General features: G+C 39.8%; 6 protein-coding genes, 1 non-coding gene and 1 pseudogene across 7 annotated transcripts in view; 2 read left to right on the top strand and 6 right to left on the bottom strand.

The window, feature by feature from the left end:
• Window positions 1-16,255: 16,255 nt before the first annotated feature.
• On the top strand, window positions 16,256-18,772 carry LOC111169229 (olfactory receptor OR51C1-like; annotated as a pseudogene).
• A 34,116-nt stretch (window positions 18,773-52,888) lies between these two features.
• LOC111171057 (hemoglobin subunit beta) lies at window positions 52,889-54,254 on the bottom strand. The gene is made up of 3 exons (XM_022566717.3): window positions 54,116-54,254; window positions 53,764-53,986; window positions 52,889-53,144 (listed from the first exon to the last, which is right to left on the bottom strand). Exons 1-3 carry the CDS (start codon window positions 54,205-54,207, stop codon window positions 53,016-53,018), a joined length of 444 nt encoding a protein of 147 aa, XP_022422425.1. The 5' UTR covers window positions 54,208-54,254; the 3' UTR covers window positions 52,889-53,015.
• A 6,249-nt stretch (window positions 54,255-60,503) lies between these two features.
• LOC149748726 (hemoglobin subunit beta) lies at window positions 60,504-62,093 on the bottom strand. Its single transcript, XM_089915232.1, has 3 exons — window positions 61,956-62,093; window positions 61,604-61,826; window positions 60,504-60,759 (listed from the first exon to the last, which is right to left on the bottom strand). The coding sequence occupies exons 1-3, from the start codon at window positions 62,045-62,047 to the stop codon at window positions 60,631-60,633; spliced, it is 444 nt and encodes a 147-aa protein (XP_089771358.1). The 5' UTR covers window positions 62,048-62,093; the 3' UTR covers window positions 60,504-60,630.
• Window positions 62,094-65,716: 3,623 nt separating this feature from the next.
• Window positions 65,717-67,583, bottom strand: LOC111169165 (hemoglobin subunit epsilon-2-like). The gene is given in 5 exon segments (XM_022563185.2): window positions 65,717-65,993; window positions 65,996-66,017; window positions 66,870-67,092; window positions 67,217-67,370; window positions 67,565-67,583. Coding segments are annotated over 5 exon segments (522 nt in total). The 3' UTR covers window positions 65,717-65,889.
• A 6,967-nt stretch (window positions 67,584-74,550) lies between these two features.
• On the bottom strand, window positions 74,551-99,403 carry LOC111169219 (hemoglobin subunit epsilon-1). The gene is made up of 4 exons (XM_022563253.2): window positions 99,247-99,403; window positions 75,992-76,645; window positions 75,653-75,875; window positions 74,551-74,794 (listed from the first exon to the last, which is right to left on the bottom strand). The coding sequence occupies exons 2-4, from the start codon at window positions 76,081-76,083 to the stop codon at window positions 74,666-74,668; spliced, it is 444 nt and encodes a 147-aa protein (XP_022418961.1). The 5' UTR covers window positions 76,084-76,645; window positions 99,247-99,403; the 3' UTR covers window positions 74,551-74,665.
• LOC115803287 (U1 spliceosomal RNA) lies at window positions 92,807-92,970 on the bottom strand. Its single transcript, XR_004023973.1, has one exon. It is a non-coding gene; the product is annotated as a U1 spliceosomal RNA (small nuclear RNA).
• A 4,269-nt stretch (window positions 99,404-103,672) lies between the features above and the next one.
• On the bottom strand, window positions 103,673-105,486 carry UBQLN3 (ubiquilin 3). The gene is given in 2 exon segments (XM_022563245.3): window positions 103,673-103,702; window positions 103,704-105,486. Coding segments are annotated over 2 exon segments (1,809 nt in total). The 5' UTR covers window positions 105,483-105,486.
• A 22,054-nt stretch (window positions 105,487-127,540) lies between these two features.
• Window positions 127,541-129,381, top strand: part of LOC111169218 (tripartite motif-containing protein 6-like) — an 8,897-nt gene continuing 7,056 nt past the window's right edge. The window contains exons 1-3 of the mRNA XM_022563247.3: window positions 127,541-128,027; window positions 128,524-128,619; window positions 129,289-129,381. The exon at window positions 129,289-129,381 is cut by the window's right edge and continues 138 nt beyond it. Coding sequence (XP_022418955.1) covers window positions 127,605-128,027; window positions 128,524-128,619; window positions 129,289-129,381 — 612 coding nt within the window. The 5' untranslated portion in view covers window positions 127,541-127,604. The remainder of the gene's footprint in view (window positions 128,028-128,523; window positions 128,620-129,288) is intronic.

The following is a 129,381-nucleotide window of genomic DNA, read 5'->3' as shown; positions in this document are numbered from 1 at the left end:
AACGAAGTGAATCAGCTATATGTATACATGTATCCCCTCCCTCTTGGACCTCCCTCCCACCCCCACCCATCCCACCCATCTAGGTCATCACAGAGCACCGAGCTGAGCTCCCTGTGCTATATAGCAGGTTCCCACTAGCTATCTATTTTGCACATGGTAATGTATATATGTGTCAATCCTAATCTCCCAATTTGTCCCACCCTCCCTTTCCCCCCCGCCGTGTCCACATGTCCATTCTCTACATCTGTGTCTCTATTCCTGCCCTGCAAATAGGTTCATCTGTACCATTTTTACACATCTGAGTACATCTGATGTGAGGTGAATACTGTCTTCTTTAGTTTTTAGTAAATAGTAACCACAGATTTCTATGGGCTATCCATCTTGTCTATTTATGGTACCTTTAGATCCTCAGATATTTCCACCATTTCTGGACCACTGTTGGGTAGATGGGTCTTAGACTCATCCTTGATTTCTACCTCTTACACTCTGTATACAAACCATTGGCAAATCATGCCAATATCATTGAAAATATAACCAGAATTTAATCACTCTCCATCACCTCCAAAAATGCCTTCCTTATCCAGGTCACAATTATCTCTCACTTGGATAATTTCAGTAGTTTCCTAACCATTCTCCATGCTTCCATTCCCACCACCAAGTCTGTTTCACCACAGAAAATGTCTTGGCCTGAAGTATTTTATTTTTTATAATGTAGCAAAACAAAAACAGCAATATTTGATTATGCATTCTTTGTCCAAGATATAATGCCAAATGTTTCTGGTAAGCAAAATAAGGCCCCCAAAGATGACTGTGTCCTAATGCATGGAACTTGTGAGTATGTTACCTTTACACGACAGAAGGGACTTTGCAGATGTGATGAAAGCTGAATCCCTGGAGATGGGAGATTATCCTGGGTTATCTGGGTAGGTCCAGTCTAATCATATGAGTCCTGAAAAGTGGAGACAGAGAGATGGCAGCATGAGAAGGACTTGACCCACTGTTGCTGGCTTTGAAGGTGGCAGAGGGATAGAGTAAGCTAACAAAGGTGGGCAGCTTCTAGAAGGAGAAACGGCAAGGGTATTGATTCTTCCCTAGACCTCTCTTAGACCCTCTAGAAAAGAATACAGCCTTGATGATGCCTTGATTTTAGCTCAGTGAGACATGTCAGACTTTTGACCTACACAGCTATAAGATAATACATTTGGTAGGAGGATCCATTATTACTTTGATTTATGCAGTTAGCAAGGATTATAGGGTTTAAGTAACATACTTAGGTCTCTCAGTTAATAAGTGGCATAACCAGTATTCAAAGCCTGGGCTATTGGAGACCCTTTCAGGTTTCAAACACATTCCTTAGAGAATTTTCACATGACCATTCATTCACCACTGATTCCAATTCAAGATGTTCTAAACACATAGCATGCATGAATGCTTGTGTGCCAGGCTGGATGTTAACACGTTGTCACTTGTGTATGCTTATATTATGCATATGAAGCTTTGTTGTGTTGTGTTGCCTCACAGTGAACTCCTTGGGACCTTTGAAAACATTTTCTCTACCAGGCTGGGCAAATTCTAGAGCAGTGACTGCTTTCCCACTGGTCTCAGAAACTACTTGACAATGAACACAGTTACTTTTCGCCTGGACAAAAGAATGTTACTTTTCTCTCAAGGTAGTAGAGTTACTATAGTAGTATCATGTGCATTTTGTGCCAGAGCTTGGCACATGCGCAGAGAATTGGTGTGCGTACTGGTGAAGCATTGATCCACATACAGGTGCACATACTTTCAAAATATGGCCCTTCTCACTGCCCTGCTCTCACACCAGCCTAGCAGAAGAGCAGCTGGTAATTGTATCCAACCTTCTGAAAAACCTGAGCAAAATGTCTCTCAAGAAAATCAATTGCAACAGGAATATTCTGTTATTGATACATCAATATCAATAACATTGAGCCTGAGAAACGTACCACAATCTGTGATGTCATTGGATTCCATACTAATGTTTCTCAAACTTGTTAATCCAAACAGAAAAAGTAGAATTAAAAACAAGAAAACTATGCCTTAGGTACTTGCAATAAATATTACTTTTGAGTATCAACATTTTACTACAGTTAACAGTAAAATATTCTTACCTATCAAATCAGCAAATTTTTTTAAACATAGTACACAGTGTTGTGTTGCTGTGTTAGGGTATACTAAGCACTATTTTACAATATTTGTATAAACTTTATGGAAGTGAATCTTCCAGTACATCATTGTTTTAAAATGTCCATAATATTCCATCTCTAGAAATTTATTCAAAGGAAAAGTATCAGATGCCAGCCACTTTATATGTAGGGGAACATTTATTGCAGCATTATTCACTAGTAAAACATGTAGGCAATTCTCAATGCTGCAGAAATAAAGTATTTATATGCAGTCATAGGATGTTATAGAACCTTTAAAATTCATGCGTCTAGCGGCTGTTGTGGATGGTCATCCTGAATCAGGAAATGGGAAAGCAGGAATCAGGGCTGTGGGTTTTATAAGTCAGTAAACAGTACAGGTTCTGAAAGAAACAGAAAGTCTGAGACAGAAGCAAGAGGTCAGAGGCAAATCAGGCAATCTAGACTTAATGTATCCAAATTGTAGAAATAAACTTAAAAACAAGCAAAAATAATAACAGCAGCAAAACCTGGTTGCTACCTCAATGATGTTCTGTTTGGGCCACTATTCACAAAAAATACTAAGGTCCTACAATGCCCACTGGCCCTACATGGTCTGGTGAAAATCCAATTCTCCTCTTCCCCTTGATTCAAGCCTGTTGAATTAGTAGCAGTTCTCCTCCCTTGCTGACTTGGCCACCATTAACCATTCGATTTTAGTGGATAAAGAAATGTACCAATAGCTCTTCCTATTTTCTCTTTTTTAAAATTAATTTTTATTGGAGTATAGTTGCTTTACAATGTTGTGTTAGCGTCTACTGCAAGCAAAATGAATCAGCCAGACATATACATATATCCCCTCCATTTAGGACACTACTATTCCAATTATTCCTATTTATTTAATTCCTCTCTGCTCCCACCATGCCTTGTACGTGTTTCCATCAACATTCTTTATTCATTCATCTTCAGAAAAATATTGTATGCACAATATGTCTGTTATTGAACAAGATCTGATTGTAACATTGCCCCAGATATTACAGACTCTAGTGGAGGATATAATTTAAGAATGTAGGAAATTATGATATCATGTTATAATTACCCTAAAAGGGGAAATGATAGAGATCTTTGCTACTAAAATACTAACAGTGAGACAGGCTGGGATCTGGGACTTGGGACCCTCTGCTGCAGAGCTTTCACCTGGACAAACTTCTCCTCAAGCAACAGAATACAAAGAAACTATAAGGGACTAAAAATAACTGCATGCACAGGTGGGGTCAATTATGAACAATAAGATACAAAAAGTCCACAAACCAACTGCCACTTTCTGAGGTGCTAGGAGTAAAAGCAGGGCACTGCCCATGATCCCTGCACACAGCACCACCATGGGGGTGGGCAGACTACCTAAGCACCCACTCTGGCCCAGCTCACTCATCCACCCCTACCCTCGCCCCATTTAAGCAACCAGCTCACTGCTCCCTCTTTGGGGAGTGAGCAAAGGAACCTGTTACTTGTTTTTGCTCCCTCTTGCTGCAGCATGAGTCCCAATAAAGCCTTGCCTGAATTTCTCATCTGGCCTCTTATCAGTTTCTATTGATTAAAGAGTAAGAACCCTGGTTGGTAACAATAGTATTGGCATCACCTGGAAGCTTGTTAGAAATGCAGAGTATCAGATGAACTGAATCAAAATCTGCATTTTTGCAAGATCTTTAAGAGAGTCATGTGACACACATTTAAGGAGCACTGATGTAGATCACATAGGTGTTGGCACAACCTAGCCCCATGTGATCAAGGGAGGCTAGCCAAATATAATTGCTAAAATGAGATTTTAGGAAATGAGGATTTTCCCCAAGGGAGTTAGGGATGAGAGCAGGAGAGTAGGGGGTAGAGAGAGGTGAGGAGAGGAGATGATAGAAGGTTAAAGAAATCTTGCAGACATAGGCAACAGCTGTGGTGTTTTATCCCATAGGCAGACTGAGCACAATATTAGGGAACCATGAAGCGGGAGAGCTAAAAAACAAACCCCAAACAAAACCAAATCAAAGCAAAATTTTTAAAAAACCCACAATATTCAGCCTCCATTAATTTATCTTTAAATCTGAAATCTGAGCATCTAGGAAAATAAGCTATTTTAACACAAATGTAAATTTTATGTTGGCGAGTTGAGGTCAAGATGGCAGAATAGAAGGACCTGGGGTTCACCTCTCCCCACAAGTACATCAAGAATACATCTAAAAGTGGAACAATTCACACAGAGCACCTGCTGAGCACTAGCAGAGGACCTCGGACACCTAAAAGGACAAGAAAAGATCCCAGTGTAACCAGGTAGGACGAAGCAGAGAAAGGGAAGAAAAAGAAAAGAGGAAATGGGATGGGACCCACACCCCTGGCTGGGAGCTGAAGAAGAGGAGAGGTTACCGCACCTGGAAGGCCCCCTCACTGGTGGTGAGATATGTTGAAATAGAAGTGGGGGGCTTCAGGGACTAGTGGAAGAAAGTGAAGCAGCCGGCTGTGGCAGGCAGGACAGAGCTAGATTTGCACGAATGGTCTGTGCCCCAGCCTGAGATGGGTGTTCACCAATGCTGGTGTGCACTGGGTGCTGAAGTGTGGGGTTAGGAGAGCAGACCCGGGGAAAGGACTGATGTTGACTGCATGGAGACAGCCTGAGGGGATGGGAATGAGGAGCGCCACAGCTGGTAATGCTTCTGGAAGAGGTGCGCTTTGCCTTGGAAGCGAGGTGCCATTGTTGAGTGGCGCACAAGGTGCAGGGCCACCATCGTGGACTCTCTCCCCACACGCCAGCCCCTGCCTCCATGGGCATTGGGAGGGACTCCCACCAGAGCAAGCACACCAGTCTTTCACAGCTTCCTGCCAGCCCCTGCCTCTGCAGGCACTAGAGGGGGATCCCATCGGGGCGAGTGTGTATACCTCAGTCATGGCCCTCTTATCCCTCTCCCGCCTGACGAAGCACACACATCCCATTCAGGTGCTGCCTCTTGCTGCTCCCACCTAAGTGAGCAAATGTGCCCCAGTCAGTCGATACCTTTATCCCATCTTGCCTGGGCAGGGAACAGAAGCCTGAGGGTGGCCCACATGCACTGGTGAGGCCAAATAATCGGACCCCCAAGGGCTGTGCGACTAAGGAAAAGGAACTGAAATCTCTCTGTGCAGTTGCACAAGCCATGGACTAATCCCCTGCAATCGGCTTGGTAAACCCAGCTTCCGTGGAATATCTGAATGGACAAGAAGTGCTTCAACTGAGACTAGTCTAGCTTTAACAGCTATGGGCTTTGGGGACACGTACACGTGGGAGTTGGGCCAGATCAGAGTCTGAGCTGCCCCCACAGTGGGTCCAGAGACCTACCTAGAGGTCTTGGAGGGCTTCCTGGGGAGGCAGAGGTTGGCTATGGCTCACCATGGGGGCAAGGACACTTGGAACATGATAAAGAAAAAAGAATGAAAAGAAATGGGGACAGTCTCATAGACCTCTGGGACAACATTAAACTTACCAACATTCAAATTATAGGGGTCCCAGAAGAAGAAGAGAAAGAGAAAGAGTCAGAAAATATTTGAAGGGATTACAGTTGAAAACTTCCCTAACACAGGACAGGAAGTCACCCAAGCCCAGGAAGTGTGGAGAGTCCCATACAGGATAAACCCCAGGAGAAATGCACCAAGACTCATATTAATCAAACTAACAAAAATTAAATACAAAGAAAAAATACTAAAAGCAGCAAGGGAAAAACAACAAATAACATACAAGGGAATCCCCATAAGGTTATAGGCTGATTTTTCAGCAGAAACTCAGCAGGCCAGAAGGGAGTGGCATGATATATTTAAAGGAATGAAAGGGAAAAACCTACAAACAAGATTACCCAGCAAGGATCTCATTCAGATTTGACAGAGAAATCAAAAGCTTTACAGACAAGCAAAAGCTAAGAGAATAAAGCACCACAAAACCAGCTTTACAACAAATGCTAAAGGAACTTCTCTAGGCAGGAAACACAAGACAAGAAAAAGACCTACAAAAGCAAGCCCAAAACAATTAAGAAAATGGCAATAGGAACATACATATTGATAATTACCTTAAATGTAAATGGATTAAATGCTCCAACCAAAAGACACAGACTGGCTGAATGGATAAAAAAACAAGACCCACATATATGCTGTCTACAAGAGACACACTTCAGACATAGGGATACATACAGACTGAAAGTGACAGGGTGGAAAAAGATATTCCATGTAAATGGAAATCAAAAGAAAGCCAGAGTAGCAATACTCATATCAGACAAAAGAGGCTTCAAAATAAAGACTATTACAAGAGACAAGGAAGGACACTATGTAATGATCAAGGGATCAATCCAAGAAGAAGACATAACAATTGTAAATATATATGCATCCAACATAGGAGCACCTGAATACATAAGGCAAATGCTAACAGCCATAAAAGGGGAAATCGAGAGTAACACAATAATAGTGGGGGACTTTAACACCCCACTTACGCCAATGGACAGATCATCCAGACAGAAAATTAATAAGGAAACACAAGCCTTAAATGACACATCAGATCAGATAGACTTAATTGATATTTATAGGACATTCCATTTGAAAGCATCAGAATACACTTTTCTTCTCAAGTATATATGGAACATTCTCCAGGATAGATCACATCTTTGGTCACAAATCAAGCCTCGGTAAATTTAAGAAAACTGAAATCATATCAAGCATCATTTCCGACCACAATGCTATGAGATTAGAAATCAATTACAGGAAAAAAATGTAAAAAACACAAACACATGGAAGCTAAACAATATGTTATTAAATAAACAATGTATCACTGAAGAAACCAAAGAGGAAATTTTAAAAACCTAGAGACAAATGACAATGAAAACTATAAAATCCAAAAGCTATGGGATGTGGCAAAAGCAGTTCTAAAAGAGAAGTTTATACAATCCTACCTTAAGAAACAAGAAAAATCTCAAATAAACAACCTATCCTTACACCTAAAGCAACTAGAGAAAGAAGAACAAGCATAACCCAAAGTTAGTAGATGGAATGAAATCATAAAGATCAGAGCAGAAATAAATGAAATAGAGGCAAAGGAAACAATAGCAAAGATCAAAGAAACTAAAAGCTGGTTCTTTGAGAAGATAAACAAAATTAATAAAACTTAGCCAGACTCATTAAGAAAAAAAGGGAGAGGACTCAAATCAATAAAATTAGAAATGAAAAAGGAGAAGTTACCAAAGACACTGCAGAAATACAAAGGACCATAAGAGATTACTACAAGCAACTATACACCAATAAAATGGACAATCTAGAAGAAATGAACAAATTCTTAGAAAGATACAACCTTCAAAGACTGACCCAGGAAGAAATAGAAATATGAACAGACCAATCACAAATACTGAAATTGAAACTGTAATGAAAAATCTTCCAACAAACAAAAGTCGAGGGCCAGATGGCTTCACAGGTGAATTCTATCAAACATTGAGAAAAGAGTTAACACCTACTCTTCTGAAACTCTTCCAAAAAATGGCAGAGGGAGGAACACTCCCAAGCTAACTCTATGAGGCCACCATCACCCTGATACCAAAACCAGACAAAGGTATCACAAAAATAGAAAATTACAGACCAATATCACTGATGAACATAGATGCAAAAATCCTCAACAGTATACTAGCAAACCAAATCCAACAACACAATGAAAGGATCATAAACCATGATCAAGCAGGATTTATCTCAGGTATGCAAGGATTCTTCAGTATATGCAAATTGATCAATGTGATACACCACATCAACAAATTGAAGAATAAAAACCATATGATCATATCAATAGATGCAGAAAAAGCTTTTGACAAAGTTCAACACTCATTTATGATAAAAAAAACTCTCCAGAAATTGGGCTTAGAGGGAGCCTACCTCAACATAATAAAGGCCATATATGACAGACCTACAGCTAACATCATACTCAATGATGAAAACATGAAACCATTTTCTCTAAGATCAGGAACAAGACAAGGGTGTCCACTCTCATCACTTTTATTCAACATAGCTTTGGAAGTCCTAGCCACAGCTATCAGAAAAGAAAAAGAAATAAAAGGAATCCAAATTGGAAAAGAAGAAGTAAAACTGTCACTGTTTGCAGATGACATGATATTATACATAGAAAATCCTAAAGATGCTACCAGAAAACTACTAGAGTTTCATCAATGAATTTGGTAATGTTGTAAGATAAAAAATTAATGCACAGAAATCTCTTGCATTCCTATACACTAACAACAAAAGATCAGAGAGAGATCAAAGAAACAATCCCATTTACCACTGCAACAAACAAAATACCTAGGAATAAACCTATGTAAGGAGGTAAAAGACTGTACTCAGAAATGTATAAGATACTGATGAAAGAAATCAAAGATGACACAAACAGATGGAAATATATACCATGTTCATGGATTGGAAGAATCAATATTGGTAAAATGACTATACTACCCAAAGCAATCTACCAATTCAATACAATCCCTATCAAATTACCAATGGCATTTTTCACAGAATTAGAACAAAAATTTTTACATTTTGTAGGGAAACACAAAAGACTCTGAATAGCTAAAGCAATCTTGAGAAAGAAGAACAGAGCTGGAGAAATCAGGTGCCCTGACTTCAGATTATACTACAAAGCTAGAGTCATCAAAACAGTATAGTACTGGCACAAACAAAAAACAGAAATATAGACCAATGGAACAGGATAGAAAGTCAAGAGATAAACCCCCGCACCTATAGCCACCTAATCTATGACAAAGGAGGCAAGAATATGCAATGGAGACAAGACAGCCTCTTCAATAAACGGTGCTGGGAAAATGGGACAGCTACATGAAAGCAATGAAATTAGAACACTCCCTAACACCATGCACAAAAATAAACTCAAAATGGATTAAAGACCTAAATGTAAGGTCAGACACTATAAAACCCTTAGAGGAAAACATAGGCAGACACTCTTTGACATACATCACAGCAAGATTTTTTTTGATCCACCTCCTAGAGTAATGGAAATAAAAACAAAATAAACAAATGAAGCTCAATATCAAAAAAACAACAAACAACCTAATCAAAAAATGGGTGGAAGACCTAAATAGACACTTCTCCAAAGAAGACATATAGATGGCTAACAAACACATGAAAAGATGCTCAACATTACTAATTATTAGAGAAATGCAAATCCAAACTACAATGAGGTATCACCTCACACAAGTCAGAATGGCCATCATCAAAAAATCTACAAACAAGAAATGCTGGAAAGGGTGTGGAGAAAAGGGAACCCTCCTACACTGTTGGTGGGAATGCAAATTGGTACAGCCACTGTGGAGAACAGTATGGAGGTTCCTTAAAAAACTAAAAATAGAGCTACTGTATGACCCAGCAATTCCATTCCTAGGCATATATCTGGAGAAAGCCATAATTCGAAAATATGCATGCACCCCGATGTTTACTGCAGCAGTATTTACAATAGCCAGGACATGGAAGCAACCTAAATGTCCATCAACAGAGGAATGGATAAAAAGATGTGGTACATATATATAATGGGATATTACTTAGCCATAAAAAGGAACAAAATAGTGCCATTTACAGAGACGTGGATAGACCTAGACCTTGTCATACAGACTGAAGTAAGTCAGAAAGAGAAAAACAAACATTGTATAATATTGCTTATATGTGGAATCTAGAAAAATGGTACAGATGAACTTATTTTCAAAGCAAAAGTAGAGTCACAGATATAGAGAACAAACTTATGGTTACCAAGGCAGAAGGGGAGGTGGGATGAATTGGGAGATTGGGATTGACATATATACACTACTCTGTATAAAATAGATAACTAATGAGAACCTACTGTATAGCACAGGGAACTCCACTCAGTGCTCTGTGCTCACCTAAATGGAAAGCATATCTAAAAAAGAGTGGATATATGTATATGTATAACTGATTCACTTTGTTGTATAGCAGAAAGCAACACAATATTGTAAAGCAACTATACTCCAATAAAAATTAATAAAAAAAGAAAAAATAGTAACTTCAGAAAATGCTTCTTTTAATATTCAATAATATCTTTTTCATGTGACTAAGCTTACAGTTAATTTTCAAACTAAAAGGAAATCTGAATATCAAATAAATAAATAAGTAAATAAATAAATAAAATTTGTGTCCATACAAAATAAAATCTCTTTTGAGTTGCATTTGAGGCAGAATTTTGGAAAAGTAAACGCCTTAATACTGCCTTGGAGGACAGAATGAGACAAGGCTCAGAGGAGAATGAGAAAAGCATGTCATATTCATGGAATTGAAGATGTGTTCAGTAGAGTTGAAGCAGAAAGAGTAGAAAGACAGTGCTTTCAGGATAGAACTCTAAATGGGTAAGTGAGTGCAGAGAAGTTATTCAAAGTATTCAAGTCCTGGGACAGGTCAATTAGAAAAGACACTCTCCCTGTCAGAAGGGACACTGGTCATTTTACCCTTTGTGTATCCACTGATTATTAGACCTGGGCTGATGAATAATTTAAATCCCTTGGGTTTGTGCTCAAGAAGAGCCTGAGGTTCTGCTAACTGTGTACCATCTCCTGCAGCCCTGCTCATGGGCCAGCACTGTTCAGAATGGAATCCTTAGTATGGCCAGCAGGATTTTCCCATTTATATCCCTATAACAGCCTGGCCAACTCCTTTTTCTTCTGTACCTTGGAAGCTTCTATTTGAATTGTGCATTCCCCCCCGCCCCGAGTCTCAAACATTTCCTGACAAACTTATCCAGGGCTGTGAAAATGTCTCCCCCATCTGCTGAAGTGCTTTCTGGAGGAAGACAATGCTTCTATTAATCCAGAAGATATCCAAAACAACAGCATATTTTATCAGGTTCTTGATGAATTCCTGAAAAGAAACGTGTCTTTCCAGACTTTCCTGGGGATCTAGAATCTTGTGACAAAGGGAAAAAATTTAAACAGCATAAGTAAGGTCTCTGCTCTTCAGTAACTCTAATGGAAATAGCTACCTCATCCTCTTCTTCCATATAGCAGACCTCTTTGCAAGGTAATGTCCACTTGGCGTAGCCTTTTATGCCAAGAAGCATGTTTAATTAATTAGTGTTCTTAAAACTTACCAACCCTCTCAGTTCATCACAAATTGTCGAAAACTGTATTAAGTGGACAAAGGCTGAAAGCCACTTATGTGTTTTCACAGTTTTGACAGAGGCTGTCTGTCAAACATGGTTAATATCTCCACCAGAGATAACTACACTGGTGTCAATTTCAGGCCAGTTATCAGAACAGCCTAGTGCCTTTGTAAGCTAGCAAGGGACACACAAGGGACTCAAAGTTTTGTAGTCCTCTTTAGTTTTTTTCTTTAAAAAAATAGGCTTTATTCACAGCAAATTGAGAGGAAGGTACAGAGATTTCCTGTATATTTCTTGTCCCTACACCTGTGTATCCTCTTCATTATCACCCACCCCCCACAGAGTCCTTCATTTTTTACAACTGATGAACCTAAATTGATACATCATTATCACCCGAAGTCCATAGTTTACACTGAGGTTCACTTGGTGTTGTGTAGTCTATGGTTATGGACAAATGTATAATGACATGTATCCAACATTATGGTATCATACAGAGTATTTTCACTGTCCTAAAAATCCTCAATGCCCCACCTATTCCTTCCTACCCCCAAACCCTGGTAATCACTGATCTTTTTATTAACTCCAATAGTTCAGCTTTTCCAGAATGTCATATAGTTGGAATCATACAGTTAGACTAATTTATCGTCCCCTCCCCTCTCCCCTCTGACTGACTTCTTTCACTAAGTAAATATGCATTTAGGTTTTCTTCATGTTTTTTCATGGCTTAGCAGCTAATTTCTTTTTAGCACTGAAAATATTCCATTGTTTGCATATATCAGTTTATTTATCCATTCACCTACTGGAGGGCCTCTTGGTTATTTCCAAGTTTTGGCAACTATGAATAAAGCTGCTATAAACAGCCATGTGTAATCTTTGTGTAGACATAGGTTTCAACTCTTTTGGGTTCCTACTAAGGAGTACAACTGCTGGATTGTGTGGTATGAGTATGTTTACTTTTGTAAGAAACCACCAAACTGTCTTCTAAAGTGGCTGTACCAATTTGAATTCCCACCAAAAATGAATGGGCGTTCCTGTTGCTCCAAATCCTCACCAGGATTGGATGTCAGTGTCAAGGATTTTGGTATTTCTGACAGGTGTGTAGTGATAGCTCATTGTCTTAATTTCATTTCCCTGATGACTTATGATGTGGAGCATGTTTTCATATGCTTTTTTGCTGAGTTGCTCTCTTGTAAGTTGTACAGGGGTAAAATTGTTCTTAAATGAGAACTATAATCATAATCAATCTCCAGGATTCTCTTTTGGAGAAAGAAGAGAAGTTAGACTGAAAAGAAATTGCCCTCCATAATCAGTGGTTTGGGGCATAAATGGTTAGCAGGACACAGCTGTATGGAGTTCTCTCCTAGGAATTGGTTGTTTTTCTGCTGAGTAAATGGCTCTCACCAGGCAGCTCCTGGGCTCCTTATAAAGTCTTTCTTTCTCAAATCTGAGTGTTCTCTCATTCCTGAAAACTGCCAGTGAGTTCTCCTGACAAAAGAGAACTTCTTTGGGGATGGTTTAAAGGGGCAAGACTGATCAGGCACTGTTTCCCCAGCCTTAGAACAGAAGACATTTCTGCCTGTAATTTTATGAGGTTGAGATAATTCTCTCTCTCTCTCTCTCTCTCTCTCTCTCTCTCTCTCTCTTTAAAAGACTCTCTGCTGCTGCCTGGGATGACTTTCAAAGGGTCAAATGACCTCCCTTTCCAGACTCAAAAAGTCTTCTTTGCATGAGGTCAGTGTTTTAGTGCATTGAAGTATTTTCTGAATACATCAGGGACTGTATAATCTTCAGATAGTTTATAAAACTAACAGTTCAGAGGAAATTTGTGAACTCAGTAGTACATATTCAAGAGATTTGTATATTATAGATATACATGAGTATATCTATATATACATGAGTATGTGATCATTCATTCCACATTTTTCTTGAAAATTAAGTTCTTTTAAAAATAAGAAGTGAAGAGAGCAGAGTGAAGTCAGAGAGAACAAAGTTCAATTATTAGATTTGCCATGTGGATAAATGTGAGAAAGTAACATGATTCTTCTAAGCCTTGTTTTTCTAATCTCAGCCTCAATGTTCTCATCTGTAAAAAGGAGCTAATAATACCCAGTGCATGTTGTGATAATGATGGATGTGAACCTTTGTAATGGGGGCAATATTTACATGTTCTTGGTGGCCTCCTTACAAGGATGTTTAAGTCATAGCCCTTGTCTTAAAGAATTCTCCATGGGGGAGAGATATTTAAATATATATTTCCAAGAATAGTTATTTACTATTAGCTCATTAGATTTAGTGCAAGGATGCCCAAGGGTCGTTTAAGAATCACAGAATTTAAAAAAAGGAAAGCTATTTCTGCCCACAAGTTTTACTAATGGAGTTCCATGAATTAGAATAGCCCTACTATATTTCCCTTTGATTATATCAGTTGAAAAACGATACCATGAGAAGCTTGCAGAACAGTGGAAAGAACGATTCAGAAAAAGATAAAATGGCGTAAATTGTTTGGCCCACAGGAGACACTGAAATATTATCACTATTATTAAGGAGAAGGCTAGTTTGGACACTTGGATAATCCATTGAGGTCTCTTAATTTATTTACTATAATAAAAAGAACATTAACTTGAGAGCCTGCTTCTGCTACAGAACCAAACTTGGGTCTGCTTGCCCATGTGCAGTAAAGCCCATCTACTTACAATGTGAAGGAAAATGCAGCACTTAGCGCAGGGCACCACGCGAAAAGTTCAGGACAGCTAGTGCTCAAAACACACGAACTCCCAGATCTGGTGGGTTTCAGGAAAGCATTTTTAAAGGCAAGGTGAGGGAGGAGCATCCCAGGGTCTGTGATCAGCTTGGGCACAATTCTCTGATTGGTTGATGGTGAGGGAGCAGGGCAGTGTCACAGGTGTTAACATTATCAATCCTCAGGCTCCAGTGGGTCTGGGGGCTATGTGCTCATCGTCATCAAGTAGTTAAGTTCTTCCATTTGGTGGGGGTTTTAGCATCTGTAAAAAAAACAAAAACCAAAAAACTCAGGAAATGTGCGTTAGATACTGTTATCTGGGCATTTCAGAGAGGTGCTAAAGCAGAGGATATGGGGGAGTGGTCTGTCCTGGGAAGGCCCCATATGATCCTGCTCGGTTCCACTTCCTCATCTTAAAAATAAAGAGGATATGGGGCTTTCCTGGTGGCGCAGCGGTTGGGAGTCCGCCTGCCGGTGCAGGGGACACGGGTTCGTGCCCCGGTCCGGGAGGATCCCACATGCCACAGAGCGGCTGGGCCCGTTGAGCCTGCGCGTCTGGAGCCTGTGCTCTGCAACGGGAGAGGCTACAAGAGTGAGAGGCCCGCGTACCGCAAAAAAAATAAAAATAAAAATAAAATAAAGAGGATACGATTAAGGGTCCTTACAACTTCATCCAGAAAATTTTGTTTTTATCACCAGATCTAAATTTGAGCAAAGTCCTAGTACCCAAGATAAACACCAGATTAACAAGAAAATTGTCAGCTTATCTCCTATATTAATATATACCAGTATGTTTACATAAACTTTACTTCTAATTTGAAGGGGCTCTATATCAGGAACCACAATATATGCCTGATATTGTGTCTAGGGTCTGTCACAGATGCAATTCAGTTCATCTATTCAACAGATACTCTTGAACACTATTGTACCAGGCATTTCTCCTGGCTCTGAGATCAAATGTCTGAGGAAAACTGATGAGGTCCTTGCTTTTGCCTGGGGTTCATTTGCACCTCAGTGGCCATGCCTCTGCAGTCTCATTAGTAGGTTCTACTCTGTCTTTTCCCTAAATACCGCTATTCCCCAGGTCCTTTTTTTCAGGCCTCCTTCCCCTTAGATTTTATTACTGTAAGATGTTTTTCACCATTCCTGTGACTTCAACCCAGGCATCAGTTTAACTCTCAAACCTTACTATCAGGGCAGGAGTCACTTTGTTGGGAATGCAGAGGTTAGTACATATTCTAATTCCTGTGAGCCAAAAGTGAAAACAATGAGGCCTCTTTTCCAACTGAGGTCCAAGGGCCGAATCAAAACCCATGGAGTTTAGTTTTTTCTGCATTCCCTCTTAATTCAAATTTTCCAGCCATTATTTATTTATTTATTTTTAGTAAGTCCTTAAGAGGCTACCTGTATTGAACATTTTTTTCTTTTCTTCTCAAACACCCTCTCCATCACAAGTCCTGTAACCAGTTATTCCCACTCAAGTTGAAGCTACTCCCTGTTCATTCAGGGGCTGGAATGAAACTCATCAAATTAACTTACCCTCAGAGGTTTTTTTCCCCAAGTCATGTATAGACCATCTTGGAGTACTAGGTCTAATTCTAATTCTGTTCATTGCACACTGGCATTTTGTCAGTTATTTACATATTTCTTGAAAGAATGCATGCATGAATGAGAGAAAGAGGATACACACATACGATAAAAACCAAGCATTCTTTCTACAGATAAAAATAGGGCATCAGAAAACTTAGGACAAGAACCAATATAGAGGAACTTTTTTGATCCTAGAGATTTCTTGACCTGGGTTGAGTGTATGCTCATATCCTCAAACAGAGAAGATGGTTCAGAAGATGGTCCATTCACTATCTGAATGGAGATGCATCCAGCCTTAATGAGGCTTTCTGAGGGACTACACCCCCACCTCAAACCCCTCAATTCATTTTCAGTGTCCTTTTGTTATGATGGAATATTAAGAACCTTACTTAGATCATTCTGCTCCAATTATTATCTGTTAGTTTGCAATGAATTTTGTTCTTATTAAGGTTAACTTAAGCCCTATTTCTTCAAGGAGATTTTCCTTGAAAATCTTCTTCAAGGAGAAATTCCCTTAAACGATACCAGCTTCACAGGTATTTCTTGAATAAATGCTTTACCAACCGTCACACACTGTAGTCTCTTTGCACAGATTGCATTGCTTCTTTCCTAGTATTTCATTTTTATCAATAGTTCTTGCATATTTATTTAAACAGGAGTATCTTTCTGTAAAATATTGATAGTATCTTAACTATACTGTTTTCATTGGGTATGCAAAGACTTTTAACTCTTAATGGGCCTCTTAAGGGTTTTTGCCTTGGGAAGTGAGAAGTGAAGAAGCAGGATGAATTGCCTTTTGTGTTGTCCTAGATTTGTATAGAAATGCCCTATCTGCCCATGACCATAGAATCATAGAAGTGGAAAATATCTTACCATTATCTAATCTAATCTTTTTTATATGTGTATATGGATATATACTGAAGCCTAGAGATAACAAGTGGGCCCTGTTTTTGCAGGACATATTCCTTTTCCCCAGGGAAATCTGCTTCCTTCACTCATCATGCCATCCTTCAACCAGAGCATTTTCCACTCTGCAGTCTTCTTCCTTACTGGCATCCCTCGTTTTGAAACATACCATGCCTGGATCTCCATCCTCCATTCTGTTGTCTCTTTGCCATTGTCATCTCAGGGAATGGCATGATCTTGTTTGTCATCATCACTGAGTCGAGCTTCCATGAGCCCATGTACTATTTCCTCTCCATGCTTGTCCTTCATGGACCTAGGACTGTGCCTTTCCACGTTGGTCACCATGGTGGGTATTTTCTGGTTCATTGCTCGAGAAATCAGCTTTGATGTCTGCATTGGCCATATGTTCTTTATCCATGGTTTCACATTAATGGAGTCCTTGTTACCCCTGGCAATGGCCTTTGACCGTTACACTGCCATCTGTAACCCACTGAGATATGCCACAATCTTAACCAATTCAAGAATCATCAAAGTGGGCTTTGCAATTGTTGTAGTGCCTTTACTCCTGCTCCTTAAGCATCTGTCCTTTTGTGGAAGTCATGTTTTCACCATCCATATTGTTTCCACCCTGATGTGATGAAGCTTTCATGCACAGACACCAAGATCAACAGTGTATTTGGCCTGGCCATTGTCATCTCTACTGGTACCTTGGACTCTGTCTTGATCCTTCTCTCGTATGTCCTGATCATCTCTTCCGTGCTCAGCCTTGCCTCCCCAGAGGAGTGGAAAAAGGCCTTTGGTACCTGTGTATCACACATAAGTGCTGTTGCCATCTTCTACATCCCCATGATGAGCTTGTCACTGGTGCATAGGTTTGGGAAGCATGCCCCTCCCCTTCTGCATACTCTCATTGCTAATATTTATCTGCTCATCCCTCCTGTAATGAATCCCATAATCTATAGTGTGAAGACAATGCAAATTTACAAGGCCATGCTCAAAATATTTCTTTCTAAGCTAATTTAGGACATTTTTCAGTGTATTCTTTCTTTACATTTTCTTCTCTGACTGACGTTTGATTGTTCACTAATGTGAGTTACCGCCGTATACTGATAAATGTTTACACATGCTTTCATTCTTCTGATAATCCAATAACTTACTATTTACAGAGTTCTAGATTGAATTCTTTGAGAACAGGGATTATGTCTTATGTATCTGTAACCCTATACTGCACCTGGCACAGAATAGGACCATGGTTAAAATATGTCTGCAAAATGGACAAATTAAGTCATAAATTGGGGTCCAAAAAGTCTCACCACCTCTAGGGTATGTAACTATCAAGACGTGTCTGATATAATTTAGATCAGTAGAAAAGTCTAGGTTTTAGTAATTCTTAGTTATTGGTAATGATTATTATTCTCCCAAATAGATTATTCATGGCTGAGGATCATGAATAAGTACAATAAACAAGAAGAAATGTGAATTAAAAGGATACTTTTCTAATTCTTAAAAGAGTTCTTCAGAGCTTTTGGTAAATGTATTGATATTTTAAGTATCTAATGTCTGGTGATTCATCTTCTAAATATGTGTCTAATGGGGGAAAGTGGGCAAGAATGCAGTAATGTGTTGTGATATTCAACACATCATTATATATTGCAATGATAATTTAGAAACTACTTAAACATTTACTTCAGAGTATTGGTAAAATAAAATGTGAACTGTCATGCAACAAGATAAATATTGATATAGATATATATGATACATTAAGAGAAAAGATAGATTACTATACAGTGTACTTATTGTTGTGTGTATATTTCATGTGAATATACACACAAGTGTACATGTACATGCACATAAAACATTTGTTATAAAGGTATGGAAAGACATGTTCCAAATGTCAAAATTACTTATCTTTTGATGGGTGAATATTGGTTTATTTATACTTTTTTTTTACTTTCCTGTACTTTAAAAATGCTCAGTAATGAGGTTTCTGTTGTTGCTGTGTTTTAACTTCAGATAAGAGAATAATATCCGCTTAACAACTACCTAAAAACACAACTTGTTTGTTCTTCATCTCCCATAGGCTCTTCACTCCCATGGGTCCTCACAATCTGTCTTCATACTACCCACTGGATACATTTATAATATGACATCCACTTTCCTTTTGCATCCTTCACTGTTCTCAGTGTGGTCCAGCACCAGAGCATCAAAACCACTTGAAATTCTTTTATAAAGTGCAGATTCCTCAACTCCACCCCAGAACTACTTAGGCACTCTTCTGATGGAGCACGAGAATTTGCATTTTCACAAGCTACCTAGAGGTCATCACGCATATTAGAGTAACATTCTTATAAGAGGTTTTCACTTCTGAATAACACCATGAATAACCCTAACCCTTGTCCATAGTCTTCAATCATTTTGCTCTCTCCTACTGAAATATCCACCTGCTTTCATTTATATTTGAAATTTTAAAAATATATTTTTATTTTATTATTTTTTGCTGGTATTGCTTTTTTCCCCTTCTTCCAGGTACCATTAAGACTCCTTTTTGTTATAGGTAGTCAGGTCTCTCTTCCCTGACTGATTTGAAACTATTTTATTTTTCTCCCAGTTTTACTGGGAGGTAGTTGACACACAGCACTGTGTAAGTTTAATGGTTACATCACAATAATCACATACATCATGAAAGGATTACCACAATAAGTTTAGTGAACATCATCTCATATAGATACAGCATTAAAGAAATAGAAAAAAAATGTCTCCCTTGGGATGAGAACTCAGAATTTACTCTTAACAACCTTCATAGATAACATATTTATCATGATGTATATTACATCCCGAGTACTTATTTATCTTATAACTAGAAGTTTATACTTTTGACTACCTTCATCCAATTCCTCCTCTCCCCATCCCCACATCTGGTAACCACAAATATGATTTCTTTTCCTATGAGAGTGTTTTTGAAGTAGAATTGACCTATAACACTATGTTAGTTCCTGTTACACAGCATAGTAATTTGATATTTCCATAGATTTCAAAGTAATTACTATGATAAGTCTACTTACCATCTGTTACCATACAAAGATATTACATAATTATTGACTATATTCCATGCTCTGTATATATCACAGACGTGACTCATTTATTTTATACCTGAAATCTCCCTCATCTATTTCTCTCCTCCCCTCAAACAGCCTTCCTCTGGCAACCACCTGTTTGTTCTCTGTGTCTGTTTCTGTTTCATTATGTTTGTTCATTTGCTTTGTTTCTTAGATCCACATGTAAATGAAATCATACTGTATTTGTCTTTCTCTAGCTGACTTATTTTACTTAGCATAATATTCTCTGGGTCCATCCGTGTGTGGCAAATGGCAAGATTCTATTCTTTTTTATGGCTGAATAATGTTCATTTATATACATTACATCTTTATTCCCTCAAACATTGATGGGCATTTAAGTTGCTTCCACATCTTGGCTATTATTAATAATGCTGCAATGAATATAGGAGTACATGTATCTTTTCAAATTAGTGTTTTGTTTTCTTTGGATAAATAACCAGGTGTGGAATTGCTAGATCATATGGTAGTTCTATTTTTAATTTTAAAAAATTAATCTCTATATTTTTTTTCCATAGTGGCTGCACTGATTCACATTCCAACAACACTGCATGAGGGTTCCTTTTTTCCACATCCTCTCCAACACTTGTTATTTGTTGTCTTTTTGATAATAGTCATTTTGACAAGTTTGAGGTGATATCTCATTGTGGTTTTTATTTGAATTTCCCTGATGATTAGACATGTTGAGCATCATTTCATTTGCCTGTTCGCCTGTATGTCTTCTTTGGAAAAATGTCTATACAGGACCTCAGCCCATTTTTTTAATTGGGTTGTTTGTTTTTATGATGGTAAGTTGTATAAATTATATATATTTTTGGATATTAAACCCTTGTTGAATATAGTGTGAAAATATCTTCTACCATTCAGTAGGAGGTTTTTCTGTATTGGTTTTTTCACTGTGCAAAAGCCTTTATTTTGATGTGGTACCAATTGTTTATTTTGTCCTTATATTTCTATTGCCTGAGGAGCCTTATCCAAAAAAATATTGCTAAGACCGATGCCAAAGAGTGTAATACCTATGATTTGTGTAGAAATTTAATGGTTTCAGGTCTTCCATTGAAGTCTTTAATTCACTGTGAATTTGTTTTTGTATAGGGTGTGAGAAAGTAGTCCAGTTTGTTTCTTTTGCATGTAGCTGTCCAGTTTTCTCAGCACCACTTATTGAAAATACTATCTTTTCCCCATTGTGTATTCTTGCCTCCTTTGTCATAGATTAATTACCCACATAAGTGTGGGTTCATTTCTGAGCTCTCTATTCTGTTCCATTGATCTATGTGTCTGTTTTGTGCCACTACCATGCCATTTAGATTACTGTAGCTTGTAGTGTAGTTTGAAATCAGGGAGCATGATACTTCCAGTTTTGTCCTTCTTTCTCAAGCTGGAGTTGGTGTCCAAAATCTGGTGGGTGGGGCTGGGGCTCAGGGCATCCTGGGGCTAGTGTCCACCCACTGGTGGATGATGCTGGGTCCTGGCGATAGTGTCAGCCTGCTGGTGAGTGGAACCAGGTCCAGGGGTCTCAGGCTGTGGGGCTCAGGGTTCCTGGAGCTGGTGTCTTTCCACTGGTGAGTGGGCTAGATACACAGCTGGCTGCAGATCCTTGGTAATCTTGAGGCTGGTGTCTACCTGCTAGTGGGTGGGGCTGTGGACCATGTGGTCCCAGGGCTGGTGTCTGCCTACTGGTGGGTGAGGCCGGGTCTCAGGGCTACTGCTGGCTCACTGCTGAGTGGAGCTGGGTCTCAGGGTCTTGGGAATCAGGGCCTTGGAGGTCCTGGAGTTGGTGTTGGCCTGCAGTGAGTAGGGTAGAGGCCCATATGGTCTTGAGGCTGGTGCCTGCATCCTGGTGGGTGAGGTGGGATCTGATGGCTGGCTATGGGGCCCAGGGATCCTGGGGCTAGTGCTCGCCCACTGGTCTGTGGGGCTGGATCCTGTGGTGGCTGGGGGTTCTGGGGGCCTGCTGGTTGTTGAGGCTGTTTCCCTCCCAGCTAGCTGCTTGACCTGAGGTGTCCCAGGTCTAGTGGCCAGGGCTGGGTCCCAGTATTAACAAGCTAAGATGGAGGATTCCAAAATGGCTCTTGCCAAAACCAGTGTCCTCATGGTGGGATGAGCTCCCCAAAATGGCTGCTGCCATGATCTATGTCCCCAGGGTGAGTCCCAATTGCCTCCTGTCTCTCTGGGAGATTCAACAAGAGTATCTGACTTAGGCTCCTTTCAAATCAAATCACTGCTTCTACTCTGGCCCTTGGAACTTGTGAGGTTTTGTGTGTGCCCTTTAAGAGTGGAGTCTCTATTTGCCGCAGCCCTCTGGAACTCCAAGTAAGCCCCACTGGCCTTCAAAGCTAAACATTTTTGGGGCTTATCTTCCCAGTGTAAGACCCTTGGCCTGGGAAGCCTGATGTGGGGCTCAGACCCCTTGCTCCTTGGGGAGAATTTCTGCAATTGTAATTCTCCTCCTGTTTGTGGGTCACCTACCTAGGGGTATGGGTCCTGACTACACCACATCTCCACCCCTCCTATACTCCTATGGTTCCTTCTTTATATCTTTAGTTGTAGAAAATCTTTTCTGCTAGTCTTCGGGTAGTTCTCATTGATAGTTACTTTGTAAATTTTTGTGATTTTGGTGTGTGGGGGGGAGGGGGTGTTGGGGGGATAGGAGGTGAGCTCCAGGTCTTCCTGTTCCTCCATCTGGGCTATACCTGATTTGAAACTTTTTGAAAACAGGCATTATACTTTATACTTTGAGGACTGATATATCTTGCACAGACCCAAACTCAATGCTTTATTAATAACAGCTAACTTAATATATGCTTATTAAATTTATTTTTGTATAACTTTGTACATATTCTTCTAACATATTTTGAACATCTTCATTTTGGCAAAACTGTGGGAAGCACTGGGGTGAAAGAGTGAACAACAAAGACACGGTCTCCATTCTTAAGGAGTAACTATCTGACTATATATATCTAAATTGATATTTTAACTAGTTGTTTCTTATTCATGATACTGTGTATACATCATTGTACCAGATATTAAGAGGAGTCATAGTTGGTGGTCTCTTTCTATAGGAAGAGCACGAAATAAAGGGAAAATCATCAACCCAGGAAACTCTTAGCCCAATGAGACAAATTAGGTCCTAGAAATATACTGTTTAACAGAAGAGACAGAATGCACATTCAAATCTAAGCAATAAAAGTACAAATATCATGATTCAAATTTCATGGATGCTCAGTAAAAGTTTTGAAAATGGAGAATTTAAAGGTAGGACAACCATATCTCTTACTTCTCTATAATGTAATACAATTCACAGAAGACTACCTAAGTATACTCTCTTTTCTTTATTCTTACAGGCAATACTTTTCACTTTTCTTTTTTTTTTCACTTTTCTATTAGCTGTGTTTTCCTGTGAATTCACTGTCATCAAATAGAGAGAGGTCTACACCTCTTGTTTTTATTTATAGACCTTATGAAACAATGCTTGTTCAAGATTGTCTGAGGCATGCTGAAAATAATTGCCTGGTTAATCTGATGCAGAATTTGGAAGAGTAAGTGACGAAGTGTTCTGCTGAGACCCTAGAAGTCACTGAGATTCTGTTTGAGCATGTTTCCTTAACTGATATTTCTATATAACTGATAGATTGTGGTCTAGAGGAAAAACGTTATATTCTTATCATTCAGGTTGATACTTCACCAAGCAGGGAACTGCTGTATATTATGGAGCCTCAAATAAGGTGCCTGAATTCTTCAGCTGCTTCACAAGGATCTGTAGAAATGTGCTTTTCTAGGAAAGGAGAAAGATTCAATTTCATACTGAGCAGTTTCTGTTACATTATTTAAATTCAAATGCTTTAGAATGCCTGAAAGGTTTTTTGCAACATGCATCCTGCCTCCATGTCCAGTTTCAGTTGCCACTTGCTGTCCCACATGCACCCAGAGCTCCAGGCATGCTGAATATGGTATTAGTCACTTCTGTTTTTCCCATACTCTGTTCTCCCTTGCCTCCTGACAAACTTGGTGCTGACCTTCCTGCAGGATAAATATATGTCCTTTGATGCTCTCATCGTAAATATGTCCTGTTGTAATCATCAAGTTTTATGTCTGTTTCGTCAATGGGCTTTGAGCATTTAGAGGGAAGTGACTTGGTTCTATTCTGTACATTACCAGTACAAAACCCCGGAATGTGATAGATAAAGTGCTTTAAGAAAGAATTAATGACATTTTAAAAAAAGAAACGGAAACTTTTCTTAGAAATGTAAAAAATTCATGCAGGTGTTATTGGAGGCTGATATATTTATCAGCTGGGTGTAGGGTAGTACGGGGATTAGGAATGAGCCTGTGCATAGAGCAGGTGGTTTGTTTCGGGTTTTTTACTGACAAATTTACTTTTAACAAAGTTTTACCTAGATACAAAGTCAAGGAAGTATCATACCAATCTCTGCACAGAAATGACAAAAATAACTGTAATGAAGTACAAGGGGAAGGCAGCCCTGAGGTAGAATGAACCCTTGAGAAGCTTCATACTCTGGGGGCCACAAAAAGTCCACCAGGAGTTTCCTGATTAAGATATTTCACACAGTCTGCATCATAACTCCTTATACGTGCTGCCAATCCCTGAGTAGTAAACCTCCCCAGCTCCTGAGGCCCCTTTCTGGCAAATAGGGCAGGAACGAACACACCTCCATACTGTGTAATAAAACTGCTACATTCAGAGAAAAATATCAGATTTTACTCACACTGGTTTCTTTAAGAATGAGGAAGATTTTTATTAACTGCAAAAACCTCTCATGGTGCCTAAGGAAATTTGTATTTCTGGGGACATAATAACCCCATACTTGTGGGGTTCCATTGGTCTATGGGCCATGTGTCATGCTGCTTAGAATGATTTGTAAGCATGTTCTTGCAGTTGTGAGTTTTCTGGTTAGTTGTACCACATTTCAAAACCATGTCCGAGGCCAGCTGGCGCTACTAGTACCGCTCACCACCATCTTCATCCTCATCCTCATTTACTATTATTAAATGTCTCCCAAGTACTAGTTATCAGATTACATGTTTTACAAATGTTATGTTATTTAATCCTTACAATTTAATGCTATTGATATGCTACCAATTTCACGGGAGAAGAATCTAATGTAAAATGCTCATTTGGGGCACCTCATCTAGTTGTTGCTAGAGCCAGCAATTGACCCTAGGTTTGCCTGACCCAACAACCGTATCAGTAACTTTCTGTAATTCGAGGAGAGAGAGGAATCAAGGTATTCCAGCCCAGAACCTGCAGCATGCTCTTACAGTGAGGCTGGAATATTATCTTCATATATGGCAAGAATTGCTATCAACAAATGGAAGGAGGTACATAAAAGTTTACCCTACAGTACTAGGAGAGAGTCTTCCATCAAAAAACCCAGTGTGCGCGCACACACACACACACACAGACACTTGTTTTGTGGGAATGAAAGAGAGTTCAGTGAGATTCCTTTGTCAGTTTACAACTCTTGGATTTAATTTATATCAAGAAGCATATATTTTCTTCCTGCACTGCAAAATATAGTACAAAGTATTGGGAATATAATGATGAATAAGCAATAATCCACCTGCCAGTAGCTAATTTCTGTCAGAGAGACATTTTCAAATAACTCACAATGGAATAACCACTGTTCTAGATGTTAAAATTAAAAAGGATGTGACTCTAGAGGAAGTACTTTCTTCTGACTTGACTTGGAGAAGGTGATGCCACCAAATGTTTTCTAATGTGACTATTTAATGTTTAAATGTAAATAAATGAGATGTTGAATTTATAAATGGTTCAATGGAGCAAATGATGAGTCTAAAGAATGTAGGCTAATTCAAAGAAGAGTGGGAGGTACATGAATTAAGCAAAGCATATCCATGTGAAAGAACTTGCTGTATTTGGTAGTTGGGTGAATTAGAAAAAGCCCAGGTTGACTATATCAAAAGGTTCCTGGGGTAGCAAAGAGGATTGGTGGCAGTTAAAGTAGATTGGGGAGATCTCAACTGCTGTAATAAAGAGATAGAATTTTGACTTCATGCTGAAGGCAATGAAGAGCTCTGTATGAAGGGTCACGTGGAGATGTATTTTTGAGAGATCACTTTGGCATCAATATGGAGAAAGTTTGGAAACACTTGAAACTCAGGGCAGGGAAATTACTTATGAGAATATTGCTAAGTTCCTGCAAAACTAATGAGAGTGTTATGTAAAGTATTTGTGGTGGAACTGGAGGATAAGGATAGTCAATCAAAGAATATTGTGGGAGTTGCACCTATGAAAGTTTGGAAATTAGATGGCCTAGAGAGTTATGGAAGGCAGAATTCTAAAAGGACTCTCAAGATTCCTGGCTTTTGTGCACTTATTCAGTATAAAACCCATCCTTTGAGTCTGAGTGGAGCTATGAATGTGATGGGATATCACTTATCTTATTATACTACATTATGTGGCAAAGGGAGTTTACAGATATTAATAACGTCCACGATTACTTTACTTTGAGTTAATCAAAAGCAAGATTAGGGACTTCCCTGGTGGTGCAGTGGTTAAGAATCCACCTGCCAATGCAGGGGACATGGGTTTGAGCCCTGGTCCGGGAAGATCCCACATGCCACGGAGCAACTAAGCCCGTGTGCCATAATTACTGAGCCTGCACTCTAGAGCCCACGAGCCACAACTATTGAGCCCATATGCCACAACTACTGAAGTCTGCATACGTAGAGCCTGTGGTCTGCAACAAGAGAAGCCTGCACATGCAACGAAGAGTAGCCGCTGCCCGCCACATCTAAAGAAAGCCCACGCGTAGCAACAAAGACCCAATGCAGCCATATATTAATTAGTTAATTAATTAATCAATGAATTAATTAATTTAAATAAATAAAGATTATGCTGGGTGGGCCTAACTTAATCATGTATGCCTTTAGAAGAGAATGCAGCAGAGATTCTTCTGCTGGATTAGAAGAAGCAAGATGTGATGTTGTGAGAAGTCCACCTGGCTGAAACTGAGAGCAGTCTCTGGGAGTTAAGACCAATCCCAGACCCCAGCCAGCAAGAAAATGGAGACCAGAGCCCTACACCACAAGCAACTGCCTTCTGCCAACAACCTGAATGAGTCTGGAAGAGGACCCTGAGCTCCAGATGAGAAGACAGGGCTGGCTGAAACCTCAAAAAGAAACCACACTTTTGCTGTAAGTGTGAACCATTAAAGCAGTGTAAACCCTTAAAGAGAAATGTGAGGACAGACAAACATTCAATAAGTGGTTCGTGAGGAGAAGGAGAAGCATGCAACAGGGAGGCAGAGTCAATAAGAAAAGATATCTCTTTTTTTCTTCTTTCCTTTCTTACTTCCTTCATTCCTTCCTTCATTCCTCCCTCTTTTCTTTCAACAAATTGTTTAGGTTGAGGAAGAAACTGGAATATTTACAGACCGTGGGAATGCTACAAATGAAAGAGAATACAAATTTCAAAAAGAAAGAAGAAAATTATTGGGATTATTTCATAGTACAAAAAGAGTTCTCTATATTCATTTCTTTTCTTAGTTTTTAGAAAAAAAATCCACATTCCTTACCCCCTTGATGGTGATAAGATAATTCCATAGTGGATCCCTGTTATCTTTAAATACTACCCTTTCACAGACTATATCTCACAGTTCAGTGGCATTTTGAAAATATCTGAAACTACATGCTCTTGGACATGCTTAGAATTTTTTTATGGTGATTTTTACCTATTAACTCCTACACAAGTAATCTTCCTGTTCTCTAGGAATCCTTTATTTTTACCACTACCCACACAACTTTCTAATATATAGGTGAGACATAATACTTCCATCTCTTCTGTCAGCTATCAGATAATAACATATATGCATATATATATTGTTATTCAGATTCTTTTCCATTATACGTTATTACGAGATATCGAATACAGTTCCTTGTTCTATAAAGTAGGTCCTTGTTGTTTTTTATTTTTTAACATCTTTATTGGAGTATAATTGCTTTACATTGCTGCGTTAGTTTCTGCTTTATAACAAAGTGAATCAAAAATACATATATATATATCCCCATATCCCCTCACTCCTACATCACCCTCCCTCCCTCCCTATCCCACCCATCTAGGGGGTCACAGAGCACCGAGGTGATCTCCCTGTGCTATGCAGCTGCTTCCCACTAGCTATGTATTTTACATTTGGTAGTGTATATATGTCCATGCCACTCTCTCCAGCTTACCCTTCCCCGTCTCCATGTCCTCAAGTCCATTCTCTACGTCTGCATCTTTATTCCTGTCCTGCCACTAGGTTCTTCAGAACCAATTTTTTTTTAGATTCCATATATATGTGTTAGTATACAGTATTTGTTTTTCTCTTTCTGACTTACTTCACTCTAACTTACCTCACTACGAATAAGTCAGTTTCATTTATTTTTATGGCTGAGTAATATTCCATTTTATATATGCACTGCATATTTTTTATACATTCATCTGATGATGGACACTTAGGTTACTTCCATGTCCTGGCTATTGTAAATAGTGCTGCAATGAACATTGTGGTACATGACTCTTTTTGAATTATTGTTTTCTCAGGGTATGTGTCCAGTAGTGGGATTGCTGGGTCATATAGTAGTTCTAAAAAGCTTCTTAAGGAACCTCCATATGGTTCTCCATAGTGGCTGTATCAATTTACATCCCCACCGCAGTGCAAGAGGGTTCCCTTTTCTCCACACCCTCTCCAGCATTTACTCTTTGTAGATTTTTTGATGATGGCCATTCTGACTGGTGTGAGGTGATACCTCATTGTGGTTTTGAGTTGCATTTCTCTAATGATTAGTAATGTTGACCATCCTTTCATGTGTTTGTTGGCAATCTGTATATCTTTTTTGGAGAAATGTCAATTTAGGTCTTCTTCCATTTTTGGATTGGGTTGTTTGTTTTTTTGATATTGAACTGCATAAGCTGCTTGTATATTTTGGAGATTAATCCTTTGTCAGTTGCTTCATTGGCAAATATTTTCTCCCATTCTGACGTTGTCTTTTATTCTTGTTTATTGTTTCCCTTGCTGTGCAAAGCTTTTAAATTTCATTAGGTCCCATTTGTTTATTTTTGTTTTATTTCCATTTCTCTAGGAGGTGGGTCAAAATGATCTTGCTGTGATTTATGTCATAGAATGTTCTGTTATGTTTTCCTCTAAGAGTTTTATGGTGTCCGGCCTTACATTTAGGTCTTTAATCCATTTTGAGTTTACTTTTGTGTATGGTGTTAGGGAGTAATCTAATCTCATTCTTTTACATGTACCTGTCCAGTTTTCCCAGCACCACTTATTGAAGAGGCTGTCTTTTCTCCATTGAACACTCTTGCCTCCTTTATGAAAGACAAGATGACCATATGTGTGTGGGTTTATCTCTGGACTTTCTATCCTGTTCCATTGACCTATATTTCTGTTTTGTGCCAGTACTACATTGTCTTGATTACTGTAGCTTTGTAGTATAGTCTGAAGTCAGGAAGCCTGATTCCTCCAGCTCTGTTTTTCTTTCTCAGGATTGCTTTTGCTCTTCAGGGTCTTTTGTGTTTCCATACAAATCATGAAATTTTTTGTTCTAGTTCTGTGCAAAATGCCATTGGTAGTTTGATAGGGATTGCATTGAATTTGTAGATTGTTTTGAGTAGTATAGTCATTTTCACAATATTGATTCTTCCAATGCAAGAACATGGTATATATCTCGATGTGTTTGTATCATCTTTAATTTCTTTCATTAGTGTCTTATAGTTTTCTGCATACAGGTATTTTGTCTCCTGAGGTAGGTTTATTCCTAGGTATTTTGTTCTTTTTGTTGCAGTGGTAAATGGGAGTGTTTCCTTAATTTCTCTTTCAGATTTTTCATCCTTAGTGTATAGGAATGCCAGAGATTTCTGTGCATTAATTTTGTATCCTGCTACTTTACCAAATTCATTGATTAGCTCTAGTAGTTTTCTGGTAGCATCTTTAGGATTCTCTATATATAGTATCATGTCATCTGCAAGCAGTGACAGCTTTACTTATTCTTTTCCAATTTGGATTCCTTTCATTTCCATTTCATCTCTGATTGCTGTAGCTAAAACTTCCAAAATTATGTTGAATAACAGTGGTGAGAGTGGGCAACATTGTCTTGTTCCTGATATTAGAGGAAATGGTTTCAGTTTTTCACCATTGAGAATGATGTGGGCTGTGGGTTTGTCATATATGACCTTTATTATGTTGAGGTAATTTCCCTCTATGCCTACTTTCTGGAGGGTTTTTATCATAAATGGTGTTGAATTTTGTCAATAGCTTTTTCTGCATCTATTGAGATGATCATATGGTTTTTATTCTTCAATTTGTTAACATGGTGTATCACACTGATTGATTTGCATATATTGAAGAATCCTTGCATCCCTGGGATAAACCCCACTTGATCATGGTGTATGATCCTTTTAATGTGTTGTTGGATTCTGTTTGCTAGTATTTTGTTGAAGACTTTTGCATTGATATTCATCCGTGACATTGGTCTGTAATTTTCTTTTTCTTGTAGTATCTTTGTCTGGTTTGGGTATCAGGGTGACGGTGGCCTCATAGAATGAGTTTGGGAGTATTCCTTCCTCTGCAATTTTTTGGAAGAGTTTGAGAAGGATGGGTGTTAGCTCTTCTCTAAATGTTTGATAGAATTCACCTGTGAAGCAATCTGGCCCTGGACTTTTGTTTGTTGGAAGATTTTTAATCACAGTTTCAATTTCATTACTTGTGATTGGTCTGTTCAGATTTTCTGTTTCTTCCTGATTCAGTCTTGGAAGGGCATACCTTTCTAAGAATTTGACCATTTCTTCCAGGTTATCTATTTTATTGACATGGAGTTGCTTGTAGTAGTCTCTTAGGATTCTTTGTATTTCAGCAGTGTCTGTTGTAACTTCCAGGTTTTCATCTCTAATTTTATTGATCTGAGTCCTCTCCCTCTTTTTCTTGATAAGCCTGGCTAATGGTTTATCGATTTTGTTTATTTTCTCAAAGAACCAGCTTTTAGTTTTATTCATCTTTGTTATTGTTTTCTTTGTTTCTATTTCATTTATTTCTGCTCTGATCTTTATGAATTCTTTCCTTCTGCTATCTTTGGGTTTTGTTTCTTCTTCTTTCTCTAGTTCTTTTAGTTGTAAGGTTAGATCGTTTATTTGAGATTTTTCTTGTTTCTTGAGGTAGGCTTGTATAGCTATAAACTTCCCTCTTAGAACTTCTTTTGCCGCATTCCATAGGTTTTGGATCGTCGTGTTTTCATTGTCATTTGTCTCTAGGTATTTTTTTATTTCCTCTTTGATTTCTTCAGTGACCTCTTGCTTATTTAATAACGTATGGTTTAGCCTCCATATGTTTGTGCTTTTTATGTTTTTTCCCCTGTAATTCATTTCTAATCTCATACCATTGTAGTCAGAAAAGATGCTTGATATGATTTCAATTTTCTTAAGTTTACTAAGGCTTGATTTGTGACCCAAGATGTGATCTATCCTGGAGAATGTTCTGTGCGCACTTGAGAAGAAAGTGTAATCTGCTGTTTTTGGATGGAATGTCCTATAAATATCAATTAAATCTATATAGTCTATTGTGTCATTTAAAGCCTCTGTTTCCTTATTGATTTTCATTTTGGATGATCTATCCATTGGTGTAAGTGCGGTGTTAAAGTTCCCCACTATTATTGTGTTACTGTCGATTTCCTCTTTTATAGATGTTAGCAGTTACATTATGTTTTGAAGTACTCCTATGTTGGGTGCCTATATATTTATAATTCTTATATTTTCTTCTTGGATTGATCGCTTGATCATTATGTAGTTTCCTTCCTTGTCTCTTGTAACCATCTTTATTTTAAAACCTGTTTTATCTGATATGAGTATTGCTATTCCAGCATTCTTTTGATTTCCATTTGCATGGGATCTCTTTTTCCATCCCCTCACTTTCAGTCTGTTTGTGTCCCTTGGTCTGAAGTAGGTCTCTTGTAGACAGCATATATATGGGTCTTGTTTTTGTATCCATTCAGCCAGTCTGTGTCTTTTGGTTGGAGCATTTAACCCATTCATGTTTAAGGTAATTATCGATATGTATGTTTCTATGACCATTTTCTTAATTGTTTTGGGTTTGTTTTTGTAGGTCCTTTTCTTCTCTTCTGTTTCCTACTTTGAGGAGTTCCTTTAGCATTTGTTGTAGAGCTGGTTTGGTGGTGCTGAATTCTCTTAGCTTTTGCTTGTCTGTAAAGTTTTTGATTTCTCCATTGAATCTGAATGAGATCCTTGCCAGGTATAGTAATCTTGGTTGTAATTTCTTCCCTTTCATTGCTTTAAGTATATCATGCCACTCCCTTCTGGCTTGTAGAGTTTCTGCTGGGAAATCAGCTGTTAACCTTATGGGAGTTCCCTTGTATGTTATTTGTCATTTTTCCCTTGCCGCTTTCAATAATTTTTCTTTGTCTTTAATTTTTGCCAGTTTGATTACTATGTGTCTCGGTGTGTTTCTCCTTGGGTTTATCCTGTATGGGACTCGCTGCACATCCTGGACTTGGGTGGCTATTTCCTTTCCCATAGTAGGGAAGTTTTTGACTATAATCTCTTCAAATATTTTCTTGGGTCCTTTCTCTCTCTCTTCTCCTGGGACCCCTATAATGCGAACGTTGTTACATTTAATTTTGTCCCAGAAGTCTCTTAGGCTGTCTTCATTTCTTTTCATTCTTTTTTCTTTATTTTGTTCTGTAGCAATGACTTCCACCATTCTGTCTTCCAGGTCACTTATCCGTTCCTCTGCCTCATTTATTCTGCTATTGATTCATTCTAGTGTAGTTTTCATTTCAGTTATTGTATTGTTAATCTCTGTTTGTTTGTTCTTTAATTCTTCTAGGTCTTTTTTAAACATTTCTTGCATCTTCTTGATCTTTGCCTCCATTCTTTTCCGAAGTCCTGGATCATCTTCATTATCATTATTCTGAATTCTTTTTCTGGAAGGTTGCCTATCTCCACTTCATTTAGTTGTTTTTCTGGGGTTTTATCTTGTTCCTTCATCTGGTACATAGCCCTCTGCCTTTTCATCTTGTCTGTCTCTCTGTGAATGTGGTTTTTGTTCCACAGGCTGCAGGATTGTTCTTGCTTCTGCTGTCTGCCCTCTTGTGGATGAGGTTAACTAAGAGGCTTGTTGTGAGGGACTGGTGGTGGGTAGAGCTGACTGTTGCTCTGGTGGGCAGAGGTCAGTAAAACTTTAATCCACTTGACTGTTGATGGGTGGGGCTGGGTTCCCTCCCTGTTGGTTGTTTGACCTGAGGGAACCCAACACTGGAGCCTACCTGGGCTCTTTTTTGGGGCTAATGGCAGACTCTGGGAGAGCTCACACCAGGGAGTACTACGCAGAACTTCTGGTGCCAGTGTCCTTGTCCCCATGGTGAACCGCAGCGCCCCCCCCAACCTCTGCAGGAGACCCTCCAACACTAGCAGGTAGGTCTGGTTCAGTCTCCTCTGGGGTCCCTGCTCCTTCCCCTGGGTCCCAGTGAGCACACTACTTTGTGTGTGCCCTCCAAGAGTGGGGTCTCTCTTTCCTCCAGTCCTGTCAATGGCCTGCAATCAATTTCCACTTGGCTTGGAAGTCTGATTCTCTAGGATTTCCTCTTCCCATTGCCGGACCCCCAGGTTGGGAAGCCTGACCTGGGGCTCAGAACCTTCACTCCAGTAGGTGAACTTCTGTGGTATAAGTGTTCACCAGTCTGTGACTCACCCACCCAGCAGTTATGGGATTAGATTTTACTGTGATTGCGCCCCTCCTACCATCTCATTGTGGATTCTCCTTTGTCTTTGGATGTGGGGTATCTTTTTTGGTGAGTTCCAGTGTCTTCCTGTCGATGATTGTCCAGCAACTAGTTGTGATTCTGGTGTTCTCGCAAGAGAGAGTGAGAGCACATCCTTCTACTCCACCATCTTGGTTTCTCCCTCTCCTGTGATTTTAGATTCATGGATATAATTGTCTACTTGATATCTCCACCTGGGTATTTAATCTAAAAATTAAAATTATGGCAATCAAATATTTTATTTTCTCCCCAAATCAATTTTCTCCCTATTTTCTCCTGATGTCATAAAATGACTCTAACAATCACACAATTGCTTGAGAAAACTCTTGAGTCATTCTTGATATTCCTCCCCTGTCCATCAAATCCTTCATCAATTTCTATCATTTCCAGCCTAAAACGTACTCTGAATCTGGTCACTTTTCACCTACAGACCTATATAATGTCAATATCTTGGTTTATAACATCATCTTGTGTTCCTTGGTTATTGTAATAATTTGCTAGCCATTGTAATTGTTTTTGCACTTGCCTCCAAAAAATGTATTCTTTCCAGAGAAACCAGACTTTTTCTATGAAAGTCTACTAGATCACATAAGCTTTTGTTGAAAACCACTCTGATGGATTCATATTGCTTTTAAAATAAAGTACAAATTATTTATCATGGTCAGAAAACTTTACATAAACTGGCCCATCCACCTCTACTTCTACATCAGAGATCATTGTTGGCTTCAATCCCTAATCTCTAACCATCTTTCTCTTCCTCAAAACAAATTAACAGTATTCCTGTCTCAGGATCTTTGTCCTTGATCTTTTATCTGCTTAGAATTATTTTCTCCAAGTTTTTGCACAAAAGCTCCTTTAATCATTCAGGCTTCAGTTCAATGGTGCTTCTTCAGAGTGATTTTTGTAACCCCACCATTATTTCTCCCATTCTCTCAAATAAGTTACTCTCATTGAAATACCCTGCTTTGTATTTATACCACTTATTATATGCTGATTGCCCATTAGATCTATTGGAAGCTCTAGAAGATCAGGAGTTATGTCTGTTTTTTGTTCACTGATATGTAAAATAAGATTTAGCATACAGTGGGCATGCATCAAATAATTGTTCTATTAATGAATTAATCTATGAAATAAAATCTGTACCATTACAGAGGTATAAAAACAAGACAAATGCAAATATGGTGAAAAGTGCCATGAGACCTAAATACTCATATCTTAAAGTATACATCTGATCCTTGTTGGCCACACACTACCAATATTGGGTCATCATCTACAGGATTTATATGATATATAAAACAGATGCTGTCCTAGGAATTCTTGCTGATCTTGGTCATAAAACTCAAAATTCAGATACGATTCCTATCATGCCCAGTGTGACCCAGACATATAGGCTAGGCCCTGGGATTGATGCCAAAAGATGCAAATATTCTGTGAATGTAGGCAGGCATTGAAAGAATATACTCTCCTTCAAGCTTCTTCAGATTAGCCACAAATATTAATGGTACTGCCACAGAAAATATAAACCTTATAGCAATAGAAGAGTAATAAATGTTGGAGACTTTTAAAAAATTCTGTTTTGAGACATAGTGTGGGAATCAGGAGAGGATGGTGTTGATGAGACTAATAAATGAAGATTCCAAAAGAAGGAAGTGTTCAGATATGTCAGATGCTCCACCCGTACTAAAAAGGAAAAGAAAAAAAAAAGACCCAATATTTCCCAAAACATCATGCTGTGTGATTGACCACCTCAAAGTCAGTGTGCATAATACTTCTTTCTGAATTTTTGGCAACCAGAACAATGTCTGGCATAAAATAAACAATTGGAGAGGACAAGCATCAGTGAATTTCAGTCCGAGATAATTATATGATTATGATATCCCTCTGTGCAGTTTGTCCAGAGTGCTGATTTGGAAACATATCTGTGATCAACCTTAAACAGAACATTTTTTTCAGGGAAGTCTTTTCTTATGTTCTCCAATTCAAACTGTCCTACGTGTTCAGGCCCCCCCCTTTTTTTTCTGTCTTTTGGAAATGATTCCCTATGTGATTACTTGCTGACTTTTTTCAGATTAGGTAGAGTAATGAACAACAGTCCTTGCTTACCCTAAAAACACAGAGGAAGAGAGTTAGGTCTAAAAGTCAGTATCTTTATAATTACATTGAATAAATACATCTCTGTATTCTAGGACAATCCAGATTTTTGTTTGTACTTCAGCACAATTATTTAGTGGCACCCACACAGGACCTGCTTTACATTATACTGTCACTCTGATAGCTAATGCCTCTAATGATCCCATCTGGAAACCAGCAGGGGGCAGAAGCAGGCCATGAATTTTTCCCTTTCTTCAAAGATGCTTAAAGCAGGTTTGCTTCAGAATTGAATAAATGTGAGGCCAGGCCTTTAACGGTTTTGGAACAACTGGAAAGATGAGAAACTTCTACAAGCCTAGTCCACGGAGCTAGATGTTCAGGGGTTCTAAATATGTTTGCATCAAAGAGAGCTTATTCACCACAAACCCAGAATGGTTTTAAAATCCCAGTTTACATGAATGGTTATAACTATTCATTTTTGAATGCTCTCCTTTATTCTATATTATTTGTATATTTATATATATTTATTATTTTAATTATTATAAATTGTATATCAATAAATAGTATTCTCATGATTAAAATATTGGAAAATGATTATCCATTATTTAGAAGAATGATAAAAAATTATGTTGCATGGTGCATATAACTGGAGCCATCTGGGTGTCTGAGAAGTTCCCATCAGGATTTGTATGATTTGATTAGCTTATGACATAAATGAACTTCTATGCTCTTATTATCTGTTCTTGAAAATACTCAGCAACAGCAAAATGTAAAAGAGAGCATTTGATGATCTATGTATCAGTCAACTGATTCACATTTTTATATTGATTATTGATGTCTTCATCTCTTTGTTTTTGTTTTGTTTTATCTCAACTGGGCTGAAAACCCCTTTCTACCATCAAAACTTTTTCACCTTTGATTTGACCTCATAAAACCTTCGACTTAAAAATGAGAGATTTTTCTTTACCTTGTGAATTCCAGATGTACATATCAATTCAACTTTCTTCTAGACCTGGATGCTGCTAGCATGGTTGCCTTGTTGTTAAGGTCCATTAAAAATGAGGCTCCAAAATTCCCTACTGTTCAATACCACCATCTCAGCCTGAGAGCTTTGGCATTTAGGAAGACATGTTAAATGAGTCAACTCACACTTGGTAAATTCTCATCTGGCATACATTTTTGTTAAAAGTCAAAATAGGGAACTTCCGTTGAGATTTTTTTTTCATTTCTCTGCTAAATTTAAAGACTCTATATTTACATACTAAATTATTATATTTTACTGTGATCTATTTCTTAGCTTTCAATTTTTTCCACTGACTTGCACGTTAATAATATAATTTTAATATGCATTAAGAATGGAGAAAATTAAGGCATTTTCAGATAAACCAAAACTAACAAAAATATTTCCAACAAATAAAAATAATATTAAGCACGTTCAGGAAAAAGGAAAATGATTTTAAGGGGAAGGTTAGAAATAAAAATATATGTTAAGCAAATACGTAAATAATTACAAATATTTCTTCACTGTTTAAAGTAATAATAATAGAAAATTTAGGGGACAAAACTACAAAATATTTAAAACATACAACAAAAAGGATAGATTGGAAAGGGGAAAAATGGAGATAAATTGTTCTAAGTCCATTGCATTATCTTGGAAAAGAGCAAAATAACAAATGGATGTTTGTGTCTGGGAAATTAAGGATGTAATTGTAATCATTGAGATGTATTTATTTTTGTTTTATTTGTGTAATATATTTTATAAAAATTGTCAAAACACTCCAAAATGGCACAAAACAAAATCTATATAAAGGGAAACACATGCTATCTTAATGGGTAGTACAACTCAAGATTTCTATTCTCCCCAAATGTGTCTATAAATCCAAGGTAATCTCATTCAGATAACAAGCTAATTGATCAAAGAAACTGTCATTCAGAATACAGATTCAGATAGCCTAATCCAGCAGAGGGCAGACAGCAGAAGCAAGAAGACCTACAATCCTGCAGCCAATGGAACAAAAACCACATTCACAGAAAGATAGACAAGATGAAAAGGCAGAGGGCTATGTACCAGATGAAGGAACAAGATAAAACCCCAGAAAAACAACTAAATGAAGTGGAGATAGGCAACCTTCCAGAAAAGAATTCAGAATAATGATAGTAAAGATGATCCAGGACCTCAGAAAAAGAATGGAGGCAAAGATCGAGAAGATGCAAGAAATGTTTAACAAAGAACTAGAAGAATTAAAGAACAAACAGAGATGAACAATACAATAACTGAAATGAAAACTGCACTAGAAGGAATCAATAGCAGAATAACTGAGGCAGAAGAACGGATAAGTGACCTGGAAGACAGAATGGTGGAATTCATTGCTGCAGAACAAAATAAAGAAAAAAGAATGAAAACAAATGAAGACAGCCAAGAGACCTCTGGGACAAAATTAAATGCAAAAACGTTCGCATTATAGGGGTCCCAGAAGGAGAAGAGAGAGAGAAAGGACCCAAGAAAATATTTGAAGAGATTATAGTCGAAAACTTCCCTACCATGGGAAAGGAAATAGCCACCCAAGTCCAGGATGCGCAGTGAGTCCCATACAGGATAAACCCAAAGAGAAACACACCGAGACACATAGTAATCAAACTGGCAAAAATTAAAGACAAAGAAAAATTATTGAAAGCGGCAAAGGAAAAATGACAAATAACATACAAGGGAACTCCCATAAAGTTAGCAGCTGATTTCTGAGCAGAAACTCTACAAGCCAGAAGGGAGTGGCATGATATACTTAAAGCGATGAAAGGGAAGAACTTACAACCAAGATTACTATACCTGGCAAGGATCTCATTCAGATTCAATGGAGAAATCAAAAACTTTACAGACAAGCGAAAGCTAAGAGAATTCAGTACCACCAAACCAGCTCTACAACAAATGCTAAAGGAACTTCTCGAAGTGGGAAACAGAAGAGAAGAAAATGACCTACAAAAACAAACCCAAAATAATTAAGAAAATGGTCATAGAAACATACATATCGATAATTACCTTAAACATGAATGGATTAAATGCTCCGACCAAAAGACACAGACTGGCTGAATGGCTACAAAAACAAGACCCGTATATATGCTGTCTACAAGAGACCTACTTCAGACCAAGGGACACAAACAGACTGAAAGTGAGGGGATGGAAAAAGATATTCCATGCAAATGGAAACCAAAAGAACACTGGAATAGCAATACTCATATCAGATAAAACAGGTTTTAAAATAAAGACTGTTACAAGAGACAAGGAGGGAAACTACATAATGATCAAGGGATCAATCCAAGAGGAAGATGTAACAATTATAAATATATAGGCACCCAACATAGGAACATCTCAATACATAAGGCAACTGCTAAGAGCTGTAAAAGAGGAAATCAACAGTAACACAATAATAGTGGGGAACTTTAACACCGCACTTACACCAATGGATAGATCATCCAAAATAAAAATCAGTAAGTAAACAGAATCTTTAAATGACACAATAGGCCAGATAGATTTAGATGATATTTATAGGACAATTCCATCCAAAAACAGCAGATTACACTTTCTTCTCAAGTGCGCACAGAACATTCTCCAGGATAGATCACATCTTGGGTCACAAATCAAGCCTCAGTAAACTTAAGAAAATTGAAATCATATCAAGCATCTTTTCTGACTACAACACTATGAGATTAGAAATGAATTACAGGGGAAAAAACGTAAAAAACACAAACATATGGAGGCTAAACAATACGTTATTAAATAAGCAAGAGGTCACTGAAGAAATCAAAGAGGAAATAAAAAAATACCTAGAGACAAATGACAATGAAAACACGACGATCCAAAACCTATGGGATGTGGCAAAAGAAGTTCTAAGAGGGAAGTTTATAGCTATACAAGCCTACCTCAAGAAACAAGAAAAATCTCAAATAAACACTCTAACCTTACAGCTAAAGGAACTAGAGAAAGAAGAAGAAACAAAACCCAAAGATAGCAGAAGGAAAGAATTCATAAAGATCAGAGCAGAAATAAATGAAATAGAAAGAAAGAAAACAAAACAAAGATCAATAAAACTAAAAACTGGCTTTTTGAGAAGATAAACAAAATTGATAAACCATTAGCCAGACTTATCAAGAAAAAGAGGGAGAGGACTCAAATCAATAAAATTAGAAATGAAATAGTGGAAGTTACAACAGACACTGCAGAAATACAATGCATCCTAAGAGACTATTGCAAGCAACTCTATGGCAATAAAATCGATAACCTGGAAGAAATGGACAAATTCTTAGAAAAGTATGCCCTGCCAAGACTGAACCAGGAAGAAACAGAAAATCTGAACAGACCAATCACAAGTAATGAAATTAAAACTGTGATTAAAAATTTCCCAACAAACAAAAGTCCACTACTAGATTGCTCAACAGGTGAATTCTATCAAACATTTAGAGAAGAGCTAATACCCATCCTTCTCAACCTCTTCCAAAAAATTGCAGGGGAAGGAACACTCCCAAACTCATTCTATGAGGCCACCATCACCCTGATACCCAAACCAGACAAAGATATTACAAAAAAAAGAAAAATACAGACCAATATCACTGATATATATAAAAGCAAAAATCCTCAACAAAATACTAGCAAACAGAATCCAGCAACACATTAAAAGGATCATACACCATAATCAAGTGGGGTTTATCCCAGGGATGCAAGGATTCTTCAATATATGCAAATCAATCAATGTGATACACCATATTAACAAATTGAAGAATAAAAACCATATGATCATCTCAATAGATGCAGAAAAAGCTATCGATAAAATTCAACACCCATTTATGATAAAAACTCTCCAGAAAGTGGGCATAGAGGGAACCTACCTCAACATAATAAACGCCATATGTGACAAACCCACAGCAAACATCATTCTCAATGGTGAAAAACTGAAAGCACTTCCTCTAAGATCAGGAACAAGACAAGGATGTCCACTCACACCACTATTATTCAACATATTTTTGGAAGTCCTAGCCATGGCAATCAGAGAAGAAAAAGAAATAAAAGAATACAAATTGGAAAAGAAGAAATAAAAGTGTCACTGTTTGCAGGTGACATGATACTATACATAGAGAATCCTAAAGATGCCACCAGAAAACTACTAGAGCTAATCAATGAATTTGGTAAAGTAGCAGGATACAAAACTAATGCACAGACATCTCTTGCATTCCTGTACACTAATGATGAAAAATCTGAAAGAGAAATCAAGAAAACACTCCCATTTACCATTGCAACAAAAAGAATAAAATACCTAGGAATAAACCTACCTCAGGAGACAAAAGACCTGTCTGCAGAAAACTATAAGACACTGATGAAAGAAATTAAACATGATACCAACAGATGGAGAGATATGCCATGTTCTTGTATTGGAAGAATCAATATTGTGAAAATGACTGTACTACCCAAAGCTATCTACAGATTGAATGCAATCCTTATCAAATTACCATGGCATTTTTTATGGAAGAAAAAATCTTAAAATTTCTATGAAGACACAAAAGACCCCGAATAGCCAAAGCAGTATTGAGGAGAAAAAACGGAGCTGGAGGAATCAGATACCCTGACTTCAGATTATACTACAAAGCTACAGTCATCAAGACAATATGGTATTGGCATGAAAACAGAAACATAGGTAAATGGAACAAGATAGAAAGCCCAGAGATAAACCCACGCACCCATGGTCAACTAATCTATTACAAAGGAGGCAAGGATATACAATGGAGAAAAGACAGCCTTTTCAATAAGTGGTGCTGGGAATACTGGACAGCTACATGTAAAAACATGAAATTAGAACACTCCCTGCCACCATACACAAAAATAAACTCAAAATGGACTACAGACCTAAATGTAAGACCAGACACTATAAAACTCTGAGAGGAAAACATAGGAAGAACAGTCTTTGACATAAATCACAGCAAGATCTTTTTTGATCCACCTCCTAGAGTAATGGAAATAAAAGCAAAAATAAACAAATGGGACCTAATGAAACTTCAAAGCTTTTGCACAGCAAAGGAAACCATAAACAAGACGAAAAGACAACCCTCAGAATGGGAGAAAATAGTTGCAAATGAATCAACTGACAAAGGATTAATCTCCAAAATATATAAACAGCTCATGCAGGTCAATGTTAAAGAAACAAACAACCCAATCCAAAAATGGGCAGAAGACCTAAATTGACATTTCTCCAAAGAAGACATACAGATGGCCAAGAAGCACATGAAAAGCTGCTCAGCATCACTAATCATTAGAGAAACGCAAATCAAAATTCCAATGAGGTACCACCTCACACCAGTTAGAATGGGCATCATCAGAGAATCTACAAACAGCAAATGCTGGAGAGGGTGCGGAGAAAAGGGAACCTTCTTGCACTTTTGGTGGGAGTGTAAATTGATACAGCCACTATGGAGAGTATGGAGGTTCCTTAAAAAACTAAAAATAGAATTATCATATGATCCAGCAATCCCACTACTGGGCATATACCCAGAGAATACCATAATTCAAAAAGACACATGCACCCCAATATTCATTGCAGCACTATTTACAGTAGCCAGGTCATGGAATCAACCTAAATGCCCATCAACAGACGAATGGATAAAGAAGATGTGGTACATATATACAATGGAATATTATTCAGCCATAAAAAGGAATGAAATTGGGTCATTTGTTGAGACGTGGATGGATCTAGAGACTGTCATACAGAGTGAAGTAAGTCAGAAAGAGAAAAACAAATATCATATATTAACGCATATATGTGGAACCTAGAAAAATGGTACAGATGAACTGGTTTGCAGGGCAGAAATTGGGACACAGATGTAGAGAACAAATGTATGGATACCAAAGGGGGAAAGCTGCGGTGGGGGAGGGGCGTCGTGGTGGTGTGATGAATTGGGCGATTGGGATTGACATGTATACACTGATGTGTATGAAATTGATGACTAATAAGGACATGCTGTATAAAAAAAAAAAAAAGAACCAAAACGTCTAAAACAATTTTGAAAAGGAAGAAGAAGATGTGGTAGTGATATGTATGGAGACTTAATTTATGCAATAACAAGAATTTTAAAATAAAACTTGTGTAATGTTGGCATGGGAGTGGGCAAGTACCGTATGTCAATGTAACAGTTCAGAGTGCTCAAGAAATGACCCACATATAATGAGAACTTGGTGTTATTATAAATTGGCAGTATATTGATTAATCAATATATTGTGCTAGATAATTTTGTATGAAAACAGTCAACTTAATTCTATTTCTAGGTCTCTTCTTGGAGTTTCAGACTCATACTCAAACAATGTATCCCAAACTGAACTGATTGTAACTTGTCAAACTATTCCTTTTGTATTCTGTGTATCACTAGCAAAGAAATTTGAGAGCCAGTATTTATTCTTCTACCTCCTAAATTTATCTCGCACATCCAAGCAATAAAATATTTTGTAGAGTTTAAAATAAAAAAAATACAGATTCATTCTAAATGTATGTGAATGAGTAATTTAGAAAGAACACATTAGATATTTAGACATACTCTAGAACATATTTAAAAATAAAGATTTTTAAAATATGATACTAATGGAAGAGTCAACAAACAGAATAATGGAACATATGAAAGTTCAGAAATAGATCCATGTACCTCTGGGGCCCTGAGCAGTGACAAAGGTGACATCACAAAGCAAAAGAATAAATTGATTAGTAGATGATATTTGGGAAAAACATTCACTACTTGAAGAAAACTGAAGCGATATTCCTGTCACCCTCTATATGCAAATCAGAATTTCAAGTAGAGCATAAACCTAAAAGTTAAAGTAAATTGACAACAAAATATTAAGGAAAAAATCTTTGTATTTAAATATTAGGGGAAGAAATTTTAACCCTGATATCCAGGTACAAAGAATGAAAGGAAAATTAATCACTTCACGTCAGTGAATGACACCACAGACAGAATTAATATAGAGATGACAATCTAGAAAAGCATTTTTAACATTTAAAACCAATTAAAAGAATTCTTAAATTTTATCCAAATATAAGACAATAATAAAAAGTTGAACAAATTCTATGAATAGAATTTCACAAAGACTGAATTGACAAGAGAATTAATGATCCTTAAATAAAGTAGTAATTAGGTAAATTCTAATTTTAGAAAGATGTGATATCACTTTTCACTCCTAATAATATCACATTAGAAGGTTGAATAAAATCAAATGTTGGACAGGAAATTCTAATAGGAATGTAAACAGTATACACAATTTTTGAAAGCAGTTTGCTAATGTTAAGAAATTAGCAGACTTTATTTTATATAAAGCAACACCACCCATGTTTATATTACACAGGCTATTTGGTTTCGTATAAAAGAGCACATTGGAAGATATTGATTTTATTGGTGTTCGTGTTGGTGGAAATGGAGACCATCTCACTGTTCATTATAAGGGAAAGGCTAAATAAAGCATAATAAATGGATATTATTTTTGCAGCTGTAAGAACCAATCAACTGTATTTTATTTTTTCTTTTCTAAACATCTTTATTGGAGTACAATTGCTTTACAATGGTGTGTTAGTTTCTGCTTTATAACATAGTGAATCAGTTATACATATACATATATCCCCATATCTCTTCTCTCTTGCATCTCCCTCCCTCCCAGCCTCCCTATCCCACCCATCTAGGTGGTCACAAAGCACCGAGCTGATCTCCCTGTGCTATGCAGCTGCTTCTCACTAGCTATCTGTTTTACATTTGGTAGTGCATATATGTCATTCTCTAACTTTGTCCCAGCTTATCCTTCCCTCTCCCAGAGTCCTCAAGTCCATTCTCTAGTAGGTCTGCGTCTTTATTCCAGTCCTGCCCCTAGGTTCTTCATGACCACTTTTTGTGTTTTTTTTTAGATTCCATGTATATGTGTTAACATACAGTATTTGTTTTTCTCTTTCTGACTTACTTCACTCCGTATGACAGACTCTAGGTCCATCCACCTCAGTACAAATAACTCAATTTCGTTTCATTTTATGGTTGAGTAATAGTCCATGAGATATATGTGTCACCTCTTCTTTATCCATTCATCTGTCGATGGACACTTAGGTTGCTTCCATGTCCTGGCTATTGTAAATAGAACTGCAATGAACATTTTGGTATATGACTCTTTTTGAATTATGGTTTTCTCAGGGTATATGCCCAGTAGTGGGATTGCTGGCTCATATGGTAGTTCTATTTTTAGTGTTTTAAGGAACCTCCATACTGTTCTCCATAGTGGCTGTATCAATTTACATTCCCACCAACAGTGCAAGAGAGTTCCCTTTTCTCCACACCCTCTCCAGCATTTATTGTTTGTAGATTTTTTGATGATGGCCATTCTGACTGGTGTGAGGTGATGTCTCATTGTAGTTTTGATTTGCATTTCTCTATTGATTAATGATGTTGATCGTTCTTTCTTGTGTTTGTTGGCAATCTGTATATCCTCCTTGGAGAAACGTCTATTTAGGTCTTCTTCCCATTTTTGAATTGGGTTGTTTGTTTTTTTTTGATATTGAGCTGCATGAGCTGCTTATAAATTTTGGAGATTAATTCTTTGTCAGGATTAAAATTTGAAAATATTTTCTCCCATTCTGAGGGTTGTCTTTTCATCTTGTTTATGATTTCTTTTGTTGTGCATAAGCTTTTAAGTTTCATTAGGTCCCATTTGTTTATTTTTGGTTTTATTTCCATTTCTCTAGGAGGTGGATCAAAAAAGATCTTGCTGTGATTTGTGTAATAGAGTGTTCTTCCTATGTTTTCCTCTAAGAGTTTTATGGTGTCCGGCCCTACATTTAGGTCTTTAATCCATTTTGAGTTTATTTTTGTGTATGGTGTTAGGGAGTGTTCTAATTTCATTCTTTTACATGTAGCTGTCCAGTTTTCCCAGCACCACTTATTGAAGAGGCTTTCTTTTCTCTATTGTATATTCTTGCCTCCTTTGTCAAAGATAAGGTGACCATATGTTTGTGAGTTTATCTCTGGACTTTCTATCCTGTTCCATTTATCTATATTTCTGTTTTTGTGCCAGTAGCATACTCTCTTGATGACTGTAGCTTTGTAGTATAGTCTGAAGTCAGGGAGACTGATTCCTCCAGCTCTGTTTTTCTTTCTCAAGATTGCTTTGGCTATTCGGGGTCTTTTGTGTTTCCATACAAATTGTGAACAATTTTTTTCTAGTTCTGTGAAAAATGCCAGCAGTAGTTTGATAGGGATTGCACTGAATATGTAGATTGTTTTGGGTAGTAGAGTCATTTTCACAATGTTGATTCCTCCAATTCAAGAACATGGTATATCTCTCCATCTGTTTGTATCATCTTTAATTTCTTTCATCAGTGTCTTATAGTTTTCTGCAGACAAATTTTTTGTCTCCTTAGGTAGATTTATTCCTAGGTATTTTATTCTTTTTGTTGCAATGGTAAATGGGAGTGTTTCCTTAATTTCACTTTCAGATTTTTTATTATTAGTGTATAGGAATGCAAGAGATTTCTGTGCATTAATTTTGTATCCTGCTACTTTAGCAAATTCATTGATTAGTTCTAGTAGTTTTCTGGTGGCATCTTTAGGATTCTCTATGTATAGTATCATGTCATCTGCTAACAGTGACAGATTTACTTTTTTTCCAATTTGGATTCTTTTTATTTCTTTTTCTTCTGTGATTGCTGTGGCTAAAACTTCCAAAACAATTCAACTGAATTTTCATGTAATATACTGAGTGAGAGAAACAAGCAAAAATGATATTTTATGGGAAAATTCAATTTGTATAAATTACATAAAATCATTGTGCATTTTACAAGGATACATAAACAGTTTCTAATTACATTAGAAGTGATAACAATGTAAGGTTGAAGGATATATTGAAAAAATAAAAGTAAACCTTTTACAGAGTGGTGTTGAAAATCTGCTATAAAGTAAGACTCTGCTTGAATTTCAAAATTATCATCATTATGCTCGTCACTGAAACAAAAACAGAACAGTGGAACTAATGTATATATCTTTCTCTTGGATATGGGAGTACAGAATACATACTCCTTTTGTTTGCCCAGAATCTGAACAAGTTGAAAAATATATCAAATTTATACAGAGGAGAAATTGTTAATCCAAACAATGATAAAGTCTGCCCTACTTCTTTTACTAATTTCTTAATCCTCTAAGCACTGCTTTATCATTTGCTAGTCCTAATTGCATTTTTCTCACATATTGCCCTATGTACTCTAAGTGACACAAGCATTTAGTGTAGGCCAGTGGCGGGGTCGGGGGGTGTCAGTTATCAATTGTCTCTTGATTCTTAATCCACTCTTAATTGCCCATATTGTGATGATGGATGTAGACTCTAATAGAAGCTCTCCTTTTCAAGTTGGCACGATGTTAAGTTTTGTTAGTAGAGTGTTCTGGAGAGGCACTGGAGGAGGAAGGGGATTCTCTTCCTAGTTCTGCTGTGATTCTCTAGTCAGGATGCTGCAACCATCTCTGTCTCTACAGCTCCAGGCTTCAGCAAGGTGCTCAGCTTCTCCAGGGCCAGCTTCCAGCAATACACATGGCTTTGCAGCGGTGGACTGCTAAGGCAGGATCTCCGGTAAATGGCTCCCTCTGACACCCCAGGAGTAATTTTGTAATCCAGAGTTGCTTTTCTGGAATTTTCTCATGAATCATTTCTCCCGTTATACCCCCAGGCAGTTTCATAGGAACATCTGAGGTGCAGTTCCTCCTCCTGGGTGGCTGCCCCTGGCACCCCAGGGAACAGATTTTCAATAAATGCTGCTGACATGGCACTTCCCAATGGATGGATGCCTATGTACCTCACTTCAGGTAGCTTTGCAGCCTGAATTTTTTTCAACCATGCATTGAGCCTTGGGCATGCTCTCTCTCAAGAGATCTGGGGAAAAGACCTCTCTCATATTGTTCCTTACTTGAATGCTCTATCTCAGCACTAGGAACAGTGCCTGCTTCCTATATCTTCTATTCTTAGCGATTTAGAGTCCTCTTTACTCCTCAGTAATCAGTCTTCCAGTTCTCCAATCTCTTGTTATAATTAACAATGTGATTTCTTTCTCCCAGCTGGACCCCAACTGGTACATTCAGCTGTGGCTATTCAGGAATGAACAAATCACACATACCACTGAATGTAAGAGGTTGGGGAGTGGGGCATGGCTTGTACCAGACAAGAAATAATATTTCTAGTCTTCCCTGGTGGTGCAGTGGTTAAGAATCCGCCTGCCAGTGCAGGGGACACAGGCTCGAGCCCTGGTCCAGGAGGATCCCACGTGCCGTGGAGCAACTAAGCCCGTGCATCACAACTACTGAGCCTGCATTCTAGAGCCCACAAGCCACAACTACTGAAGCCCGCACACCTAGAGCCCGTGCTCCACAACAAGAGAAGCCACCGCAGTGAGAAGCCTGTGCACCACAACGAAGAGTAGCCCCCGCTCGCTGCAACTAGAGAAAGCCCGTGCACAGCAACAAAGACCCAACGCAGCCAAAAATAAATAAATTTTTAAAAAAATAATATTTTTGGTTATGTTTTTTCTCTTTAATGAGACAATTCTTTCAGGTATCATCATTGGTATCAATGATGCCACTTCTACCCATATTATTCATAATAAATATAACAAAAATACTATTTAGTTTACATTTGCTGAGCTGTGTGTCAGGCTATGTGAAGTGCCAGATGTTGCAATGAACTTTTTTGTGCACTTTATCTCATTTAATCCTTAAAATCACACCTTAAGAATGATATCGTTTTGGGTATTTTACAGGTAAGAAAAATGAAGTTCAGCAAAGTTAGCTAATTTTTCACAAGGTCAGAGCTAATAAGTAGCAGAGTTTTTTTTCAATCCAGGCTGTCTGATTTCAAAATTATGTTCTGAACTGTTATACTATCTTACTTTACTTGTCAATTAGCAGTGCAAGCATCTCATGAATAATGAGACTGTATCCTCTTGTTTGTGAGTTTTTAATTTTAAATATATCCCCCACAGTGTTCACCAAAATTCATATACTCTTCTATTCAAATTCATATTCATAGCCTATTCTATTCTATTCCATTCCAGGCAGTTTTGCTTCAATTCTCTTTCTTATTTACTTGAAATTCTCAGAATACACAAACACATTATTCATCGATGATTTGGCATATGTTATCCTCCCTTTCTTTTCTGGTTTTTTTCCTCTTCTCTTTTGGACAAGTATCTACTTATCTTTATCACCCACTTCATACCAAGAGCTTCACTTGTTAGATGCATTACCTTCAGAATCTTCCCAACTAGATTCAGAATTGGGATGCAGCAGGGGACAAGGATTACTTGAAATTTATATATTATTTCCAGAATCAAGCATCCACATAAGTGGCTATTGAATAATAAAATTAAATTGGCATGTGTTGCTGCTGGTAACACTATGTTAATAACTACAAAGGCAGAGAAACCATCAGAGACAGGATAAAGAAGAGAGCAGACCTCCAATCACTTCCTGGATGTAGATGTTAAACCATCTTGAGGAGAATGGAATTCCATTTGGTGTAAGACCATGAAAGAATTACAAGACAGCAGTGAATATCAAGCCACAAAAGCCCCTTTTTACATTGTCTTCAGTCCTATATTTATCACAGTATTACAATACAAGGGAAGAGGTAGCAAATCTACCTCCCCCTGGTTTCTGTCCTTCATGCGGATCTTTATAAGATGACAGAGGAAACTAGGATAAGAGCGGTCAAAGGAGGAGGAGCAATAAGGACAGTAAAATACATAAGGAAAATCTTAGAAGAACAGTGGTGTCTTTAGGCAGAAGAACTTAGTGGAATTATGGCTGTTATGTTCTGGACAATTAAAGAGAGAGAAGACATTTACAAGGAAGGCTAAATAAAATAATTGATTTAAATGAAACATAGCAATGATCTAACTCCCAAATCAAACTGCAACTTGAATTCTTTAAGGGAAAGTAAGAATAAGCAGCAGAGTCTGTTTTCCACTTATATTAGCTGTTTACAACAACTCGTGTCATGGAGTCCAAGATACAGATATATTTTCCCAAGGTCTCAACTAGCCCCTTATTTCTTTATGACTTAAATGTCTGCCCTCCCATGTGAAAGACATCTGAGTGAGAGATGTGAAGTAATTTAAATACACCAGTGCAATGAAAATACATGTTTTTATTAGGCAGAGGCCAGATGCTCAAAACTCTTCTTTATTTTTCTGTATCCAGATTTTGGGCTCTGAGGACAAAAAGGTCTTTCCTGAAAATCAGGAAAGGGAGCTTAGTGGTAATTGTGGGCCAGGGCATTAGCCACACCAGGCGCCACCTTGTGATAGGCAGCCTGCAACTCCGGGGTGAATTCATTTTTAAGGTTCTCAGCCAGCACAACCACCAGCACGTTGCCCAGGAGCTGTGTGGAAGAGTCGAGAAACAAGGGCATGGTTATAGAGGGACCCAGCTTGGACTCAGCATATTTCAGTCTCATCACAAACTGTGCCCCTATAATATAATATAATTATGACATTCATCCAGAGATGTGTGGTTTTATCATCTGTTTCAAAAATTACTTTTCAGTGAGAACACTTTTGTACATGCTCTAGTGTTCAATTTTAATTCCCCAAGTAGACCATTTCAGCAATCTAATCTATATTTTTCTGGGTAAAGCAGTTATTATTTACTCCACTCCCAGATACACAATATCTTAGTTACCACAGTTTTGGCATTCTTCCAAAAATAATAAAGTAAAATAAAATATAACAAACTAAATTAAATAAATACAATTAAATAAAACAAAAATGCTCCATGAAGAGCAGAACTCATAGAAACAGAGGTCACACACACAGAATAGTTTAAGAATAGTATGGTTTAACTCATTTAAAAAGAAACAAAGTCATATTTCTGTCTATAAAACAATAAATTAAGTATAACCATAACTTTGATAAAGGAATTATATTCTAATTATTACAGAAGAGTTAATGTCTCAGTTAGTAACTTCCTTATCAATATTTCCCCTATTGGGCTCAGATTTTCATTCAGAATTAGCTTTGTTTACCTCATAAGTGGGCTATGGTACTGACATATCAAGAGCAAAGGGGCAGTCTCTCCCAAGTTAAATTTGGAACTGTACATCTTTAGAGGCAGAATCTTGGCTTCAGTCTGGAAACTGTTTACAAATATGTAAGGCATTAAATCCGAAAGCCAAACCTTCAGGGCCCTTCTCTGAGGCTCAAGAGATGGATAATCTAGAATGTTATGCTGAATTCCCTTGACATTAAATTAGTTTATTTTAAAATGATTATGGAACATAACGCACAGTATTAGTTACCTCCCTCTCTCTCTCTCATCGCCTTCCTTCTCCCCTCCCATCCCCTCCCCTCCCCTCCCTTTCCCTCTCTCACTGACTCTCTGGCTCTGGCTCTCTCTCCTTGCCCCCTCTCGCTTTCCATCTCTCTTTCTTCCACACACATACCCCATCTTCATGAACACATACTGAACATAGTCTATAAAGCAACATGGTAGCAGAAAATAGAAATAACCGTTGGGTAACTTATCACATAAAACTGAAATCAAATATTAAGGGATTAATTTTACTCCTAGATTTTTACGGAAGCTCCACTTTAACAAGGAATGAAAGCATATAACAAGCTGCCAGAGTCTCCTTCCATCCCTTGACCTCCTCACTCCCGATGTGGAGACACCAACACCTAGTATATAGTCATTGTTTGAGCTGGATCCAAGTCTTATCCCAGTGACGTTCTCTTGAATTCTCCAGTATTGGAGATTTTCAGGCCCAACTTCTTGTCTAGATTCATTGGCCAGTTTCAGAGGTGAAGGAACAAAAGAGAGTGTAGTAAGTCTTTATATAGTTTTTATTTTTTATGACCATTTAGAGGGAAGAATGGTACTTTCTTTCCTCATTTCCAGATCGTGAAACCCACAGCCTCTCTTACCCTCTTTCTAATCCTTTGAAAATCTCTTTGTCTCCTAAGGTCTGATTCTTATGATGACTTTTCTGTGCTCAGGAGTGTGAAAGGAAACTTCCTAAAATTCTCCTGAGGCTCCTCTGCTTCTGGGATGTAACCAGGTGGTTCTTAAACATACAGTTGGGATATAGAGCGTTCTCAGTGCCTACTGTGTGCAATGACCTGAGAAGAAACAAATAAATACTTAAAAAATCTTCTGCCTTCAGTTAATTCACAATATAGTGGTGAAACAGTAAACTGTAATGCATTGTCTATAACCTGGTGGTAAAACAGAATTATTATAAAAACACCTTTTATAGATGGAAGCAACATGTTCTGTTTAGGTAGTCAGGTAAGTCTAAAATTAATCAACAGGAACATGATATAGATTTAAAGAAATGCATATAAGTTAGAAGGTTCTCTAAATCCTTCTAATGTTACATTTGACAAAATTAATGCTCAAAGATACTTTATTACCTATGATGACACAGCAAATGTCTGATGAGTGGTTTATTTTCCTATATGATTCCTCAGTGGTTTACTTTCTTTGTGCATTAACACAAAGAAATCCTATGCAATGGCCTATTGTTTGGATTGTCGTCTACTCCCAGGAGTTCTAAGACAAGAAATAATTATTCATTCATTGATTACTTCATTTAATAAGTATACAGTTACTGTCTGTGGAGGACCTACTGTAAAAGGCACAGTAGTCACGTAGGATAGTACAAAATACGCAGAAATGCTTATACAGCACGGAGGGTGAGTGTGCTTGATAGGAAGAAAAGTGGGTGAAGGTGGGTGGCGGGTATGGAAAAATTTCCTTTGGCAATACTGGAAAGTTCATTGAGACCAGGGTCAAAAGATATGTGAGCAGGTGGAATGTGAGCACGGAACTTTTACATCAAAAGGGAGGGTAGGGTTAATTTTGAGTTCTTTTGGGGCAAGTGAGAGAGGAAGGTTAGGCCTTAGAACAGGAACATCTGATGTAGTACAGCATTGCTGCCTACAGCATGCAAGCAAGAGAAGTAGGAAAAAAGGAGACATAACAAGACTTTGAGCAATCATTATGTCTCTGATTGAGCACATTATTTTTTGAGTAATTACTGGAAATGGATCAGAGCATTAACCTGAAGTTTCTCTCTTAGCTTTGAGGTCTACCATAGAGCCCCTGTAATGCCGGTATCCTCTCTATATTTCAAGCCTTCTAGACAGTTTTTACGCTCTAAGATAGAAGTTTCATCCATTACTGACTGTGTATGGCCCCCTTCCTTTTCTCATTTCCTTTGACCTCTTTGTATAAGACACAAAGGCACCCTATCTGCAGACCTTCAGGGACCTTCCCATATCCTTAGGGAAAGAAATGAGTAAAAGGAATCAGGAAATTGTGCTGAAAGTTCTTTATTAGGCAGAAGCCATACCCTTGAGGGTAGACATTATTTCCCCAAGTTCAGAAAATAGAATCTAGGGAAATATGGTCTTCCGATGGTCACCAAGAAATAGGCCAGGATCTCAATGGTACTTGTGGGCCAAGGCAGTAGCCACACCAGCCACCACCTTCTGATAGGCAGACTGAAGCTCCGGGGTGAATTCCTTGCCAAAGTGGCGAGCCAGCACAACCACCAGCACGTTGCCTAGGAGCTGTGTGGGAGAGATAAAATGCAAGAGCGTGGTTAGTAGAGGGACCCAGCTTAGAGTATTTAAGCCTCATCCCAAACTGTGTCCCTAGGGTATAAGCAGAAAGGTAGCTGGAGTGTAGGTGTTACTACTGATGTGAACCCACCCATATCAGCCTGAATTTATATTTAGAAATGTTTCTCTCTTTCTGCCTTAATCCAGAACGTGTTTTCATTTTTATTCTTTAGGACCATTTCAAGAAGCAATACAACATTTTATCCTCCTTCCTTCAAAAGGAAGAGATAAGAGGAAAATATTAGATAACATTTTAAGTGTATAAAAAAAGAAAGTCTTTTTTAAAAATTAGACACTCAAAATAGAGTGTGGTTTAAAAAGGAGAAGGCATTGCAAGAGAACAAACAGAGGAGAACAAGAATGAATAAGAGGAGGTGATGGTTGTGAGCAAACAGGGTAAAATAAAGTACAATAAACAAAATGGCCCCGAGGAGTCCATAGTGCCGTATCCAGAATACCTCTCTTCCATTCTAAACTGCGTCCTGCCATTGAGCCCTCTCCCTATGACATGAGCTTGACCACAAAAAGAAGAAGAAGAAGGAGAACACTGATGGTCCCATAGACTCACCCTGAAGTTCTCAGGATCCACATGCAGCTTGTCACAGTGCAGCTCACTCAGCGCAGCAAACGTACCCTTGAGGTCGTCGAGATGCTTCAGGCCCTCACTAAAGGAGGCTAGCACCTTTTGGCCATGTTTCTTCACGTTAGGGTTTTTCATAACAGCATCAGCGGTGGACAGGTCCCCAAAGGACTCAAAGAACCTCTGGGTCCAGGGGTAGACAACCAGCAGCCTAAGGGGTGAAAACAGCAAAAGGACAGAGGGAGTCAGCACATGTCAGAATCTCAGGGACTTTTTCTGTCCCCACGTGCCCAGCTGCCATTCACTCTCCTTAAGCCTGCCTTGTAAGCTGGATACCTACCTGCCCAGGGCCTCACCACCAACTTCCTCCACGTTCACCTTGCCCCATAGGGCAGCGACGGCAGACTTCTCCTCACCAGTCAGATGCACCATGGTGTCTGTTCGTGTAGTTGCTAGTGAACACGGTTGTGTCAGAAGCAAGTGTGAGCAGCCGCTGGCCTCGCTCTTCCTTTTATGCCCAGCTCTGCCTCCTGCCCTCCCTGCTTCTGTGACCAGATTGGCCCAGCCTGGGGTGTGGTTCCACAGGGTGAGGCTTGAATGATGACAGCCATACGTCTCCTTGGCATTCCTGGCACTGACTCCAGACCTTCAGCCCTCTCTCTGGGTGTCTCCAGGTCCCACTCATTCCAGCAATACAAATTGCTCCTAAAATCATCATCCTTGGCAAGTTGACTTGTACAATTTTTAGAATCACAATGTAGTAATCTCTTAGAGACTGCCTCCTCTATTTTCTTAGTACACAAATGAAGAATCTGAGGTCCAGAATGTGGAAGGGATTTGCCCACTGTGATTCAACTGAAGACTCTATGGATGGATCATATCCTGTGCCTTCAGAATATGCAAAATTATTACAAGGGCAGCATGGATAAAACCTCTGCCCTAGTTCTAAGTATGTATCTCTTTTCTTCTCTTGATTGGGATTAAATCCTTCTGGTAAGAAAACAAATATTCATTCATTCATTCATCTACTCATTCATTTTTTTCTTAATTTATGACCAAATAAATAATGGCAGAAAAATAGAAATATGAATCGAGAGGTCCTGTGAGATAGTTCGTCTATTAGGGTTTGGGAATCCATAGATGAAAACAGAGATCTCTCAGTATAGTAAGAAACACAAATAAGTAAAAACTTGATCACAACTCCAAGGTTTTAGTAACCCTGAGGGAAGCAATGTTTTCAAAGCCTAAACAGAGGCATATAACTTGTTTCTTCCTGGACTGACCTGGAAAAGGATCTGGGAGAACAGAGAAGCTTCTCCATGATTTAAAAGGAGGGGTAAAAATGTGGAAAGGCATTCTAACCTTGGCTCAGATTATTTCTTTTCCTCCCCTAGGCCACTAAGAATGCTGTGTTTATAACAATTTCTCTTATTGAAATTCATCACCCATCATTCTATTTTTCTATATATTTTTGTTTGTTTGCTCCTTCTTTTACTAAAATTCATTCCTCTATATGTACAACTTTTCCAATATTCCTTCTCCCTCTTTTTTCTCCATGTAATAAATCCTGTTAACTTCTTAGGCAGGAAAAACTTCTCTATAAGTATAGAGTTCTGCTTCTTACTATTAAAAAATTCAATGAAAAAAGCAAAAGCAGCAAGCATTTCTGAGCTCAGCATAAGATCTCAAGTGCCCCTATTAGTTATTTTCCCTACTTTTCCTCATCTCTACCTTCTGCATCTTGCCCGCTTCCTGAATTCTCATTTCCTTTCAGTAAGGAAAGGGCCATACAATTTTTACTCACCATGTTTCTCCTACCTTAGAATCTCCTGATTCGGGCAGCTTGATGTCTAGAATCACCTTTCTCTCTCCTTTGTCATCATTGGCAACACATGTTTAACAAAAATCTCTCATCCTTTCAGCTCTAAGGCTCTGAAACTCCAACTAAAATAATTTTTAGGTGAACTAGAAGAAAAGGACATCTCTATTTCTCATTGTTCTAAAGAAATACATACAATTCCCACTTTCATTTCTCCATTTTCCAAAATATTTTCTCCATCATTGCTAGATAAAGATTCCTCAACCCTTCGACCTGTCCCAAGCCCCATCAAGCGCTTTGAACAAATTCACTCTGATTATTCTCAGACATGTAAGAAAATCTTGGTTCCTGCTTTGCTATCAGGAGGTTAGGGCAGGATTATATGCCCAAAAAAGATTATCAGGGTAAAAAAGATAGAATTTAAACATTTTCAGTTTATATTCATTCTTTTCTAAAACCTTGAAGCAAAGAGGAACTTACTATTGTGCTATCCTTGGGGAAAAAAATTTTACATGTTGACTTCTGGGGAAAGACGTCTTTCAAATGTTTTAAATGTTAAAAACAAAAACAACCAAAAAAACCAACCCCACATTTGGTTTGACCTTTAGGTTTTGAGTTTCATTTTATTCAATTGAAACCTCTGTTAGCTTTATCATTGTTTTACATTTGTACTCTTTTCAAGACCCTATTTCAGACTCCTGATATCAGAGGTCAGGCATATGTACATGAAAGGACCACTTCTGGGGAAGTTTGGACGTATCTTTTCAGGAAACCTGTGTCATGGAAAACTCATGGAACTTACTAAATAATAGTATAGAATATGTCTATATTTTCCTGTAAAGAGCCAAATTGTCAAGGCTACAATTTTGCCGTCTTGACTGACAGAAATTGCACCTGCTTAAAGACTTCCCCTACCATTTCCTGTTTTCAGAGGTGGTTTCCCTAAATTCTTTTGATTTTAATTTTAATTTAATTAATTTTAATTGAAGTATAGTTGATCTACACTATTATATTAGTTTCAGGTGTACAGCATAGTGATTTATTTAGTACTTTTATAGATTATACTCCATTAAAAGCTATTACAAGATAATGGCTATAACTCCAGTGCTATACAATACATCCTTGTTGCTTATCTATTTTATACATGGTAGTTTGTACCTCTTAATTCCCTACCCCATCCTGACCCTCCCCTCTCATCTCTTCCCACTGCTAACCAATAGTTTGCTCTCTATATCTGTGAATCTCTTTTTCTTTATTTATATTAATTTGTTTTGTTTTTCAGATTCCACATAAAAGTGACAACATACAGTATTTGCCTCTCTCTGTCTCACTTATTTAACCAAGCATAATACCGTCCAGGTCAATCCATGTTGTTCTTATGGCTGGGTAATATTCTGCTGTATACATATACACCTAAAGTCTTCAATTGTGTCTTCTTTCTTTTTTTTTTTTTAACATCTTTATTGGAGTTGTGTCTTCTTTCTTATGCCTTCCTCTGCCATGGATGGCCTATGAGCCACTCTTTTGTATGGACAGCTGTGGCAGCCACCACCATCCAAGTCTCAGGGCAAGAGTAGCTGCTTTGTTTCACTGTTGCTACTTGGTATGATCAAAGAGTGAAACAGGTTTCTCCTTCTATTACCATAACCCTGCAGGGACAAGGCTTCAAGTTGTAATAAGGCATAAAAAGCTCAGACATACCAGGCAAATATAAGGAAGAGTGAATAGTGTGATAAATGGTATATGTTCAGAGCCTCAAGCTCAAATCCAGGTCAGCACTCAAAGATTCTGGAACACTTCTCAGGCCCACTGACGCCTTCATCATTGTGAGCTAATTTGTAGTCTGTGAAGGGATCGACAGCATGTCTGCTCTACTTTGATTCCAGCCACAGTGAGCACTAAACACACACATGCCTGACCCCCCGCACACACACACATGCTACAAGTCCCCGAGAGAGAGGTTTTTTTTTCTTTTTCCTTTACTCTAGTCAGTCAAGTTTAACTAATTCCAAATGTTCTATACCAGATGGGCCTAGTCTGAATATAACTAAGAGGATGATTATTAACTTTCTTCAAGAGAATCATGACTTTCATCCAGAGATGTGTGGTTTTATCATCTGTTTCAAAATTACTTTTCAGTGAGAATACTTTTGTACATGCTCTAGTGTTCAATTTTAATTCCCCAAGTAGACCATTTCAGCAATCTAATCTATATTTTTCTGGGTAAAGCAGTTATTATTTACTCCACTCCCAGATACACAATATCTTAGTTACCACAGTTTTGGCATTCTTCCAAAAATAATAAAGTAAAATAAAATATAACAAACTAAATTAAATAAATACAATTAAATAAAACAAAAATGCTCCATGAAGAGCAGAACTCATAGAAACAGAGGTCACACACACAGAATAGTTTAAGAATAGTATGGTTTAACTCATTTAAAAAGAAACAAAGTCATATTTCTGTCTATAAAACAATAAATTAAGTATAACCATAACTTTGATAAAGGAATTATATTCTAATTATTACAGAAGAGTTAATGTCTCAGTTAGTAACTTCCTTATCAATATTTCCCCTATTGGGCTCAGATTTTCATTCAGAATTAGCTTTGTTTACCTCATAAGTGGGCTATGGTACTGACATATCAAGAGCAAAGGGGCAGTCTCTCCCAAGTTAAATTTGGAACTGTACATCTTTAGAGGCAGAATCTTGGCTTCAGTCTGGAAACTGTTTACAAATATGTAAGGCATTAAATCCGAAAGCCAAACCTTCAGGGCCCTTCTCTGAGGCTCAAGAGATGGATAATCTAGAATGTTATGCTGAATTCCCTTGACATTAAATTAGTTTATTTTAAAATGATTATGGAACATAACGCACAGTATTAGTTACCTCCCTCTCTCTCTCTCATCGCCTTCCTTCTCCCCTCCCATCCCCTCCCCTCCCCTCCCTTTCCCTCTCTCACTGACTCTCTGGCTCTGGCTCTCTCTCCTTGCCCCCTCTCGCTTTCCATCTCTCTTTCTTCCACACACATACCCCATCTTCATGAACACATACTGAACATAGTCTATAAAGCAACATGGTAGCAGAAAATAGAAATAACCGTTGGGTAACTTATCACATAAAACTGAAATCAAATATTAAGGGATTAATTTTACTCCTAGATTTTTACGGAAGCTCCACTTTAACAAGGAATGAAAGCATATAACAAGCTGCCAGAGTCTCCTTCCATCCCTTGACCTCCTCACTCCCGATGTGGAGACACCAACACCTAGTATATAGTCATTGTTTGAGCTGGATCCAAGTCTTATCCCAGTGACGTTCTCTTGAATTCTCCAGTATTGGAGATTTTCAGGCCCAACTTCTTGTCTAGATTCATTGGCCAGTTTCAGAGGTGAAGGAACAAAAGAGAGTGTAGTAAGTCTTTATATAGTTTTTATTTTTTATGACCATTTAGAGGGAAGAATGGTACTTTCTTTCCTCATTTCCAGATCGTGAAACCCACAGCCTCTCTTACCCTCTTTCTAATCCTTTGAAAATCTCTTTGTCTCCTAAGGTCTGATTCTTATGATGACTTTTCTGTGCTCAGGAGTGTGAAAGGAAACTTCCTAAAATTCTCCTGAGGCTCCTCTGCTTCTGGGATGTAACCAGGTGGTTCTTAAACATACAGTTGGGATATAGAGCGTTCTCAGTGCCTACTGTGTGCAATGACCTGAGAAGAAACAAATAAATACTTAAAAAATCTTCTGCCTTCAGTTAATTCACAATATAGTGGTGAAACAGTAAACTGTAATGCATTGTCTATAACCTGGTGGTAAAACAGAATTATTATAAAAACACCTTTTATAGATGGAAGCAACATGTTCTGTTTAGGTAGTCAGGTAAGTCTAAAATTAATCAACAGGAACATGATATAGATTTAAAGAAATGCATATAAGTTAGAAGGTTCTCTAAATCCTTCTAATGTTACATTTGACAAAATTAATGCTCAAAGATACTTTATTACCTATGATGACACAGCAAATGTCTGATGAGTGGTTTATTTTCCTATATGATTCCTCAGTGGTTTACTTTCTTTGTGCATTAACACAAAGAAATCCTATGCAATGGCCTATTGTTTGGATTGTCGTCTACTCCCAGGAGTTCTAAGACAAGAAATAATTATTCATTCATTGATTACTTCATTTAATAAGTATACAGTTACTGTCTGTGGAGGACCTACTGTAAAAGGCACAGTAGTCACGTAGGATAGTACAAAATACGCAGAAATGCTTATACAGCACGGAGGGTGAGTGTGCTTGATAGGAAGAAAAGTGGGTGAAGGTGGGTGGCGGGTATGGAAAAATTTCCTTTGGCAATACTGGAAAGTTCATTGAGACCAGGGTCAAAAGATATGTGAGCAGGTGGAATGTGAGCACGGAACTTTTACATCAAAAGGGAGGGTAGGGTTAATTTTGAGTTCTTTTGGGGCAAGTGAGAGAGGAAGGTTAGGCCTTAGAACAGGAACATCTGATGTAGTACAGCATTGCTGCCTACAGCATGCAAGCAAGAGAAGTAGGAAAAAAGGAGACATAACAAGACTTTGAGCAATCATTATGTCTCTGATTGAGCACATTATTTTTTGAGTAATTACTGGAAATGGGTCAGAGCATTAACCTGAAGTTTCTCTCTTAGCTTTGAGGTCTACCATAGAGCCCCTGTAATGCCGGTATCCTCTCTATATTTCAAGCCTTCTAGACAGTTTTTACGCTCTAAGATAGAAGTTTCATCCATTACTGACTGTGTATGGCCCCCTTCCTTTTCTCATTTCCTTTGACCTCTTTGTATAAGACACAAAGGCACCCTATCTGCAGACCTTCAGGGACCTTCCCATATCCTTAGGGAAAGAAATGAGTAAAAGGAATCAGGAAATTGTGCTGAAAGTTCTTTATTAGGCAGAAGCCATACCCTTGAGGGTAGACATTATTTCCCCAAGTTCAGAAAATAGAATCTAGGGAAATATGGTCTTCCGATGGTCACCAAGAAATAGGCCAGGATCTCAATGGTACTTGTGGGCCAAGGCAGTAGCCACACCAGCCACCACCTTCTGATAGGCAGACTGAAGCTCCGGGGTGAATTCCTTGCCAAAGTGGCGAGCCAGCACAACCACCAGCACGTTGCCTAGGAGCTGTGTGGGAGAGATAAAATGCAAGAGCGTGGTTAGTAGAGGGACCCAGCTTAGCGTATTTAAGCCTCATCCCAAACTGTGTCCCTAGGGTATAAGCAGAAAGGTAGCTGGAGTGTAGGTGTTACTACTGATGTGAACCCACCCATATCAGCCTGAATTTATATTTAGAAATGTTTCTCTCTTTCTGCCTTAATCCAGAACGTGTTTTCATTTTTATTCTTTAGGACCATTTCAAGAAGCAATACAACATTTTATCCTCCTTCCTTCAAAAGGAAGAGATAAGAGGAAAATATTAGATAACATTTTAAGTGTATAAAAAAAAAGAAAGTCTTTTTTGGGCTTCCCTGGTGGCGCAGTGGTTGAGAGCCCGCCTGCCGATGCAGGGGACGTGGGTTCGCGCCCCGGTCCGGGAAGATCCCACATGCCGCGGAGCGGCTGGGCCCGTGAGCCATGGCCGCTGAGCCTGCGCGTCCGGAGCCTGTGCTCCGCAATGGGAGAGGCCACAACAGTGAGAGGCCCGCGTACGGCAAAAAAAAAAAAAAAAAAAAAGAAAGTCTTTTTTAAAAATTAGACACTCAAAATAAAGTGTGGTTTAAAAAGGAGAAGGCATTGCAAGAGAACAAACAGGGGAGAACAAGAATGAATAAGAGGAGGTGATGGTTGTGAGCAAACAGGGTAAAATAAAGTACAATAAACAAAATGGCCCCGAGGAGTCCATAGTGCCGTATCCAGAATACCTCTCTTCCATTCTAAACTGCGTCCTGCCATTGAGCCCTCTCCCTATGACATGAGCTTGACCACAAAAAGAAGAAGAAGGAGAACACTGATGGTCCCATAGACTCACCCTGAAGTTCTCAGGATCCACATGCAGCTTGTCACAGTGCAGCTCACTCAGCGCAGCAAACGTACCCTTGAGGTCGTCGAGATGCTTCAGGCCCTCACTAAAGGAGGCTAGCACCTTTTGGCCATGTTTCTTCACGTTAGGGTTTTTCATAACAGCATCAGCGGTGGACAGGTCCCCAAAGGACTCAAAGAACCTCTGGGTCCAGGGGTAGACAACCAGCAGCCTAAGGGGTGAAAACAGCAAAAGGACAGAGGGAGTCAGCACATGTCAGAATCTCAGGGACTTTTTCTGTCCCCACGTGCCCAGCTGCCATTCACTCTCCTTAAGCCTGCCTTGTAAGCTGGATACCTACCTGCCCAGGGCCTCACCACCAACTTCCTCCACGTTCACCTTGCCCCATAGGGCAGCGACGGCAGACTTCTCCTCACCAGTCAGATGCACCATGGTGTCTGTTCGTGTAGTTGCTAGTGAACACGGTTGTGTCAGAAGCAAGTGTGAGCAGCCGCTAGCCCTGCTCTTCCTTTTAAGCCCCACCCAGCTTCCTGCCCTCCCTGCTTCTGAGAGCAGATTGGCCCAGGGCACAACACAAGTTCATTGGTTTGGGGGAATGTGAGATGCACTCTTGTTCCTCAGTTCCCTTCATCTGTGATTGTCTGGTCCAGTGCGTCGGGACTCAGAAACCCTGCTCTCCCTGTACTTACCTCCCAGCTTCATTTCCTTCATCAGTAGCTTCTACAAATATACTGTCAGTCTCATTTATGCATAAATGTTTTAGTCAACATTGTGGAATGTATCTTACAGTTTAACCCATCCAACTCTTTCAATTCATACATAAGAAAACTGAAACCTAGAAAGCAAAATTTTTATGAAGTTGACTCTATATGGAGCTTCACTTTGTTTCTAGATATGTTTATAAGTGGTTGGAGTGGATAAATATTTTGCCATAGATTTAACTTTCTTTCTCCTTTGTATAATACTTTGGGTCACAAAATTCTTTCCTTTCCCATCCCTTTATTGAAACAAATGTCCATTAAGTGAAAGAAAAGTAATAAATATTGTCTCTCTACCACCTACTGAAATAGGTTTGGGGAGCATGCATTATAATGGGAACAATTTAATGAGAAATAAAGAAAAATATGTGATACCTATTGCATAAGTACTTAAATATATGATGTGACTAAAGAGAGAATGCAAAGGAATTGCAAACAAGATTTATCTTATTCAGCCTGTTAAAGTCCAACAGGGTTTCTGGGAAAACGCCAAGTGCAGAAATTTCCACAGCTGGGTCCTCAAGAAAAATGTGGAGTTGGACCCAGGAATGAAGATTGAAAGCGAATTTCACTCTTTTCTCAATTCAAAATAATACTACAATGGTATACAAATATAGACCCACCAGCATAGCTGGAAAGAAGGAAGGAAGGAAGGAAGGAAAGAAGGAAGGAAGGAAGGGAGGGAGGGAGGGAGGAAGGAAGGAAGGAAGAAAGGAGGGAGGGAGGAAGGAGGGAGGGAGGAAGGAGGGAGGGAGGGAGGCACAAAGGAAGGAGGGAAGAAGGGAGGGGATGGAAGGAGTAAGAGAAGGGAAAATAATGGAATGAAAGGGAAGGAGGAGGGAAAAGAATATAAAGAAGAGGAGAGATGGACAATTCCAAAATTTTGCAAGGCTGTAGATAAAGAAAAGTTTTTATACTTTGCTAACGATAGTGTAAAACAGTATAATTGCTTTTGAGAATATTTGGTGGTGTCTACTGAAGCAGAATATATGCAGCACCTATGACCTGGCAATTATACTTTTAGATATACAGAAATGCTTGCTTGTGTGCATCCAAAGACATGTATAGGAATGCTTGTAACATCAATATGCCTCAGAATCTCAATTCAGTAGCAACTTAATTGTTCCTCATTTAGTGGAATAGATAAATTATACTATGGTAAAAGGATGAAATATTATACAACAATGAAAAGAATCTGTATTACATGCTGTAATACAGATTAATTGCACAACATAATGTTGATTAAAAATTACCAGGGATAATAATTCAAATTATATGATTTATATATAGAAAGATGGACAGTGTGACTGTAATTCAGATGACCAGGGGGGAATGTTATATGATAGGAAGTTGCTATGAACGATCTTTACACTATGTTACAGTTTCTTTTTCTTTAACCTGAAAGTCAAATAAAACTTGAAAAATTCAAGGACTGGAGCGGCATGATTTGATTTGTATTATTTTGGCTTCAGTGGACATGGGGGTAAAATAAATGAGAGACAAATAGGATGATATTGTGTTAGGGAGGGAAGTAAAAACACCTCTATTTTCAGGCTTGAGCAATTGATGATGGGATAGTCATTAAGAAGGGGAACACAAAAAGAAGCGTCAGTTAGCAGGAGTAAATTAGGAAAAGATCAGGAGTTCGGTCTTGGACATACTGTATTTGTTGTACTTTTGAGCAATCCAAAATGGGATATTAAGCAAATAGTTAGATATCTAGTTCTGAAGCTCAGAAATAATGCAATCAGCTCAAGAATATACAATGAAACAGGGCACAGGGCTTCCCTGCTGGCACAGTGGTTCAGAGTCCGCCCACCAGTGCCAATGTTCGTGCCCTGGTCCGGGAAGATCCCACATGCCGCGGAGTGGCTGGGCCCGTGAGCCATGGCCACTGAACCTGCGTGTCCGGAGCCTGTGCTCCACAACAGGAGAGGCCACAACAGTGAGAGGCCCACGTACCGCAAAAAAAAAAAAGCAGGGCACAGAGGAACAGATCATAATGCATCATATAAACCACTACCACTACCTTTTCAAAAATGACAGACAATGCACTTTACAAATATCTCCTTGAAACCTTGGAATGTATTTGTGGGGTAGGGATAATTATCGCATTTACAAACAAGGAAATTAATTCTGAAAAATGTTAACTAAATGTTTCAAGCCAATGGGGCAATAATTTGACATTGTCTGTTAATCCAAAAGCCCTGGCTTTTCACTTCATGCCAGGGACTTCAGTAGAGAAATTTGAAGTGATTTTTACACAGGTGGCTATGCCCATTGCCAGCTCTAAGTAAGAGACATCTAGGTTTTTTCTTCTTCTGTCAATAGATTTCCTCTTTGCATTCACTAGACAGGGAACCTGGCTATCCTCCATGACTTTTCCACTCTCTATTTCGCTATGTTTCAAGTCCTGCAGCATCTTTGCCACAGCGGTCCTTTATTTGATTTTTTTCTTAGTACCACTGCTCCTGTCAAGTTTAGTCTTTTACCTATCACTTCATTATACTCACAGCAAATTCCTACGCCCAGATTCAGGGTAGATTCTGCCTTGTCAAGTCTATGCCCACACATGGATCAATTTCCCTAAAATACCCTATTGATTATGTCACTCTGGTGTGCAAGAAACCTCACTAGTGATTTTGTTTGCAACAATAGCTTCTTTTCCTTCTTTTTCTGGTCTCTCTAGCAGATTCTCTAATTTTATACCACCCCACTGCTTTTAATGGGCCAGTTTCTCCTCTGTCAATTAGACCTGGCATGCTGATTCTTGAATTTGTCATTTTCCCTCATAAATGGCCTTTATCTCTACCAATAGAATTAGAAATGTGTTTTAGGTACAGAGCTACCAGGTGATGACAGATTCAAACCAAAGCTGCCAGTTCATATGCTTTAGGGATGTTGCCTTCATTAGTACCATTGAAGATGCTAGGAAAAAGTTGAGAGCAGAGTCCTTAACTGGGTCTCTAAAAAGTACCATCTTCACTGCATTATAGCTGCTAAAAAGATGTTTCTTATATTAAATAGAACTGAGCTGTAGTCCAAAAAGAACTCTATCCTGAGTTTATACAAATAACAGCCTATACAGGTCCCCTACTTTGTGTCCTAACACACTATCAATAATCATCTTGCATCTCTCAAGAGTAATTCCATTTCCTTCCTTTTTCTAAAGACCTTGTCCAACTCAAGAGTCTAGTTTCCCTTCCTAGGAGTAATTACCCTTTGAAGCCACTCTTATCCCGTAGAATCTTATAAGGGTCCCTTCTCTATCATCCCCAAACTCTCAATCTCCAATATTCTCATTACAATAGGAGTGCTTTCTTTTAGCTGAATCAACTTATAAAAGATAAAGACAGAGAGAAAATACAAGGATATTCCTTACAGAGCATGACTTTTATTTTATTTGTATTATATAGGAGTTAAGTCTGGAGGCAGGGCTCTCTCCCTCCACCTTCAGGAGATGGACTGTTGGGACCCAGGGCCCTCAGGTAGGCACCAACATAGATGGCCAGGCAACTACTGGTACTTGTTGGCCACAGCATTAGCCACAGCTTCTGTCAGCTTCTGCCAGGAAGCCTGTGTCTTTTGGGTAAATTCCTCACTGAAGTGGGTTGCAAGACAATCAATATCATGTTGCTTAGAAGCTGGGGATAAAAAGAAGATAGTGCATAGTGAACAGAAAGTCTCAAGCTGCCCTTACAGCAAATAGATATAACATCCCTTTCCTTCTTGATAAGAGGTTGAGCAACTTTCATTGTCATGCTCCCACAAAAGTGCATCATTTTATGCTTGACATTGGCTTCAGTGACTCCCAGTCCTGAACCCCCAATGTGTTCTATCCTTCTCTCATTTTCCCTGCCAACTTCCGACCCCAGAGCATTGCTGTGGATTGCTTCTCTCCTTTTTTAAAAGTAGGATTATAGTGCTGGGGCTTGATACGCGTAGTCTAAGTCTTCAGATATTGCATACATTCAAATTGTTTGGACACCCATTTGACAAAGAATCCAGTGCTTTGTATACAAGAGCATTTCATCATTGCTGGAGTTGAGAGGAGGAGGGGCAAACCATGAAAAAGTCGCTCTTACTTTGCCCTGCTTACTCCTGGTTCAAAGCTCAAGAACCATGCAGAAATGTGTTCATCAATTTTTATAGAAAATTTCAGTTATCAAAGGCAAGGTGTTCTTCTCCCTGGCTCGATTTGTATTCTCCAGGCCAAACTATTTAGCTCACTTTTGTCCAGTGCTCTTCACGACATTTATTTTTAAGAAATATCAGATGGCCAGTGGCCTCCACTGGTCATAGCATAATTAATTACTCTACTTGGTCTTACCTTTGACCTTAGGAACAGCCTAACTACCAAAATCAAGCTTTTTCCTGAAATATTACCTCCAAAAAATACCTCTATACGATAAGACTTAAGTACCTGTGTTCCCTACTGTAACCACAGAACAGATACCTGGATAAAAGAACAAAGCACAAGCATGCCCAGAATTCACCCTGAAGTTCTCAGAATCCACATGCAGCTTGTCAAAGTGCAGCTCACTTAGATGTGCAAAGGTGCCCTTGAGGTCGTCCATGTGTTTAATGGTATTTCCAAAGGAGGTCAGCACCTTCCTGCCACGGGCCTTGACCTTAGGGTTGCCCATTATCGCAGACTCAGAGCATAAGTTAGCAAAATTGTAAAAGAACCTCTGGGTCCATGGGTAGACAACCAGGAACCTATGGGATGGTCATAGTCACAGAGCAGATGGGAAGTCAGAGTATGTAAGAAACCTGACCAATCCGTCTTTCTGGAAAAATCTCTGCCTTTCTGCCCCCTGTCCTACCTGTGTCCAGTGCTTACCTTCCCAAGCTCTCACCTCCAGCCACCTCTACATTCATCTTGGCCCACAGGCTAGCAACAACATCCTTCTCCTCAGCAGTAAAATGCACCATGGTGTCTGGGAGCTTACTGGTGATCACTAATGGGCCAGAAGCAAGTCTGTGCTGCTGCTTCTCTGCATGGCCTTTTATTCCTCATCTCTTGTCCTCAGGCCCTTACTTCTCCCAATAAAATGAGACTATTTTTCAAAGGTGGGTTGTCACCACCAGGGATGGGACTTGGGCAAGGGAGGGTCGGCTGGATGGACATTTGTGTCTCTGATAGTGTTGGGTGGCTCTATCAGGGGGATTCTGCTGTCCTCTCTCCTACCATCTACCGTGCAATTCATATCTCAAGCTCCCTGCCACCATCCCTGAATTGACCATAAGGCATAAACAGAATTAGGAAGAGTAACAATTAGAACTCTGTTGAGCATTGTATCAGGTGTTTACAAGACATTGTTCTGCTCTTCAGCCAGGGTATGGAAGAAGTCACAGCTCTTCTTGGTTACCAATGCTTCTAAAGCTTATATGGGGCTCATAATTTTATAGTTCTTGTAACCAAGAAAAAAGACCTCAATCCAGAATCTGTTTAGAAATAAGATAGGTAAAAACTGGGTAATTTAGAGAAAAATTGAGCACCACCCCATTGTTGTTGAGTTCTACCAATAATATATGCACTTGCCTGAATAATTTTTTTCACTCTGATTATATGGACAAGTGTCTCTGGCCAATACATGTATCTATGCATTTATATCAGAGAATACACAACTGGCCGTTGGGGAAATAGGTGTTCCTGTGTTCAGTGAAGAGAGTATTAGAATCCTCTTTGGCAATGGCTATAGAATAATGGAGTTGTCTCTTGTGTGCTGAATCCACACTCTCTGGCTGTGTGTAATGTTTCTTCATATCTAATCAGGCAGAGGCAATCTTCACTGACAGTACTCCACACACCACTGCCACTGTGATCTAAGGTACTTTGGTCTCACGCATCCAAATAAGCATTTACAGGACCAGAAAAGGCACACTTGTAGTGGGAGAGGGAATGGTTCATTTTGTTTCTTTATTTCAGAATTTGTTTTCCTACATTTTGACCTCCAGAAAGCTGGTTTGTTTGTTACTCCCTGAGATCAATCTTATAAATATATATACATATAATAATAATAAAAAAATAATCTCCATGTGTATTTACAGAGGTACTCTAAAATTTAAAAACTTCAACTCGATATATTCAGTATATTATAGATGAATTTCTACTACTAGAAAATAAATCCTTTCTGTCTATTTGATATAGCAAGAGGCTTTTATCTATTCAGACTTAAGACTTAAATGTAAAATGTGGATAAGAATTGCTAAGTTTCTGGAAGCTGGTTTACCATGACAGACATGATTATCTGTGAGCTCTCCATCCCAAGCTATGTTAATGTGAGCACTTTGGTACAGAGATATGAAGAAAAGAGTTTGAATTAATGCTGAAAGAATTTGCTTCAACATAAGAGGTCAATGAAATAAAATAAAGAAGAGGGACCTATGACTACAGCTAGGAATTCCAGTCACACTCAGGTGTGGGTTTGGCCTGCTGGGGTGGATCCAGGTACTTGATGTTTGGTGGTCCTGACCCCCATCTTCAGCAGAGTATGTGCACCCTGGAAGCCCCCAGACTCAGGGGCATCTGCAACTCTGAGTGTCATGGAATAACCACCCATCTTTCCAGGAAACCAGGCAACAGTTCTGGAAGTTACCTCTAACTCCTGTTTTTCTCTCACCCTTTTTAGATAATCACTCTTTCTGAGCAGTTTACAATGATCTCTCTTCATAAATGCTGTAGCCAACCTGCACACATTTCTCTCCTGATAACAGCAATCAATTTAACATTCCTAGGCAGCTTTCATCACTTTAACCAGACAGTTCTTTAGTAAATCCCACAACAAGTACTTTGGAGTTGACTTTAAAAACAGTTATCCCTTGCTCTGATGTCCAACCCCTCGCATCCCTAGTCTATCCTCACAAGGTCTGTGACAAACCAGACACCAAAAACAACGGGAACTACGAACCTGCAGCCTGCAAAAAGGAGACCCCAAACACAGTAAAATAAGCAAAATGAGAAGACAGAAAAACACACAGCAGATGAAGGAGCAAGATAAAAATCCACCAGACCTAACAAATGAAGAGGAAATGGGCAGTCTACCTGAAAAAGAATTCAGAATAATGATAGTAAAGATGATCCAAACTCTTGGAAATAGAATAGACAAAATGCAAGACACATTTAACAAGGACCTAGAAGAACTAAAGATGAAACAAGCAACGATGAACAACACAATAAATGAAATTAAAAATACTCTAGATGGGATCAATAGCACAATAACTGAGGCAGAAGAACGGATAAGTGACCTGGAAGATAAAGTAGTGGAAATAACTATTGCAGAGCAGAATAAAGAAAAAAGAATGAAAAGAACTTAGGACAGTCTCAGAGACCTCTGGAACAACATTAAATGCACCAACATTCGAATTATAGGGGTTCCAGAAGAAGAGAAAAAGAAAAGGACTGAGAAAATATTTGAAGAGATTATAGTTGAAAACTTCCCTAATATGGGAAAGGAAATAGTTAATCAAGTCCAGGAAGCACAGAGAGTCCCATACAGGATAAAACCAAGGAGAAATACGCCAAAACACATATTAATCAAACTGTCAAAAATTAAATACAAAGAAAACATATTAAAAGCAGCAAGGGAAAAACAACAAATAACACACAAGGGAATCCCCATAAGGTTAACAGCTGATCTTTCAGCAGAAACTCTGAAAGCCAGAAGGGACTGGCAAGACATATTTAAAGTGATGAAGGAGAAAAACCTGCAACCAAGATTACTCTACCCAGCAAGGATCTCATTCAGATTTGATGGAGAAATTAAAACCTTTACAGACAAGCAAAAGATGAGAGAGTTCAGCACCACAAAACCAGCTTTACAACAAATGCTAAAGGAACTTCCCTAGGAAAGAAACATAAGAGAAGGAAAAGACCTACAATAACGAACCCAAAACAATTAAGAAAATGGGAATAGGAACATACATATCGATAATTACCTTAAATGTAAATGGATTAAATGCTCCCACCAAAAGACACAGATTGGCTGAATGGATACAAAAACAAGACCCAGATTGGCTGAATGGATACAAAAACAAGACCCATATATATGCGGTCTACAAGAGACCCACTTCAGACCTAGAGACACATACAGACTGAAAGTAAGGGGATGGAAAAAGATATTCCATGCAAATGGAAACCAAAAGAAAGCTGGAGTCGCAATTCTCATATCAGACAAAATAGACTTTAAAATAAAGACTATTAGAAGAGACAAAGAAGTACACTACATATGATCAAGGGGTTGATCCAAGAAGAAGATATAACAATTGTTAATATTTATGCACCCAACATAGGAGCACCTCAATACATAAGGCAAATACTAACAGCCATAAAAGGGGAAATCTACAGTAACACATTCATAGTAGGGGACTTTAACACCCCACTTTCACCAATGGACAGATCATCCAAAATGAAAATAAATAAGGAAACACAAGCTTTAAATAATACATTAAACAAGATGGACTTAATTGATATTTATAGGACATTCCATCCAAAAACAACAGAATACACATTTTTCTCAAGTGCTCATGGAACATTCTCCAGGATAGATCATATCTTGGGTCACAAATCAAGCCTTGGTTAATTTAAGAAAATTGAAATTGTGTCAAGTATCTTTTCCGACCACAATGTTATGAGACTAGGTATCAACTATAGGAAAAGATCTGTAAAAAATACAAACACATGGAGGCTAAACAATACACTACTTAATAACCAAGTGATCACTGAAGAAATCAAAGGGAAATCAAAAAATACTTAGAAACAAATGACAATGGAGACACGACGACCCAAAACCTATGGGATGCAGCAAAAGCAGTTCTAAGAGAGAAGTTTATAGCAATACAATCCTACCTTAAGAAACAGGAAACATCTCGAATAAACAACCTAACCTTGCACCTAAAGCAATTAGAGAAAGAAGAACAAAAAACCCCAAAGTTAGCAGAAGGAAAGAAATCATAAAGATCAGATCAGAAATAAATGAAAAAGAAATGAAGGAAACGATAGAAAAGATCAATAAAACTAAAAGCTGGTTCTTTGAGAAGATAAACAAAATTGATAAACCATTAGCCAGACTCATCGAGGAAAAAAGGGAGAAGACTCAAATCAATAGAATTAGAAATGAAAAGGGAGAAGTAACAACTGACACTGCAGAAATACAAAAGATCATGAGAGATTACTACAAGCAACTCTATGCCAATAAAATGGACAACCTGGAAGAAACGGACAAATTCTTAGAAAGGCACAACCTGCCAAGACCGAATCAGGAAGAAATAGAAAATATGAACAGACCAATCACAAGCACTGAAATTGAAACTGTGATTAAAAATCTTCCAACAAACTAAAGCCCAGGACCAGATGGCTTCACAGGAGAATTCTATCAAACATTTAGAGAAGAGCTAACACCTATCCTTCTCAAAATCTTCCAAAATATAGCAGAGGGAGGAACACTCCCAAACTCATTCTACGAGGCCACCATCACCTTGATACCAAAACCAGGCAAGGATGTCACAAAGAAAGAAAACTACAGGCCAATATCACTGATGAATATAAATGCAAAAATCCTCAACAAAATACTAGCAAACAGAATCCAACAGCACATTTAAAGGATCATCCACCATGATCAAGTAGGGTTTATTCCAGGAATGCAAGGATGCTTCAATATATGCAAGTCAATCAACGTGATACACCATATTAACAAATTGAAGGAGAAAAACCATATGGTCATCTCAATAGATGCAGAGAAAGCTTTCGACAAAATTCAACACCCATTTATGATAAAAACCCTCCAGAAAGTAGGCATAGAGGGAACTTTCTTCAACCTAATAAAGGCCATATATGACAAACCCACAGCCAACATCGTCCTCAAATGTGAAAAACTGAAAGCATTTTCCACTAAGATCAGGAACAAGACAAGGTTGCCCACTCTCACCTCTCTTATTCAACATAGTTTTGGAAGTTTAGCCACAGCAATCAGAGAAGAAAAGGAAATAAAAGGAATCCAAATCAGAAAAGCAGAAGTAAAGCTGTCACTGTTTGCAGATGACATGATACTCTACATAGAGAATCCTAAAGATGCTGCCAGAAAACTACTAGAGCTAATCAATGAATTTGGTAAAGTAGCAGGATACAAAATTAATGCACAGAAATCTCTGGCATTCCTATATACTAATGATGAAAAATCTGAAAGTGAAATCAAGAAAACACTCCCATTTACCATTGCAACAAAAAGAATAAAATATCTAGGAATAAACCTACCTATGGAGACAAAAGACCTGTATGCAGAAAATTGTAGGACACTGATGAAAGAAGTTAAAGACAATACAAATAGATGGAGAGATATACCATGTTCTTGGATTGGAAGAATCAACATTGTGAAAATGACTCTACTACCCAAAGCAATCTACAGATTCAATGCAATCCCTGTGAAACTACCAATGGCATTTTTCACAGAACCTAGAACAAAAAATTTCACAATTTGTATGGAAACACAAAAGACCCCGAATAGCAAAAGCAATCTTGAGAACAAAAAACGGAGCTGGGGGAATCAGGCTCCCTGACATCAGACTATACTACAAAGCTACAGTAATCAAGACAGTATGGTACTGGCACAAAAACAAAAATATAGATCAATGGAACAGGATAGAAAGCCCAGAGATAAACACACGCACATATGTTCAGCTTATCTTTGATAAAGGAGGCAGGAAAGTACAGTGGAGAAAGGACAGCCTCTTCAATAAGTGGTGCTGGGGAAACTGGACAGCTACATATAAAAGTATGAGATTAGATCACTCCCTAACACCATACACAAAAATAAGCTCAAAATGGATTAAAGACCTAAATGTAAGGCCAGAAACTATCAAACTCTTAGAGGAAAACATAGGCAGAACACTCTATGACATAAATCACAGCAAGATCCTTTTTGACCCACCTCCTAGAGAAATGGAAATGAAAACAAAAATAAATAAATGGGACCTAATGAAACTTCAAAGCTTTTTGCACAGCAAAGGAAACCATAAACAAGACAAAAAGACAACCCTCAGAATGGGAGAAAATATTTGCATATGAAGCAACTGACAAAGGATTAAACTCCAAAATTTATAAGCAGCTCATGCAGCTCAATAACAAATAAACAAACAAGCCAATCCAAAAATGGGCAGAAGACCTAAATAGACATTTCTCCAAAGAAGATATACAGACTGCCAACAAACACATGAAGGAATGTTCAACATCATTAATCATTAGAGAAATAGAAATCAAAACTGCAATGAGATATCATCTCACACAAGTCAGAATGGCCATCATCAAAAAATCTAGAAACAATAAATGCTGGAGAGGGTGTGGAGAAAAGGGAACCCTCTTGCAGTGCTGGTGGGAATGTGAATTGGTACAGCCACTATGGAGAACAGTATGGAGGTTCCTTAAAGAACTACAAATAGAACTACCATATGAGCCAGCAATCCCACTACTGGGCATATACCCTGAGAAAACCATAATTCAAAAAGAGTCATATACCAAAATGTTCATTGCAGCTCTATTTACAATAGCCCGGAGATGGAAACAACCTAAGTGTCCATCACTGGATGAATGAATAAAGAAGATGTGGCACGTATATACAATGGAATATTACTCAGCCATAAAAAGAAACAAAATTCAGCTATTTGTAATGAGGTAGATAGACCTTGAGTCTGTCATACAGAGTGAAGTAAGTCAGAAAGAGAAAGACAAATACCGTACCCTAACACATATATATGGAATTTAAGGGAAAAAATGTCATGAAGAACCTAGGGGTAAGACAGGAATAAAGACACAGACCTACTAGAGAATGGACTTGAGGATATGGGGAGGGCGAAGGGTAAGCTGTGACAAAGCGAGAGAGAGGCATGGACATATGTACACTACCAAATGTAAAATAGCTAGTGGGAAGCAGCCGCATAGCACAGGGAGATCAGCTCGGTGCTTTGTGACCACCTAGAGGGGTGGGATAGGGAGGGTGGGAGGGAGGGAGATGCAAGAGGGAAGAGATATGGGAACATATGTATATGTATAACTGATTCACTTTGTTATAAAGCAGAAACTAACACACCATTGTAAAGCAATCATACTCCAATAAAGATGTAAAAAAATATAAAATTAAAAAAAAGAGTAAATGATGGAGAAGATACAATATTAATTTTTGATCACTGAACAGAATGTACTTTATTAAAGAGAAGCCGGGCTCTCAAGGCCAAACTCCAATCCCCATGTGTAGAAGGAAGGCATTGGGGACTAAAAATGGTGAACTGAAAGGAGAATTCAGTGGTACTTGTGGGCCAGAGCAGTGGCAACACCAGCCACCAGCTTCTGCCAAGCAGCCTGCAACTCAGGGGTGAATTCTCTGCCAAAGTGCGAAGCCAGAATAATCACCATCACGTTGCCCAGGAGCTGTTAGGTGAGAGACAAAATGACAGTTAGATATGTTGAGTAGAATTTTCCTAAAAGAGCTGCCGAAAATAATGGCTTAATACCTACACCCACTCCGAACTCCACATCGTAAACTGCTCCATGGTTTGTATCTGTGCAATAAACTCTGATAAGCTAGTTCTTAAATTTTATTTAAATTCTGTGAGCCCTCCATTCCACATTCTGTCTACCTATATCCCCTCACTCTCTCCCATTTCACCATTTTTATTTGCCTCTCTCCCTCCCTCTCACGTTTACCAGTTGTCTAATCTTTGACATCACAGGATTTCAGGGCTGCACAGGCTCTTAGAGTGAGTTTAGCAAAGTCTCCAACCAATGCAGGAATAAGCTTCCACTTGGTCCCAATACTGATGGGTAATTTAATATATTTAGAGAATTTATTGATATTTCTTTGAGACAATCTACCTAAAAATTATTCTCCCAAATACCTTCCTAAACTTCAATCATCAGGAGCCACATAAAATAAGACATTTCTCTTTCCTTGAGACAGGTTTTCATCTACCAAAACCCAGATTCCATTCCTCCTTGAACAAGTCTGTTATTCTCTGATATTCTCTAGGGTAAACAAATCCAGTTCTAACAAAAGTCCCCAAAAACTTTTAAGCAAACTCAGGCTTAAAAGGGCTAGTAGCCCTTTAGTGTCACTAGTCCTGAATCAAGGTGCTCTTGGTATGTCCACTGGAATACTGCCCTCTTAACACCAACTTTGATCTATGATTTCTGAGATCTTTGCTAGTCTTTGCAACCAAAGACTCAACTTCCATTATTATTCCAAAGTAAAAAGCATAAAAAGAACACATGACCATTTCCTGAACTCACCCTGAAGTTCTCAGGATCCACGTGCAGCTTGTCACAGTGCAGCTCACTCAGCTTAGCAAAGGCGCCCTTGAGGTTGTCCATGTTCTTAACAGCATCTCCAAAGGATGTCAACACCTTCTTGCCATGGGCCTTGACCTTGGGGTTTCCCATTATGGCAGAGGGAGAGGACAGGTTGCCAAAGCTGTCAAAGAACCTCTGGGTCCAGGGGTAGACAACCAGGAGCCTATGAGATGAGACCATAACAGATGGAAAATCAGTGACTCAAAAAGTTTGAAGAATTTCCTGGTCAATTTACCAGGCTCATATTCACCATCCTCCCCCATGAAGTCCAGTTGCTACCTGCCCAGAGCCTCGCCTCCAGCCTCTTCCACATTCACTTTGCCCCACAGGCCAGTGATAGCAGCCTTCTCCTCAGCAGTAAAATGCACCATGATGTCAGGTCTTGAAGCTTACTGGTGATCACAGAAGTGTCAGAAGCAAGTCTGTGCTGCTGCTGGAAGGTGTGACCTTTTATTCTTTACTGCTGAACTTCTGGCCCTTTGTTCCCCCTAATCCTTTAAAGTCATTGGTCAAGGCTGAGCTGTGTCCCTCAGGGGTGGAGTCAGGTCAGGAAATGGTCAGCAAGGAAGATGTATATTGAGTCTGTGATAATGTGTTGGTTCCTGAAACATCCTTCTTTTGTTGGCTCCTCCTCCATCCTCAACACAATTTTTCATCCATTCTCTCTTTTCACCCTCTTCTCTCCCCATGTCATCCTCCATGATGACATCCATCTCTCCCACTCTCCTTATCCCAGAAAGACCCATAGAATGCAGCTAAGCCCAAGATAGAGTTCCAGTCAAACCAGGTTTAATATTTGGGTTAAGGATGGTGAGATGGTGACAGGGACAAAAACACAGTCAAGAAAAAAAAATACAATTGTTGACACAGAACCTCAGCCAGTTCTAGCTCTCTTGAGGAGTGGATTATAGCCAAGCTCTGGATTTTAGTTTTCTAAGGGAGAAAAAACACATACATGGTTACTTCAGGAAGCTGAGCGGAGATGCAAGGGATCTACAATAGAACTAAGACCTCAATCCCAAAGTGACATAACCAAAGATTATTTCATAGACAGAACAGGTAGAATAAGCTTACATCCTGTGCTTCCAGGGAACTCTCTCTCTGTCCATTTCTCTATGAGAGCAAGGGAAACTGTCTACTCTGGAGACATTGCCCTGAGTGCTCTTCTTGATATTCTGTACTCATTTATACCAGCGTGGCTGCTAAGGAGTCTGAAATGATTTAAAAACAGGACCTGTGATCAAACTGAGGAGTAGATGAATTGATATGATAGGCTAGCAGTTGGAGTATGTTTAAAGTTTGTTGAAGCCATCAGTTCAGGAGACTTCAAGTTTCTCTAGTGTCCTTATTTTTTGTTTTCTTTTGTATTTTGATGTCCCTGTTGGCTCTGGGTTTCCCTAAGAACACATCATCATGAAATGGATTATATACCTTGCAACTTTTCCAGCTGCAATCCTCTGTTATTATACTGGAGTCCTGTTGATATAGTGGTAAGGAATGGTGGAGGAGAAGCCATCTATAATTGTATAATTAAAAATCAGCCTTCAGTGGACCAGTTTTCCTGGGCTGTGACCTTCACAAGTGTTTCTTAGCTTATTCCCCCCTTAAGAAAGATAGGAAAGAATCCCTGGGCTAGACTATGTAACCTAGGATGACAGAATTCTAGGTTGAGAGAGAAGACATTTGATCACTGAAGTAGAGGACCAATGAAAGGACAAGAAGCATCTGGCTGCTCAGTGAAGAATAGCCCTTGTATGAATAAGAGTTTTATTTATTTATTTTTAAGTATAGTTGATTTACAATGTTGTGTTAGTTTCAGGTGTACAGCAAAGTGATTCAGTTTTATATATATATATTTTTTTCAGATTCTTTTCCCTTATAGGCTATTACAAAATATTGAGTATTGTTCCCTGTGCTATATGGTAGGTCCTTGTTGTTTATCTATTCGATATATAGTAGTGTGTTTATGTTAATCCCAAACTCTGGTAACCATAAGTTTGTTTTCCATGTCTGTGGGTCTATTTCTGTGTTGTATATAAGTTCATTTGTATCATATTTTTTTAGGTTCCACATATAAGTGATGTCATATGATATTTGTCTTTCTCTGTCTGGCTTACTTCACTTAATATGACAATCTTTAAGTGCATCCACATTGCTGCAGATGGCATTATTTCATTCTATTTTATGGTTGAGTAATATTCCATTGTATATAAGTACCACATCTCTTTATCCATTCATCTGTCAATGGACATGAAGGTTGCTTCCATGTCTTGGCTATTGTACATAGTGCTGCTACAAACATAGGGGTGCATGTGTCTTTTTAAATTACGGATGATTTTTTAATCAGTAGAGATAGGGTTCTAGGTTTCCAAGGCAAATTTGTATAGATCCACAGTGTGAGTACAATGACCCTTCCCTTAGACCTTGGGTATGAGGATCAGACATTGTCAAAGCCCAGGGAATAAGAACCAGGCTGCACAAGACCAAGAGTTTGGGAAACAAACCTCATCTGAAGCAGACAGTATGAGTGTGTTCCATTCTCCTTCCGGTTCAGAGTGTGGACACCAGGCTTCTCTTAAATTCAGAGTGTGGGGTTGATCTCCCTTCTCCTCCCTTATACCCATTTCAGGGCTCATATATCCTTCTCTAGTAACAGCGTTTGGGAAAAGAACTGGCTTGCCTCCAAGGATCTGGCCCATCCCTTACCTTCTTATTACTAAAGGTTGTGGAAAAAGGCTTCAAGAAATGTTACAGGGTTGAAAGGCAGCATGTCTGTAACTCAGTTCAAGGCTTATGAATTCTGATTCTGAAGTCACTTAAGCTGAATATACTTTCATTTTTGCTTAGGTGCTTGTTGATTCAAGCTCAATTATCTCAGCTGCTCATTTTGAAGTATTTATTTATTTCTCCTGTGAAATACCATGATTATTGTCTCTTTTTCCTAGATGAAAAACCCAAAGTTTAGAGAGATAAATGACGTGATTATCCATGATACAACAGAAAGATTAAATGGTCAGAAAAAAGAAAAAAACTAAGATTATTCATTTATTGCCTAGAAACTAAAATTAATAAAATAAAAATGTTATCTCTTAAGGTATTTAAATGAAAAGTTTTAAAAGAAACTTCAAAATTTGTTAAAGATTAACTCCTGCCTCTTAGGATATCCTGTGACATTTGTACTTTGGTAAACTCTACGCAGGACTTTAAGAAAGATGTAAGATGCCTCTTTTTAGCAAGGAAAAATAAAATATTTCCTTAAATCTTGCTATCTCATTTATGACATATATGCTAATCCTGTGAGCCAAATACTGTATTATCTTTAGGTGCTATTAGTATGGAGGATTATATAAGTTACATTGTTAATAGATAAAATAGGTCTTTGATCTCACTACATTTTTTCATAATATTAGCTGAGAAAAAATCCTTCAAAAGTTATTCTTTACCACGAATGAGTTTTTTTTAATTTTAAAATGGAAAATTATGGACTGGGTTTATAAACCACTGAAGGTACAAAAAAAGCTGCTTAGAATTCTTGATTAGTGAAGCTATAAGTTAGTCTGCTTTCATTATGCATCTCAATTTATCTTCTTATAGCAGAAATAGATGGGATAAAAGTCCTATTAAGTGTTGCATTAGTCTAGAATAAATTGCGTGCCACGAGTAGCAGGAAATTCTAATGGCTTCCATGCAGGGAGCCAATGAATATCTTCTGTTATGATTGCAAAGAATGAGAGAATAGACCACGACCACTGGTCAAGCAACACTACTGCTTTGTAATCGCTGGGCCTCTGCATCATATCTCACAAAGGTTGCAGGTGACTGTGAACCCAAGCTGGGTCTCATTCTCAGAGGCATTTCTTTTGTTGGAGGCTTATAACACAGACATTGATGGTTTGACTGACCTCTGGGACCACTGTGACTAAGGCATAGCCAGAGATGCATGTGAGTGTTAATTAAGCAAGAAGAATCTTCACTGGGAAGAGGGAGTGGAAAGGCAGAACCAGCCAGTTATTGTACACTTGTCTACACGATGAACCTTGAAGGTTAAAGCTGGAATCTGGCAACTTAGAAAAGTCAGAAACTTCCCATATTCCCATTTTATAACTTCACTTTCTTGGCTCCCTTGATGCTTTTTGACCTTAAGCAAAGTTGTCTTCATTTATTTTTATGATTAAATTTTTGAGAAATTCCTGGTTTTTTATGTTGTTTAAATAGTATTGCCTAGTATATTCTATGAACTAAGACAGCTCTGAATAGTTAGAAGGAATGACACTATCATTAGAGCCAGTGCTTGCTAATCTTCCTTCCCTCTACCACACTACTATAGCTCATTGGTCCATATCTCATGGATCTTACTCAAGACTTTAGTCAAGTAGTAATTTACAAACTTTGTTCATACATAGTAGCTCTGAAGCACACATAAACTCAATATTTAAATTTCTACCTACGACTGATTCAAATGAGATTATTCTAGGTTTAAGGCTTAGAATCCTGTGTCCCAAGATTGGGAAGTCCTTGACTTGATGACTTTGAATTTCGAAAAGTTAATGACTATTTTTTTTTTTTTTTTTGCCTAGTCACGTTATCTTCAGTACTTTGCATACTCAATACTGAAGCTATAGCATAGCATGTTTCTTGAATAAAAAATCTGCATCTATCAAACAGCATAAATTTGAGGTTTGGTAACTATGCAGGCCTTAAATGGAAGCAGTATGGTTAGATCCCACCCATTAACAAGATCATCTACCATGAGGAATTATGAGAAACTAGGATCCTTTGATCTAGCAAGGGCAGTTAATGATCACTCCTCTCCCACACCCCTCTCAGCCTTTGCTAATTCTAGCCCCAGGAGGGCTCCTTCTGAAACCAAAATTTCACAACCCCTATCTTACTGAGTCTGAGGCATCTCTGAGGGAAAGGAAAACCTCTTAGATTACTAGACCAACAAGCTACTGTAGCCCTTCTCTCTACTCCAGCCCCATTTAGGCATTAATGTCACCAGTTATTTCCTGCACCTGTTTTGTTTTTTGTTTGTTTGTTTTTCTTTCCCTTCCCTTTCCCCTTCCCCTTCTTCTTCCTCCTCCTCCTCCTCCTCCTCCTCCTCCTCCTCCTCCTCCTTCTTCTTCTTCTTCTTCCTCTTCTTCTTCTTCTTCTTCTTCTTCTGTGTATTCATTTGTTTTCTGGGGGTTGGGGGGCATTTATTTTATTTTGGTTTGTTTTTAATTAACAGAGGTAGACAGATCCAGTGTTTTTCTCCTTCTGGGGACTTGGGCTGCTGATAGCTGGGTGGGGTCAGAAACTGTGAGCTTAGATAGGAGCTCAGGACTACACAGAGCTGTGGCAAAGAAGAGGACTAGCTAAAAAAGTGAAAGACAAAGTGCTTTTCTTACTGGCTTCAAAGACTCTGTTCTTGGCTTTTATACAAGTAGAAAAGTGAAAGAGATTTTGGGTTAGTGTTTGGGGGTCTTGCATGGTTAACTGTTTAGAAATGCCTGATAAATATGCTCTGTGTAAAATATATTTGTGTGCGTGTGTGTGTGTGTACAAATATGTGAGTATTATCAAAATATGAAGGCAACAGTGACTAGATAATATGCAAGACCTCAAAGGACAGGGGAACAAATCTCACGCTAATTTCAATTGCTATTAAAAATAAATTTAGTGATAAAAAAGAGAGACTCAAAGTCACCTGAAAGAAACAGAATGACTCCCAGGCCAGAAGCTCTGAACTATCATTATAGTTAGATTATAATCTGTGGAATGTTCTGATGTATAAAGAGAAGTGTATTAATCATTAGAGAGCTGGCCAACAAGGAAAGTATAGGAAAAGGAATGTTGCTCTGTTGGCTCAGAATCTAGAGATGTTTTGAGCCTCACATAACATTTATGTCCAAGCCAAACTTATCCTTCCCATGAAGATGGATGAATAAGCTATGTCTGAGCCTAGTGGCAAGATGCTTACTTAGCATGATTGCATCCAGCTGCTTGCTTTGGAAGAGTTTGTTTCCTCTACTTTTACTTGATTGATATAAGGAAAGAATGTATTGCTCACAAAGACATGAGTATTCAAGTTATAAATCTCAATGTAAATGGATAAATAAGTACACAGGTTTCTATTTTTAGGTTTGTGTGCCTTTCATTTTAACAAGAATAAGACTTCAAGAGTCAATCTCAGCCTACAGAACAAATGGGCCACATCCTAGAACTAAGTAATTCGATCAAGGTCCTGGTTGCTGAGGTCTAAATACATCTAGTTGGCATTACCTCTTTTGGCATTACTACACTGTATATCTTGGTATGTGTGTAGCGGTGGGTGTATGTGTATATGTGTTTGTAGTGATAGATGTATGTGTTTGGCTTTTCAGTTGTTCATTCAATACTGCAAAAGTTCTAAGTATACAGAAGCAAAACAAAACAAAACATTTTCATGGAGTTGATAGTAAGAGAAGTGAAACATTAAGTAAATAAACAAATAAAATACATGGTATATGCCAAATGATGTTAAGTGCTATGGAGGAAAAGAACACTGGAATGAAGGATAGAGTTTAATGGGGACAAGGGTGGAAGGGTATTCCTACTTTAAAATGTGTGGTAGGGATTTCTTCACTATAAGGGGACACTTGAGAAGACACCGGCAGATTATAAATAGCCACTGCACATGGATTAAATGTTTAAGACATAGGGAATTACAAATATAAGTATCTTAAAGTGGGAGGATGCTTAGAATTTTCAGGGATTGAAAATAAGGCCAATGTAGGAGCAGACTGAGAGGGAGAGTAGAAGTGCTGGTTGTGGAGGTGCTAATCTATAAAATTTGTGACAATAATAATACATATATCATAGAGTTGTAAGAAAAAGCATATATATATTTATAAACATATATGTATACATATTATATCTGCAAATATGTTATATATATACACACATATACACCTATATTTACAGATACACATATAAACATGCACATATATACACACACATATATGTGTGTATGTGCCAACAAACATTGGCAATTGTTGTTATTGTAGGAAATTGTTATTGTAGGAAATTGTTATGGTAGGAAATTTGGCTTTATTATGATTGATGCAGGAAACTATCAGAGACCTTTGGACAAAGAGGTTACCATACATGATTTACACTTTTACAAGTGTGCTTTGGCTACAGTATTGGGAAGACACTGTCCGGTGGCAGTTGTAGAAGGAGACAGATCAATTAGGAGTCCACAGTAAGAGTTCAGGTAGAGATTATAACGCCTTACACCAGGGTGGTAGCAATGCAGGTGGTAGCAAGGGGTCAGACTGTAAATAAATGTTTAAAGTAACACCAAATGGATTTTCTAACAGGATGTGGAATTTGGGAGGTGCTTTTGTGTGTGTGTGCATACGTGTATGCTCATGCTCTTGTACATGTTAATTTCTGAATGTGAGTATATGTCAGTGTGAGGATTTGGAAGCTGAACAAGGAGAGTCTTTATGTTGAGTTTTGTCAGTTTCTTTGTTCAGCACACTAACTGCCTCAGAATTCTTGCTTTAAAGTGAAGATGGTGGAAGGGTAAGTAGGAAAATCAGAAAATATCTCACACGTCAGAACTTTACCCAAAGTGATGTGAAGACTGCGAGCATCTCTTGGGTGCTGAGCAGAGGCTTATAAGTTAAGACATTTTCCCATGACAGTAGTAGCACCAAGACTGGCCTGAGATATTTCCTTAAGTTGAGGGTTCCCAAGTGGCATCCCTAGTCATGACCAGCATGTGAGCGTGGGACCTCTAAGAGCACAGAGCCTTTGTCAGCAGATGTCTGGGGGTACCCTAAAATGCTGAACAATGTTTTCCTTTTCCTCTGTTTCATGCCTCTCTCTTTCATCCTCATATCTCAGTCCTTACCTACAGGACACTGCAAAGTAGGTGTGCAGTATCTGGAATCTTAAAAAGGTGAGACCTGGAAAAATTATTTAGTCATCCAGCCCTGCCGCATCTTTATATACACGAGAAAACTGTATATAAATGTCCTGTCCTGAGTTATACGGTGCATAAGAAAGGGTCAGGGATCTCACCAGCAAAGGTCTTATGCTTCTAATTACTCTGATCGCATTTGATTAATGACTGTATATTTTGTGAATTAAAAATCCATACACATGGGCTTCCCTGGTGGCGCAGTGGTTGAGAGTCCGCCTGCCGATGCAGGGGACACGGGTTCGTGCCCCAGTCAGGGAAGATCCCACATGCCGCGGAGCGGCTGGGCCCGTGAGCCATGGCCGCTGAGCCTGCGCGTCTGAAGCCTGTGCTCCGCAATGGGAGGGGCCACAACAGTGAGAGGCCCGCGTACCACAAAAAAAAAAAAACAAAAAAACCCATACACATGTAGTTATAAGGGTTTTTTTTTTTCCTGCTTCTTGGTGTGAGAGACTACCTGCAAGATGATTGTTAGATGAACAACAACTGATCATTCTATGGCATTTATGGGACGGCCAGAAATACAGTTTTAAATCCAAAGGGAATATATTCCAGGACATGTCACATTCTGCCTCGGTATCCCTCTCTCTTCGTTATGCTGGCTGGAGTTCTCCTTTCTTGTCATCTGTCCTGTAAGCCTCCTGCTGGGGACCCAGATAGCAGTCATCACGCAGGGCTGAGAACATCTGGCCGTACACCCTACGCCTCAGCATGACTCAGCATGGCTGTGTTGGGGCCAGATCCTGGCCTATAAGGCTATGCAGACCAAGAAGATAGGGAGCAGGACATTGACTCAGAATGGGGCCCGGGCATAAATGTCTATGCTTAGACTATGGGAGGGCAGCAGCAGAGGCTTAGACAAAAATGAAATATGAATTAAGGGGAAATTGGAGCTTATTTAATTGGAGATAAGGTGGCTGAAGGGGATAGAGGGGCCTGGGCTTGTAGGCAAGACAGTCATCTAGTAAATGTTTTTGAAGTAGCTGCTATGTGCTAGACACTAATTTCAGTGCTTGAATCATAAATAAGAATAAGACATGTATCTTGCCTTCCAAGAGTCCTAGTCAAAAACAAGTTAATTATGTACAATATTACAATATTTTCCATACTTAATACAGATATACCTGGGAGAGTGACTCTCTTAAGTCTGGGATCTTTTTAGGGAGTAAATAATGTACCAAAAGATCTTACAGGATTAAAGAAATGTAAGCTGGGTCTTGAGAGATGAATGGATTTTTCATAATGGAGAATACCTGTTCTCCAACGCTCTTTAGGCAAGGTGTATAGGACTAGCTAAAATGCAGTGAGACAAAGGGATTTAGCCTTAGAGAGGAGCCCCCCTGGTGCATGGTCACAGAAAGAGACTTCATCACTCACCACAATAAACTCTCCCTTCCTCCTCTCTTCTACATCAGAGGTTTCGTAAGTCTATTGAGGTCAGGAAAATCACAGAAAGGAATAGGGCGTCAGGGTCTTCAATGAATACAAGCCCGTTCCTGATCAAATAGGGCTGACAATGCTTTAGCCAAATGTTGCCATGAGGAATTGGGAGAGGCTCCGTGATCCCATCACCACCTACTTCTTATGTAACCTTGGGCAAGTTTCTTAATGTCTCCATGTCTATGAAATATAGGACGGTAACATGACTTAGCTCATAGTATAAATCATGACAATTAATTTAGTTTATTATGTAAAGAGATAGAGATACAATATATGCTCACTAAGTACTATCTGTTGTTATATTATTATAATAAGTATTTACATATAACTATTAGAGTCACATCTTATGTCCAAAGGATGATCGGAAATACAGATATTTTGAATCACTTCTTTTTTATTTTTTTCTTTTTTAAATAAAAATCATACATGTGTAAAGTGTATAACATGATGATTTGAAATACATATACATAGCAAAGTGATTACGATAGCCAAGTTAATTATCTGTCTTCTATTCTCCTTGCAGAGAGAAAGACAGCATGAAACCCAAACTGATCTTGGAGAAGTTAACTTATAAATCAGGGTCCTGCACTGGTAACATTTGCGAGGACTCTCATTGTCAAGCTCTGCAAAGGGAGGTGCAGGGAACTTGCAGACCTTCTTCTCATTTTTTATATTCTTAACTCATCACCACAGCACTGCCCATGGTATGGTTTAGTGTCCTCAGTGCTTGGCACTAACTAAGATGTCACACAGACCTAAATAAATAGATACACATATGTTTTAGGTGCAGTGAGTTTCTAAGCCAGTGCAGGGTAAAGAGAGAAGCAGGCAGCTAGGTCTGAAGAATAACTAAAGAATATAATACACTCTCTTCCTTAACCAAACTTGTGGCTTGACCAAGGGTCAAGAGGTCATTTGGGCCACTATAGACCTCCAGTGTTCTCAGGGACCTATACATAACCTACAATCCAACAATCTCTGTAGTCCAAGCTAGAGCCTCTTTTTATTCTGAGCTTGTTTCCAATTTTTTTCTTTAATTCATTCTCTTTCAGACTTTCTTACAGAGACACACCCATGTTGAGGACGTATGGTCTGCAATTATGACTTGAACCCTAATCTCTAATATCCAAGGTATAAAAGTGGGGAATAGGGGCAGTTTAATCTGCTTCTATTTCTTGGGTCCACAGTAGATGTCCGTGTTGGTGTTTTGTTGTAGGAAGAGCACAGTCTTTAGCAGCAGCAGAACTGGGCCTACATCTTTACCTCACTACTTACTAGCTCTATGAGCTTGGACAGGTTATTTCATCTCTTTGACCCTCAAGTCCCCCACACTTAAAAAGAGACAGTGTAATGTAGACAGTAGGAGAGCCTGGACCACCTGGGTTTAGATTGCAAATTGGCTACTTATTCAAGAAATTGTCTTACATTTTCTGCACCTTGGTTTCCTCATCAGTTGAGAAACATTAATGGACTTCTGAGTATTGGTATGAGGATAAACTAATTCATATAATGAACTTAAATTATATCTTAGTATATACTAAATACTCAAGAGACATCACTTATCATTAGCATGAATTACAACATGTTTCATGATATATACTTCACAGAACTACCATATTAAATGAGACTATTTAAATACCCTAGAATGGTACCTGACATATAGAAAGATTTCAATAAGTATTAATTCCTATCCTCTTTTAACTTTTCTCTAGTCTAAATCTCCTCTGTTTTTTCAAATATTTTTCTTGTGGTCTCTAGTTCCTTAATCATCTTGTTTCCTGTTCAACTTCTGTTCAGATTCTTAGTGGATCTCTTATGCTTCAGAATCTAAGATTGTACGTGCTCTTTGTGAAGTGAGGTTTTCTTAAAGTGCAAACTTGCTGTCATCTGCCTTCATCTGCACCTGTGGCTTCAGGTATTTCAGCCTTAAAGCTAAGCTCTGGACTTTGACCACAGTACCTGGGAAGATAGCCCTCCTGAGGGAGGGGAAGGCTCCTCTCACACGACATCTCAGGCCATTGTTAAACGATATATTGGGCTTTGAGAGTCTCTACATATTTAAGAGTGATTGGTGTTATTTTCTAGAACTTACCTGCTGCTTTGAGACGTCTGATCCCTAGGGAACCCATAGCTCTGACCTGAATTGCTGTTACTGGTCCAGACAGTGTGCATCTCTTTTGATCCTCCATAACCCCATAAGATAGATGTAATTATTACTCTTATTTTACAGATGTCAGCACTAAGTTCTTTGCCCTTAGTTGAGGGGATGGGGAGTCTCACTTGGTGGTAAAATGTAAGTTGCTCCTATGCTGTGCCTCCCTCCCCTTTCCTGTGCTCGCTTCTGTACCCAGTCTATCTGCCCTGAGACTCATGGCTCCACCCGGAGCCGCCAACCTGCCCTAACCACCTATCTGAGCCCACAGACCTGTAGCCTTTCTGGACTCTGATAGCTAGCAGCTAGCCTTGGCCCTGCCCTCTCTGTGATCTCTGATAGACACATCTTGCACCCCAGCTCCCAGTGTCCCCATGGGGACCTCAGGTTTGCTGAGTCAAGGTTCGCTGAAGTTCAAGCCCTAAGAAACTCCTGCTCCCAAAATTATAGTCATGGACCTCTCCATGCCTGCCTCCTTCAACCAGAGCCCCGGGCCCTGTTTTCCTAGGCCTATCCATCTAATGTTCCTCAACAGTGTAGCAAAGGGCTTGTGAGCAGTAGATCCAGTTTCTGACTTTGGGTCCAAGAACTAGCACTGTCTCTTACATGTCTGACCTTAGGCAAATTCTTTGATTCCTCTGAGCTTAGTCTTGTCATCTAAAAACAGGAATAATAATTGTATCCATCTTATGGAGTTAGTATGAGGTTGGAAAGAAATATGACACACTGTCTGTGAAGCAGTAGCTTGTTTAATTAGACTTTAGAAAAGTTCTCAAAATATAGTAGTAGATTTTATCATCCTGTCCAGCTTCTCCCACACTCTCCTACTCACTCTCTCTCCTTATTCCCCCATATTTCTCTTCGTCCTCTCTTACTTATAGTGATGTTGGATATTTAGAATGGGATTTGGGGATAAGCCATTAACAAGTGAAGTATTTCTTTTTTTTTTTTTTTTTGTGGTACACGAGGCTCTCACTGTTGTGGCCTCTTCTGTTGCAGAGCATAGGCTCCAGACGTGCAGGCTCAGCGGCCATGGCTCACGGGCACAGCCGCTCCGTGGCATGTGGGATTTTCCCGGACCGGGACATGAACCTGTGTCCCCTGCATTGGCAGGCGGACTCTCAACCACTGCGCCACCAGGGAAACCCCTGAAGTATTTCTTGAAGGAGCAATACTCATTCAATGGATCATCTCAGCAGGGTTCAGGGGGAGGAGGGAGGGTCAAGGTCAACAGCAGGAGCCAAGGAAGGAACCCTGGGCAACTGGATTTGGAAAACTGAGAGTAAGAAGCTGAGGACCAGTCTCTGGATGCTGGGAGGGTCTCCTCATGGGAAACTCCTTCAACTAAGAGGGGCACAGACTGGGAAGAACAGTTTCTGGATGGAGGTGAGGACATTCTGATAGGACAGTTTGAAGAGAAGGGCTCTGGAGGTTTGGAGCAGGGGGCTCCCTGTCACATGAAGGAAACCAGCTCCATGTGGGCACTGGGTCTCTTTCCTATGCATGTCCTATGGGGCTCCTGATTTTCAGCCAGGCTTCACAAAGCCCTAAATTCCCATCTGCTGGAGCCCTGAATGGGGAGAGAATGTTTTGGTTTTCACTTCACTTGGAACTCTTTCTAGCTCTTTTTCCCAATTTGCCTCAAGACATCCCCTCGATAGTTTGATTCATCCAATCAAGAAGTGTGGGGAGGACTTCCCTGGTGGTGCAGTGGTTAAGAATCCTCCTGCCAATGCAGGGGACACAGGTTCCAGCCCTGGTCCGGGAAGATCCCACGTGCCGCAGAGCAACTAAGCCCATGTGCCACAACTACTAAGCCTGTGCTCTGCAGCCCATGAGCCACAACTACCAAAGCCAGCGCGCCTAGAGCCCACGCTCCACAACAAGAGAAGTCACCGCAATGAGAAGCCCGCGCACCACAACAAAGAGTAACCCCAGCTCTCAGCAACTAAAGAAAACCTACGTGCAGCAGCAAAGACCCAATGCAGCCAAGAATTAAATAATTGAATAAATAAATAAATTTGTGAAAAAAAAAGTGTGGGGAGAGCCTTTTCTCATGTGCATCCATCATCGTGTGTATGATGAGGAAACAGAGAATAAAATGTAATGGCATAAGCCTTCACAGAGCTATGTGAGTCTAGGCATTCATCAAAAACTACCTTCTGCTTAGGGTATGAATCCCCTCTGAAACACCCCTGTTTCATACTATCATGAGTGAAGCACTTTCTAACATGAGGAGGCACTCACGGCTTTTCCACTGAGCCCATGTTTTTGTTAGACAACATAGTATTTACAAAGTTCTTATGCAAATTAAAATCCTTTAATCCTTTGTCACATAGTATAACTCAAATCCCTGTTTCAGAAGATAACCTTTCCATATTGGAGTATTCATACATTTGTTAAACCCAAATTGCATGCTTTGAAACATGTGCTGGTGACATAACAGTGAACCAGAGAGTCGTGTCCTTGACTTCACAAAGCCAACTACTTAAACAAAGACAATACTCATAATCACTACCCTTCCTCTACTTGGTATACTCTTCCCTGACCTCAGAGAAATAAGTGAAATGATATAAGTTATGCAAAATCCTTACAATCTTTGCAATGTCTGGCACATTAGTAAGCCTTCAATAAATGTCAGTTATTTTATTATTACTGTTATAAATGAACTGATGTAAAGTGCAGAATAAAATAGTGGTCTACTGTAGCACGTTGGACACAATAAAAATAGCAAAGGTCTCTAAGAGTACTTAGCATATATAAGCCACTACGTTGCATATATTAACCCTCTCAATGTCAGAACAATCTTATGAGGATGTTAAAACCCCATTTTACAGGTGAGAGAACTGAGTCATATAGATACAAAGAGCTGCTGAGTTCAGCCACTCAGGCCGTCTGGCTCCACAGTCTGTTCTCTTAACCACTGCTCTCTACCGCCTAAGACTTCCCTGCAGTAAAGGGTTGAATCTCTGAAATGAGTTAGTGGTGATGGTTAAGTGGGAAGGGTGTCAAGTTCTTTCCTAAAGGTATGAGAAGAGAGGAAAGAAGGGTATTCTCTCTTCTCCACATGCACAAGTGAGCCAGCACACACACAGCTAGTACCCAGTGGACCTGGTTAAAGAGGAATGAGAGGATCTGAGGATGTCTTGCTAGTATTGGGTTCAAAGAAGTCCTGGTTTAAGAGTTAAGGGAACCTCTGAATTTAATCAACAGAAATTCTCTCCTGGCAGATGGGCCATTTACTCTAGCCTGTTGTTTACAAAAGAGAGATCTGAAGCACAGAGAAGGATGGGGACTTTCTCAGTATGATATAATTTGTCATAGAAATGACCAGTCTAGGACTCGAAGCTCCTGACTTGCTCTCCAATGCACTTTCCCTGAGCCCCTTTGCCTTGAACTGTGGTCTTTCTGAGAGAAGGAACAGATGGAATCTAAAATATCTTAGGTAGTTTCCATGCCACAGTCAGGCTGAGTGGGCTCCTGGTTAGCTCCTTAAAAATAAATATGGCATTTGAATACAGAACTAAGCAAACCCTGCTCAGGGGCTGGGAGGGAGAAGCTGCCCGTCCTGGGTCCTGGCCCTACAGATAGTGTTATCGGAGACCTCATAGAGCCCCTCCCATGCCTGGGCCTTGAAGTGAGTCAGCCTAGCACAGGGGCAGGACAAGCCGTATCATTCTGACCTGGATGCTAAGTGGGAGAGAGGAGAAAGGGCTCATAGTCCACAAACTCAGGCTATGACTCTTCTCCCCCTAAGAAAAGGAATGACACTCAGAGGTCTGTATATACCTTGCATCCCTTTTTGTGTGCCTTAGCCCTTAAAGAGATCTCTGCTCTCAACGTCATGGTGAGGTCTTTGCACTATATGCCATACCATACAAACCCTTGTGTCACACCACACCCGACATGGACCATACCTTTCCTCCCAGGTCCACATGCTTGTCTTTACATGATAGTAAAGGAATCACTGAAAAATTTACTATTTCAATTTTTTCTTGTTTCTCTTGCTTCAGTGACTTAGTGGGGAAAGTGCATAATTTTTTCCCCATAAACTGACAATAGATTTAATTTCACAACAACTTTGTTGTGTTTGTGGAAATTCACAATAGCTTTTAATTGTTAGTGTCTGGGAAAGTTATGTTATGGTGAATAAAAGAGAAAGCCATACAAGTTCAGAAAATAAAAGCTATCATCAGACTTTCCTGGTGGCGCCGTGGTTGGGAGTCCACCTGCTGATGCAGGGGACACGGGTTCGTGCCCCTGTCCGGGAAGATCCCACATGCCGCGGAGCGGCTGGGCCCGTGAGCCATGGCCACTGAGCCTGCGCATCCGGAGCCTGTGCTCCGCAACGGGAGGGGCCACAACAGTGAGAGGCCCGAGTACCGCAAAAAAATATAAAGCTATCATCACTAGGCCTTAGTTTTTTATCAATAATATAAATATTATAAAACGAACACAGTTATGTGATAATGCATATATAGCACCTAGTCCAATGCCTGACACATGGTAAAAAATCAAGGAAAGGCATTGCAGAGGTTTCCAGTGACAACCTCCTGACCCTGACTATAGGATAGTAAACAGTAGACAATACATAGTTAATGTTCCAAAAAAAGTGACTAGAGCAGGGTCGGGATGGAGGTCAGAATTTAATTGTTAATAATCAAAAAGAGCTTAAATCAAAAACAGGAGCTTGGGTCTTTCTAACAGTGGGGACTGGATGGAATGAGTAGTCTGTAGGAATCTCTGTAAAGAATTAGTGGTCCCCAAAAAGCCACTGCCTGGAGGTAATATTTTTTCTCATACAAAAAGTGCAAACAAGTCCTTTTCCTGTCCTTTAAAGTCAGCAGAGAGTGACCCTGGTCCACCTTCAGGGTGAGGAAAGACTTGAAGAGTTTAGGACTGTGACTTTGGGGGTTGACATACTGTTCTTTGTCTACCAAGTTCAACTCTCCTGTCTACTTCCGCGGCTGACACAGTAAGAGAGAGACTGAAAGTTGAGAACCTGTGATCTCAGATTCAGGGAAAGAGGAGTCGTTAGTGTTCATGCCCTATTTTTTTTTTGAACTATAGTTGATTTATAAGATTATATTAGTTTCAGATGTACAGCATAGTGATTCAGTATTTTTACAGATTATACTACATTCAAAGTTATTACAAGATAATGGGTGTAATTCCCTCTGCTGTGCTATGTGTCCTTGTTGCTTACCTATTTCATACATAGTAGTTTGTATCTCTTAATTCTGTATTCCTAATTTGTGCCCCCTTCCCTCTTCCCTTTGGTAACCTCTGGTTTGTTTTCTATATCTGTGAGTCTCTTTTTGTTTTTCATATACACTCATTTGAATTACTTTTTTAGATTCCACATACAAGTGATCTCATACCATTCATTACCTATTAAATGCTCCTGAAAATTTTTAGTTCCATCATCTATGAAGCATGAGTTGTCGGTCAGAAATTGTTTTTTTTCCCCAAATCTTTTGATTTCCTTTGACATCAGAATTTAACTTAGGCACTGATGAATTAAATAAGGCCAGTATCTCAGATCTGAGACCTGGGGCTTTCCTCCTGTCCTGCTCCCACTGCCACAAATTATGCAGTCGAGTTTCCGACATTTGGGGAAATTGCAGGGGTCAGCACATCCAGAGTGCAATTGATAAGCCTTGCCCTCGGAAAACCACCTTTGTGATCATGGTATCTCCCTTGCCAGGTTAGTATGAGACCTGGGCTTTTTAAACAGGGTAAGGAGACAATCAGGAAGGGAAGCATTTACTTCATCTACCCATTCATCTATTCATCTATCATCTATCTATCTACCTATCATCTATCATATTCATTCGTTCATAAATGTAAGCAAAACGCTTAGCATGTAGAATAGTATGTAAGTGCTCAGGTCTGTGTGTGTGTGTGTGTGTGTGTGTGTGTGCGCGCGCGTGTGTGTGTGTTGATATGTGTGTTCAGAGTTGAACTAAAGTGGAAGTACAACTCTGCTGCCCCCCTGTGGTCCCCAGACTACCTTGCAAGTCTCTGTTAATGGCTTAGCTTAATTTTGAGATGCTTTGGGGGGAGTAAACCCTGCCTTCTTTGTGTTTTAATATCCTCATAATAACCACAGAATAATAATTTTCAAAATATCAGAAGAGTGTAATGTGTAGGAGGGCATTATCCAAAATTAGACAAACTGCAGTTTGAGTTCAGTCTTTGGAACATACATATGACATTGAGAAATTTAATTAACTTGTATGAGTCCAGAGATCTTCAGCATGAAATTGGTATAATAGTGTCTCCCATCTAGTGTTTAAATTACACCTTAATTATCTAATGCATCGACACAATTATTATAGTGACTAGCATAAAGTAAGAACCTTATAAATATTACCTTTTAATATATATATTTTAAGCACCTTCAGCATATCATTTACTGATCTGAACTTTACATGCAATATCTCACTGAGTCTTTAATAAACTATGCAGCAAGCATTTATTCCCCTTTTCCAAGTGAGTAAAGTATAACTCAGAATATGCAATAAAATATTTAAGCATTGTACAGCTAGAAAATAATTTCATTTATAGAATACTCTAGCAATACAAATGCATATAAATTAAAAATTGAAAGTTCTTATGCAACCCTAACTTCCTAATCTCATTCCTCTCCCTAAAGGAAACCAGCCTTAGCAGTCTGGTGTGAATCTTTGTGGAATATACTTCTGATATATGGGGTGAGGGAAGCTGTGATGGAGAGGGAGAGAGAGAAAGAGGAACAGAGGGGTGAGGAAAGAGATTCAATATTTGTGTATCTCTTGAAAAAGCTCTTTCCATTATGTTAAATTGAAGGTAATATTGTCCTTTCTGAAATCCTGGAATAAATAAAGACAGATTAATATCTAAAATCATTTTGAAGTTCTGTGACATTTTGAAAATGCAAGGTGATGTTTTACTATCCCTGGCTTTACTATTAGCCATTATCTCAGGGGACATTACCGGGGAAAAGGGAAGCTTGGAGAGGTACCCAGATACCTTCTCTCTGCAAGGTGGGGGTACCCACCTTCAATCAAGAGACCCCCTTCAACAGTCCCCTCATATGGAGGCTCCACCCATCTTAGGCTAGTAACTTCATCGGTATTTCCTTCCTTCTAATGGTCATAGCAACAGCAGCAGCCTAATCGTCTAAACAAATCTTCCAGATATATGTCGGAGAATATAATACACTAATTAAAAGACTATATATATATCTATATATATATTTTTTGTCTTTTTTATCATTGTGATTCCCACTGACATTCTCAGTCTTTCACATGATTGCTCAGGTTTTAACTGAGGTCCAACCAGCTGTGGAACATTAAATCAGAGAAGAACTTATCTTTATGCTTACAGGTTTAAGCTGAAACTGCTAAGCAGAGTGAATTAGAAAGCTTACAAATGTTTTCCAGAAACAATCCTTCTCCCAGTCAGTGCATAGGGAAGAATAGTGGACAGTGGGCCCTATCTTATGATGAGCAACCCAGCATACCCAGCATAAATCTGCACTGATTATTAGTACAGACATAAGCACAGGCTAAGTGGATCATGTCATGAAGACAAGAGGACAGAGATGGTGGGAGCAAGAAATGAAAAGCCATTTGATCTAGGCCAGTAGAAAAGAATAGGCAGGACATAACAACACATGATTCTGATACTAACAGTTCAGGAGACTCTGGTAATAAAGATGGAGGCATAACGCAGGGAGTAGCAGATAACCACATGGTAGTCAAAGGATTTGGTTGTCAGTACAGAGGATTCCATAAGGGATAATCTAAGGAGGAAGCATTGTTGGACATAGGCTTAAAAGATAAGCTCTGAAGCATTCAAACACAGGACCCGGGACTGTGGGGAGGATGGGGAAGGTAAAGACCAGATGCATTTAAATCCACGTGGAAAGGAACATAGGCTCAAGGTGCTTGTGATTGCTACAAGGTGCGTGAGAAAGAGAGGTAAAAAGATAGGAGGATCTGGCATTTAAGATTTGGATGTGGGAGATTTCTGGCTGATGGAAATGACTTAGGAATGGGCATGGAAAGAGTGGTCAAAGTGGAACATAAGTGGAGGTTAACACCAGCCAATTGAAAATTATTAAGAAACGGTAGAAAAATAGTTAATATCCATGTAACGGAACATCCATATGAGAAATACTACTCAACAATGAAAAGGGAATAAACTATTGATAAACACAACATCTTAGATGAATTTCAAAGCCATTATACTAAGTGAGAGAAGTTAATCTTAAAAAATTACACATCATACAATTTTTGTTATATGTTTTTGAAAAGACAAATGTGATGGTCAGGGGTTAGGCATGGAATGTGTAAAACTATAAAACACAGTGAGAAGAAGTTATTTTAGGATGTTGGAAATGCTCTGCATCCTGAACAAGTCCATTTTACAGTATGCTAATTAAGAAGGAGAGACAGAGACAGAGAGAGAGAAGATCCAGTAACCTTGTTTCGCAGATGGAGAAACTGGAAACTGAAGACTGAGGTGAGGCCTGGAGAAGATCACATGGCTAGAGAGTGTTTCTGGGGACACCCGCACCCACACATATGCACTCGCCCATGCACAGACTCACACACACCCATGCCCATGCCTACAAACCACCATGAAATAAGGGGAAGAGGACAAGACCCAGGGAACGGAGATTTTAAGAGGTTTAGTAAAATGTTTGTGAAATGTAGTGGTAAAAATATTTCTTTTTCAGATTTCAGGCAAATATAAAAGGAAAGGAAAGAAAAATTACAACATCTTCATTGCCATGTTTAAATTATGAAATGTTGAAAACTATCGCTTTTCATTTGTAAATCAGAGTTGTTAAATAATTGTCAAATTCTTTGCCCATAAACAGCGCGTTTGAAAGCTGGGTGTTGCTAGTTCCAGCCTGGCAATGAGTCATTGAAGTTACTTATCCCTCCTCCCCTGAGGTAAACATGTGCTAGAAAATACTGTGAAGAGGTGCATTTAGATAGAGTAGAATAACAGCCAGTCAGCAACCATCTTTTCCTCTAAGATGTGGATATGCTTTTACTACCCTTTTACTACCCTAAATCAGTCCTTCCATAAAGCATATTCATGAATTAACACATTAGTGAGATACACATGTCATCTTGTTGCCCTGACAGGGCTCTGGGTGTGACTCTGACTACTAGCTTCACACAATTCCAGGTGCACTGAGGCCCTGGTGAGACTTAACATTGCAATAAAACACACCTGATTTTATTTAGTACAAACTGATACATTTAAATTATATGGCGTTTTAAAAAATTCTTTACCAATAACCTTTGAGGGCAGGGGCTATGGTCCAGGCATCACCTTCACTTAAATCAACATTCTCTAGCAAAACATAGGTGCTCAATATATGCTGGCTTGCCATATGACCCAGCAATCCCACTACTGGGCATATACCCTGAGAAAACCGTAATTCAAAAAGAGTCATGTACCAAAATGTTCATTGCAGCTCTATTTACAATAGCCCGGAGATGGAAGCAATCTACGTGTCCATCATCGGATGAATGGATAAAGAAGATGTGGCACATATATACAATGGAATATTACTCAGCCATAAAAAGAAAGGAAATTGAGCTATTTGTAATGAGGTGGATAGACCTAGAGTCTGTCATGCAGAGTGAAGTAAGTCAGAAAGAGAAAGACAAATACTGTATGCTAACCCATATATACGGAATTTAAGAAAAAAAGTGTCATGAAGAAACTTGGGGTAAGACAGGAATAAAGACACAGACCTAGTAGAGAATGGACTTGAGGATATGGGGAGGGGGAAGGGTGAGCTGTGACAAAGTGAGAAAGTGGCATGGACATATATACACTACCAAACGTAAAATAGATAGCTAGTGGGAAGCAGCTGCATAGCACAGGGAGATCAGCTCGGTGCTTTGTGACCGCCTGGAGGGGTGGGATAGGGAGGGTGGGAGGGAGGGAGATGCAAGAGGGAAGAGATACAGGAACATATGTATATGTATAACTGATTCACTTTGTTATAAAGCAGAAACCAACACACCATTGTAAAGCAATTATACTCCAATAAAGATGTATATATATACGTATATATATACGTATATATGTATAAGTTTACGTCCCTAACCATTCATAGAGGACCTCTGCCTGCCTCTCTGGGGGATCTGAGGAGTCTGATTGTGGCCACAGAGGCATGAATGGAGGCTGGAGAGGGGAGGCCCAGAACCATCACCTGCTCTGGGAAACATACAAGTTGAAGCACTGCTAGGAGATAGTTAGAGGGGGGCTTAGACTCAATCAACCACCCTGTGGCGAAGCATGTTGTGGGCCAGTTGATAACACAAGAGCTCCTAAGGGGCATGCGTTGCTTGTCCAGCTTTTGTGCTTGTGCTAAAGATTAGGTGCCTTAGAGGTGAGCCCAAGTGGGCAAGATAAACAGTGAGTGAAGAGGACAGAGCAAGCCTTAGGTGGGCAGTGAAAGGTCATTGGAATAAAGGGAAAGGAAAATGAGTGAAAGGATGAAAGAAGACAAGGGAGAAAGGGCCAGAAAATTGAAATGAAGATCAGAAAAGAGTCAAGGGAAGGTCTTTCTGTGGGCCGGATGTTAAAAGAAGACGGGAAATCAGGGTGTTCCTCTGGGTCCCCCAAAAATTCAGGAAAATAATTCTTCACCAATGACTAACCCCTATCCAGGCCCAAGCAGGAGTTCCTGTGCACGGAGGGTTGGGAGGGTTAAGGTGGGGCAGTTATCTGAGCCCAGAGACACCGGCCCAAACTTTTAGCCCCTTCTAGGACTTGGAGTCTTATCTCTTAGCCACAGACCTTATGGTCTCTAACCACTCCCCTCCCAAGCTTTGCAAATACAGCCCACCCCCTACAGTGAATGAACTAGAAGAAAGGCTCTAGGAAAGGGGCAGAAAACAGTCTCTAGTGTCTCAATGTGGTTCAGATGGAAGAGAACTGAACACAGGCACGTGAACTTGCAAAGCCCTTTAACCACTGGGTTTTAGTCATTTCTTTGTTAACTGGAATAAAGCCATTTTTAACAGAGGTTTTTGAAGTTAAGAAGAAAAGTGATGTTTCTGATGTGCTGACTTGTCACAACAGAGACACTCGCACAATGTATGCATTCAAATGTATCTTCTTCCTTAAGCATTCCGCCTGTATCTATTCTCATTATCTCATGCCTCACAACCAAATCTTAACCAAGATGAAGCATTTCCCGGTCCTTACTCAGCAGTTAGTAAGGACTCAGACATTCTTCAAAGTTTTACTTCTACCAAGGCAAAACTACCCCTCTTACAATTACACCTCACAAGTAACCCCAGCTTCACTTGACTCTTTGCTTCTATGGAGCCGCCAGCTCACTTAGATTTGTTGCACTTTCAACCACTTAATTATGGCTCAGCATGGGTAGTCCAGTTATGACCTCTCTGGATTTCTAAAAACTCACTGTTTCATGCTTCTCTATACATAAACTAGTGCAGTACTTTTGGAATCAAATGGTCTGGTTTAGAATGTCAGTTTCCACTTACTGGCTGTGTACTCTGGCAAATCATTTCATCTTTCTGTGCTTTGGTCTCTTTGGTGTGTTAGATTGTTTTAATGATGAAATGCATTAATACATGTAATGCACCTAATCATTCCTGGCCCATAGTAAATATTATAGATGTTTTAGTTATTATTATTATTACTATTATTGTTATTATTAGACATTTTGTGAAAATGGGATTATTGGATATTCAGGATGAGTAGAGGCCTGGTCTGACCTGCCACAGAAAGCAAGGACTTTGCAAAACTTTGCTTACAAGCACAATGCTCAATAGTATGTAAGATATTCTAATGGAAAGACTTGTATTCTACTCTTACAAGGACCCTGTGAGAAAAACAGGACCTGGCGGAAGTTTTAGTCCTATTTATCACAAGATTTTTGAGGTTCCCAGAGACTGAGTGACTTAAGGTGTTATGCTTAGAAACAGGAAGAACCAAACTTACAGAGCTAGTGGTGGCTTTCCTCTGTAGGCCAAAGTGTTCTTGGGAGTAGAATGTTGAATTTGCACATTCTCATGAGGATTCAGGGGAACTCTTCTCTGAGGATGTTAGAAGCATCTACTCAGAAACTTTTGCCTTCCTTGTGGCTCTCACAAATCTAGTATAGACCTGTAAGAAGCCTACATCATGGGTCAGTCATGTGAACCAGATTAGACAGATGTTCATTTACCAACATTTGTTAAGTGCCTTTGAAGTAGAATCTGTGCTAGAGTGCTTGGGATATAAAAATATATATGGCTATATGACCAGGATCTAGGATTAGACATTTAGGGAGGATGAAGTTTTTAAAGGTAGGTATTCATTCATTCACAAATATAAGCTAAGCACGTGCTTATTACCTAGCACTGCATGAGGCCAACATGATAGAAGATGATATGTACGTGCATGCATGTGGGGTGGTAGGCACAAAATGATAATTAATAGTTAGTAGAAATCCATTAGCAGTGGTATTTTAGCAGCCACTGTGAGCCACATGCAGCACTATTAGGAGATTTACATTCAATATTCCTCAATAAAACTCTATGAAACATATTTTTTACATCTTATTTTTACTAATAAAAAAATAAAATATGATAATTTGAGAAAATCTTTTAAGATCATGTAACCAGTAAATAATTGAGTCTTTTAAAATTTCCGTGAATACTTTAAATAGTTCCATGATACAAATATAACATAATAGATATACTTCATACATGTTAATATAAAGTGAAAGACCCCTCACCATTACCTTCGTACCTTCCTTAGAGAGAATCCCTATTTACAATCCCTCTGCCCTTTTTTCAACACACGTACATACACATGTATAAAAATACTCAAGCATACAGTCTTGTTTTTGGAGCCAGGAGCTGTGTGGGGTTGTTTCCATCATCCTACACTAAGAGCATTGTTAGATTGTGTGCGTTCTTGGGTTAACGTGAATACAGACTAAGGCTCCAAGGAAGCCAATGTTTTTTTAAGAGTAATGACCTTGTTGTCTTTGCTGTCAACAATGGAAAGAAAAGGGACTTACTTTTAGCATCTCCCCTCGGGAAAAAGAAGTGGGGAAAGAGACCTTGGTTTCCCACCTCCAACCCTCCTTGTATGGGGTCTACAAGTTCTTCCCTCAAAGTGCTCTCTGGATGGCCCCAGCTGAGTCAGCGGTTCCATAAACCACTCCTGCCATCTTGTGGCTTGTACAGCATCTACATGCGGCTCCTGGAGAAAAACGGAGAAAATAAGAAGAAAATGCTACAGGCTACCAAACAGTGACTTAAAAGCAACCATGACAACAGTAATCATGAAGGTAGTTATTATGTATTATTCCTATCATTGACAGTCTGTCTTTTATAGCGAACCCTAAATTTCAGAGTTTGGATTATTAATGCTATGAGACATCAAATAGGTGAAGAACATATCTACCTCTTATACTGACTGTCCAAGACTGGAACTGCTACAGAAAAGTGAGACAGAAATACATATATTATCTATGTAGACTAAACTAAAGTGGCCAGATCATCAGGTCAGAGTCATTTTAGAAAAAATTAAACTCAAATCCCTAGAGGAGCGCTTTTCTTGATATGTTACTGTTCTATCACTGGGCATTGAGTTTTAATGATAGAAAACATCTATTCTGCTTTATTTAGTTAGTTAATGAAAATTATTTATTTATTCATTCATTCATTTATTTAATGGAAAGCCCCTATATTTTAGTGAGTACTAGTTACCAAGGATCTACCACTGCATATATTCTTTGCCTCTGTGATGCTTCTATTTTAAGAGGGAAGGCAAATAAAGAAATTTTAAATGCAACAATAAATAATTACAACTTTATGTAACTGCTATGAAAGAAATGAAAGGTTGATGCAATAGAGAATAACAAAGAAAGAAGTACATCGCTGACGCAACAACTGAGGGCTCTCAGAGGAGGTACTAGAATGTGATGGGAGAGACATGGGGGTGGAGAAAGCTTTGCCTTACCACCATTGGTCCTGGAGCTCCAGCCAATGAACACGAAGCAGGAAAAGAGCCAAATGACCATATTTCAGAAAAGTGGCTACCCAGGGGGCTGCCTTTTTCAGAGGCACTTAGTGGTCAGAATTGTGATTGAACCCTTCTTTTTGCTGGCCCTAGCTATAGACCACCATGGATATTGAAGTAAGAACCTTGTTCTGGATTTATTTCCCCGCATTTCTAGTATATACAGGGCACTAGCACATGACTGTGACGTGCACACCACATTCTGATGTTCTGATGTTTATTCCTCAGTTCTCATAGGCTTTTCCCAGGAACCAGGGTCTTTTATATTCGTGGTTTTTTTAAAAATAAAATACAAACATTCAAAAGAACATGTGAATATAGGATTTTAAGATTTTAGTAGGGAAACTGACCAAACTGTAAAAACCTGAGTTATAGCCTAGAGGTATAAAATTCCATCGTAAAGAATTAACAGAGTGACCAGAGGCAGAGATACCTCAGTAGGTAGTGCTAACAGTACCTAAAGATGCTGACATTATAAATTGAGGGAAAAAATAATAACTCACTATTTCCAACGGGTGACTTTAGTGTTAATAATGGAAATACCACAGCAGATCATCAACAATTAAAGAATCCAAATTTAATTTGTTTTAGATAAAAGCCCTGGGCTTCCCCGGTGGCGCAGTGGTTGAGAGTCCGCCTGCCGATGCAGGGGACGCAGGTTCGTGCCCCCGTCCGGGAAGATCCCACATGCTGCAGAGCGGCTGGGCCCATGAGCCATGGCCGCTGAGCCTGCACGTCCGGAGCCTGTGCTCCGCAACGGGAGAGGCCACAACAGTGAGAGGCCCGCGTACCACAAAAAAAAAAAAAGGGGTGAATATGCATTTTGTGTTAGTGTATTACTCCATAGTGTGTTTACCTGTGTGAGCCCACTGGCACATTTATTTGCTGGAAGGCATGACTCGCTCACTTGATTCATGAATTGTAACACTTTTGCCCCAGAAGCACATGGGTATTGAGAAGCATCCATGAGTGCAAATGAGAATTTAGTCTGAGATGCTGAGAGCACCTCCTGTGTGCTATGCACACCCTGCCTCAGCGCCTTTGTACATAATGGTTCTTCTGCTGAAATACTTTTCCCTCCCCTCTCGAATCTTTACCTACTTCATTCTTACCACTTTTCAGATTTTAGATTGGAGAACCTGCTCACAGAACCCTTCCCTCTCTCCACAGACTAGACCAAGCCTCTGTTATGCTATTTCACAGTTCCCCATCTTTTATAGCACTTATCATAGTTTGTGATTATATATAATTAGTACTGTTTGAATAGTTCCAGCTACCATCATACACTCATGAGGGCAGGACCATGCCTTTTTTACTCACATTGAACTCCTAATCCCTAGCAGAATGCTGAGCACAGGGTAGGTCCTCAATTTCTGAGCCAGATATTGCAAGAAAGACAAAATCCAGAACAAGCTGGGTCCGTGGCAGTGGAATCAACTATAAATCTGGCTACCAGGGACAGTAACTTTGTAAACTTGGTGAGATCAGGGAATCTTAGAACTCAGCCTGATTCTTGCTCTATTGCTATCCACTCAGAGATCAGAATCAAATCCCAAAAGTGAGAGCCCCCTGTAGGATAATGTTCAGAGGCAGTAAAAATAAGAAGCTGTGCCCACTTTTCAGTCTGCCTGATGGTAGAGAGCCCCAAAGAACACAGAGTGCATGGTGGCAGCTCCTACAGGACACCAAATCTGGGGGGACCTTTGGAAGGACACCAGGAAAGCTGCAGTCTTCAACTCACCCTCCTCTGTTCCCCGTGCCTCTGAATCTTCTAACTTGAAACGTTTTGGTTTCCCATCCAAGCCCTCCCATCCATGTAGAGACAGCTCTTACCACCACCTCTTCTCCTATACACCCTCCCCTTTTCTCATAGCCCACAAAAAAATCAGACTCAGGCAGCAGATGACACGGGAGATTGGATGTAATTGCATCTCAAGATAGGCATTAGCAGAGCTCAGACTGGGATCCCACGATGGTACAGTGGCAGGGATGGCTGGGTCACTCACAGCACCCCTACCCTGTTCTGGCTCTCATTCTTCCCAATGATTCTGGAACAACATTGTCTCCACCGTAAAGAGCATCATAGTAAATTTGGTTCATAGTGCAGCTGCATTCAAGAATGGGGGAGTTAAGGTAGGGGATATGGGGGAAAAAGCACAGAGGAAAAGATATGGTCTGAACAACTAGGGCTCCGACAACTGCCTCAGCTTCTTCACAGCAGCATCTACGTCACCTCCAGTGGCAATGAGGGCCTGCAGATTGGCTTCAGGATTCAGAAAGCCCATGGCCCGCAATTGCTCTAGCTGTACCCGGAAGTGGGTCTCGGGCTGCAGCTGCAGGGGATTGGCGCCAGCTAGGGCTTGCAACATCTGGAGGAAGGGCATGGAATGGAGGCCCAGCACCACAGAGCCTCGTGCTGAGGGAACTTCAGGACCTGGGGCTAGGGGAGGATCCGCGGGCATAAGGGCACCCTCTCGAGGCTCTGTACTTCCTGCCGTACTTCCCAGCCCTGCTAGGCAAGGCGTGAACAAAAGGAGGAGGCGAGGGGCTTCAGTAGCCAGGATCTGCAGACCCTGCTCAATCTGCAGCAAGGCATGCATGGCACGAGGGTTTGCCATGGCTGCCTGAAGGTGCAGCAGCAGTGGCAGCTGCCAGCGCATTTCGTCCTGCAACTGTGGGGCCTCATTCATTCTGGCGGGCCTCAGAGAGCTTGGGTAAGCTGGTGGCGGCAGCCAGACATGCTCAGGGCTTCCAGCGGTAACTGCCGTGGGTGAAGGTGGGGAAGGAACAAATGGGGCCTTGTTGGCAGCACACTCCAGCCTGGAGACAAGATCAGGCATGCTGGTGCCGTGAGCAGTGGAGCCATTCCCTGCACCATCTTGGCTTCCAGCTTTTCTAGCACTGCTCTCTGTGGGATATCTCAAGAATGCGGGGCAGGAGGGCTTCCCCTTGATTGCTACTGACTCCCTGGGGAGAGGCTGGCCTGACTCAAGTTCCTGGGATGAGGGTGAAGTTGGGGGAACTTGGCTTCCTGGTGGTGGTGGTGGTTCTTGGCTTGGGCTGAGGGTAGATGCAATCCCCTGCAGATAGGTTCTCAGGGACAGGGACCTCTCATGTAATTGCTGGAGATAGTCATAGAGCCTTATATTACCTAGAATATTGCAAACCCTGTTTCTAAGTTCGGATACCTCCTGGTCCCCAGGCCTCCTGCCTCTCCTACCAGCTGAGCCTGCGAATGTGGAAGCCCAGGGGTTGGGGAGAGGGTCACGATTCTCCATCCTTGAAGGTTGGCTGCTACTGGTGGTAGCATTAGCAGTAGTGGTGGTAGCAAAGGGATTGCCACCGAACTGCTCCTGCACTGCATTAAGCATTGGGTGCATGATATCTGTATACATGGTACGGAGCACATTGTAGCCACCAGGGATGCTCTCCAGGTTTCTGAGTGCCCGGTCCTGGCTACGCATCATCTCTTGCATCGTGGCAGGTTTGCATAGAAACTCCATTGTCTGCCGCATGATTTCAGGGTTGTTGAGAATGTGCCCAATCTCAGGGTTGTGCTGGATCAGCTGTTGCATATGGGGGTTGTCAAGAACCAGCTGGCACACCAGGCCTGTGTTGGACAGCAGACCCTGGATGAAGGAGTCATCAATGATCTGAGCCACAAACTCAGGCACAGACACATGCTGCCACATCAGTGAGCTTGGCGGGTCGGGGAAACTACCAGAGGTCAGGCCTAGCCCATTGAGGCCTGTGAGGACACCTAAGCTAAAGGTGGGTAGCCTGTCTGCTGGGTAAATGGAGCTTGGCTGAGGGAGTGATCCAAGGCTTGGGGCTGGGATAGGGACCGAAGCAGCTGGGCACTCAGTGCCCACAGTACGGCGCTGCATCTTGATGACCAGGTGGACAGTGAGGCCATCTCGGACCCCACACTGTGCCAGTGAGTCAGGGTCCTTGAGGATTTTGCCAGCAAATATTAGGATCAGCTGATCAGGGTGGGCCTTAAAGCGCTGGGATATCTCTTCCTTCAGCTGCTGGATGGTGCAAGTGTCTGTAACTGAGAAATCCTCCTTGTCCTTGGACGTCTTCACTGTCACCTTGATGAGGTGAGGATCCTGGACCAGCACCGGGCTGCCCTGTGGCAGGGCCTCTCCACTTTTGGCCATGGTGGGCAGCAGGAGGCCCAGGTCTGTAGGAACACAGCTAGGGGGATGGGGATGGGAGACCGAGATCAGCCTTTTGGGCAGTGGCGAAAGTAGGAAAGGTGAGCAGGAAGAGGATCTGGGATCTCAGGGTGGGGGGACTGCAGGTCCACATGGAAGGGGTTATGACGTCCCTGGGATAGGATGCTTTGGGAAGATTTTGGGTTTGAGAGATGTCGGGGGTCATGGGAGGGAAACCTGAGGCCCTGGGAAAGAGGTCTACAGTTGATGAGTGAAGGGGCAAGGGCAGCATGAAGGGCCCAGTTTGGGGAAACATACCAATCAGCTGTGGCCCCGTCCTTCCTCTTATACAAGGCTCGAAACTACCCTCATCCTGCTGAACAACCACCGCTGAAGCCTTCTAAGCCAGAACTCACTCCATCAGGTCTCCTCTGTGACCTCAGCACCGACATCACAGCCTCATACAATGGACTTTTGAGACTTCTCCAAGGTGTTCTGAATCCCTGGGGGCTTCATCTTCCCCCAACCCTTCAACTCTTCTATTTCCTTTGTCTCAATTGCCTTCTTCATAGTGAGGGGCCTGGGCTGACACTTCCTTCTCAAGCCAAGAGTTTTGCTTTCACACAGCTGTTTTGTGGTATGTGGAGACTCAGACTGGGATTGGACAATTAAGAAAAGCTCCTTAATCCCTTGTGTGCCCATGAAAACCCAAATTCAGCTACCTGCCAGTTGAGCCACTTCCTGGCATCATATGTTCCTGTTTCCTCTCTGATTCAACATTAGCCATGAAATTCTTTATTTATATTTCAACATATTGACTTTCTAATGGGTAGGATCTAGAGTATGAAAGAGAGGTTCAGGATGAAATAAACTTTTTATTTTTTTTCCCATTATTATTATCCCCCAGAAAAATTCAAAGAATGGATTGGCTATTTGTTGAGGTAAAAAAATGACCAGGAAATAAGGTTGTTAAATGGAAAATTGAGTTCAGTTTTACATATATTTAAGATGTCTATTTCACATCCAAATAAAAGTGTAGGAAGGTAGTTCAACATTGTGAGTCTAGAGTTCATCAGCATCAACAGAGTATTTAGAATTGTGCAATTAGTGAGCATAGTAAAAGGATAGAGGTAAGAAAAAACTGAGTCATGGATAGTACAATATTTAGAAGTCTGGAGGATTAGATGAATTCAGCAAAGGAAATTGAGAAGAAATAAAACATTAAGTCAGAAAAAGAAGTTAGAGAGAGAAAGAAGCCAAATGAAGAAGGAGAAGAGTTTCAAAAAAAGGAGAGAGTAACCAACTGTGTCAAGTGATCCTGGTAGGTCAGTAAGATGAGGACGGAGAACTGATCACTGGATTTGAACAAGAGAGACAGGTTAGATTGAGGGCCATGATGAGGCCAATTTGGAAAAGTGGTGAGGACAGAAAACCTAATTGGTGTGGGTTTAAAAGTAAATGCATAGGGGTCTTCCCTGGTGGCGCAGTGGTTGGGAGTCCGCCTGCCGATGCAGGGGACACGGGTTCATGCCCCAGTCTGGGAAGATCCCACGTGCCGTGGAGCGGCTGGGCCCGTGAGCCATGGCCGCTGAGCCTGCGCGTCCGGAGCCTGTGCTCCTCAATGGGAGAGGCCACAACAGTGAGAGGCCCGCGTACCGCAAAAATAAATAAATAAGAAGCAGGCTCACAGATATAGAGAACAAACTAGTGGTTAGCAGTGAGGAGAGGAGGGAAGAGGCAATATAGTGGTGAGGGAGTGGGAGGTACAAGCTATTGGGTGTAAGAGGCTGCAAGGATATATCATACGGCACGGGGAATACAGCCGATATTTTGTAATAACAGTAAATGAAGTGTAACCTTTAAAAATTGTATAAAAAATGATTCGCTTCCCAGGTGGGAACAAAGGTGAGCTGTTCCCTTAAGGGCGGGAGAGGAGGGCAGTAGGGGTGCGGGCAGGCGTAGACTCCCATTGTTTGCTGGATAAGGATATTTGTGACTCAGCTGTTCAAGTTATGGTTAAAGAACGTTATGTGCAAAAAAAAAAGACTAGGTTCTTAAACCTTCTTCCTTCTCCAATAATGAATCTATGTAGAAAGTGATTTCTAATCTAGAGATAACCAACCATATAGCAAGGCCAGGGACCCCCAGGATTAGCACTAAGAGGAAGCCTGTGATGGCCACGTGCCTCAGATTCCTAATGTGACAAGGCCAAAACTCATGTTCCACTTTATCCCTAGACTCACTTTTACCACATTCTTAGGCCCAGCTCACCATACCTTCCATCTCCCAGGCCAACACTTAGTGTCTCCTGTTAATGCTTTTTCTAAAGAGAAACCAGGTCCTCTGTTCTTTCTGACCTTCCCTTATCTAAAAGTAAAATCAGTTTTTTATAGCAACTCAAACCCTCCCCTACAGTGTCTCCATAGTTCATATGGTCTGGGCTCTGGGAACACAGTGCAGAGTTCAGACAGTGGCCCACAAACCAGCCCCTTATATGCTGAGTATCTGTGTTCTCAGTCATCACTTTCACTCGATTCTCTTATCCACTGGGGACATGGAACTCACCTATTGCCAAGAGTAGAGATCTGATTAGGTTGTGCAGCCTCTGTGTCAAAAATCCCTCTTCTGTGCTGCTCACATACTCAAACAATACGTGGCGTCAGCACCCTGAAATCATATACTTTGAATCACAGCTCTTCCAGCTTGTGTGAAGTCATGTTTTCTTCATACATATGTGAGGAAAGATCTCCTCTATTTTTTTTTTTTTTTTTTTTTTGCGGTACGCGGGCCTCTCACTGCCGCGGCCTCTCCCGTTGCAGAGCACAGGCTCCGGGCACGCAGGCTCAGTGGCCATGGCTCACGGGCCCAGCCGCTCCGCGGCACGTGGGATCTTCCCGGACCGGGTCACGAACCCGTGTCCCCTGCATCGGCAGGCGGACTCTCAACCACTGCGCCACCAGGGAAGCCCTCCTCTATTTTTTTATATCCTCATGCACTCAAACACAACAGATGTTTCTACAGTCATCCAAAAGCATTTACAAACACACACATGAGCACACATAGTTAATTCTGAGGCTTGTCATTTTACAGTCAGACAAATGTACAATGTGGGATAATCTACAAAACAGTCTGGTCTTTTCAGCAAGTCATTGCTATTAAAAGGGTACTTGAAGGAGGAAAATACTTTTCTAAAGTAAAATACATTTAGATACACCAAGGGGGGATAGCTGCGGGGGGGCGGGGATGGTGGTGTGATGAATTGGGCGATTGGGATTGACATGTCTACACTGATGTGTATAAAATTGATGACTAATAAGAACCTGCTGTATAAAAAATAAATAAAATCCCCCCCAGATTGGGACACATAGGTTTTCGAGGCAGGAGCCCTCTGTGGCCCCCTTTGACTGGCAAAGCAATAAAAAAAAAAAAAAAAAAAAAGAGAATGAACAACCAAATGCAATTCTTGATTGGATTCTGTTTAAATAAACCAGGAATAGAAGATAACGTATAATTGGGAAAACTTAAACACGAACTAGGTATTATATGATATAAAGTAATTAGTGTTGATTTTATTAAATGTGATTATGATATTATGATACACACACACACACACACACACACACACACACACAGGTGCCCAGAGTATTTCAATAAAATATTGGCACAGAGTATATGCAGTGGAGCCCAAAAGCTGGCATTTTAATTCCAGTTCCATAATTTACTAACTGTGTGAACTTGGGCAAGCTTACTTGAACTAAATGATCCTTGGATTCCTCATTTTTGAAAAGGGCCTAATATCTCTAATTCTTAGTTATTTTTTAGGACAAAACAAGACATGCCCCCCCAAACCACTCCTTAGTTCAGTGTCTGAAATTTAGTAAGCATATAATAAGATTTACTTCCTTTTATTAGATAATATTTTATATCATCTGTATTATCATCAGCAGTCAGACCACACAGTGAAGAAGAGGACAGAAATAGACAGGTGTATTAAAAACTTACAAGAGTATCCACACACTTAAAGCCACTCCTCAAGTTAGGGCTATGGGTCCTTGTCCCATGTCTGACAGAAATTGCCTGAACAAAACTTACCGTGGCCATTCTTACCCAGCTGTATAACTGTTAACCTGTTCTAATCATTTGGAGCGTATATCCAAGTACAGGAGACCATGACCTCAGCTTAAAAATGGGAGTTGCTCAGGAAAGAATGTTGTAGTTCTCAATCCATGGCTCCTGGGAAATGGAACCCTGAGCTTTTCATTGCCTCCTCCTTTTTCTCCAAATCGTAGTCCCAACCAAACTCCTCAAATAGCCAGCACTCACCTAGTTGGTTATTGGGCCACATGGAAAGCAGAAAAATTATGGTGAAAGACACACAGAAAATCTGCAAGATGAGCAGGCACGCCAACCAAAGAAATAAGGGGAAGGGGAAGGAAAGGACTAATAGGTTGATTCCATGCTCACTTATTGATTTTTTTCTGAACCTTTTTCCATGGAGAAGAGGTAAATAGTTAGGGCCTGAGGGACCCTAACACGCTCTCTTCTCACTCTCAAGGGAAGAGTATAAAGATTATATTAACTGCCTAGGCCTGTAAGCTAACATTGCCTCATGGTATATTTTTGTTTTACATTTGCATGTAAGCTCTGTGCTTGCTTGTGTGTGGCTGTGTGTGCCCACCTCTCAGATTACCTAGGTTTCGAGGTCATGCCCTCACTTACCAGATAAAGGACTTTGAACAAGGAACTTAATATCTATAAAAAGGTGATAATATAGTTCCTACTTCTCAAAATTATGTAAGGATTGACAAATTAGGACAAAAGAAGTGGGGCAGTGCCTGTGAAAATTCTTAACGCATTGGTGGACTCACAGTGGACCTGCTGTAATAATGAGATGGCCCAGTACTCTAATACTGCCTTTCAGAGTGAAGCCCCAGGATCCGCATTCATAAACTCTACAATGGATTTTGTGCCTTTTACTCTCCCCTGGAGGACCCATATATATGTGGATGAGAGTATAAAAAAATGGAGAACAGGAAAGTTATTCTGCTATTGATCCCATCTAGAGTTTTTTGTTTTGTTTTTTTTTTTTGCGGTACGCGGGCCTCTCACTGCTGTGGCCTCTCCCGTTGCGGAGCCCAGGCTCCGGACGCACAGGCTCAGCAGCCATGGTTCACAGGCCCAGACGCTCTGCGGCATGTGGGATCTTCCCGGACCGGGGCACGAACCCGCGTCCCCTGCATCGGCAGGCGGACTCTCAACCACTGTGCCACCAGGGAAGCCCAAATCTTCCCTTTTTTATGTAAGAAACACCGCAAGGGAGCCTTTCCTTGTGGATTGAGGGTTAAGAATCTGAGAGGAAGATTGAATAAAGGAGGTGTAATCCAGCAGGTATGACATAGTTTATATAAAAAAAGTATCCAGGGGTTTGAAATATTTCTTCTCATGGAGTCCCTATCACTCTTTCAAGTCTCCATCTCAGCCCTCCCCTATCATTATCTAAAGAGTTATTCTCAGGTATCTCTGAGAATGCCCAAATGAATGATGGCTTTACCTTTCAATTTGACAAACTTCCAAAGAATTGAAATTGAAAGAACAGTAAGAAGAAAAAGCTAGAACAGTTCCTTCCCCATCCCACTTGCACTTTTCAAAGCCTCACAGCCCTCAATCTCATTAATTTAAACTTTAGCCCTAGAACAAACATCAAAAGACTTCAGATAATACTTTTCTGTGCGTGAGTTTCCAGGTGTCACAGCCTACTGAAGGACACCATCCTTTATTTATGCTAGTTTTATTAATGAGAAAGTTTATTTAAAAATGTATTTGCCTATCTATGTCCATATCAATTATGATTTGAATTAAACAAACCTAAGATGTCTGTTCCATTTTAGCCAATTTTGGTAACTGCTTCTACCTCACCTCATATTCTTCCTTTTGGTCCTTAACCCTTCGGTCTGAATAGCCTTGAATAAGTTGAGAGACTTAAAGTGCTGCAAGTCCATGGGAGTGAGAGACTGGGGAAGGATGAAAATGAAAGACATGCTCATTTTTGGAGAAGTGGTGAATAGAACTGAAGTTCAGAATAAGCAAGGATCATCTACATCAGTACTGAAGTCATCAAGGATCATGATAAGAGAATAATTATGGAGAGAAGAGGAAAGGAGAAGAGAGGAGGGGAGGGGAGAGGAGAGAGAAGAGAGATAAAGACAAAGATTCAGAAGCAGAAGCAGATGCCACCTGGGAAAGAAGGAAAAAACAGGAATTAGTAGGTACAGGAATATGGACAATTAGTGAGAAGTGTAGTATGATAAAGTGACATAAATATGCTAGGGTTTTATATTTTAATAGAAGGAAGGGAATTAGTGATAAGGTGCAGGGGTGACCTCCAGGCCAGGAGATCTGAGAAGTGTGGGAGAGAATGAACAAGTGTACTATGGAGAGACAGGTTTCAGTTAGCCAAGAAAGTAAAGAGAACGCTCCAAGGAGAAGTTGATAATACAGGGCATTTTGCTGATGGCTGACTATGAGTCACAGGTTACTCAGTAAAGGATTTCAAAAGTTGGAGACGGATGATATATGGAATCAAAACTAGGGATATCCGGAGCCTTATGGAGATGAGGATCTGAGTGATGACCTTGAATCATGAGCTTCTTGCATCTGACAAAACAGGGATAAGATACATAACAGCATAGTTCCCAATGGTCTCAAAGCAGTGAGTGGTGGGGAGTATTATGAGGAGGGAGGTGTGAGAATGGAGATGTGGAGGCTGGGGGAGGGGCTGGTCTTCTCTGGAGTAGGGGAGCAGTCTCGATTCCTGGGGCATCACCCCAACATTCCGGTCCTCTTTTGGACGAGATGGACTTCACCTATTCTCCACAAGGCAGTCAGGTTTTCCCAGGCTCTTTTATGCCTTCACTACACAATGTTAGACTCCGTAACTTTTAGAGTGCTTATAAACATATTTGGATCCTAAAAACAATATGGACCTAATGACTCCTTAATATAGGGGGGAGAGTAAGCTACAAAACCAAAATTAATCAATGCTTAACTCACTATTAACCACACTTCAATAATGCTTCAATTCAACTCTCTTAATTACTTTTAATAGGTGGGATGTAGGCGTGTTTTCTTTGTTTTAAATTGTGATGGAAAAGCAAAGATCACTGAGGCTGAGACCTCAATATCACTATCTATTGGCCTCTGGTATTATTAAAGCCTGTTGTACCTGCTGTTCTTTAAAATCCTGACACAGTTCTTTCTTGCTCAGGACACACATTTCTTCCTCTTCCCACTTTCTGATTGGTGCTGCAGAGTTCTAGACTTGGAATGACTGAATGTATTTGAATTGGCTCTATAGGAGGTGTTTCTGGCTCCTCCTGTTGCTTCAAGATACTTCCCCACCCCCAGAAGCTTTCCTTACTTTCTGTCCTTTTCTGCATGTGCAAGTATAGGCGAGTGAAGCCAGGCAGCCTTCATCTTCCCTTCAGAGGGTTTCACCTCACCCACCAGACTTCAGCAGTTGGCTGGGGTTGGGTAGAGACATGTAGGGAATTTTGCAGATTTAAAGTGTAATCCAAGCTTGGGGAGAAACATAGAAAAGCTGATCTCGGGCCATGAAGTGGCTGTGCAAAGGCCATTGTCCAGCAGACCCTGACCCAGAAAGCTGAATGAGATGGGAGGGGGAGGCCTGAAGCCTTGGATAAAGGGATTAATCCCTTGGATAAAGGAATTCAGCCATGAGATAAGAAGAGATTGAGAGGCCAGCAGCCCACATTTCTTTCTGCTGCAGGAGGTAAGTCCAGTTTCTTTTCTCCCTTTTTTAAAATTTAAATTAGCACTTTATTGAAATACAATTTATATACCATACAATTCACCTATTTCAAGTGTATGATTCAATATTTTTGGTATTATATTCATAGACCTGCCACTATCACAATTCATTTTAGAACATTACCATTACTCCCCTGCCCCCAACAAAATGTATCCCCTTAGCAATCATTCACATTTTTCTCTCATCCCACCCCCAGCCCTAGGCAACCACTAATCTACTTTCTCTCTTTATAGATTTACCAGTTCTGGACATTTGAAATAAATGGAATCATACAATGTGTGATCTTTTGTGACTGATTTCTTTCATTTTGCATGTTTTCAAGGTTCATGCATGTTGCTGCATGTATCAGTACTTCATTCCTTTTGATAGCTGAATAATATGCCACGGTAAGGATATACCACATTTTGTTTATCCATTCATAAGTAGAAGGACATTTAAATTATTTCTACTTTGCAGCTGTTATAAATAATGCTGCTATGAACGTTCATGTGCAAGTATTTGTAGAATTATGTTTTAATTTCTCTTGGGTTTATACCTAGGAGTAGAAATGCTGAGTCATAAGGTAACTACGTTTACCTGTCTGAGGAACATGCCAGGCTGTTTTCCAAAGTGACTATACCAAATTACATTTCTACTTGCATGTATGAAACTCCCAATTTCTTCATATACTCTATAACATTTGTTGTTATTAATATTTTTTTAAAATTCTAGCCCTCTTAGTGGGTGTGAAATGCTAGCTTACTGTGGTTTTGATTTATATTTCCCTATGGCTAATGATGGTAAGTACATTTCCTGCCATGTCCCAATCAGCCCTCATTTATACCCCTGGGAATGGGACTAGAAATCCAATGTTAGAAAGATTAATTAATGAATAAAATATGTTAAAGTAAATCCAATTCATTTAGAATGGTAGATGCCTCATATTTAGACTTCTGTTTTATTTTTCTTGGAGCTCATGCTTCAGCTATAATCTCTTAAAGAAGATGATAATCTCTGCCATTTTATTTTCCTGGGTTGTCATGAAAATTGAATAATGGCTTGAAAGTCTTTGGTGAAATTAAATGTACTACACAAACATGAAGAAAGAAAAATTGTAGAGAGTTTGTTCACAAAAATGGGCTTTCCAGTGACCTACCAAACTGGACATTTGCACAGCAAAAAGCAGTGTCTCTGGGCTTGTTCAATGAAGTGCAGACCTGAAATTGCCATTTCCCTGTGCTTGTTCCAAGTAAATTTCCTGGTTTATACTGGAGATATTGGGGGACTACAAGAGAGAATGTGGTTGACTGCCTAAGAATGAAGGTAGCTCCTGATCCCAGCCTCTTTCCTACCTAAAAAGAGATACCCCTTTCTCCACTATCTTGTAGGTCTGACTCAGGAGATAATTGATATATTATAATAACACACTATTATATCAGATGCCAGTCTGTCCTAGTTTTACTTCTTAAAGACTTTGGATATAATAAGTGCAGAACATCTTGCTGAAGTGCAGTACAACTCTCAGTACCTAGAGTTCAATTTGTCTTGAATCTTTCCTACAGTTCAAAGGAACAGACTCTTTGCCTCCTCAACTAAAGCCAAGGCTTCACAGAGGACATGAAGGTGAGTATAGAAAGAGCTAAAAGAAGTCAGAGAAGGACAATCTAACCTGACATTAACCCCACAGGAGAGGCTTTTGAGTGACTAAGTATGGAAAAACTCTAGAAATTCCATGATCTAGGGTATGGGTATTACATGGCCTGAGGGCAAGACTTGAGTTCTTCCTTCTACAGTGATGGAAAGCATGGGTCATAATGCTACAACTCCCAGAATTGATTCAGAATTTGAAGAGGCATGTGAGTCAAAACACTCCCAGTGATGAGATCGACAAGCAGAATATGGCTCAGACTGCAATTTCTGTAGCACAATAACCAAGTTTTCAGTAATTAAAGTAATGTGAGGACACAGGAAGAGAATCACCAATCCTGAGACTCTTTTTACTCCACATCCCCCACTGACTTTGAGAACTTGCCAAACTCTCTTACCATAGACACTTGCCCATTCCTGCTGATCACGAATCCTTAATACCCAGATCAGTGACCCATATCTGCTAACTGCTCAATATCCCATCTTCCCTACACTATGATTCCCATAAGGGCTCATACCACAGTTCACAAGACAAAGTGACTGACACTCCCCACCCCACCCCCATCCATATATTCTTTGCTGGGACACTTTTCCCCTCCTGTGGGAGAAAAGAAAAACAGTTTCAGTCCAGAAGTCATAAAACACTGCCCCCTTTTAGAAAGGCTTAGTATTGCTGTCATAAAAACAAGATCAGGGTCCAGGCAGATTATTCTAGTGAACCAACTGGGGGTCATGAGAAGATACAAAAATAAGAACTCCAGGGTCTACAGCCAGAGAGACTTGCTGGAGATAAAGAGGAGTCTATATTACTTTCTTTTGGTGATCTGATCCCTGAAAAGGAAGTCATGTACTTTCTTCCTTCCACAAGCCAACTCTAAATAATTAGTACATTCTGTGTATTGTTCTACACTCTAGATATACACATATGAATACAGAAATGATCCCTGGCCTTAAAGAGTTCAGAGTGTTATTCTCCAGCCTCTTGTTTCCTATCATTCCATATATACTCCTTAGGGCTATAATTGAATCCCGTGGCTTTAACCCTCGCATAGTGTGTTGACTCACAAATCTAGAGTAAAATATAGTAGCTACAGCTTACTTGGGATCCAGAATTTATTAATCTCATATGAATGATATCCAGAAAGTGCTAACTTGGTTTAAAAAACAACAACAACAAATGTGCATTTTTCTTTCCCTCAGCAAATTGCTTTATCTCCATAATTCCCCACCTTGGTGAAGAGCCTCACCATCTTTCCAATAGCTTAATGCAAAAATCAATCTTAGAAGTTTGGGATTAAAATATACACACTACTCTATATAAAGTAGATAACCAACAAGAATTTACTGTATAGCACAGGGAACTATACTCAATATCTTGTAATAATGTATAATGGAAGAGAATATAAAAAAAGAATATATATATGTATTATATATAATATATATATTATATATAATACATATATATATACATATGGTTGAATAGGTTTACTGTACACCTGAAACTAACACAACATTGTAAATCAGCTATATTTAATAAAAAAATTTAAAAAAGAAAAAAAATCAATCTTAGATTCCTCCTTCTTCCTTTCTCCAATATGCTGCTGTCACAGCCTAATCATTCCGTCTTAGCAACTTGTTTCATCAGTTCCTTCATATTCTCACTCTACTGCCTTAGTTTTTATAGTTTCATCTGGACTGTTTCAATAGTCATTGAATGGATCTCCCTGATTTCAGCATTGTGCACTTCCAAGCCTCCAACTACCTGGTCACCCAACAGATCTACCCAAAATACAAATTACTGCATCTTCCATTGCCTGTAAAAGAATAAAATCGAACGTCATGGAATAGCTATTGATTGATGGAAAGTAGATGAGCAGATACATTACACAACAACAGCTATTCAGTAGCTGATCTGCCAGTTAATTTTAGGCAAACAAATGTAAATTGAGCTTCTCAGAGTTTCTTTGTAAAGACCATGTTCAATTTTTCACAAGCTTCTCTGTGATAAGCTGAATTTTAAGTGCAAAAACCAAATCTGTAAAAGCAAATGAAGATACATTTAAGGGGTGAGGGAGCGTGGATTGGGCTTGAATAAAGTAGGGGTTCAAAAGTGTGCGGTGGGGTGAAGGAAATAAGAAAGATAAAGGAAAACTTGTTAGGAGAACTTGAAGATAAAAAGATACTCTAAAAACCGCAGTGTAACTTTTGACTTGGAATTTTGGAGTCGCTGGTCTCTTAAGAGAAGTACAAATCAGAAAAGAAATGCAAGTTGTATTGAATGGAATTGATTACCAACTCTTTGATTTATTCATCCTCATGTTTAAAAAACCTTTTGATGAAATGAATTTTGAGCTAATTCTTGTGCTAGATACCAAACTTCTTTTGAATCTTTTCCTTCCCAGACCTAGATACTGGTCTTCTCTAATATCAAGGCTCCCTTGAGCTTTTGCCTTGGCTTTTTGCTCTGTTCCTTCAAGGAACATTCCCTAGAAATAAGTTTCTTCATGTGCTCCCTTGAATATCAGCTCACATTTCTTTTTTTTTTTCTGTTTATTTTTATTTTTTTAAGATTATTTTATTAATTTTTATTGGAGTAAAGTTGGTTTGCTCAGCTCATTTCTCTCCTTATTTGTATTCTTCATCTCTTAACTTACATACTTTTTCGCTTAATGTCCTTCATTGAGATGTGAGAGTAAGAGACCTGGGTGTACATCTAGAGTTACTTATCCTTAATCCCCACCTACACATTGTCACCAATTTCATGAAGAGAAAACCAATTATTAACAAATTTATTCTCTTCTATCTATACTCAGTAGCATCTAGTTAAGCAACTTTTCCTCCATACTAAAAGCAATAACTAGCCATTTACTCGTCCTGGATTTAGGCATTTTTTGTCAGCTCCAGACCTCTTCAACTTGCTCAGGGCTGCCAGGTGACCTTTTCTCACTTAACATTTAGACATTCAAAACATGTCATTCCTCATCTGCCCCCTACCATCTCTCTCTCTCTCTCTCTCTGTCTCACACACACACATACACAAAACTCCTTAATGATGGTTTCCTGACAATGTCAAGACAATTCAATGGGAAAAGAATATGGTCCTGAGACAACAGGATATCCACATGCAAAAGAATAAAATTGACCCTCTATCTCACACAGTAGAAACGAACTTAAAATAGATCCTAGATCTAAGTGTAAGAGCTAAATTATAAAACTTTTAGAAAAAAATATAGGAGTAAATCCTTATGACTTTGGATCAGGCAAGGCCTTCATAGATATGACATCAAAAGTAGAAGTGACAAAAAGACTGGATTTCATCACAATTAAAAACTTGTTCCTCAAAGGATGCAATCAAGAAAATGAAAAGACAACCCTTAGAATGGGAGAAGATATTTAAAAATCACAGAATTCATAAAGGACTTGTATCTAGAATATAGAAAGATCTCAGAAAAAGACAAATAACGCAATTAAAAAATGGATAAAGGATCCAAATAGACCTTTCTCAAAAAAGATATGCAAATAGATAGTAAAGTGTATGAAAAGATGATAAACACCATTAAGCAAATGCAAATTAAACACCTTAGGCAAACACCTTAGGCAAATGCAAATTAAAATAACGATGAGCTATCACTTCACACCCAGTAAGATGACTATAATAGAAAAAAAACATATAATAACAAGTATTGGCAAAGATGTGGAGACATTGGACCCCTTCTTATACTGCTGGTGGGAATGCAAAACAGCACAATCACTTTGGAAAATAGCCTGGAAGATCCTCAGAAAAGTAAATACAAGATCCAGCAATTCTATGCTTAGGTATACACCCAAGAGAAATAAAAAGCCTATGTTTAGAAAAAAACTTGTACAAGAAAATTCATAGCCACATTATTCATACAAGTACTCATACAGATACGACATAGATGAACCCTGAAAATATTACGTTAGGTGACCCAGCCCTCTGTCCTGACTTTCATCTGGACACCCTTGGAGGTCCAGGCCCTCCTCCCACAGCTCACCTTCCCAGACCAGGTCAATTTTCTTGGGTCAGGAAGTTTAGCCTTCCTTTTCTTCTCAGAGGTGCCGTGCTATTGAAACCCTATAGTTAAGGTTCCCAGGGCTTTATAAGCTTTGCATGTATTCATAAGGACCTAAGAACAAACATTTACAGTCTCTCAGTTATATAGATTAAAATCACAGATATAAGCTTATATCTGTAATGTAACTTTAAATTATATTCATAATTTTAAATTGATAACTTTTAATGATCTTTTTGCAAAATATGCCATTATAATGTCAGTGGTTATTTTTCCTTACTCATATAACTTTAGATATTTTTTATTCAGACATTTTAATTGGTATTTTAATATGGGGTACAGGTGTATTCTCAGTGTTATTAACACTGACATGAGGTCGGAAAGCTAAAGTGAAGACAATTTACAAGTGCCACCCCTGGCCTTCAGGTGTTCTCCAAGGCCTCAGAATTTTCAGCTCATCAGGTAAGCGGAACAGCTCTCTTGACCCTGGACGGGGCCCTGGAGTGCAGGACCTAATGCCGCGCTGGACAAATCAGCAGCATCTCCTCCCCCCTCGCCCCGCCCCTTTCTCCTTACGCCTTTCTGCTTTGGTGGAGGCTGCGGCAGCTGTAAATCCTCGGCTCTGATCCAAGATACAGATTCCAGGTTGGTGAGCAAATCCGTTTTCTGGCCAGCCACCGCTGTCCCCACTAGTACTCAGAGGTTGACGTGCCCTACAGGTTGGTTGGGAGGTTCGCGGGTGGAGGCAGGGCGAGGGAGACCTCTGCAGTTTTGAGTTGACTCAAGTTCAGGAAGAGAGTACAGAAGAGGCACCTTTGGAGCTGGGAGTAGCCTGTGTAAAGATAGTGATAATGAAACCCTGATTCTGGAAGCTGAAGGCTGTAGGGGCGGCAGCTCTGAAAGTTTTGATAGGGAATGATGGCAGACCCTGCGGCTGGTGTGGATCCAGAGGTCAGCAGCCCTTCCCCCCATCTCCAGCCTTTCTGCTCCGGGAAGTGAGCACCGTTTATCCTACCGCCCCCCCCCACCCACCCCCCACCCCGCCCCGGGAGGCCCTGACTCCTCCCAGAGGGAGCTGGGAGACGAGCCTTCCGCATTCAGTCTGTGCAAAGGCCGGGCTGGCCCGACAGCCGTGCATTTCGCCTTAGGTAGCAGGGCCGTGCGCGGTTGTTCAAAAAGAAAGACCAAACGAGTGAGCGCTCTCAGTTGCTCAGAATCTATGTAAAACTCCTTGGTTTGCTCAGAGGAGCTTTGACCACATGGAGCCTCACATCTGGAGAATCCGTGTGCCGGTCACCTGGAGATGTATGCCATCTGTGGCTGGGCCACTTACTGTCACTTGAAGTGACAAGGCGGTAAAAGAAATGGGGTCCCTTCCCTTTAGGAGCTCATGATACAGATAATTTATCTTTTCATCCTCACTGCGAATGAACTCAGCGAGATTAGCAACAACATTTAATCTATCAATCAATGAAGACAGAAATGTGTGGTTAGGAGCATGGGTGCTGCAAACAGAGTGCCTGGGTTCAAACTCTGCCTCTGACACTTAGACGCTGGCTGTGTACCCCCCACCTTTTGTTTGAGCTCTTTGAGCTTGTTTCTTCCACCTATAAAATGGACAGAGTAATATTTATATTATAGAGTTTTGGTGAGGCTTAAGTGAGGCAGAAGTTTAAACACACAGGAGAGTGCCTGAAAAAATAGTAAATACTCAAATTATTAAGTCATTATTATGGACAAACTCAATGCCTACCTTAAAAAATGCAAAATCAAAACAATTTGTGAAAGATTAGAGTAGGGAATAAAATATGTACAAATGCACTATGATAAAGGAGACTATGACTCCTTCTGACATCTCAACAAGTTAAAATACAGCAGGGTTTAAACGATTAGGAATTACAAGTGGAATATCACAAATGCAGAAAAAAATGATTAGAATTTTATTATCTAACCTAAAAAAAGACACTCAGTTAATGGATTATCTAACACTCAGGGAGAAGAAAACCTGTGCAGGACAATATTTTAAGAATTTGGAAAGTTATTGAATCATTATAAATTTTGAATGCATGAGGTAGTGATTTTTTGAAGTTTTAAAAAAAATTTAAAGTATGTTCCAATTCAAACATTTATCGAGTGCTTCCTGCAAAAGAAAATTATTTCCTCAGCACAATCTCAACTCATTTATGCATGCAGTTGCCACGTGTTTAGATTTTTACCCTGTTTTCACTAGAGCTCCCAGTTCGGGGGCAGTCCCACCCATCTTATTTCTAACTTTCATTCAGAGCCCCAGCCTGGACTAGTGTTATTCTGAAAGCCCTTTTAATATCGAATTGTGTGAGCTTTCATTCTAAAAGATGCTTCAGATCTACATATCAGTCCATTCTTTGGCCTCCCCCACCCACCCTCCCCCTTTTCTATTTTGCACCCTAAATTGCACTTACCTGGGAAGAAGGCTCCTGTGTTTAAGGCAATGCTTCTGAGGCCTTAATGTGCATACGAATTACCTGAGATCTTATTAAAGCGCAGATACTGAATTGGTCTCGGTGAGGCCTAGAGATTCTGCATAAAGAGCTCCACTGGACGCCAGTGAGGCTAGTTAGCAGACCGCACGGCCTTTTTCTGGCATCTGCTTCTGATTTAACTGGCCCTAGTCGTGAATTTGGCCTGTTTCATTTGCTAATTTGATCTTCAAGGTTCTTCCCCTTAAGGTCTGGTATCTGCGCTCCTCACACAGCCAGACTTATCTTTCTGCCACCCACACTGCTCTTGAGATGTGTCCTTAGTCAGGGATTCTGTTGGCTTTTCTTGTGTCCTCTGGGTGGCGATCAGGAGTAGCAGTGGTCAAGCGCCTGCTGGCATGTGAGCAGGGCTACGCAAACCCTTTCTAACTGAATGTTAGCTGACTCTGTTCCCCTCGCTCCCTTTCCCAGCCTTAACAAGAGACATCAACTCTTACATAATCTTTTCTGTTCAAGATTCCTTCTCTGCCTTGAATATCTCAAGTAGAGCATTAGATGGAAAAGTAATAGAGAAATATAATAGAGCCACATACATAACTTAAATTTTTCTATTGGCCTTATTAAAATGTTAGAAGAAACAGATGAAATTGATTTTAATATATTTAACTCCATGCTTCCAAAATATATTTAGAAAAAAATCCATTAACGAAATGTTTTAGATTATATTTTCTTACCAAATCTTTGAAATCCAGTGTGTGTTTTATACTTAAAACATCTTATTTCCAACTAGCCACATTTCAAGCACTCAGTAGCCACCTGTGGCTACCATATTTGACAACACAGTTATTATTTGTGCTTAGAAGATCAAAAACGCCAAGCCTCAGTTTTTCTCATTGCATTTCTTCTATTTTGTTTTTGTTAGCTCTAATGAGTTATCATTTACATTTAATAAGTTAGCAATTTTAAGCATACAACTCCGTGAGTTTTGACTTGTATATAGTTGTCCAAACAACACAATCATGATATATATAGGGGATTTCTGTCACCCCCCCAAATTTTTTTGTGTCCCTTTGCAATTCATCCCCTTCTCACAGCCCTGGGCCCTGGTATCCACTAATCTGATCTCAAATAGTAATGTTTTATCTTTTTTAGTATTTCGTATAAATGGAATCATACAGCAACTTATCCTTGCTGTCTAGCTTCTTTCACTTTGCGTAGTGCTTTTGAGATTTATTTTGTTGTATATATCAGTACATCCATTTTCTTGGTTGGTAATACTCATTGAGGTCATGTTTACAGCTCACTCGATCCCCAGCAATGCCCTATACTCACCCTGCTCATCTATGCTGTATCTCACAGACTGTTTTCTTAGTCTGGGACACTTTCTCAGGGCCTTTCTCCTGTAAGGGCTTCTTGTTACTGAGAGGCAATTTGATATTTTTTATCCTACCACACACTCAGGAGGGGAAAATTGGTGACAGTTACAGGACCTGTTACTAGACTCAATGGTCCAGTCACTTGGGGTGCATAGCCAATGGACACACCAAGTACTTTTGATTAAAGTAGAAGCATTTCTTACTTGTGACCAGTAAGGAGACAGGGAGATAGCTCTCAAAGTACTGTCTTTCCAAACAGCTGGATCAGGGAAGTTTTATGTCTGGGGTATGTGCATGTTCATGCAGGGGCAGGCATGATCTTCCATGTAGTACGGGTTTCTCTAGGTTGCCAAAAACTGCAAGCAAGCAAGTGCTTGGTTGTTTGCTTATACTTTGATAGCTTGTTGATTGGAATGCACTGTAACCTTTTTGAAACATCTGGTGTTTGGAACTTTATGCAACTTAGTGGTTAGTTTCTGCAAAACAAAGCACACCTTCGTTTAACCCCATCCCTTCCCTACTGCTGCCTAGCTGACAGACCTTGTGTTCTTTAATTATGCCCACACTGACCAAGCTGTACATCAGTGTACATCTGCCTTTGCAGGGGGGGCCAGACAAAGAAACACTGTGGAATTATATCTGCTTTCAGTCACCCTGTGGCCTATCCTGTACACAAGGGTCACAGCTGGGGTCAGGGGTAGTGTGCCTCCAACTAGGCAGTGCATTTGTCAGCTGGCTCTTCTTTGGTGGCCCAAACCAGACTCCAGCTAGACAAACGGAGCATATGGCTTCCAATGAGTAATTCAATGCTGGAATAGTAAAAATAAATAAATAAGTAATCTTAAATTCTTTAAAAAATTATGTGATTTAAGATTGACATATATACACTAATATGTATAAAATAGATAACTATTAAGAACCTGCTGTATAAAAAGTAAATAAATAAAATTCAGAAATAATTATGTGATTTAAGACAACAGTAATATAATTTAATGACTGAAAACTTTCAAGAATGAGAATAAGATGTTTTTCAGTGGGGACATACATATTAATTCAGCCCAGACAAAAAATAAAGTTAGGGTTAGTTACAGCATCTTTAGTTGTCTTGTCAGAGAAGCTACTAGCTTTCTTAACTGACCCTTATTTATGCCAGGCACACAGAAACTACTGGGTGAGGTCCAGCATTCTCACATTGTCCTTAAATGCCATCTTATCAAATCTTGTTATGAATTGAGGTAGTGGATTTTTCTCCTAGGTCCAAAACAAGGAAGAAGATATGAAAGGGGGTGAGAAAGTGATGCATTCATTCTTATACAGATATTTATATAGAGCTATTCATCCACCAGACTCTGCTCTATCCCTATTTCTGGTAAAATACTGAAGAGGCTCTTTTCCTCATGGTAAGAGGGCAGAGCACTGAAGGATTGAAGAGCAATGACAGTATAAATGTAGTGACAGAGACTTTTCTACACACTGGCTCAGATAATTTATCACAAGTGTGCTATAAGGGAGGACTTGTTATCAGCAATACACAAGACATTAAACCACATCTCAGATCAGGGATTACCCCAGTGTTCCAGAACTAGAGACAGATAAATTCAGGATTCAGACCTGTGTCTGTGTTACTCCAGTGTCAGTGCCTTCTCTTCTCACCTCACCCTGCCAGGGCAAGGGAAGCAGCCTGAGTCCTGGGGATGTGCCACCAGGAATGAAGCAGAACAGGGCTGGAGAAGGAGCCTACACATAGCTTAGGAAGAGCTGTAGGATGCCTTCAAATGCCAGGAAGAAGGGGACTATTATGCTGAATCAATGCAGCCCCAAAAATGAGACAAGCACCAGTCAGGAGGTGGGTAGAAAGAAGCTGAGCCACTTTGTGACCTGAGCACCCTTGCAAGTTTGGGGGGGGGTGCATAAAGGAAACATTCTCTTCCTTTAAGGACCAGACAACAACCTGAGGTTTGGATTTGCATAAAACTAGATTATAACCTTTACTTTGTCACTTATTCATTCTGAGACCTTTGGTAATTGAATACCTTTTTAAGAAGTTCACTTTTCACATTTGTAAAATAGGTGTTATTAAATGTATCTTATAGAGTTATTGTGGGGTTGGATTACATCAGTATACTACCTGTAAAGAGTTCAGCCATTACCTCACATAAAAAGCGATCAGAAGATGGTCTCTGATTATTTTCTACCTTCCACTGTTCCTTGAAACAAATACCTGCATGCATATATACTTGCTTGCATTAATGATGATTGTCTTTGCTATGTGTTCAAAAATGGATGTGTTTCTTGCTCGAAGTCTGAATGGTACACCTCCTCGTAGAGTATATATTTCATTCACCGTTATCTCCCCATACCAACTATAGCAATGTGCTTGACTCTTAGATCCTCTCCAACAGTATGCCTTGTGTAAAAGCTGTGGGGTTGGGACAGCTCTGAACCAGAAGTCACAAGATAGCTTCTCCCTCTTATTTTCCTCTCATACAATTTTTTTTAATTGAGATATAGTTCACAGACCATAAAATTCATCCTTTAAAGGTATACAATTCATTGTTTTGGAAAAATCACAAAGTTTTTCAACTAGCACCACTATCTTATTCCAGAATATTTTCATCACCCCCAAAAGAGACCCCAGACTCATTAGCAGTTATTTCCCATTCCCTCTCCCACCAACTCTTGACAACCACTCATCTACTTTCCATGTCTGTAGGTTTGCCTACTCTAGATATTTCCTGTAAATGGAGTTATACAGTGTGTAATCTTTTGTATCTGACTTCACTCACTTAGCATAATGTTTTCAAGGCTCAATCTTGTTGTAACATGTATTGATACTTCATTCCTCTTTTTCCTCCATTTTTATACTTTTCTCCTATTAGCGATTCTGAAATACTTTCCCCAAATGCTATAAGACCTCTTTGTCCCGACCATTCCACCAGCATACCTCTGCCTCAGGTCGTTTTTCTGTGAACTCTCGCTAGAACATATGTGGCATCGACTCTCCCACCTGTCCCCTCTGTCCCCCACACACAGGCACAGAGTTTTGGACAGGCCTGGTGAAATCTCTTCTCCCAAAGCACCAGGTCTGTGCCTGACTTTGACCACCTTCACCACCGTCTTTGGTTAAAGATATGAGGTTTGAGGACAGAGCTTTGAACTAGGACTCTGGACATAATAGGTTTTGCCAACTCTACATTTATTTTTTTTTTCTGGTTTAAACTAGTTTAATGAAACAATAATGTCAAGAAACATTTATTGAGCATATACTATATTCGGAGGATTGTCCTGGGTCCTCCAGGAGATACAATGATAACAAATAGTCCAGATATATAGTTCTCAGGGTCTCTCAATCCGAGGGTAGATACACATGAAAACACCTAACCATAATACCAGACAGAATGAATCAGGGGCGGTAGCTGAGGGACAACTAGTAGACATATCAAACATCCATTGTTTCACCTGCCCACTGTCCCTTCTCTTCTCACAAGTCTCTTGGTTTTCTTTGGGCCACCCCTTTCACTCTCAGTTCACAGTAGAGCTGATTCAACCTCCATGTCCAGGTTTCTTTACCTATAAAATGGGTATACTGACCCTACCTCAAAGCATAATTTTTTTTTAATTTTTGAATTTTATTTTATTTATTTTTTATACAGCAGGTTCTTATTAGAACACATCTATGATTTTATAAGATGTGTGATTTTATAAAGTCACTTACGTCTCTATTTCTTTATCAAGAGGCTAAAAATACTCTTATTAATTCAGAGTTCTCCTATGAGAGATAAAGAAAACAGGGGAATATGATTTCTAAATCACAACTGGTTATACAAGTGTTAATTGTAAAGATATAACATCACCTTATGGTGGTCATTTTTGTTTCTTTGGGTTTTTTGGGGAAGGTGACCATGAGAGATGAAAGGGCTCTGTAAAGAGCTGTTAGAAGGTAGATGTGTCGTCACAATAAATGATGCTTTTGATCTTGGAGATTAGATCCTGGAGAGCAGTGCCAGCACCATGTGAAAGAGAGGTGAAGGAGCTCATGAGAAAGGTCTAATCATCTATGGAGGGATGAGGAGGTTCTAGAGTTTTCTTCATCAAAAGTTGAGGACCTGTGTGTTGGACACTGAGCTAGTTCAATAATGAACAAAAGCAGTCTCTGATCTCATGGAGCTTATATTCCAGTGGGAATATTCAAACAATTAAAGATCCATATTAGGTGGTGATAAGGAAAATCAAGCAGGTAAGTCTATTGAGAGTGATGGTGTGGGTGGCCATGCCTTAGCTAGGCTTGACAGAGCAAACTCTTCTGATAAAACATGTAAGGAGAGAATTGAATGAAGTCAGAGAGCCATGCAGATACCAGGGTGAAGGGGCTTCCTTGCAGCAGGAACAGCAAGTGCAAAAATCCTGAGGCAGCAGCATGTTCTGGTGCTTTGAACATTGAGGATGTGTTTTGGTGGGCTGAGAAAAGGTTAAACAGACAGTGCCCTACCCAAGGCCACTTCTCTCCAGCACATCATTGTCCCTTCATCCAGTAGGAGTAAAAGGAAACCGTGATCATTGCTCTAATGAGAGTGCAAATTGCTGTCTAATGTGAGCAGGGGCAAAGAACATGCTTGAAGTTAGAATGAGAAGCTCTTGTTACCCCAGGTGCTTGACCTGTTTATCCAGAACAGTCAGCCTGCCTTTGTCTGCCTCATTTCTTACCCTGAACCCTTTTTTTTGGCCATCTACCCAGGATTCTATACACAAGAAACACCTTAGAAGTCAGGGCTGGGCAGGCCGGAGCCAGGAGAGTGGCTACAATGACTTCAGCAGTCCTGGTGGACATCCAGGACGAAGTGACCTGCCCCATCTGCCTGGAGCTCCTGACAGAACCCCTGAGCATAGACTGTGGACACAGCTTCTGCCAAGCCTGCATCACGGGGGATAGCAAGGAGTTGGGTATTGGCCAAGAAGAAGAGAGCAGCTGTCCTGTGTGCCAGACCAGCTACCAGCCTGGGAACCTGCGGCCCAATCGGCACCTGGCCAACATAGCGGACAGGCTCAGGGAGGTGGTGTTGGGCCTGGGGAAGCAGCTGAAGGTGGTTCTTTGTGCGCACCATGGAGAGAAACTCCAGCTCTTCTGTAAGGAGGATGGGAAGCTCATTTGCTGGCTGTGCGAGAGGTCCCAGGAGCACCGTGGTCACCACACGTTCCTCATGGAAGAGGTGGCCCAGGAGTACCAGGTGGGAGCCCAGATGGAGGGAAGGCAGGTGGGAACAGACTCCTTGGTAGATTATTAACTTTTCTTTATGCTCTAATCTAATTTCTTTGTAGTCCATCTATTTATGTAGAGGATGAACCTAGAAAAAGCCCCTCTGGCCAAGAGCAGAGACTGTAGCTCTTTCTCGCTGCTCATGATTGGTTCTGCATGAGTGGAGGATGCTGCTCGGGGCCAGTAGCGGGCAGGGCAGGTTGAGTTCAGGGGATATGTTGGCAGTGAGAGTAAAGGACTTAAAGTGGTTCATGGTCAGGTTCTTTCCCCTGGAGAAAAGAGAATCAGCCTATTCCCAGTGGTTTCTATCCCCTGTTTATAAAAGATAACTTTGACCTTCTCAGTTTTTCATTCCGGGACAGGCATCTCCTGAGGTCAGCATAATAATCTCTCCCCCATTCATTCCATGTCTCCACACTGAAACAATTTGACACTTGATCCTGCTTGACTTGATGTGTTTCTTCCAGGAGAAGTTCGAGGAGTCTCTGAAGAAGCTGAGGCAAGAGCAGCAGGAAGCTGAGAAACTAACAGCTGTTATCAGAGAGAAGAGGGCATCCTGGAAGGTAAGAGAGATTCTTCTGAAGGTGTCCTGGGACGGGAATCAGGGCAGGATGTGGGAGCCGAGGGCAAAGGGGACCTAGTTCTGTCTGTTCCCTGATTTAGCTAGAAGAGCTTCCCTTTGCCTCGTCCTTCACGGCAACCCTTCCAAACAAGGGTATTATTCTTGGTGCAGAGCCAGGGAGAGAGAAGGGGGAGTTAGAAAATGAACATATCAAAGGGAATCTAGGTTTTTGAAGACAATCATGGGAGAGGAACCATGGCCATTGGCAGCCCTTAATTCCTGATTCTGGACCTTGTTCTATAGTTTCGAGCTCTGAAAGTTGGAAAAATAGGTCATGCACAGGCCACTCTCAATATCGAAAACTGGAAGGGGAGGCTGATGGTGAGTCCTGAGAGGCCAGAGAGGCTGCTTGGAATCTAAATCCCACCTAGGAATCTAAGTCTGTATCTCAGAAGCCTAGATAAGACAGCCTGGGGCCAATGGTCTGAGAAGAGCTGAAGGGAGAATAGGAGAAGAGAGCAGGTTCTGCAGGACTTACTCCCCCATTTGCTCATTCCCCCGCAGTGAGACCTGCCAGGAAAGCAGTACAGAGCCTGCCTCCCCAACCCCTTATACAGGAGACCCTCAGCTCAACAGACTAGCAACCTCTTTCTCTTCCATGTTCCGGAAGAATCAGATGGAACCTGAGAGACACAGGATCCAGAAGCAGTTTGATCAGTTGAGGAGCATCCTGGACAGAGAGGAGCAGCGGCAGCTGAAGAAG

The sequence above is a fragment of the Delphinapterus leucas genome, chromosome 7, assembly GCF_059928025.1.
Source record: "Delphinapterus leucas isolate spDelLeu-1000000601 "Yukka" chromosome 7, BTC_Dleu_Yukka2, whole genome shotgun sequence".
Taxonomy (NCBI): Eukaryota; Metazoa; Chordata; class Mammalia; order Artiodactyla; family Monodontidae; genus Delphinapterus; species Delphinapterus leucas.
Note: the sequence above shows the minus strand (reverse complement) of the source record. Positions and strands in the feature narration are given on the sequence as shown.

Coding starts and splice junctions, on each gene's coding strand:
- LOC111171057 (XM_022566717.3), bottom strand. CDS start 54,207: ATGGTGCATCTGACTGGTGAGGAGAAGTCTGCCGTCGCTGCCCTATGG. Junction 53,987..54,115: donor GGTGGTGAGGCCCTGGGCAG/GTAGGTATCCAG, acceptor TTCACCCCTTAG/GCTGCTGGTTGTCTACCCCT. Junction 53,145..53,763: donor TGGATCCTGAGAACTTCAGG/GTGAGTCTATGG, acceptor TCTCCCACACAG/CTCCTAGGCAACGTGCTGGT.
- LOC149748726 (XM_089915232.1), bottom strand. CDS start 62,047: ATGGTGCATCTGACTGGTGAGGAGAAGTCTGCCGTCGCTGCCCTATGG. Junction 61,827..61,955: donor GGTGGTGAGGCCCTGGGCAG/GTAGGTATCCAG, acceptor TTCACCCCTTAG/GCTGCTGGTTGTCTACCCCT. Junction 60,760..61,603: donor TGGATCCTGAGAACTTCAGG/GTGAGTCTATGG, acceptor TCTCCCACACAG/CTCCTAGGCAACGTGCTGGT.
- LOC111169219 (XM_022563253.2), bottom strand. CDS start 76,083: ATGGTGCATTTTACTGCTGAGGAGAAGGCTGCTATCACTGGCCTGTGG. Junction 75,876..75,991: donor GGAGGCGAGGCTCTGGGCAG/GTAGCAACTGGA, acceptor CTCATCTCATAG/GCTCCTGGTTGTCTACCCCT. Junction 74,795..75,652: donor TGGATCCTGAGAACTTCAGG/GTGAGTTCAGGA, acceptor CTCACCTAACAG/CTCCTGGGCAACGTGATGGT.